Genomic DNA, 144,179 nt, shown 5'->3' with positions numbered 1-144,179 from the left:
TTTATTTTTGATTTTGCTTAGTTTGTTGTGCGAATCACAAGTTATTCTGGCAGCTCTTTGTAGTTAGCTTGAGAAGCAAAAAGGGAGTAATTGTTTTAGCGTAGAGATCATTCATTTTCTAAATTTATTTTCCTTACAGCTTAGTGAATGCAGTGAAGTTTCACTTTGCAAAGAACATCATAATTTTTGCTTGCCCATGGTTGAATGATGGAAGTTAACAGAGCTTCTCCACATTCACTAAGTTCGAGGGAAAATTCCCCTGTAAAGTGTAACTTCCCTTGCAAAGTGAACTGCCTATTTGACTTTAGCTACTTAACCTCATTGGCTCAAGTTATTAAAATGAAAGGGTCAGTGTAACTGCTAGGCAGCGTTTCAGAAGAAGGATTGAACAATGACAGCATCCATGTTTCTCTCATCACAGGTTTCAATTAAACCAATGCACACTCTGTAGACATCTAATAGAATACTCTTCAGCCACAGATTCATCATCCAATGTGTTAAAGTGGAGTTCCAGCCTGGGTGAAAAAAAAAAGTTCAAAGTCAGCAGCTACAAATACTGGAGCTGCGTACTTTTAATATAAGGACACTGGTGCAGGCGCCAGCATCCTTAGGGTCCTTTCACACGGGCTTTCCGCCCGGCGAACTCATTTTTTGTTTAGCAATCCACCGATCTCCGCTGAGCAGGTGGATGACAGCTCCGTCTTTGCTTACTTTGCAGAGACGGAGCTGTCAGATCCCCGCTCTCCTCTATGGGAGATCAGATGAAAATTGACCGCCTGTCTGTTTTCATCCAATCCTATCTGATCCAATTCTCCAGACTTATGGAAAATAGGGTTTCCATCCGTCTGGATTTCACAGACCACATCGGATCGGATAGCAGCGGCCAGCAGGTGTCGCTGGAGCAGTGGCGGCCCGTGCATAGGGGGCACCAGGGCGCCGCCCCCTGCCCCTAAAAAAAAAAGAGAAAAAAAAATTACAAAAAGAACAAATAAAGTTGGGAAAAAAAAATTGGGTTCGCAGGCATATGCGGTGGCACTGTTGGCTATGGGGGGGGGGGTGGGGTTTACGTCCCAGAAGAGGGGCCGATTGGCTGCCTTCTGGGGGCATAACCTGGGCAGGGCCGGTGCAAGGATTTTTGCCGCCCTAGGCAAAATAAAAATTGTTGCCCCCCCATATGCTCGGCCCACGATGTGACATCACAAACCCATATGATCTGCCCATATCATGACATCACATATGTCCCACCCCTTTCTCAACAGCAATTCAGCCTCACCAGTGCCCATCAATGCAGCCTTACCAGTGCCCATCAGCTCAGCCTCATAAGTGTCCATTAGATCAGCCTCACCAGTACCTATCAATGCAGCCTGATGTGAGGGTCAGCTGTGTTATGATCTCTCACCTCAGCGATGGCAGCTCAGCAGGTCCTTGCACAGCCTCCTGGGGGAGTGATGCTCCTGGTCCTGGGGTCAAGTTGCGGCAGCCGGCGTGCAGCCTTAGCCCGCCTGGAGCACCCTGCCTCTGCCTGCCTCCAAAACTCCAGTTGTAGTTTCTTCTGTGCTGCTCTCAGTCCCCCCCCCCCCAGTCTGCCCAATCCCTCCTACCCCCAGTGTGCACAAGCCCCCCTCCCCTTAGTCTCCACAATCCCCCCAAGTCTGCATAATCCCCCCTCCCCTAGTCTGTACATACCACCCCCAGTCTGCACAATTTCTCCTCCCCCTAGTCCCCCTCCCCCAGTCTGCACAATCCACTCTCAGTTTACACAATCCCCCCTCCCCCCAGTTTGCTCAATCCCCCCCCAGGCCGCACAGCCCCCCTCAGTTTACAGAATCCTCCTCCTCCCTAGTCTTCACAATCCCCCCCCAGAATGCACAGCCCCCCTCAGTTTACACAATCCCCCTCCTCCCTAGTCCTCACAATCCCCCCCCAGAATGCACAGCCCCCCTCAGTTTACACAATCCCCCTCCTCTCTAGTCTTCACAACCCCCCCCCAGAATGCACAGCCCCCCTCAGCTTACACAATCCATCTCCTCCCTAGTCTTCACAATCCCCCCCCCCAGAATGCACAGCCCCCCTCAGTTTACATAATCCCCCTCCTCCCTAGTCCTCACAATCCCCCCCCCAGAATGCACAGCCCCCCTCAGTTTACACAACCCCCCACCCCCAGAATGCACAGCCCCCTTCGTTTACAGAATCCCCCTCCTCCCTAGTCTTCACAATTCCGTCCCAGAATGCACAGCCCCCCTCAGTTTACACAACCCCCCACCCCCAGAATGCACAGCCCCCCTCAGTTTACACAACCCCCCACCCCCAGAATGCACAGCCCTCTTAGTTTACAGAATCTCCCTCCTCCCTAGTCTTCACAATTCCGTCCCAGAATGCACAGCCCCCCTCAGTTTACACAATCCCCCTCCTCCCTAGTCCTCACAATCCCCCCAAGAATGCGCAGCCCCCCTCAGTTTACACAACCCCCCCCTCCCAGAATGCACAGCCCCCCTCAGTTTACACAATCCCCCTCCTCCCTAGTCCTCACAATTCCCCCCCCCCCAGAATGCACAGCCCCCCTTAGTTTACACAATCCCCCTCCTCCCTAGTCCTCACAATCCCCCCCCCCAGAATGCACAGCCCCCCTCAGTTTACACAACCCCCCCTCCCAGAATGGACAGCCCCCCTCAGTTTACACAATCCCCCTCCTCCCTAGTCCTCACAATCCCCCCCCCCAGAATGCACAGCCCCCCTCAGTTTACACAATCCCCCTCCTCCCTAGTCCTCACAATCCCCCCCCCAGAATGCACAGCCCCCCTCAGTTTACACAATCCCCCTCCTCCCTAGTCCTCACGATACCCCCCCAGAATGCACAGCCCCCCTCAGTTTACACAATCCCCCTCCTCCCTAGTCTTCACGATTCCCCCCCCCCAGAATGCACAGCCCCCCTCAGTTTACACAATCCCCCAGAATGCACAGCCCCCTCAGTTTACACAATCCCCCTCCTCCCTAGTCCTCACAATCCCCCCCCCAAATGCACAGCCCCCCTCAGTTTACACAACCCCCCCCCTCCCAGAATGCACAGCCCCCCTCAGTTTACACAATCCCCCTCCTTCCTAGTCTTCACTGTAAGAAATGACAAGGGAAAGAAGAGTAGCAGGGGGAGATAGGGGCGGTTGTGCAGGGTGTAGATAGTTCACTCACAAATTAAGTTCCCCCCTCAGGCTGGTCTCCACAGGTAGGCTGAGCACAGACACACAGTGCCTGTAGGGGGCTGGAGTGTAGGCGGGGTTTGGCTAGAAACAAGTGGGAGGAGTGTCAGATTAAACAGGCAGCCGAGTGTGAGGGAGGAGCTAGAAAGACAGTGGGCGGTGATGGGACGGGACGGGCAGCAGATTCCCAGGACAGCTAGCTTTCTCTGCAATATCTAGCTGTGACAGGAAAAGCAGAAGTGATAGCTTCCGCTGTCTGAGGTACGGTTAAGCAGCCTATCTACAGTCCATCAGAGCTGCCTGGGGGCTGGGGGGGAATGCATGCCTGCTCCCTGCTGGGCCAGTCCGCCCTTGACCGCCCGCACCCGCCAGCGGTCATTACTTGATTGATTCCAAGTGCAGCAGCAGGATGCTGGCGCCCCCTGCTGGATTGCGCCCTAGGCGGCTGCCTGGGTCGCCTTACTGGTAGCACCGGCCCTGAACCTGGGCGCAAGTCATTGCGATTGGTCACCCCCACTTTCCTGATATCCTGGCTGTGATTGGTCCAGGCTCCAGCCTGGACCAATCATCATCCAGGACATCCGATTGCGATGCCGCTGACGTCGCAATGGGGGCGGTGCCGGTGCATGCATCAGTCACTCACCGTCACCGCCCGGTCAGCTTCCCGCCGCCGAAGAGGAGTCCAGTCCTGAGAAGAAGCCGGCGCCGGTCACCCGCCGCAGAAGAGGCCGAGAGAGAGAAGAGCCGCTCACCTTCCCACCGCCGAACGAAGAAGAGGAGAGGGAGAAGCCGCCGTGACTCACAGGTAAGTGCACTCTCAGTCGGGCACGCACGCATAGCTCTGCATTGGGGTACATTACTGGTGGTCACTGGAGGCACGCACGCATAGCTCTGCATTGGGGTACATTACTGGTGGTCACTGGAGGCACGCACGCATAGCTCTGCATTGGGGTACATTACTGGTGGTCACTGGAGGCACGCACGCACACATAGCTCTGCATTGGGGTACATTACTGGTGGTCACTGGAGGCACGCACGCATAGCTCTGCATTGGGGTACATGTATACTGGTGGTCACTGGAGGCATGCACGCATAGCTCTGCATTGGGGTACATTACTGGTGGTCACTGGAGGCACGCACGCACGCATAGCTCTGCATTGGGGTACATTACTGATGGTCACTGGAGGCACGCACGCACGCATAGCTCTGCATTGGGGTACATTACTGGTGGTCACTGGAGGCACGCACGCATAGCTCTGCATTGGGGTACATGTATACTGGTGGTCACTGGAGGCACGCACGCATAGCTCTGCATTGGGGTACATTACTGGTGGTCACTGGAGGCACGCACGCATAGCTCTGCATTGGGGTACATTACTGGTGGTCACTGGAGGCACGCACGCACGCATAGCTCTGCATTGGGGTACATTACTGGTGGTCACTGGAGGCACGCACGCATAGCTCTGCATTGGGGTACATGTATACTGGTGGTCACTGAAGGCACGCACGCATAGCTCTGCATTGGGGTACATGTATACTGGCTGCACTGGAGGCACGCACGCATAGCTCTGTATTGGGGTACATGTATACTGGTGGTCACTGGAGGCACGCACGCATAGCTCTGCATTGGGGTACATGTATACTGGTGGTCACTGAAGGCACGCACGCATAGCTCTGCATTGGGGTACATGTATACTGGTGGTCACTGGAGGCACGCACGCATAGCTCTGCATTGGGGGCATGTATACTGGCTGCACTGGAGGCACGCACGCATAGCTCTGCATTGGGGGACATGTATACTGGTGGTCACTGGAGGCACGCACACATAGCGCTGCATTGGGGTACATGTATACTGGTGGTCACTGGAGGCACGCACGCATAGCTCTGCATTGGGGTACATGTATACTGTCTGCACTGGAGGCACGCACGCATAGCTCTGCATTGGGGTACATGTATACTGGTGGTCACTGGAGGCACGCACGCATAGCTCTGCATTGGGGTACATGTATACTGGTGGTCACTGGAGGCACGCACGCATAGCTCTGCATTGGGGTACATGTATACTGGTGGTCACTGGAGGCACGCACGCATAGCTCTGCATTGGGGGCATGTATACTGGCTGCACTGGAGGCACGCACGCATAGCTCTGCATTGGGGTACATGTATACTGGTGGTCACTGGAGGCACGCACGCATAGCTCTGCATTGGGGTACATGTATACTGGTGGTCACTGGAGGCACGCACGCATAGCTCTGCATTGGGGGACATGTATACTGGTGGTCACTGGAGGCACGCACGCATAGCTCTGCATTGGGGTACATGTATACTGGTGGTCACTGGAGGCACGCACGCATAGCTCTGCATTGGGGGACATGTATACTGGTGGTCACTGGAGGCACGCACGCATAGCTCTGCATAGGGGTACATGTATACTGGTGGTCACTGGAGGCACGCACGCATAGCTCTGCATTGGGGTACATGTATACTGGTGGTCACTGGAGGCACGCACGCATAGCTCTGCATTGGGGGACATGTATACTGGCTGCACTGGAGGCACGCACGCATAGCTCTGCATTGGGGTACATGTATACTGGCTGCACTGGAGGCATGCACGCATAGCTCTGCATTGGGGACATGTATACTGGAGGCACGCATGCATAGCTCTGCATTGGGGGCATGTATACTGGCTGCACTGGAGGCACGCACGCATAGCTCTGCATTGGGGGACATGTATACTGGTGGTCACTGGAGGCACGCACGCATAGCTCTGCATTGGGGGACATGTATACTGGCTGCACTGGAGGCACGCAAGCATAGCTCTGCATTGGGGGACATGTATACTGGTGGTCACTGGAGGCACGCACGCATAGCTCTGCATTGGGGGACATGTATACTGGCTGCACTGGAGGCACGCACGCATAGCTCTGCATTGGGGACATGTATACTGGCTGCACTGGAGGCACACACGCATAGCTCTGCATTGGGGGACATGTATACTGGTAGTCACTGGAGGCACGCACACATAGCTCTGCATTGGGGGACATGTATACTGGTGGTCACTGGCTGCACTGGAGGCACGCATGCATAGCTCTGCATTGGGGACATGTACGCTGGTGGTCACTGCATTGAAGGCACGCACGCATAGCTCTGCATTGGGGACATGTACACTGGTGGTCACTGCATTGGAGGCACGCACGCATAGCTCTGCATTGGGGACATGTATACTGGTCACTGCATTGGGGACATGTATGCTGGTCACTACATTGAAAGAGGGCATTTATACTGGTCACTATATTGAAGGTGGCATGTACTGTGGGGTTTGTGCTAGGGGCCTGTACTGTGGGGTTTATGCTAGAGGGCCTGTACTGTGGGGTTTATGCTAGAGGGCCTGTACTGTGGGGTTTGTGCTAGAGGGCCTGTACTGTGGGGTTTGTGCTAGAGGGCCTGTACTGTGGGGTTTGTGCTTGAGTTGTTTGTGCTTGAGGGGTTTGTACTGTGGGGTTTGTGCCACTCTCAGTCCATGTATCCCATAATAGGATGTCTCTCACAGTATATCCCATAATAGGGCCCCTGTTCCCTATTATAGGATATACTAGCACTGATGGACCCCTTAATATGTGATATATTGGGAGAATTGGTTCACGCAAGCAAAGTACAGGGGACAAGATGGGTGGAGTCTATAAGGGGTGGGGCTTCTGAGAAATGGGAGGGGTCAAAATGGAAGGGCGGGGTCTTGCGCCCCCCCCCATCTTAAAACTTCACCAACCGCCACTGCGCTGGAGATGTCACCACTGACATCCGCTGCTCCATAGAGGTGCATGGAGCGTCCGATCAGGTCCTCCTGAAAAACTGACAGGCGGACCGGATCGGAAAGCCTGTGTGAAAGGGGACTAACTAAGGGAAACAGGAAGTGAAGCCTTGCAGCCCCACAGCCTGTTTTCTACTGCGCATGCTCGAGTCGTGCTGCACTTTCTGAATGGTCCTGTCGTCTTCTGGGGGGGACACAGGTCGCAGAAGGCAACAGGGGGGAAGAAGGAGGGCACAATAAAAACGCAGAAGTGACGTAGAGTAGCTCACCGTGGCGACATGGGACAAAAGAAAACATACCAAAAAAAGGTATGAAAAGGTATGTTCTTTTATTTCAAAGTTCAGTTTTTGCCTGGAACTCTGCTTTAAAGTAATAATTCTTTCCAAAACTTTCTAGAACACACAAAACTTTAATTCACATCACTACACCTAATAGACAAACATTGTTATAAAAGGATCAAGCTGACATGACAATAATGCATTTGATATAGGAGCAACATGCTACAATGGTTTTACTATACAAATCATTCAGGGCTGTAATGTTTTGTCAGGATAATGTAAGATGTCAAAGTCACAATAAAGTAATACAACTGCCTAGAGAAATCTATATAATAGTCTTTTGTCTTTTTATGCAAATTGGCAACTCTAAGATGGAAAATGACTTCTAGGATAGTTATGTGTGTTTGGTTTAAAGGAGATGTATGGTCACAGCATACACTTTCATTTTATAACATCTGCACTGTAATACCAATGTAAACAATAGTTATATTTGACAATGCAATATACGTTTACTTGAAAAATCTCCTTTCATGTTGTGAGTTCTGCCTGTCTGCTGGCCAACACTTTACACAACTTTCTGTATTCCCTGCATGCTTTGCAGCCTCTCTTCTACTGTTTACTTTCCATTTCTAAGGACTACATATCCCATGGTACCTTGTTACTTGCAAGCAGTGATTTCTGTACTGACTCCGCCTCCTGAAACTCTTCCTCTCAGCACCTCTGTAGTTTAGAAGGTAGGCCCTGCGAAATGTGTGACACAGCAGTACTTACTCACAGGGCATAGTGATTACATGTCATAGAATTCACGGAAGTAAATGTGTGGGGATCTTCAGAGTAGGTTTACAAATTTCAAAAACATTCAGATTAATACGTAGGAGTTGGCTAGAAATAACTGATATTCAATGTGGAAATTAATATATCATTTTAACTTTTAAAGTTCTCATTGGCTCATAGAAGGTCTTGATTTGACTTTGAAATACAATGCAAAAAGGAATATATACTTTTAAATTTTGACCATAGAGTTTAAGAAGGCTAAAGTGAGTTTAAGTGAGTCAAAAAGAGGGCCAATGCTGGCCAGTAAATTTCAGGGGATCATAACAAATATCATCCATAATAAAAACCGGAGTCCACAAAGGGATCATGAGGAATTACCCCATAAAGTTGGTAACCTGGCATGTCAGGATGCAATTCCAGAAAATAATCCCGAAACGGGGTAACCTCCGTGCAAACCCGATACATAGTAAAAAAATGCCCAATTTCTAATGGCAAGTAGGAAAACAGATGGCAAATTAGTAGAGAGAAGAAAGAAAGAAAACAAGGGGAAGAAAAAAAAAGGGGGGGAAGAGGGAGAGGAAGAAGGGTAGGGGCAGTGGATTGTGAGTTAATCAGTCTGCTACGAAATGTAAGGACACCATCACTCATTAGGATTCACCACATTGAGAGCTTTCCCTTCCTCAGAATAGATGACCATGTTCCATAATGTCCAGGTTTGTGTGTAGTTCTCTCATTTCCACAAGGCGGTCAAAACCAGGTCCTCCGTCCAATTTAACTCCTCCACCTTCCTCAGCCACAGACCAATGGACCGAGGCTACGTCTGCTTCCAAGTGAGGGGAATGCAAGCTTTGGCCGCATTTAGCAAATGGCCAAGAATAGATTTCTTGTATGCTTTGGTGGGGATTGTGAAAGCATTCAACAAAAAGAAAGCCAGATCCTCAGAGAACTTGGTCATTCAATTTTTGGATAATCCTGTGGACCTCTTTCTAGACACCCTCCAACTTAGTGCAAGACTAGAAGTTATGCAGCAACTTTCCACATTCCCCCTAACATTGCCAGCACAGAGCAGAGGTGCCCAGGAAATACCCATGAAGAAAAGATGGGGTGCGGTACCGGCGAGTAAAGATCTTGGAAATGGTTTTGTGCAGATTGAGGATTTCAAGGTGAAACTAGTTATATTGGTTCACTGCGTCTTCGAAAATGTTCTACCCAAGTCTGATTCCCATTTAGCCAAGAGGGCAGTAGGAAGTCCTAAGGTGGTGTGACCAGAAGGGTGTACATCACCGAAAATGTGTGGGAAAGTGGGCCACTTGCCAAAAAGTACTCTTCAAGAGTAGACAGTGTGCAGCAAAAATTACTAGGGGCACGTAGAGACTGTAGAAAATGGCGTATTTACAACGCTCTCCAGAAATTGAGGTAAAAAGGGCCATTTGAGTCTGTCAGAGCCTGTAATGAAGACCAGGCACTCGATGTTGCAAAGTGCAAAGCTTGATAATGCCCTAGCTCCCTTTTAATTTATTTTAACATCATCTGAAAGTGCATTTATTCTTTAAATTTAGTGTGTCCCTTGCTGTGAGCTACTATGTCCAAAATGTAGAGCCTCCACAGGGGGAAACACTATCCAACTCACTCCTAACTGTCTGATAGCAATAGCGCCCAGAGCTCCTTAAGAGAGCTAATATTTAACATACCACTCGCTTAAAAGAGAAGTATTAAAGTTCATTGTGTCTATGGATTTTCAGTGTCAACAGGGCCACTTTAACATATAACTGAAACCTTTTACACTTAGGATCTAGTGGGGAAGGGTTAGACCTACGTACAGGTTTTTTATGCTTTTTATGTTTTTTATGCTCACTGTGTCCCTACTGGGTACGTAAAGAGTTGTTGTCCCAGGCTTAAGCCTGGTACATACTAGGAAAACTATTCCTAACTGAAAAAAAAACTGACAACTCAGGAGGAAGTTAGTACAGCAATCTCTCCTGCTATTCTTTTGTGTTCCAACTGGGAGGGCGTCCCCCCCCCCCCCCCCCCCCCCGCCACCAGAACACTCTGGTCAGCTCGCTCAGCCTTGTTGTCAGAGGTCAGAGGAGAATGGGCAGACTGGTTCCAGTTGATGGAAAGGCAACAGTAACTTAAAAAAAACATTAGTTACAACCAAGGTATGCAGAATACCACCTCCGAACGCACAACACATCGAACCTTGAAGCAGATCGGCTACAACAGCAGAAGACCACACTAAGCGCCACTCCTGTAAGCTAAGGACCATAAACTGAGGCTACAATTCGCACAGACTCACCAAAATTGGACAACAAAAGATTGGAAAAATATTGCCTGGTCTGGTGAGTCTCGATTTCAGCTGGAACATTCAGATGGTAAGGTCAGAATTTGGTGCAAATAACGTAAAAGCATGGATCCATTTTTGTCTTGTATCCACGGTTCAGACTGGTGGTGTAATGGTGTGGGGGATATTTTCTTGGCACACTTTGGGCCCCATAGTACCAATTGAGACTCGCTTAAACGCCACATCCTACCTGAGTATTGTTGCTGACCATGTCTATCCCTTTATGACTACAGTGTACCCCTCTTCTGATGGCTACTTCCAGCAGGATAATGCACCATGTCACAAAGCTTAAATCATCTCAAACTGGTTTCTTGAACATGACAATGAGTTCACTGTACTCCAATGGTCTCCACAGTCACCAGATCTCAATCCAATAGAGCACCTTTGGGATGTGGTGGAATGGGAGATTCGCATAATGGATGTGCAGCCGACAAATCTGCAACAACTGTGTGACGTTATCATGTGAATATGGACCAACATCTCTGAGGAATGTTTCCAATATCTTATTGAATATCTATGCCACGAAGAACTCAGACAGTTCTAAAGGCAAAAGGGGACCAACCCGGTACTAGCAAGGTGTACCTAATAAAGTGGCTGGTGAGTGTATGTGTGTGTCATATATATATGTATATATATATACACATATATATACTATAACTATATATATATATATATATATATATATATATATATATATTTATATATATATATATATATATATATATATATATATATATATATATATATATATATATATACACTGTATATATATATATATATATATATATATATATATATATATATATATATATACTTTTTTTTCTGACAAGTGATTGCAGGACCTCTGTTCCCAGCTGCATACAAAGCTGGAGGAGAAGACTGCAGGGGGTGTGTCAGCAGGAGGCAGAGAAAGAGATGTACACTGATCTTCCCAGTGAATGGCTTTGCAAAGGGGTGTGTCAGCACAAGCCTGGAGGACAGGCAGACTGTGCTCCCAACACAGCCAGAAACTTGACCACACTGGGATGGATGTGCTGTCATGCCTAGAGTGGTCAGTTTGAAATAGGAAATCAGGGGGACTGGCAGGAACACCAGGTATTTCACACAAAGGAAGAAATACAAAGAGAACAGGATACTTTTTAACAAAAAAGTACAACAGACACATATCAGGAATATAAAATGTTGAGGTAACATACACTTCAACATGATATTCTCCAATAATAAATAATACTTGTGCTTCTTCATAATAATGAGAACCTGTAAACGCTTTCTGGAAACTTTCCATGTATACAGTAATCCCCCGCTCCATCGCGGTTCAGTTTTTGCGGTCCCGGTAATTCGCGTTTTTTTTTTGTAATGTTATTTTACTATATAAATCATTAGAAATGAAATATTTTTGTGTTTTCCATAGCTCTTGCTCTGTCTCTTAGTATCTTTTATGTGTTTAAATGAGTTTCTATTGTTTTAAAAGTGTGTTTAACCGCTTGCCGACTGCGCACAGTATATTTACTGCGGCAGTCGGCCCCGGCCAGGCAGAGTGACGTAGGTCTACGTCGCTCGCCTGTCACTCCTTCCAGAGCCAATAGCGGGCGGGCGCGCACCCGCCGAGGCGCGCGCCCGCCTCGGCTCGTTCACGGAGGAGTGCGGGAGTGTGACTGGCGGACCCGATGTCCGCCGGTCACACTACGATCGCCGCTACAGCGGGAGAAAGACAGAGCGGCTTGTGTAAACAAGCCACCTGTCAGTTCTCCCTGTGTAAAAGTGAAGATCAAACAGTTCTACTATGTAGAACTGTTGATCTTTGTTTTTACACTAGTAGACCTGTCCCTACACAGTTAGAATCACGCCCCTAGGACACACTTAACCCCTCCCTGTCCAATACTGTTAACCCCTTCCCTGCCAGTGTCATTTTTGCAGTAACAGTGCATATATATAGCACTGATTACTGCAGTAATGTCACTGGTACCCCCAAAAGTGTCAAAAATTTCAGTCAAGGGTCCGATCTGTCCGCCGCAATGTCGCAGTACCGCAAAAAAAATCGCAGATCGCCGCCATTACTCGTTAAAAAAAAAAACACCAAAAATGACAAAAATCTTTCCCTTTGTTAGTAAACGCGATAACTTTTGCGCAAACCAATCAAAATACGCTTTTTGCGATTTTTTTTACCAAACATAGGTAGCGTAAAACAAATTGGCCGAAAATTTTAAAAAATTTTGATTTTTACATTTTTTTTGGGGGGAATTTCATATAAAAAAAAGTGAAAAATATTGTTGTTTTTGCAAAAATTACGCTCTTTTTTTGTTTATAGCGCGTGATCAAAAAATCGCACAGGTGATCAAATACCACCAAAAGAAAGCTCTGTTTGTGGGAAAAAAAGGACGTGAAATTCGTTTAGGTACAGCGTCGCACGACCGCGCGATTGTCCGTTAAAGTCACGCAGTAAAAAATCGCAAAATAACCCCTGGTCTTTTAGCAGGAAAATCCTCCGGTGGTAAAGTGGTTAAAGACCTTAAAATGCTTCTACACGTACAGTGACAGTAAAATAAACATGCCTACAATGCATTTTAATAGGGTTTTTCTATTTCACGGAATTTCACTTTTCGCAGGTGGGTCCGGAACGTAACCCCCGCAATGGAGGGGGGTTTACTGTAGAGCCCAAAAGTCAGGGAATTTTGTCATTTGCCAAAAGGGTTAATCAGTTTAAAAACCTCTGAACATCTTTTGTTTATTTATCCTGGTTGTGACAACAGCAATGCTCATTGTTGCCGGAAAACGAGCCTACCAATGGACTAGATTCAGCAGGACTATGCAGACACATAACTTTATAGTTATATTAGAGTTATGATCACGTGAACAAATGTATGACAGTTGGCCTTATAAGGCAAGACTACTTTTTCCTCTTTGTTTGGGTGCGGTTAGGTCTGCCGGTGACTCAGTAACTATCCTGCAAGGTGTATGCATTTATTAAACAGAGATTTGGTATTAAGAGCTAGCAGAGAATCCATACGAATAACAACTGCAATTGTACTTTGACATGCCAGTCAGCTTTACCACATACTAACTAAACTGGACTGACCAGATCTCTCTCTACACTACTGACGTCTGTTGCGATTTTCAATAAGCTCATTTAAGGGTCACATGCCAACCTACGCTGCACTTGAGACGAGGGGAAAGGAAAGTGAGTTGATTACGCATGAAAGATAAACCAGGAATCTGTAATATGCACCTGAGGATAAATGCATCTACAAGGAATGCCTTCATTAAAATATCTCTTTGCATCATTTCTTTGGAAGTTTGATTTCCTGTGAAGTAGTCATGCAAGCATAATTATTTTTTTTCATATGCTATTATATAGACTTACTGTTAATATATTATGAATGCACGACACACTGAAATACTTCTTTTACTCTTTGTTTCTCCTTTTACATATATGCCAATTGTGCCTCCTCTCTGTATCTACTGTCTGCACTTTGTTTGCTTTATATTTTCGTTTTGCGTATACTTGCACTGTTGTGAACTTGTTAACCACTTAAGCCCCGAAAGATTTTACCCCCTTCCTGACCAGGGCCTATTTTGTGATTTGGCACTGCGTGACTTTAACGGATAATTGCGCGGTCGTGCGACGCTGTACCCAAATGAAATTGACGTCCTTTTTTTCCCACAAACAAAGCTTTCATTTGGTGGGTTTCTACCTGCGGGCACACATGCCGCAAATACTAGGGGCAATCGATGGCACCCACATAGCCATTAGGCCACCAAGGAGCCACGAAGTGGAGTACCGCAACCGCAAGCAGTACCACTCCCTGAACGTCCAATTAGTTTGTGACGCCAAACAGCGCATCTTCTTTTGGTGGTATTTGATCACCTGTGCGATTTTTTGATCATGCGCTATAAACAAAAAAAGAGCGACAATTTTGCAAAAATAACAATATTTTTCAAATTTTTTTATATGAAATTCCCCCCCCCCCCCAAAAAAAAAAAATTAAAAATCAAATTTTTTTAACATTTTAGGCCAATTTGTTTTCTGCTACATATGTTTGGTAAAAAAAAAAAAAAAAAACGCAAAAAGCGTATTTTGATTGGTTTGGGCAAAAGTTATTGCGTTCACTAACTAAGGGAAAATTTTTTGTCATTTTCATTGTTTTTTTTTTTAACGAGTAATGGCGGCGATCTGCGATTTTTTTTTTTTGCTGGACTGCGACATTGTGACGGACATCGGACCCTTGACTGACCTTTTTGACACTTTTGGGGTTACCAGTGACATTACTACAGTAATCAGTGCTATACATATGCACTGTTACTGTAAAAATGACACTGGCAGTGAAGGGGTTAACTTTATTTGAGAGGGAGGGGTTATGTGTGTCCCTAGGGGCGTGTTTCTTACTGTGATTGGATGTGGCTAGTGGTGTAACAGCACAGATCAACGGTTCTACATAGCAGGACCGTATGATCTGTGCTGTTACACCAGGGAGAATGACAGGCGGCTTTGTTTACATTAGCCGCCTGCCTTTCTCCCTCTATAACCGATGATCGTGAGTGCCCAGCGGACATCGGGTCCGCCGGTCACTCGTGCGGGGGGGGGGGTGGTCCGTGACCGAGCGGGAGCGCGCCTCCGCTCGCTCCCTAGACCCTCACAGGCTAGTGACGTAGACCTACGTCGCTTTGCCTGTGAGGGGCTGACTGCCGACGTAAATCGTCGTTAGGCAGTCGGCAAGTGGTTAAATAAAGATTATTTAAGAAATACTTCTTTTACTCTTTGATCACTACACCTCCACTATCTTTCTGGGAAGATCTACCTTATACTAGTTGCCTCGTCACTGAGTCTGAAAATTTTTCATCAAAAACAGGAAAAAATTGTAACTTTTTAAATGGGGACACTTGTTCCAGTGATTCGTGTCTAAGAAGGAACTTGCCTCACTTTGGAGAAGTTGTTTTTCACTTTCTGTGGTCTTCACAGGACACACAATTAAGGGAAATCTTTTGAATGGGACACAGATGGTAAAAAAAACCTGACAGTTGTTTAAAGTGTATGTTAAACTTTTTATTGTATATACCTTACTGTATGTATCCTGATTGTGTTTTATGTAAGCTAAACATTACCTGCTTCTTTTAGTTTTCCTAAATACCTGGTGACCCTGCCAGTTCCCCTTCTATATTTTTAATTCTGACCATGCCAGGCACAAAAGCAAATCCATGCTGATGTGGTAAGTTCATGGATCCCTGCTTCTTCTTTTGAGATACAGAACACTGTGCCTACCCACAGCATGCTGGTATCTCCTGTGGTCAGATTGGAGGCCATACAACCCAGCCAACCCTGTTTTCTTGATTGACAGCAGCTGCCAGTGTTAAAACATCAGCTGGAATGCAGTGTTAGCCCTATGGAAAATACACAGCGTGTGGGCAGGCGCAGCGTAGTGTGAGTCCAGTTGAAGAAAATTGAATGTATTGAAAATGAAGTTCAGCCATGCACAACAACCCTGGTCGGAAGGCATCCAACAGGGAACACTCACAGGCAGTGACAGAGATGAAAAGTAGCAGAAGGTCTCAGGTGTGCTCACAGCATCTGTCTCGAGGGGCAAACTGTGGTCTAGCTGGTCCGTACATAAGAGAGGATGCTTCTAGGAAGAATGGAGTGTCCCTGCACTTTCCCTACCCATCTGGAACCTCTCCTTGATGCTAAGCACTGTCCTTGAAAGACGGGTGGATCTGTCCCTTCTTTAGGCACACGCAAAACGCACTTCAAACCCAGGAGTCAGGGTATTAAATAGACTCTCCCTGATCAAAGATGGCCACCAAAGTCACATGGGGTGCCAGCATCCAATCGGATGCTGCCTCTCGACTTCCTCTTCCACCTGCATTGCTGCGGACGAGCACCACCTGGAGTGGAGAAAGTAGACTGCACCTGTCTACAAGCAGGGATTGTACTTCCTATCACGTACCTGGTAGCAGAGCCTGATATGATGAGGAAGGCCTCTCTTACACCTCTGACTCGGGGCCCCTGATAGTGTAGACAGGAGGCGCAGGAGTACAGAGTGGCATGAGTGCCTGTAAGTCTTGCTAGAAGCAGGGCAGGTGTCCACGCTGGGCAGGAGAAGTCACCAGATGGCTTCAGCAATCGGGAAAGTAGGCAGACAGCAGGTGCTGGTGACAGCAAGCAGAGTAGCAAAGTCAGACTGGCTGGGTCATACACCGACGGGATGGATCGGGTACAGGGTATGGACAGGAACGTGGTCAGGAGACAGGCCAGATCTGGAACCGATCAGTGGAATAGGAGCCAAAGGAGCAGGCAGAAGCAGAAATCAGGGGTCAAGCCGAGGTGAATGCAGGTGGAGTTCAGAGGAAGGTCAAGACAAACCGGGTCAGCAACTGGAAGCAGGATACAGGTTCACAGGATCACAGATACACAGAAGGCTGAAGACAAACCACCACTGATCTTGAGTACTGGCTGAGTTTAAATAGCCTGTTTGGCAGCAGCATCTCTCACAGGTGTGCACATGCGCATGTTTATTAGAGAGTGGGAGGTAAGCAGGTCTGGACAGAATCACTATGTTATAGTTATCCGCTTGCTTTCATCTAGATTTTTTAACATTGAATATCTTTCAAACAGCTTGAAAGCTAGTATTAAATTATCTGTTTCTTTAGTGGCTCTCATGTATACCCTAACATCCTCATATTTGGACCACTATGTTTTTTCTGTTTGAATGTTGACAATCTGGTTGACTCTTTTGCAAACCGGTTTTCTCCATTAAGGTTCAGCGAACTGATTTGCACCAGTCACAACATGCAGCAAAGTTGACTAGTTCGTGGTGAGTTGATATTCATCAGGAAGCTGCAAATAGCAAGGGAATCACTTAAATAGTAAAATATTCAGGACCACATATTAGTTAAGTCCTGGTGCAATTTTCTGCAGGGTTTACTCCTTTAGGGGGTTTGTCTTTACTACCTGTAATACTCCTTCAGCAGTTTGTCATGGACTGATACATTGTCAGGCCCCTTTCCTTTGACCTACTTGGTCTAGATGGCTCACTTTAAACATAGGATAGTCATACATGTTAAACTGTTTGGATGAAGAGATCTCCTTGTGCTCCCATAGCTGTCTAAATACCTGAACAGTGACTGCATATGATTGGCTGCAGTCACTGTTCAGCCAAACACTTTCCACCCGACTCTTTCGATTTGCAGGACAAAGTTTGCCTAGCCATGTGGTGCTGATAGGGCCATCCACAGCTCATTCAGCAAGTATCAGCTGAAATTAGAGCTGTGTATATCCAGCATTACAGCTATGGTGGGATACACCAGAGCTGGATCATCCACAAGACAACTTAGGCAGGAACTTGAGGCAGCAGTAAACTCCGCTACTTTATTCCTAAATTTTATATAATTCAATTTAATTAGTAATTGTGGGGGGGCGTGGCCGGCATGTGATGTGAGCGGACGTGTCTTGCAGTAGCTCTGCCGGAATCCTGAACAATCTCCTGCATATCTCAGCCATCCTGTGTTCGATCCACCACTAATTGTGAATCGTTGTGCTGCCATGTCAAAGCATGTATATCATTTCTTACTTGAATAAACAATGTTTTTATAAAAGCTTCTTCTCGGTTGCAGCCTCCTCCATACTGAATCCTGTCTTCCACGTCCAATAATATTATAACTTCCGCCCTTACTCCCTCTCGAGGGCCATAATCTCACGTGTGCGCAGTACTTAACCATTTTTGTTGTGGGGCTACCATGACAACTGAATTCTGCCACTCTGAGGGGGTCTGCTGATGTCTCCTGTGTTGCGCTCGCTGCCTTGTCAACCCCTGTGACATAGCGAGTCACATGGGGTTAAAGCTCAACTTGTCAATGGGAATCCAGTCTCATGGGATGTCCGGGCTGACGCCAGGCAAAGGAAATTAAGTAGCCCCAGCATTTCAACACCATTTTTCCGGCATGAAGACTTTGCCAGAAAAATGGGACTAAATGCACATGCACCAATGACATCATCAATCAAACCAGGACTAATTGCACAGAAAGGAAGGAGGTAGGAAGCAATCTACACAGAGCAACTAGTTGACCAGTTTACAATGAATAATTTGGAGGAAACTTTAACAGGATGGGTTCAGTACCGCTTTAAGCTGGCCATATACTAGCATAATTTTGTTTGAAAATTGTCTAATTGAAAAGTTTTCTCAAGTGAACAAATTTGAACAGTGAGTGTGGTTTTCATTCGGGAAAGTATATTCAGTCCAAAATTGAATGTTAAAAGCAAATATTCTTGAAGTACTTTCAAATTACAATCATCGTGTCATCAAATGTACTGGTACAATTTTTTGTTTGAAAATCTGCTAGTGTATAGACAGCTTTAGAGCCTGGTGGATATCCTGGAGAACAGTTACTACCTTCATGCACGTGCAGTAAACCAGTGGGACTGTGCGGTTGATCATAGCTGGGCACTTGACTATTACGTCAAGGGAGGCTCTACTTGTAGACATTTGAGTCTGAAGTGGCTTCTCTGTGCTTATTGCTGTCCTTAACAATGTCAATTAAAGGGAAAAGAGGCCAAAGCTGCTACCCTGCCTAGGGCCCCATTCTGCATTAATATGTATTTGGGATACACAAAGCTCCTAATACGCACAATACAGTTACAACATGGGGCAAGTCTGTAGGATGTTTACATATTAACACTTATGCCTTGCAGCACTGGGGCCTCCTGGTCAAGATGCTGTCTGCATGGAGCTTGCTGTGCTTGTGTGGGTTATATTAAATGCTCCAGGGCTTGAAAGCACTGGGGTGGGTGAACAAATATTTTTTCACATCTTGATGCTGCTGATATATTTCCTGCAGCTTCTTTACAGCCTCTATATGCACTACAGCCATAAGAGGCTGCATGTGTTTTTTTCACAGTGCATATTTCCAATTTATTGCTGTCAGCAATTGATTTTGTTTACAGCCTGTATTTTTCTACATGAACTACAATCATTGCATGTTGCATGTCATTTTTTTTCACAGGGTTAAATTTGTAATTTTTGCTTAGGGAGGGTGATTAAATGGCAGGAGATTGTGGGGGACAGGGGTAGAGCATTACACAAAGTGCCCAAAACAAGGGCCTTTAAATAAGTATAACCAGCTGTTGAAGAGTATATGAGATTTTAGTGGTTGGGTTTACATTTGCTTTAACAAACTATGACTAAGTTCTTTGCATTGCAGTGCTGAGATACATTTTCATATATGATGTGACCTGCTTTTATGCACAGATCTGGGGGCCTTTTCCTTTTTTATTTTTTCTTTGTTTAAAAAAAAAAAAAAGTGCAAGAACAGTGTGCACCTAAACCACCTTACATTACAACACTAACAACCCCCACCACCACCACCACCACTAGAGATAACATCAAATTCAGGGGCATACATTGCATACATTAGGTAGGCAATTTCCCTGATTAAAACTGCCCTGCTGCAGGACAATTTTACACTACTGTGTCATTTGAGGTTTTTATAATTTTTGCTATAAACCCTCTATGTGTGTTTTTTTTTTTTTTCTAGTAAATTGGGGCCAAAAATTGCTTATTCAAAATTGTTTCGCTGCTGGCCAATTTTTCACTCCTGTGTTATCTGCAGTTTCTCAATGTTTGTAGTAAAACACCTACCTGTGCTAATTTTGGGTCTGAATTTGCAATTTCAAGTAGATGTACAGTGGGTACGGAAAGTATTCAGACCCCCTTAAATTTTTCACTCTTTGTTATATTGCAGCCATTTGCTAAAATCATTTAGGTTCATTCTTCTTCCTCATGAATGTACACATAGCACCCCATACTGACAGAAAAACAGAATTGTTGACATTGTTGCAGATTTTTTAAAAAAGAAAAACTGAAATATCACATGGTCCTAAGTATTCAGACCCTTTGCTCAGTATTTAGTAGAAGCCCCGTTTTGATCTAATACAGCCAGGAGTCTTTTTGGGAAAGATGCAACAAGTCTTTCACACCTGGATTTGGGGATCCTCTGCCATTCCTCCTTGCAGATCCTCTCCAGTTCTGTCAGGTTGGATGGTAAACGTTGGTGGACAGCCATTTTTAGGTCTCTCCAGAGATGCTCAATTGGGTTTAAGTCAGGGCTCTGGCTGGGCCATTCAAGAACAGTGACAGAGTTGTTGTGAAGCCACTCCTTCGTTATTTTAGCTGTGTGCTTAGGGTCATTGTCTTGTTGGAAGGTAAACCTTCGGCCCAGTCTGAGGTCCAGAGCACTCTGGAGAAGGTTTTTGTCCAGGATATGCCTGTACTTGGCCGCATTCATCTTTCCCTCAATTGCAACCAGTCATCCTGTCCCTGCAGCTGAAAAACACCCCCACAGCATGATGCTGCCACCACCATGCTTCACTGTTGGGACTGTATTGGACAGGTGATGAGCAGTGCCTGGTTTTCTCCACACATACCGCTTAGAATTAAGGCCAAAAAGTTCTATTTTGGTCTCATCAGACCAGAGAATCTTATTTCTCACCATCTTGGAGTCCTTCAGGTGTTTTTTAGCAAACTCCATGTGGGCTTTCATGTGTCTTACACTGAGGAGAGGCTTCCGTCGGGCCACTCTGCCATAAAGCCCCGACTGGTGGAGGGCTGCAGTGATGGTTGACTTTCTACAACTTTCTCCCATCTCCTGACTGCATCTCTGGAGCTCAGCCACAGTGATCTTTGGGTTCTTCTTTACCTCTCTCACCAAGGCTCTTCTCCCCCGATAGCTCAGTTTGGCCGGACGGCCAGCTCTAGGAAGGGTTCTGGTCTTCCCAAACGTCTTCCATTTGAGGATTATGGAGGCCACTGTGCTCTTAGGAACCTTAAGTGCAGCAGAAATCTTTTTGTAACCTTGGCCAGATCTGTGCCTTGCCAAAATTCTGTCTCTGAGCTCTTCAGGCAGTTCATTTGACCTAATGATTCTCATTTGCTCTGACATGCATTGTGATCTGGAAGGTCTTATATAGACAGGTGTGTGGCTTTCCTAATCAAGTCCAATCAGTATAATCAAACACAGCTGGACTCAAATGAAGGTGTAGAACCATCTCAAGGATGATCAGAAGAAATGGAAAGCACCTGAGTTAAATATATGAGTGTCACAGCAAAGGGTCTGAATACTTAGGACCATGTGATATTTCAGTTTTTCTTTTTTAATAAATCTGCAACAATGTCAACAATTCTGTGTTTTTCTGTCAGTATGGGGTGCTATGTGTACATTCATGAGGAAGAATAATGAACTTAAATGATTTTAGCAAATGGCTGCAATATAACAAAGAGTGAAAAATTTAAGGGGGTCTGAATACTTTCCGTACCCACTGTATATGCAAATATAAGTCTGCTTAAAAATATCCCCCCAGCCCCCTACCTATGCTGCATACCATTTGTAAAAGAGATCATTGCAAATGCCTTTAAATAAGTATGCAGGATGCGACAACCCCACGTGACCTGGCTGTGTAAGAAGATATTTTTACAGAGAGGATAGCAGGAACCTTATGCAGACCACAGACCAACCAATAGTCATATTATAAAGCAAAGGGTGCCTCAACAGCAGCCCCTGAAATTACTAAATGGCCCCACATAATTAGTATATGTAATGCCAGAGAGGACTTGTAGAGACAGCAGACATGCCAGATGATTTGACTACAGAGAATGTAGACATGCTACAGGTGTGGCTAGAGATTGGAGACCTGCTGCAGAATACATCAAAAGGCTGAGGAGTGGCCATGTTACACAAGGCTAGTCGGGATCACTGCTATTACCTCTTTACAATCAAGGCTCCTACTACTTACTTACTGCTTGAGTCTGGTCTTGTACAACAAGTATCAAAGGGCCACATATGGATCTCAGGTCAAAGGTTGGGCAACAGGGGTGTATATCAATTGTTAAGGTAAACTTTGTATTTTTTATCTCATAACAATCCTTTTAAATAAAGTAAACTCGTAGAAAGTAGAAAAAGAGCTTGCTGACAATAATTACATGAAAAAAAAAAAAAAGTTGTGCTCCTATAGTGGTAAGATATATATGGTTCTGAAAGTGTAAAAACAAATCATTTTTGGATTTCTTTTTTTTTTTTTAATTTACCCCCTGAGAGGTTTATAAATATTTGTACACAGCTGATATCTGATGACTTGGAGTACCCACTTAGTAGTCCCATAGCGAAGTTGTCAGTGTACTAGAATGAGTCATCAAAGCAGAATTCATATCATCATCTAATATAGAGCTTTCCCTAGGTGTCTATTTGCAACCTAGAAGCCGTCTTCACTTGATTTTCGAACAGTTGGAATTCCCAGAAACGTATTGATTCATGAATGAGTAATAGCTCATTGATGTGTTTAGAAGACATATGTCTGTGTAGAGAAATCCATAAAATGTGTCTTGCCTGAAACCTGCTGCTGTAACTGTAACCCCAAGAAATACTATATATGTTTGTTATGCATATATCTATGGCTATGTATTAAAGTCCTATAAAAAAAGTGTTTTAGAGCTCACTGGAGACTTTAGAGAATGTTGGCCAAATCTAAACATTTGTGCAGATTAGGAAGCATTCATATGTTTGTAGGCAACTCTGTAATTCTTGGTAGGAATGGTTGAAATGGGGCAAATTTTCATAGTAAATTCTGGTCATTTTAGGTAATAAGGTAAATAGGCAAGACATATAGGCAATATATTGTCAAAATAAATACAGGGAGATGGGCATTACCATGGGGGATTTTGTTTAAAGAAAACATGTTTTAAAAATAAAGTATACCTCAATATTCTGATTAGATCAAAACGTTAGGGTGGCCTAGCAATCCTAGGTTTTAATAAATATTTCCAAACTGTGGTTCTGTCACAGATCTTGGACTAGAAGCATGCTAACCACTGTACACTTTGGGTTTAGTTAGAGTCGAATTTGTGTATGTCCTCTTTTGGTATTGTGCCACGGATTCCCAAAAATGACACACATCTCTTACCTTTAACTTCTCCACTGAATATTTTGACTGGAAGTTTGGGATGCACTAAATACTTACTATGAATGGAATTATAATTCTCTGTTAAAGTCTCTTCTAAACCATCACTACCTTCTTCTGGGACTTATGAATAGAGCCTCCCTGCTCTGGCTGCTTTTTTTTTTCATAGTAACACACTGTTTTATCTTAAACGTGTAATAGAATGTTTGAACAAACTCTTCAAAACCACAACCACACATTTCTGGAAACCCCTCTCATCTCCTTATCCCCAATTATTCATCCAATATTCAAAATATAGACTTCAGGTATGTTTTTGGAAGAAATTGAAAGTATCTAGTGTCAGGACAATACTCAAACTCGTGAAAGGGCAGCAAATAGAAAGTAACAAGGCATGTTTTATCTCGAAATAAAAATTAGAGTGTATTATTTGAACAATAAAAGCAACAAATTATTTTCAGTGGTTGGATGGTATGTAAGCAAGTTAGTTAGGCCTCAATATAAGAGGTAGAGAGGGGGCAGGTTTTACCTTAAATTAAACATTACAGTGCTTTAGTTAAGATACAATAGCAGAAATATTGAACAGTGGATGGCAGTATGTAAGCAGCTTAGTAAGGTTTCAAAGTAAGAGGGAGAGACAAGGCAGATTTTATTTTGAAATAAACATTATTGTATTATCTGTGAGACAATAACCACAAATATAGTTCAGAGGTTGGACAGTATGTAAGCAACTTAGGCCTCAATATAAGAGGTAGAGAGGTAGCAGGTTTTACCTTGAAACATACATTACAGTGTATTATTTGAGAGACAATAGCCAGAAATATTAAAAACCGTGAATGGACAGTATGTAAGTAGCTTGTTAAGGCCACATTGTAAGAGGGAGGTTATATATTGGCAGGGTATATCTTAAAATAAGCATTAAAAAGTATTATTTGAAAAACATTGTTTATTTTTTAATTTTAAGGTATGTGCGTTTTTATTTTCTCTTGACTTTTTTGTGATTAATAAACAAAGTACCCCTTACTTATTTACCTAGGGGTGGGCATATATTCTTCAGAAGGCTTCCAGATTCCAAACCCTGAGCTTCAGCAGTAGGCCCTGTCCTGCATCCCTTCCAGCAAGGATATGTCATAAATGATATGTAGGGTCCTTGCCCATTCTTGCTGAAGAATGTATTCGTAGTCATGTGTACCCTGATGCTGACAGCATGGTCCAGAGACTCAGACACATTACATTCCACATGCTGGTGGAGGGCAGGGATAATATAAGCTGAAATGAGGACCGATTCGGCTGGCCTGCAATGCGTCCATTTTCACCCAGGCCTTCCTACTGGGTCCCGTATCTTCAGCCACTTTATAGGCTAGGCCCTGATGATGCCACTCATGTACATGGGAGTCAAATCACCTCAGCAGGGGGCCATAAATGTTTGCTAAGCTGCACATATTTATGGCTCAGTGAACATGACAGCTGACAGGCATAGGAATGCATTTATGGCAAAAGAGACCAATAGGGTCTCTTCTGTCATAAATACCTTGCCTGTAACCCATTTGAATAAAAAAACAAGTTTACTTCCTCTTTAACCACTTCCCGCAAACAGACATACCTGTTCGTCGGTTTGGGGAAGTGGTTGTACCGGGGTGATGCCTGCAGCTAGAGGGGGGCGTCCCCCCTCCCACCACCTTCCGCCGCTCCGCCCAGGTCTCCTGTCCCACCAGGAGACCCGAGTGACCAGCCGGCATGTCCGCATGCAGATTCGGCTTTGATCAGATCTCCGATGTAGTAACCCCGAATCGACGTCACAACGACTCTTCTGGTTTACTCGGCTGCCAATGGCGCCAATTTGAAAAAAATTATATGATTTAGGTGTTTTGAATACTTTTTTAGTGAAAAGGAGGGATTCCTCCATAAAGAGTACCTGTCACTGCTTATTACTGTCACAAGGGATGTGTACATTCCTTGTGACAGCAATAAAAGTGATCACTTTTTTTTTTTTTTTTTAAAGGGACAGTGAAAAAAATAAAATAAAATAAGTAGGAAAAAAATTTTTAAAGCGCCCCCATCCCAGCATGCTCACACACCAAAGAAAACGCATACTTAAGTAGCGCCCGCAAATGTAAACGGTGTTCAAATCACGCTTGTGAGGTATCGCCACGATCGTCAGAGTGAGGCACAAATTCTAGCAAAAGACTTCCTCTGTAACTCTAAACTGGTAAAAAAAATGTAATTCAGTAAAGTGTATTTTTTCCAAAAGAAATGTGTTTGAAAGACTGCTGCGCAAATACCGTGTGACATAAAATATTGCACGACTGCAATTTTATTCTCCAGAGACTTTGCTAAAAACATATATATGTTTGGGGGTTCTAAGTAATTTTCTTGCAAAAAATACTGATTTTAACTTGTAAGCAACAAGTGTCAGAAATAAGTGTGGTCCTCAAGTGGTTAAGCTGGGCATTGGAGTGATTTGCAGACTTTTTTTTAAATTCCAGCAGCTGTGGATGAGACACCTGCCTGGGAAAGTATGCTGCTTTGTGGAGCAGTCATGTGTCTCCTCATATATGGGGTAATGAAATGGTTGGTACTTTTACCATGACTGGCATACTGCATGCAGGGGCTGCAGAGCACAGTGGTGTATTAGCAGCAGATATAGTAAAAAAAAAAAAGGCCCATAGTGACCTCTCATCCAATCCTTGCAATTCCCCTCCCTCTCTTGGAAAGACTTGATCTATGCAGTCAATCCTGCCCAAAGTACTCTATTTCTTTTGGATCTTGCCTATACATGTCCCCTCCTTCTTTGCACCTCTTTTCCAAAACAAAATCTCTCAGTTTATCTGGGCTCATAAACGCCTCAGAGTCCCTAGATCGATGCTCTAAACCCATAGATCGGCTGATTGACATTATTTCATGCGATGGTCTGTAAAGATGCGTCTCTTTTACATTGCCCTTTAACCACTTAAGCCCCGGAGGATTTGGCTGCTAAAGGACCAGGGTTTTTTTTGCGATTTTTTACTGCGTGACTTTAACGGACAATTGCGCGGTCGTGCGACGCTGTACCTAAACGAATTTGACGTCCTTTTTTTCCCACAAACAGAGCTTTCTTTTGGTGGTATTTGATCACCTGTGCGATTTTTTGATCACGCGCTATAAACAAAAAAAGAGCGTAAATTTTGCAAAAATAACAATATTTTTCACATTTTTTTATATGAAATTCCCCAAAAAAAAAAGTAAAAATCAAAATTTTTTAACATTTTTCGGCCAATTTGTTTTATGCTACCTATGTTTGGTAAAAAAAATCGCAAAAAGCGTATTTTGATTGGTTTGCGCAAAAGTTATCGCGTTTACTAACAAAGGGAAAGATTTTTGTCATTTTTGGTGTTTTGTTTTTTTTAACGCGTAATGGCGGCGATCTGCGATTTTTTTTTCGGTACTGCGACATTGCGGCGGACAGATCGGACCCTTGACTGACATTTTTGACACTTTTGGGGGTACCAGTGACATTACTGCAGTAATCAGTGCTATACATATGCACTGTTACTGCAAAAATGACACTGGCAGGGAAGGGGTTAACTTTATTGGACAGGGAGGGGTTAAGTGTGTCCTAGGGGCGTGATTCTAACTGTGTAGGGACATTCCTATTGGTGTAAAAGCAAAGATCAACCGTTCTACATAGTAGAACGGACAGATCTTCACTTTTACACAGGGAGAACTGACAGGCAGCTTGTTTACACAAGCTGCTCTGTCTTTCTCCCTTCACAGCAGCGATCGTAGTGTGACTGGCGGACATCGAGTCCGCCGGTCACACGCACTGACTTGTCTGTGAACGAGCCGCGGCGCGCGCCCGCGATAGGCTCGCAAGTCAGTGACAGGCGAGTGACGTACCGATACGTCACTCTGCCTGGCCGGGGCTGACCGCCGCAGTATATAGTCGTGCGGCGGTCGGCAACCGGTTAATGGGCCTTTTCACACCCCAGCAGAAAATTGGCCTTCCAAGCGAACCATTGCCCATGCCTGGAAGAACCTGTCTGTTGTTTTCCAGGGGGCGAAAATCAGGATGGCCTCTCTGATGGTTTGTGAGCAGATGTCCAGTATATTGAGAGATTAACATGCAAAATTTTTGAAAGTCTGGGAACCATAGATAAGTTACTCCTTCCCTTTTCTGCCCCCAACAAGCTTGCAGGGAGCTCCAGACCGAGGGTGATTGATGGTTATTTTGTATTTTTTCCATTATCAAACAATTGTTCCAACAGTTGTATCCTTCTCACCAAGCTTCTTGCTCATGGTCTTGTAGCCCATTCCAGCCTTGTGTAGGTCTACAATCTTGTCCCTGACATCCTTTGACAGCTCTTTGGTCTTGCCCATGATGGATAGGTTTGAATGAAAGAAAGAGATTCTGTGGACAGGTGTCTTTTATATACATAACAAGTTGTCGTTAGGAACACCTTAAATTGACAGGACTAATCTGTGTACCACATAAGCACATACTGTAACCAGTCGGTGGCAGCCAAAATTTATTGTTGGTTGGTAGGGGATCAAATACTTATTTTACTCACTGACCTGCAAATCAATTTATAACATTTGTATCATGTGTTTTTTTTTTGGGGGGGGGGGGTGGATTTTTGGTTGATATTCTGTCTCTATCATTTAAAATACACCTATGATAAAAAAACAAAAACAAATTATAGACCCTTCATTTCTTTGTAAGTGGGCAAACTTAAGAAAATCTGCAGGGAATCAAATCATTTTTTACCCACTGTAAGATTTAGTCTGCCACTAACATTAACACAGCAGCCCCCCCTGTAAAAATGTTTACTTGTTGATCCTGCAGCAGAGCAATCCTGTGACCACTGTGTCCGTGGACACAGCTGATCAGTGCTTGGTACCTGGGCCTCTTTGAGCAGGATGGGGGGGGGGGTGTATCATGTGATAACTTTGACCAATCGCATGATATTATGTAAGCAAACTGTCCTGAATAGCTTTCATTCATGAACAGCTTGCTTACTGTTATGATGCTGTGATTGGTCCAGTTAAAATTATTGCTTATAAAACAGTGATGATCACGGTTATACGCAATGACCATGTAAAAAAAATATTCCCTCAGAGCAGTACAGTGTCACAATGATGAAAAAATGTGGTTTGAAAAAAAAAAAAAAAAAACGTTTTTTTATTTAATTACATTTTTCAAAAAAGTGTGCAAAAAATTACAACTTCAGAAAACCATGCCTCTTACTAAATACCTCAGACCGTCCACTTTACAAAAAGGGGTAATTTGAGGTGTATTTGTACTGTCATGGCATTTTACGGGCCCCAAGAAATGAGATAGGCCATGAGGACTGACCAATTTTCAAATATGTACATAATATAATATTCAAATAAAATATAAGTTTGTAGACACTATAACTTTCATTCAGACTAAATAATATACAGTGATCTGAGTTATTTTTTACCAAAGAAATGTAGCAGACTGATTTTGGCCTAAATCTATGAAAGAAGATTATTTGCTTGCAAAATTTTTACAACAGAAACTTGTTTTTTTATTTTCAAAATTGTTAGTATTTTTTCATTTATATAGCAAACGATAAAAAAAACCCAGTGGTGATTAACCCCTTCACACCTAAAACAAATCGAAATACAGAAGCACAATTTTGCAACTTTGAAATATGTTAATAAAACTGTACATATCAGAACTGCTTCAGGTGGATTATACCTTGTTTTTTTCAGGACAAATTGGGCTTTCTTTTGGTGGTAAATTGTTATGGATATCTCCTGTTATTTTTTTATTTTTTATTATCATTGCCGCTGTCCCCGCAATGTTTTGATTTGTTTCAGAACCGATCAGTCATTAGGTCCAAGGCAATGATTTTTGGCCTGGACCTGGTGATCGGTTCTGACCAATTGCAGAACGTCCTGTGCCTGTGTAATGTAAACACAGGCACAGAAAATGATGCAATATTCTCTCCTGGAGCCCTTTTCGGTTCCAGTGTGAGAGAAGAGAACATCTACCGTGAGTACACAAGCACTACACTGACACCAGTACACATAGGCACACATTTAACCCCCTGATGACCCCCCAGTTAACCCTTTCACTCCCTGTCACAGTGTACAGTATATACAGTATACAGATATTTTACTGATCACTGTATTAGTGTCCCTTGTGGCTTCAGTTAGTGCGAGAGACAGTTAGTGGTAGTCCCAGATAGGGGATGTATGACTGATACCCTAAACCTAACAAAGATTTAACCCCTGATCACCCCCAGTTAACCCTTTCACTCCCTGTTACACTGTACACTATATACAGTATACAGATAATTTACTGATCACTGTATTACTTTCACTTTTGACTTCAGTTAGTGTGAGAGACAGTTAGTGGTAGTTAGAGGTAGTCCCAGATAGGTTTAGGGTACCTGCCATATATCCCCTAATAAAGATTTAACCCCCTGATCAGCCCCAGTTAACCCCTTCATTGCCCTGTCACAGTGTCACAGGTGACATCAGTTAGCGTTAACGTTAGTGCCAATACAGGATAGCGCCAGATTGCCATATATTTAGTAATACATTTTAACCCTTTGATTGCCAGTGACACACACACAAACTAAAAACCTCCATTACTAGTATAGTGTCTGAACGGATCGATATCTTTGATCTGATCAGAACTATACTAGTGTTCCCAATAGTTTAGTATAGTGTTCCCGAAACTCAGCGTTAGCAGGATCAGCCCCGACACCTGCCAGCACCTGCGTTTAGCCTTTCCGCCCCCCCCCCTCTAAGAAGTGCAGAATCAGTAGATTAATTTTACTTCCAATACACAGCACAGTAAAACTGCAGTGTTAGCAGAGTCAGGCCTGATCTCTGCTAGCACTAGCATTTAAATTTTTTGGTAGCAGTTCAAACAGTCCTTGTCAACCAGGTGCTTTTTTACCAGTGAGTCAAACTAGGTACCTATAAATTTATTGGCCAAAATTTTCAAACAGAGGTACACACAGAGGGAATAGTGGTCCCTGCTAAGGTCAGGCGTACATGACCCCGTTCTTCTGTTGCCCAGGTGCAACAACCGCAGGGTTCTCGTATGCAGCAGAGTATCGGTACTAGTGCCGCTTAACCTTCTGGTGAACTGGCAAGCATCAGCAGCCTAGTACATCCTGGTCATAGTCAAACCAGCACTGCAGTAACACTTGGTGACTTGGTGAGTACCATAAGTGCAGTTCAAGCTGGGGCGGTGGCTAGCACAAGTATTGTCCCGCAGCCTCCAAGAATTCGAAGACAGGCCCATAGAGCCCATAGTGTCCTTCCTGATGTGCTTGCAAATCCTGATTGGGAGCCAACCACTTCTGCCGTGCCCATACTTCCCCCATTCACTGGCCAACCCAGAATTCAGGAGGAAACAGACGATTTTCCTCCCCAATTTATATGCCGATCAATTCATAGCCACAAATCCAAATTTGACCCTTTGCCAGAGGATTTGCATAAAAATGTATGACTGTTTCCGATTTTAAAACCTTTCTGGCCCTATCCCTCCTCTTCGGCATTACTATAAAGAGTGAGTTGCGGTCATATTGGTCCACTGACCTAGATCATCATATGCCCATGTTCTCTGCTGCCATGGCCAGGACTAGATACAAGCAAATCTTGTGGTTCATGTACTTCTGTGACAATAAACTCTGTGGACCTTGGGGAGACCCTGGATATGACCGGCTCCACAAAATTTGGCCCCTCGTAAATCACTTCAACCAGAAGTTTGCAGCCTTGTATACGCCCTAACAAGCTGTGTTGATGAGTCCCTGATTACATTTTATGCCCGCCTTGCTTTCAAACAGTTTCGCCCCAGCAAGCGTGTCAGATATGGGGGTCAAGATGTATAAGCTCTGTGACAGGGCAACAGGTTATACATGTAGTTTCCGGATTTACGAGGAAAAAGATAGCAATGTGAAGCCCCCCAACTGCCCAGACTATCAACTATCAATTATTACACAAGCGTGCCACTTTTTAGTCACTTTTTTGATTTTGGCATTGGTGCATGTGGCACCATGCGACCTAATCGTCGTGTCTTCCCCAATGGCTTGTAGATTCCCGACTTAGACAAGGGGAAGAAGCCTGCTTGAAGTGTAATAAATTGCTTCCAGTGGAATGGAGAAACACACAATGTTTTCGTTCTGTCCTCCATTCACACAGATACAACAGTCCAAATTGCAACGGCGACTGGTGTTGTTGAGAAGCCCCTCTGTGTCCATGAATACAACCCTAACATGGGAGGGGTGGACTTCAACAACCATATGATGGTGCTGTACTTAATTGCTCATAAGGCCAGACGCTGGTACAAAAAAGTGTCTGTATACTTATTTCAATTGGCTCTGCTGAACACTTATCTGCTACACAAAGCGTCAGGAAGAAGTGGTTCCTTCCTAAAATTCCAGGAAGAGATCATCACAGCCCTTCTGTATCCAGAACGGGCTGTGGTCCAAATTCACAATCTAGACCTAGGCCCAAAGAAGATGTCGTGTCTGTAGAAAACGCGGATATAGGCGTGACATTTGATAATTTTGTCCCTCCTGTCCTGGCCAACCTGGTCTCTGCATCGGGGAAGGGGACTGTTTCCGTCGCTACCACACACTAGTAGAGTATGAGCATAGGATACAGCACAACACAGTCTAGGGCATACTTTCACACAGGGTCTGGAAAGATGTTAGATGTCTTTCGCATTTTGAGAGACTCTAGCCTGGAACAGTTTTTTTACAGTTGCAAAAAGTGTAAAAAAAAAGTTACCAAAAAAATGTAAAAAAATTAAAGAATAAAAAAGCCAATAATAATTGTCGTTTTATTGAGTTCATTTTCTGTTCTTACTCTACTTTTTAACTCTTTCGACTTTTACTGTACTTTACTGTTTAACTGTAATGTTTTATTGTTGCAGTTTTTCATTGTTAACCATAGTTTTTTTTGCAGATACATCCATTCTACTGTATGCTATAATAATGTAATGTTTTATTGTTACTGTGTTTTATTGTTAACCATTGTTTGCTTTACAGGTACGCCCATCGGCTGCAGCACTGATTTGTTTACCCTGACAGCAACAGAGTTTGCTCTCAGCATATACATAAATAAATGATTGCAGCGCTGTAGGAGGTGATTTCACCACCACAGTTAAAAAAAAAAAGAGAGTATATGGCGAAGCATAGGGGATGGGGTGGACACAAAGGGTGGATCTCCCCTATGCTTCGCCATATTTTTTTTAACACTTTTTCTTGGCAGAGATTTCTTCATCCACACCGATCGATGTGAATGAAGGAATCTGCTATGTTCTCTTCTTTTATTCAGCCCAAGGGCTGAACAAAAAAAAGGACATTGCATGTATGCCCATCATTGGAAGTGGGTGGATGCTCGGAGGTCTAATGGTGGGCATGTAATGATATCTTTCACTGGATATATGAAAAGCTGTCGCAAGCAGCCATGTTGTTCAGTCATTACAAGTCAGCCATGACAGGCAGAACAGTTATACACCAGTGATATTCTCCCCCCTCCCCATCCCAGTTAACTCATGGAATGCATATGTTTTACACTTCAAATTAAGAACCATTATCTCAACTCAAAGACATAAAACACAAATTGATGTCTGGCAGGATGTCTGTTTCTTCCAAAACAGGCCTGTCGTAAAACTTTGAACAAATCCATTAAGGATAACCAGCTGTTCATTAAAAACTTAACAAATACACACACGATTCATAAATGCAGACAGGATCATGACACATTAACAATAAGTATATATTTGGATGAAAAATGTCATGCTGATCAAATTAAGACCATGCATGACCACCCTATCACATATAGAATAGAAGATAGCGATCAGATCTTCACTGGGTGACAAGTTTATCTGACATATTTTGTGTTTGGTGTCCCTGGATGCAAAATTACATGCTGAATGATAAACTATCAGTTTAAAGAATGTAACCAATACATATTTTGCGATATGAATAGTGGTACAAAACTGTCCAAAGACGAGGGTCCTAATATTGTCATAACCCCAGGACAGCCCATGGCCAGTCCCTTTTAATTGGTCAGAGGCATCTGTCAACACCCCGTTGATCCCAGGAGACTCCTAACCAGTTATCAGAGCTCTCATGGTAACATCAAGAAGGAACATCTATCAAGTTTGAGAACCGATTACAACTGGCTCATCGATTGAACTCTGATAACACCCAGGACATTGAATGCAAGTATTCTTACTTCTCAATTCTACCTTATTTTTGTGATTGATGAATTATGTCTCTATTTCTTTGAAACACCTTTTTTCTGTAAATATTTTTTTTGCACAAATTTTGACCTTTTTATTAAAACTTTATTTTGAAAATATTAATCTTGTCCCTAAGCTCTTAATACAAGCTAACAAAGAACCTGTCTCTATATAGAATAAATCCTCTGAACATACCTGTCTGTGGTGACGTGTTACAGAAGATTATTCTAAAATCATAATTGGTATTTCAAAAATTAAGCGCTTCCTCCCACTCTGGAAACAATGGAGGTGGTGGCATTGAAAGGGTTATTTGCTTAATTAGCCCGGCGACAATCGCTCCCAGCCTGCTGGTACCTAGATTATGGTCCTGCAAGCTGGAAAATCTTTGTGCAGGGTGCAGCTGAGAGTGGCATTGTTACGTAAGTGACGGCAGGGTGTGAGATTGGTTGGTCCTTTGTCACGAGTTAGTGAGAAGGGCATGGATCTGATACCCACGTCCATCACAGGGCATACCACACTTTCTGGTATAGTTTTTTATAGCCAGCGGTTGGCTTTCATGTAAAAGCAATCCTAGCAGATAATTAGCCACTAAACTGCTTTTACAAGCACTGGGAGGAGACTCCCCCCCTCCTGCCGCCTTCCACAGTTTTCTCTGACTCTCCTGTCCCACCGAGTAACCCGAAACTGCAGCCAGTGGTTCCGTCAGCTGACCATAGAGCATATTGGAGACCAGAATGGCTCCAATCATCTCTATGGCCTAAGATACCGGAAGCTACGAGCATTTCATGACTTCGGTTTCGCCAGATATAAACAGCACCATTGGGAAATTGGGAAAGCATCTTATTACACCAATCTTGGTGTAGTTAGATGCTTTAAGGGCAGAGGCGAAATCTAGAGTCTAATAGACCCCATTTTCTTTTTTAAAAAGAGTACCTGTCACTACTTATTGCTATCATAGGGAATATTTAAATTATGATAATAAAAATGTTTGGTATCTATGTACATGGCATAAGATAATCTTTTATCTTTTACCAAACAATTGGGCAATATATAGTGTATTTATGCAATAAATTAAAAAAAAGTGTTTTTCTTCCCCAAAAAATTGCCTTTGGAAAATCTCTGCGCAAATAACGTGTGACAAAAAAAATTGCAACACCCGCCATTTTGTTCTGTAGGGCCTCTGCTTTAAAAAATATATAATGTTTGGGGGTTCAAAGTAATTTTGGAGTGAAAAAAAACATTTTCATGTAAACAAAAAGTGTCAGAAAAGGCTTGGTCTTCAAGTGGTTAGAGGAGTGGGTGATGTCTAGGATAAGCTTCGTATATTGGGCATTAAGTGCCAGGACAGTTTGAAACCCCCCCCCCCCCAAATGACCCCTTTTTGGAAAGTAGACACCCCAAGCTATTTGCTGAGAGTCATGGTGAGTCAATGTAATATTTTATATTTTGCCACAATTTTCGGGAAAGTTACAATTTTTCTTTTTTTTTTTTTTTTTACACAAAGTTGTCACTAAATAATTATTCACACATGCCATGAGTATGTGTGAAATTACACCCCAAAATACATTCTTCTGCTTATTCTGAGTACAGGGATACCACGTGTGAGACTTTTTGGCAGTCTAGTCGCGTACAGGACCCCGAAAACCAATCACTGCCTTCAGGCTAAGGGCGTAAATTGTTGATTTCATTCCACACCACCTATCACAGTTTCGGAGGCCATGGAATGCCAAGATAGCACAAAACCCCCCAACTGACCCCTTTTCGGAAAGTATGGGAAAAAAGGACATACATTTAGTTTGGGTATAGCATTGCATGATTGCGCAATTACCAGTTAAAAAATGGCCTGGTCATTAAGGGAGTAAAATCCTTTCGGTCTAGAAGTAGTTACGGTTGGATTTGAGCTGGGGGTGGGATTGGGTGGTGGGGGCAAAGATACGTGCGGGGAGGGGAGATTTAAACTGGGAGTTGGTGGAATATGTGCATTATTGTTCGGGGAGAATTTTGGCTTGAAGATGGAATTAGTTTTATTTATGTATAACGGAATGTTTTGTGGCCACTAATAATGATTTTCATGTATTTTTGTGAAAATATAGTTTTGATGTTTTCGCATGGGGGGGGCGTCAGGTAGGCTGTACGGGGCCCCATGATTTCTAAGAGCGACCCTGATAATACTATACACTGACACTCTAATAATGATACTGGCTGGGAAGGAGTTATCAAGGGGTTGACCATGTGCCTAACAATGTGTAATGTGTGCTGCTTTTACTTTACTGTTCACAGTACACAGAGTTCTGTGTTTTAGTAAACAGAACTTTGTGTGTGATTGGCAACAGCCAAGAGACAAGCCTCTTCAGCCAAGAGACATCCAGGGTGCTTTCCCATCACCCGTCACAATGGGAATAGCAGCTGTGTCCGTGCAGCCACTTCATCCCAATAGACAGCAATGAAACTGCCGGCACGGGGATGCATGAAACACATGTGCATTCCCATGCTGGTACACTTGGTCCTGCACCAATTCACAAAAAAATTAATAAACTAGCACCCTACAGTCCGCGCTACACTTAACTTCCATGTGTAGGCGTGCATAGAGGGTGTGCCAGGGCACACCCTAATCACATTGCGCAGTGCCTGAGTTCCCCTACTGCCCAGGTTTCCCCCTGTGTTGCGCCCCCTGCAGGGCTGCTGGCTTCCCTCCTCTCCCCCCAGCTGCTGCGAGGATGTTTCAGGTTGGAGAGCAGTAGAAAGGGCAAGTCAATATGTAATCTCCGGGATCTTCCTTTCATAATGAACATAGTGAACACACTCACTCACTGTGTTCCTTCATAGCTGAAGCATAGTAAAGTGTTTTAATTACTAAGCAAGCGTTTACTATGCTTCAGTTGTAAAATTAACAGGAAGTCGCTCAGCACAGAGCACTTCCCATTCATTCACTGTCCATTGCAGCTGAGGCTGCAGAGAAAGGGATTTGTGTTTGAGCTTTGGGATGCACACCCTAATGCAATAGGCTGCGCGCACCTATGCTTCTATGGGTGATTAGCTCTCAATATCCATGCAGACAGTGCAACTGTCACATATCTGGTTAGTGTGCCTGACATGAAGAGGAAGGTCTCTTGTACAGCTCTGGCTCAGGGGCCACTGGTAGTGAGACAAAAGCCACAAGAGCATTGTGGTGTATGAGTGCCTGTGATCAGTCCAGTAGCAGTAGTCAGCGGGCAGACATGACAGCAGGACAGGCTCGTCTTTCCGAGATGAATGGTCATGTGCCAGTACATGTCCAATCTGAATCGCTTTGATCCATTACTGAAGCTCTAAGAAAAGAAGGGGAAGAAGAGTGGGGCTTTCAACTTCCTGTACTGCTGTACTGGCTGTGTCAGCAGTGAACACTAATCAGTGGAGACATGGCGGCTGGGGGTGTAGAGTGTTAGCTCACCCCTTAATTTTTTGCATGCAGACTGCCCAAGGTAAGAGATAATTGTGATGCTGAGCTGTGGCTATTGAAAGTCTTGAGTAAGAGTGGTAGACTAAAGCCAGTAAGGCTGGGGAAGAAATTGTTAGATAATGCTGGATGTCCATCAGCCAGAAATTGAGGTGGGCTCCACCTGATTTGCTACAGCTTCTAATGTACACTTTGTGAACCCTATAGTGTGCCATAAAACCAGAGTCAGTAATTTCAGTACAGGAGAAGAGTCTGTACAACTGTGCAAGACTGAAGTCATGGCTGGAGATCAGTGTTAACAGTATCTCTAAATTATTTTGTTACCCATACCATTTTTTATTTTAAATGCTAGTTACATGCATGTTCCTGAGAGATCTAAATGACTGCAGTATAATATACACACACACATATATATATATATATATATATATATATATATATATATATATATATATATATATATATATATATATATATATATATATATATAATATGCATTTTAACCCCTTAACACCACCTCCAGGCAACCCTTTATATAGGCCTTAATGCCCTGAAAGCAGTGTGGTTGTGATTGGCTCCCACAGCGGTCAAATGGCTCCTGATCAGAAGCTGTAAGGGCTTGTTTACACTTGCTTCAAAACTTGACTTCGGGCAAGATTTTTAAAGCTCTTTGAATGCCATTCAAAGCACCTGTCATTAAATAACATGGTAAGCTTACAGTCCTGTTTACACCTTGCTTTTGCTTCACTTCAAAAATGATACCCCATGTTGCCTTAGTGGTGCTTCAAAGCCTCTATAGAAGTCTATGACAAGGCTTGCTTGAAGCACCTGCAGCTTTTGAGAGGCTTTAACTCAGCTTTAGCTTCGCTTTGTTATAGAGGTATTGCAGGTATGAGATATTAACACACACACACAGGGCATCTGCTAAGCTTCATTAAAACATTAAAAAGCACCACTGAAGCATCATCGAAGCACCACTGAAGCATTGCAGCAGCAGCTAATTTACACTTGCTGTGACTTAAACCCACATGAAAGCACCTACTACTTCAACATGCTTTTTTGATGTGTTTTTGATACTTCTGCAATACTTTTGTGATGCTTCAGTAGTGCTTTGATGATGCTTCGGCGATGCTTTTTTGAAGCTTTATTGAAGTTCAGCAGATACCCTGTGTGTGTTTATATCTCATACCTGTGTAATAGAATATAATCAGTGCAATCACCACCTCAAATAGTCATGCAAATATCACCTTTGTATCATATGCCTTATAACCAAGGCTGAGACTGCTGCTTTCACTTTATTGTGAAATACAATCAAAAACATATAGTGCAAAGTATAAGTACAGTGCAATCACATAATAAATTATACACTAATTAAAAAAGAAAAAACAAAGTGCACCAACTACAATGGCAAATATAGTAAAAAAAAGTCCCATGCATAAAACTGCACTGCTGTGTACAAATTAAGTGACAGTTCATATACTTCATATAGTTTTTATCCAATGTGTTGAGTGCCCATCACCTCCAAGTAAAGTGCCTGCTAACCTCCAATATCTGACCCCACTACAGAGTCATCATGGCCCTGGTGAACTCCACTTTAGATGGTACTCTAACATTCTTCCTGCTCCCGTCACTGAATAACGCTACTTCACTTCTTTACTTGTCCTCAGTCATCAATGAAACATGTCAAAGAATAAAACGGAAAAACCATTGTGCTCTCTGCTTTCAAATATTTATTAAAACAGAACAAGGGATTATAAAATACTCACAGGGATATATGAAAAACATGCATTCAGTCAGCTCACCACGCTGATACAAATGGCTGATTATGACATCAGGGGCTTCGGCTCCTCCCACCCATACACGTTACGCCCTCCTATTGGGACTTTCACATTGTATTTACTATATTTACCATTGTAGTTGACATCTTATACCTGCAATTTCTCCAAAACAAAGCAAAGCTAAAGCTAAATTAAAGCCCCTCAAAAGCTGCAGGTGCTTCAAGAGAGCTATGTCATAGACTTCTTCGGAGGCTTTAAAGATCCTGAAGCACCACTAAAGTGACATGGGGTATCATTTTTAAAGAAAAGCCGAAACAAAGCAAAAGCAAGGTGTAAACAGGACTATAAGCTAACCATTTTATTTAGTGACAGGTGCTTTCTCTTTCTCAAATGTGAGCCATCGGGGGTGTGTTTAGACCCCCTGATATTTCACCAAAGGCCCCTAACAAAGCTGTTAAAAGAATGTAAAAAAAAAAGAAAAAGCCAGGTAGGCTGTATGGGGACCCATGATTTTTAACAGCAGCCCTGACTGTCTGATGTCAGTTTGGTCATTTCAGGAGTTTGTTTGTAGTACTCACCAAGATAGCACATTTATCAGTGTCAAAACTTTTCAGTCTTTTGTTTCCCTACGTTAGTTTTTTTTTATGTTATACACTTCTAAAGCAATCAAACTAAAAGGATGTGGGTGCTTTTCAAAATGTAAGAATGTAATTTATATATTGTTTTCTTTAATTGCTATAAATGATTATCCTGTCATTTCTTTTGAAGATATATTTATAATCATTCATACGCTACAAAGATCCACATAACATACATCTGAAAGATGTCCTACTAAAACAATTGCATTCGAGAGTACACCGCTGTACACTGCAATGAACAGCTGCTACCTGACTAGACAAAGGCAAAGAAAACAAAGACAACCTGTCTACATGACTTAATTACAACACAAGGTACTTTCCACACCACTGGCAGAATAGCCTTTCCATGACAAAACTGGAAACTAAAGAAAACAACTACAAGTATAGTCACATTTAAGTGGCCTGCTGATCAAAAACCAGTAAGCCTTCAGCTTCATAGGTCAAACTCTAAAGGAAACACTACATTCCTTTTAAACATGCAATAATCAAAATAATGTAATATCCTGTTACAGTATCTCACGAAAGTGAGTACACCCCACACATTTTTGTAAATATTTTATTATATCTTTTCATGTGACAACACTGAAGAAATTACACTTTGCTACAATGTAAAGTAGTGAGTGTACAGCTTGTATAACAGTGTGAATTTGCTGTCCCCTCAAAATAACTCAACACACAGCCATTAATGTCTAAACCGCTGGCAACAAAAGTGAGTACACCCCTAAGTGAAAATTTCCAAATTGGCCCAATTAGCCCTTTTCCTTCCGCAGGGTCATGTGACTTGTTAGTGTTACAAGGTCTCAGGTGTAAAGGGGAACAGGTGTGTTAAATTCGGTGTTATCGCTCTCACTCTCTCTCATACTGGTCACTGGAAGTTCAACATGGCACCTCATGGCAAAGAACTCTGAGGATCTGAAAAAAAAATTGTTGCTCTAAATAAAGATGGCCTAGGCCAGTGATGGTGAACCTTGGCACCCCAGATGTTTTGGAACTACATTTCCCATGATGCTTATGCTTGTATGCAGTGTAGATGAGCATCATGGGAAATGTAGTTCCAAAACATCTGGGGTGCCAAGGTTCGCCACCACTGGACTAGGCTATAAGAAAATTGCCAAGACCCTGAAACTGAGCTGCAGCACGGTGGCCAAGACCATACAGTGATTTAACAGGACAGGTTCCACTCAGAACAGGCCTCAGCATGGTCGACCACAGAAGTTGAGTGCACGTGCTCAGCGTCATATCCAGAGGTTGTCTTTGGGAAATAGACGTATGAGTGCTGCCAGCATTGCTGCAGAGGTTGAAGGGGTGGGGGGTCAGCCTGTCAGTGCTCAGACCATGCGCCGCACACTGCGTCAAATTGGTCTGCATGACTGTCGTCCCAAAAGGAAGCCTCTTCTAATGATGATGCACAAGAAAGTCTTAAAACAGTTGGCTGAAGACCATGTCCTGTGCTCTGATGAGACCAAGATAAACTTCTTTGTTTAGTCAGTGCAAAACTGCTAGAAAAAAACTAGACAATGGATTGGAGTCAGTGCCAGTGGACTACTGCTGCAGTAGAGCGCTACTCACTGCTGCAATAAATTTAAATCACTAGTGCAGTAGTGATTTTAAAGTAAGTAAGCGGTAGTCCACTGACTCCAATCCAATCTACTGTCTAGCTGTTGCCTAGCTTTTTTTCTAGCAGTTTTGCACTGACTGCTGTAGTTGCAGTGAGTGCCATATTGCAGAGGTAGTCCTCCACTGACTCCAGTCCAATCCACTATGATATGTGTAGCTTTTGTTGCCTAGGCTTTTTTTCTAGCAGTTTTGCTCTGACTGCTGTAGTTGCAGTGAGTGAGATCAGTGAGAGCTGATTGGTGGGAAGGGACACACCCCTCCTTCACACAGCTCATAGAAACAGCTGAGGCTGTCAATTACAGGCTGCGTGCTGGAGCTCCCTCATATGTTACCTTTTTTCTCTTGGTGTCAGGAAAACGTATTAAAAGTTACTCATGATAGCAGAGGAAGAAGGCAGCAAAAAAGTGACACTTGGTCCTCTGGATTGAGAAAAGTACACACTACATAGGGATATGCTTTGTTCACATTTAATGCCTGAGGTTTACAACCCCTTTAGATGTGTTTTGTGTGTTTTGGGAATGTTACCTAGTTTTTCTAATAGTTCCCTAATGAGGATATACAGGTAAACTTTTAAAAATCTAGAATTCTGCAGAGAATTTTTTTTTGTGAGTAGGCAGAAATATGAAATATCAAAAGAACACAATACACACAAATGTGCCCTTTTTTACCTTTTAATCCTTTGTGTTGCATCTCAGCGGTTTTATTTCCTGCAGACTCTTTGCAGCCATCTACTGCCTACTTGCACTCCAGCACACATTGGACGCCTCCAGCTGTCATTGTGCGCTGCTGGGCTTCTGGTGTGTCCTTGTGCCTTGATAGGAGGAATGAGCTGCTTCCAGGCATATACTGTATACCTTCCCTTAAAAGTATACCTAAAGGCATTTTTTTTGTTTTCGACAGAGTGCAGAGGGATTAGAACACCTGTCAGTTTTTATTGCGGTCTGTACCCCCATTGGGGGACTTTCATTCTCTATTTGTCCTGTTTACCATTGTCATTGAAAGCGAAAGTAAAGGAAAATCCCAACTTTTAAGTTCTCCTCAGAAAAGTAATAGAGGGGAAATCTTCCAATAGGCACACTAATTCTGCTGACCTGGGGGTCTCTAATGGATACCCTTAATTTGCAGGGATGTTGGCTATGGAACAAGGAGTGAAGAAAATCCCTGCAATGGGACACAGATGGTAAAAAAATAAATAAATCGATCAGGGCTTAGAATTTCCCCTTACTCTATCCAAAATATATATATAAAAAAAAAAAGTTTTGCCCATAGTTCTACTTTAATATGATATTTAAAACTATTCAGAGGGGCCTAGAAGAGGCAGTGGGGCTTCCATGTAGGAGAGACCTGGGGAAGGGATCTGCAGGACAGCCAGACTAAGAAATAGACACCCAGGCTCCTGATAGCATGAATGCGGCGTTCTGTGTGCAACTGTCACTCAGTTCGGGTTTGCTCTAAATGCTAGATATCAATTGGGGCAGTTGCCATTTTTGTTTAGCAACTGAGCCAACTGGGTGGTTTACCTGAAACTGTGAGACAGGGCCTTTAAAATAGACCATGGCACAATCAGCTAATATTATTTTAAGAAGCAGATTTAAAAGACTTAAAATTGCTTTTGATTTTTTATTAAACAAATTGGAAGTTATATGGAAATTTAGTGACAGTTGACTTTTTTTTTATTAGGTTAGCAAAGAGAGGATGAAGAAATATGTGAAAAGGGTAGTAGAAAAGCACAACTAATAGTGATGATGTAAGTGTAGAAGTAATTCCAGTCAGATTATATAACTGATCTATATTTCAACATACTATGGTTTGTTTCTGTAAGATGACTTAAGGGCAATGCAAATAACAGATTTCATAATGAGAAGATGATATTCTTTTTATATGCCAAAAATTGTGACTATAGTAAAAATGTGTTTATAAGAAAACATGCAGTTGTACATATCTACACAAATACTAAAGTAGGTTCACTTCAATAAATTGTGATTCTCATGTTGAATAGAAAAGTATTGTTTTGAAGAGAGTGTGTTTTCTGAGTTGCAGTATCATACGTAACGTACAGTGGGGAAAATAAATATTTGATCCCCTGCAGATTTTGTAAGTTTGCCCACTTACAAAGAAATGAAGGGTCTAATTTTTATCATAGGTGTATTTTAAATGATAGAGACAGAATATCAACTAAAAACCCTGAAAAAAAATGCATAAAAAATGCTGTAAATTAAGTTGCAGTTCAGTGAGTAAAATAAGTGATTGATCCCCAAGCAAAACACCACTTAGTACTTGGAGAACCCCTTGTTGGCAAGCACAGAGGTAAGACATTTCTTGTAGTTGGTTACCAGGTTTGCACACATCACAGGAGGGAGTTTGGTCTACTCTTTTTCACAGATCCTCTCTAAATCCTTAGGGTTTCTTGGCTGTCTCTTAGCAACTCAAAGTTTTAGCTCCCTCCATATATTTTTCTATAGGATTAAGGTCTGGAGACTGACTAGGCCACTCAATGACCTTAATGCCCTGTTCACACCTGAGCATTTTTCAGCTCTTAAGTCTCGAAACGCCCAACAAGCATAATCCCATTCATTTCAATGGCCCCTGTTCACATATGAGCATTTTGTCACCTGAAGCAAAATGCCTGAAGATCAAAAAAGTACATGAGCTTCTTTTTTGGCAGATTACATGCGTTTCTGTTAGATGTCAATGCCTGCCTCCAAACACCTGCAAAAAACGCCAGAAAAAACGCCTGAAAAACGCTCGAAAAAACACTTGAAAACGCCCAAAAAAAACACCTTAAAACGATACCGTCAGGTGTGAGTGGTGCCTTATGTGCTTCTTCTTGAGGTACTCCTTTGTTGCCTTGACGGTATGTTTTGGGTCACTGTCATGCTGGAAGACCCATCCACAACCCATCTTCAGTGTTCTGGCTGAGGGAAGAAGGTTCTCATCCAAGATTTTACAATATATGTCCCCATCCATTGGCCACTCAATACGGCAAAGTCAGCCTGTACCTTTAGCAGAGAAACAGCCCCAAAGCTTCATGTTTCCACCTCTGTGCTTGACTGTAGGGATGGTGTTCTTAAGGTCATAGTCAGCATTTTTCTTCTTAGCCAGACTAAGAAATAGATAGACACCCAAGCTCCTGATAGCATGAATGCAGCGTTCTGTATGTTTGGGTTTGCTCTAAATGCTAGATATCAATGGGGCAGTTTCCATTTTTGTTTAGCAACTGAAGCATCTGGGTGGCTTACCTGAAACTAGGCGACAGGGCCTTTAAAATAGACCATGGCACAAGCAGCTATTATTATTTTAAGCAGCAGATTTAAAAGACTTAAAATTGCTTTTGAATTTCTATTAAGCAAATTGGAAGTTATATGGAAATTTAGTGACAGTTGACTTTTTTTTTATTAGGTTAGCAAAGAGAGGATGAAGAAATATGTGAAAAGGGTAGTAGAAAAGCACAACTAATAGTGATGATGTAAGTGTAGAAGTAATTCCAGTCAGATTATATAACTGATCTATATTTCAACATACTATGGTTTGTTTCTGTAAAATGACTAAAGGGCAATGCAAAAAAATAGATTTCATAATGAGAAGATATTGATATTCTTTTTATATGCCAAAAATTAGGACTATAGTAAAAATGTAGAATCATAAAGGGTAGACCAGCTCATACCAATTGTAACTGATTATAAAAGCACCACGTCCCCATCTGAATGTATAAAGAGGAAGGTATATTTTTGGGCGTATATTGGGACTTTTATATCTAGGGGTGCTTAGTATAGATATAGTATTGGAAACAAAGAAAGTATATAATAAAAATCAAAATTTTATTGTATAGAAGATATAAAATTGTATGCTGATATTTACAGGATACAAGCAACAATATAATACAATATTGGAATTAAAAGCATTTGCAGTAGACAATATTTTTGACAAAAATGACAATTTTCCAGTGTTTTAGCAATTCCTACATAGGGGTGATTATCAAATACCCAAAAACTCATCCAAGAGGGAGGTCTCTATGCAGGATAGCGGTGAAAACCCAGAGTGTCAACCCAACATGTTTCTCGGCCTTAAAGCCGCTTCCTCAGGGGTACTTTCTCTATGGGGTATCACTTGGTGAATATGTCAACACTGAGAGTGAAGAAAAAAACAACAAGCAATGAGTGTATATATAACAATATATCACATAACATATAGCCAATCATATGCAATTTTACACAGATCCATATAAAGCTATGCACTGTATTATATTTCTAGTAACAATAATTGTAAGTATGTTGAAGTATCTATGTTCTCGCACCTGTCTGATAAATCAAAGGGTCAGCAATGGTGGAGGACCTGGACCACAAGGTAAGGGGGACGATTCCCCCGGGGGCAGGCACGGGAGCTCAAACCACTGAACCAAAAATTGCTGCTGCAATAAGCAAGTATCTTTATCTGAAAATTGGAAAAACAGACCACATATAAATATAACTTCAGCTGTCTTGCATGGGATGGTGTATCCACCCACCAGTGGTGGTCCATCCACAAATGCATATAAAAAAAAGGGATAGGCATATATGTATATATATATATATATGAGACAGCTTGACATGATCGGGAGAAAGAACCTCCCAAACATAACAAACAACCTCCAATGTGTAGCAATAATAGAATATGGGGTATATAGATGTATTCTTACCCCATAATTTCCGGATAAAACAAAAGGGCAGGGAACGGGTATATTGGTTGTAGTGAATCTCGGGTAGCAAACAATGTCCACCACAGGATCCTTAGCATACAACCTACAAAGGTGCAAATAACTGGTTAGGAAGGATCGCGGTAAAAAAAAGGGATATTTCCATAGTTCAGATGAAGCAAATAGGAGATATTACCTGCGGTAGTGTGGCTGGTGGCGTGCCGTCCCTGCAAACTGCCTGGGAGGAACGCCAAGAAACTGTTATATAAGGTGGTTCAAGAGCTCCACCCAGGATGACGTAGAGGGAACTGCGTCCCAATCGTACATCCGGGCTGGCGCCGGGAATGCGCGTCGCAAACAGCGCAGGCGCATCCGCCGGACGATCACCCGCCAAAAGGCGGTCGCGTCATCCGTCGCACAAAAGTGACGTCACCAGGCGCGGCCGGAAGTGACGGCGTAAATCCGGCGTGTAGTCTTCCTCCCCTGAAGGGGGTGGAAGACGCACCCAGCGTCACGTGTCCGCCGTAGCTACACCCCCTTAGAAACAAACCCCAACACACTCAATATTATTAACCTCACGGATATCCCCCTCACTTGTGCACAAACCCAAGTGTTACAACTGGGATTGGGTTTTTGTCCAGCACAACAACTAGACGTCTACGACACGATCAAGGACGTCTACTTGTTTGCTCGCAACTTGACATACAAGTTCATTTTTGACCAAAATCGGCAACAGAAAAAATTACAAATTGAACTTACAGAGCGTTTAAAACACTATACAATGGAGGAATCCGAGCGTTAAGGGATCTCATGCTCCTATATGAGGAGGGATCTATGGACCTTTCGGGACCAGATCCTCCTCCTCCTCTGGTTGAACCTGAGACCCATATGAATCCCCCACGCAAAATATTCAAACCGAAATCGCAACGATTTCCAGATCTGACCATCAGCCCACACATATGGGCATTTGTATGTCAAACCATAAGAGATCTAAAGCGCACTCAATGGCAACCAATTGAGAACAATCTGAGTTCCTCCCAAAAGCAAGCATTGAGATCACTCCAAAACAATCCCCACTATGTGATAAAGCCCTCTGACAAAGGGGGCAACATAGTCTTAATGACACATGACCAATACCAAACTATGTGCCTAGAAGTGTTAAATAACCGCCAATGGTATACCCCTATCCATTCAGAGCTCACCACTTATTTTCAGCAAGAGTTAAGAAATTTATGCCTTGAAGCCCTATGGCAGGGCACCATTGACCAAGATATTTATGATTTTATTATGATCAAACATCCTCGTATCCCCACACTGTATACTTTACCTAAAGTCCACAAAAATCGCAATAGACCCCCGGGGAGACCCATTGTCTCGGGTATAGGCTCTATGTCTGAAAATGCTAGTAAATATGTGGATTTCTTTCTGCGTCCCTTTGTCCAGTCCTTGCCCTCGTTCATTCAGGACACCCCTGATCTCTTAAGACACATCGAGGGGATCCAAACACCCCCGGATGCCCTCCTCGTGGCGGTTGACATTGAGGCATTATACTCAAGCATACCACACGAGGAGGGCATCCGGTCGGTTGAATCCTTTTTGCAAGACCCGTGTGAACGCACACGGGCACATAATTCCTTCATTTTGGCTTTGTTGAGGTTTATCCTCACACACAATTTCTTTACATTTATGGATACTACCTATCTTCAGAGGCAGGGAGTCGCCATGGGAACGTGTTGCGCACCTTCCTATGCGAACTTATTCCTGGGGAGGTGGGAGCAATACATTTCCTCTGACGACTCCCTAGCCTCTAAACTCCAACATGTCACACACTGGTTTCGCTATATTGATGATTTATTTCTTATATGGACAGGCTCCAAAGTTGAACTTGAGGAAATGCTATCCTTGTTCAACACCAACCCATTTAATCTTACATTCACCTATAATTTCCACCCGGAACGAATTGTGTTCCTGGATGTGGAGATTAGTAGAGATACCAATGGTTATGTGACCACTTGTTTATACCGGAAACCAACCGCCGGTAACATGTTGTTACATGCATCAAGTGCTCATCCAGCATCCTTAAAAAACAGTATTCCGTATGCGCAATATCTGCGCATACGTAGAAATTGTTCGTTAGACAAAGACTTCTTTCGGGAAGCCAAATTGTTACAAACTCGATTATTGGAACGAGGATACTCTCGGACGATTCTGAGAAAAGCCTTTAATAAGGCCAAGGAACTGGACAGAGAGGACATTTTGCAAAAGAGAAATAAGACCAATGTTAACCAAACTGTAAGATTTATTACCCAATATTCAGACAATCATTTACAATTGAGAGCCCTTATCCAGAGACACTGGCACCTCCTCAGTGAGGAAGCCACACTGTCTAAATATGTGAAAGAATTTCCGGAAGTGGTATTTAAAAGAGCAACCTCGATTCGGGATTTGCTTACTAGAAGCCACTATATCTGCAACCCCCCTGAATCCAAGACGAGGCATGGCACATATCAATGTGGCAACTGTGCACGTTGCCCTTGGATTGAGGAGGGCCCTGTCACACATTTACCAAATGGGAACAACCACAGACTTAGGAACTATGCGGATTGCTCCACATGTGGAGTGATCTACTTAATGCAATGCCAATGTTCAGCGTTTTACGTTGGTAAAACCTTCAGACAGCTCGGACAGAGAATAGGTGAACACATGTATTATTCTGGTGGCGGAAAAATTCTGACACCGGTCACCCGTCATATCGGATTACATCATAGTTTTAACAACGCATGTGTCTCCTTTAGGGTTCTGGAGATTATCCCCCCAGACCCTAGGGGCGGCAATTGGGACCAACGTATCTTACAAAAAGAGGCGTTGTGGATAGAAAGGCTTAACGCCACCACCCCTCCCGGACTAAATGAAGCTCATTCATATAAATCTTTTTTGTGATCTTATAGTGTCAGCTGGATCCTTTTCTTCTTTTTTGTTCTTTGTTTGTTGTCTTTCGTTTTTCCTTTTTTCCCTCATTTTTTTCTCCCATCTATCTTTTCTTGTTTCCTGCCCTTCACCTCAATATCTCTGCCTCCTATTTATTTAGGATAATTTCATATTGTACTACACCCGGATAATTGGATCTCCTGATTATTATTAATTAAGGCTATATCCGGTTCTTCCATGAGAGTATTTCCCATGTTTGATTTATTCATTCATATACCTCTTTGATACATTGATGTAATTGGTTTATATGTCTATATGGAAATAAATATATTTTTCTTCCCCTTTTGGATTTTATAACTAAATGGATTATCTATTTTGAGTATTTGGTATATACTTATGGTTATTTGTTTTTTCTTGCAGATCTATGTCTCGCACCATGCCTTTTGGGAGCCTTTGTATACAGCAATGTACGGACCTTCTCCTGTCTTTTGACGGACTGCTTAGGGTACCTCCCCCACGGCGGACACGTGACGCTGGGTGCGTCTTCCACCCCCTTCAGGGGAGGAAGACTACACGCCGGATTTACGCCGTCACTTCCGGCCGCGCCTGGTGACGTCACTTTTGTGCGACGGATGACGCGACCGCCTTTTGGCGGGTGATCGTCCGGCGGATGCGCCTGCGCTGTTTGCGACGCGCATTCCCGGCGCCAGCCCGGATGTACGATTGGGACGCAGTTCCCTCTACGTCATCCTGGGTGGAGCTCTTGAACCACCTTATATAACAGTTTCTTGGCGTTCCTCCCAGGCAGTTTGCAGGGACGGCACGCCACCAGCCACACTACCGCAGGTAATATCTCCTATTTGCTTCATCTGAACTATGGAAATATCCCTTTTTTTTACCGCGATCCTTCCTAACCAGTTATTTGCACCTTTGTAGGTTGTATGCTAAGGATCCTGTGGTGGACATTGTTTGCTACCCGAGATTCACTACAACCAATATACCCGTTCCCTGCCCTTTTGTTTTATCCGGAAATTATGGGGTAAGAATACATCTATATACCCCATATTCTATTATTGCTACACATTGGAGGTTGTTTGTTATGTTTGGGAGGTTCTTTCTCCCGATCATGTCAAGCTGTCTCATATATATATATATATACATATATGCCTATCCCTTTTTTTTATATGCATTTGTGGATGGACCACCACTGGTGGGTGGATACACCATCCCATGCAAGACAGCTGAAGTTATATTTATATGTGGTCTGTTTTTACAATTTTCAGATAAAGATACTTGCTTATTGCAGCAGCAATTTTTGGTTCAGTGGTTTGAGCTCCCGTGCCCGCCCCCGGGGGAATCGTCCCCCTTACCTTGTGGTCCAGGTCCTCCACCATTGCTGACCCTTTGATTTATCAGACAGGTGCGAGAACATAGATACTTCAACATACTTACAATTATTGTTACTAGAAATATAATACAGTGCATAGCTTTATATGGATCTGTGTAAAATTGCATATGATTGGCTATATGTTATGTGATATATTGTTATATATACACTCATTGCTTGTTGTTTTTTTCTTCACTCTCAGTGTTGACATATTCACCAAGTGATACCCCATAGAGAAAGTACCCCTGAGGAAGCGGCTTTAAGGCCGAGAAACATGTTGGGTTGACACTCTGGGTTTTCACCGCTATCCTGCATAGAGACCTCCCTCTTGGATGAGTTTTTGGGTATTTGATAATCACCCCTATGTAGGAATTGCTAAAACACTGGAAAATTGTCATTTTTGTCAAAAATATTGTCTACTGCAAATGCTTTTAATTCCAATATTGTATTATATTGTTGCTTGTATCCTGTAAATATCAGCATACAATTTTATATCTTCTATACAATAAAATTTTGATTTTTATTATATACTTTCTTTGTTTCCAATACTATATCTATACTAAGCACCCCTATAGTAAAAATGTGTTTATAAGAAAACACGCAGTTGTACATATCTACATGAATACTAAAGTAGGTTCACTACAATAAACTGTGATTCTCATGTTGAATAGAAAAGTATTCTAAAACGTAAACTAGAGAGTGCAAAATCTGGTGCAGCTCCGCATAGAAACCATTCGGCTTCTAGGTTATTTCAAAGCCTAATTGAACAAGCAGAAGTTAGAAGCTGATTGGCTACTATGCACAGCTCCACCATATTTTGCACTCTCCAGTATTAGTAAATCAACCCCACAAATGGCTAATAAACACAAACAATGCCTAAAAAGGACACAATCAAATATTCAAATCAAGGCAAAGGATATAGAAGCTGTAGGTGGTAACAGAGAAAGTAGGATAGGACTGGAAACTAGAAGGTTAGGAGAACATTGCAAGAGAACATAGCAAGGTAACATGCTAAGGGCAGGTTCACATCAAATGCAGTTCAGTATTTTTAGTTGCATCAAAAACACAGGCACAATATTTTCCATGTGTTCCAAAGGCCTTAGTTTACACCAGTGCAGTCAAAAGTAGAATAGGGTGCATTTTTTGTGCATAACCAAAAAAATGGTATATAGGGCGCTCTAGGTAAATTAGCTCTCTGATGAACAATTAAGTCAGAATAAACGTTAGGCACTGATAGGCAAGAGATCAATGGACAGGCAGCATGATATGTACTTCAACAGCACTCCATACAAGTGAAGGAAGCTCTGGTATAAATATAGAAACAGAAATAAGGAGCTTTTAAGTGCAGTAGATTAAGCTCCCCTTGATATCACTTCCGGTAGCGTTTCATGCTGGTTTCTGCAGCACAGTGGCACCTTCCTGCAACTGCGACATTCCACTCCACACCGCTGGCCGGTGGTGGTACACAGGGTCGCGCCAAGACGACCCCCCTGCTGGACGTCTGTTTGGAAACCGATGAGCTTATTTACCAGTTTATTCTTGAGTGTTTTTAAGCCATTTTAATGTATTAAACTCTAATCTACTCCACTTAGGAAGGGAGGGGGGGGGGGGTGGATGCACCATAACGCTACAGAAACGTATCCATAACACATAAATTATTGTGTGAACTGGCCCCCAAAGGTAGGCTTAACCTTGTGGGCATAAAAAATGCATGTAAAAGCATTTTTATGCGTGTTACTTTTTTCAGAAAGCAGTGTATAGGACAAGATTCTGCCAGCTCTCAACTTTTATTTTGTTCTACTTCCTTCTGTGTTTGTTTACTGTGTGTTTTTAAAGGATCAACTGGTTTTATGAGCATAGATTGTAGAAAAATGCAGACATGTTGAAATTTTCTGCACCACTCTGCCTAGGAACTGACAGCTATATTGAAGTGCGAACTAAACATATAGGAAACCATTGGTTTCTGGGTGCCTTTGCAGAGAACGGTTTCTCTTCACTAAAAAAGTGTGAACCTTCCCCTATATCGACTCCAGAACTGCAGGAAGTACTATACAATTTACAGTACAATACTGTAAATTCTCCTGCAACAGGTGCAAGAAAAAAAAAAAAGCTTAAACGGTTATTTAACCTTTTCACAAAACAAATGTGTAGCGCTAATCCCGTGGGAGCTGCCTGAATTAACCACTTTACCACCGGAGGATTTTGCTGTCTTACGTCTGGGCCACTTTTTGCGATTCGGCACTGTGCGACTTTAACTGACAATTGCGCGGTCGTGCGACACCGTACCCAAATGAAATTTACGTCCTTTTTTTCCCACTAGCAGAGCTTTATTTTGGTGGTATTTGATCACCTGTGTGATTTTTACTTTTTGCGCTATAAACAAAAAAAGAGCGTACATTTTGAAAAAAAAACAATATTTTTCACATTTTTTTATATGAAATTCCCCCCCAAAAAATGTAAAAAATCAAAATTTTTTTAAATTTTTGGCCAATTTGTTTTCTGCTACCTATGTTTGGTAAAAAAATCACAATAAGCGTATTTTGATTGGTTTGCGCAAAAGTTATTGCGTTTACTAACTAAGGGAAAGATTTCTGACAGTTTTGGTGTTTTTTTTTTAACGAGTAATGGCGGCGATCTGCGTTTTTTTTTGCGGGACTGCGACATTGCGGCAGACAGATCGGACCCTTGACTGACATTTTTGATACTTTTGGGGGTACCAGTGACATTACTGCAGTAATCAGTGCTATATATATGCACTGTTACTGTAAAAATGACACTGGCAGGGAAGGGGTTAATTTTATTGTAGAGGGAGGGTTAATGTATGCCTGGTGCTTACTAACATGTGTGGGGGGAGGTGACTGAGTGACACAGGGACAGATCGCATGTTCAGCTATGCTGAACCCTGCAATCTGTCACTGCCTGTCACTTAGGAGATCCGCCCGCTCTGTTTACACAAGCGGGCGGATCTCCAGACTCGATTCCCCGACGATCGGGGAATCCCCTGGCCCGACTCCCGCTGTGACTGAATACAGCTGGAGCGAGGCTCCGGCGGCGCGCGTGCGCCGCCCAGAAAGGGGAATGTCTGGCGACGTAGGTCTACGTCACCAGACGTTACCGAGCCGCTTTGCCGCAGTAGAGCTCTAGTGAGCAGACGGCAAGTGGTTAAAGTATAACTAAAAGCATGGATAGAGTGGAGCGGGATTAGAACGCTTGTCAATTTATTTTTTTGTCTGTGCCCCGTTAAGGTGATTCACCCTCTCTATTTGTACTGTTTACCAAAATAAAAATCTTCCAATGGGGACACTAGTTCTGGTGACCTGGGGGTCTCCAAGGAATTCCTTTAATTTGCAGGAATTTCCTTTCATTTCCAGTTTGGCTATGGGACAGGAAGTGAAGGGAAATCTCCGCAATGGGACACAGATGGCAAAAAAAAATCTAGCTGGTGTTATAATGGCTCTATCCAAAATAAAAAAGTTTTGCCTAGAGTTCTACTTTAACCAGTTATTTGCCAACATTAGTGTAGAGGCAGCCAGGCACACAAAGTTGTCTCTCTCTCTCTCCCTCGATTAAAAGTCTCTAGGGGATGTCTTTTATGCTCTTTATTGTTGTAGAAAGAGAACACATCTCTTAAACAGTCTCTGTACAAAAGGACAGGAGAAGTAGTTGAAGTCAAGTTCTCATAAAGGCCACCACTGACTGAGAAATAAAAAAGGGCCTTCTGAAGAGGGAGAAAGTACACACAGTCACCAAGGCTCCGAGTTCAGCTCGTTACTCACAATGCCACAGGATCAGAGGCTGCCTCCTTCCGATATCCACCGGCATGCTCAAATGAGGGAGAAACCAGGCTTACGAAGCCACAGGACAGCTGGACACCACCTTCCAACTTCCACTGGGTAATCTTCAGGGAGCTCTTCAAATAAAGATTTCAGATGAAACCCTTTAACTAGGTCCCCAGCCACGCTATAGCTGGGACCTCATATATACACTATACTATATATATACACATTATATCCTATTATATATATATATATATATATATATATATATATATATATATATATATACACACCACTAACAAGGGGATCAGTTTAGCTGTGCGCTTCCAACCGACACCTTACTACACACCATCCTGTTTCCAGGGAATTAAATACTTGAATCCAACCTGAGCACATTCATCATAGTCTTGGAGTTTCAGGGATGGAGTCTTTCAGGTCTCAGTGACACTTTTTTTTATCACAAAAAATTCTAAAATAACAACTCCCCGCCATTGTTTTCCTATGAACAAGCATCATATAGGGTGTCAATAATTGGGTGGACAAGCAGAAGCTTCAGATTTTGTTTTTAAGAGGATACATGTAATGTCTACGTGCAATGCCATGTGATTGACTTTAAGTGACATCTCCCATACCCCTGATGAAGGAGAGTTTTTGCTCTCTGAAACACGTCGGTTGGAGGAAGTTACAAATTCATTATTGTATCCTTCACAGTTGGTGTATTCCTAGTCCATCGTAATATGTATACATTGTGTCATGAGGACATTGTCATGTATTTTTTTTGTATATGCAATAACCAATTTTTTAACATGTATTAATGAAATATATATTTTTTTTATAAACATTTTTTCATTTATATGATCAAACTTAAAAGTGCCTAAAAAAGTCCAAGCTGGGACCTCATTGAGTATACCGCAGTGTTCCAGCAAACTGCCCTCAGGGAAAGAATCCCACCCCCACTAAGGATGGGAACTCCTCCTGCAGAACTGGATCCAGGATCAACTCATTTCCTGCTCCAGGCCTCAGAATATTTACAGGCTCTCCAGCCACCTACAGGGCACACCTCCCTAGGGATAGGCTGGGTCCCCATACATTTTCAGACTGGCCATCTGCCTTTTCTCTCTCACTGTGATTCCAGAACCCTCTAGAATGCAGGGGAAAATAATCAGACCAGGAGCCTGTGAAACACTGAGCAGGCTAAAGCAGTCAATAACTGCTTCACTGACTGCAGAGGAGCCAAACTAAATTTACCTAGCATCCTATACTCTAACTAGGAAGGTGCTACAAATAAAAAGGTGATTTTACTACACCCTCACCACCCACCCAATGAACTTCTCTCCTTCCTTATCTTCTGCTGCCCACGCAGCCAGTGTAGTACGGGCATCTGAAAAATGCAGTACACAAAGCAGAGGCTGTGTGGCATCATGGCGGTGAGCGCTGACACGTGACCATGCTTAAAGGGTAACTCTACTTTCATTGGGGTGGTAAAAAATTAGCAAATAAAGAAAAAAAAAATATAGCATATACAATTGCAACACAAATCATATTGTAATTGAATGTTATTAAAAATTACCTTTCCTTTTCAATCTGCAGTTGCTGTAATTTTCTGAAAATGCAATGCATTATGGCTACATGGAGGTGTTCTGTACACAGAATGTATACTGACCACACCCCAGAAACATAATTTCCTGCTTGTGTGATTGGCTCACCCATTTTCCCAGAAGTCTGCCTAAGATACAAGTCAGATTCCGGCATCCCCTGAAACAAAAATGTAATTTGTGGTTAGATACTCCCAATAGGAACACGTCTAAAGGGATGCAGGTCCAGAATCTTTCCTCATTAGTGCCCTGCAGCTGCATAGCTCATTGATAATTATGAAACCACTCCCATTAGACCCACTCAGCACAGAGGAACAAACAGTGATTTCTTCAGAATACCAAAAAGGTAGGAATCTGCAACAAAGTTTGTTATAATCCTTGCAATGTACATAGATCACCAAGAGGGAGAGGGTTTTTTTTTCAACAAAAGTGGAGTTACGCTTTAACCATTTAGACTCTCCGAGCTGTCCTGGAGGAAAGGAGGGTGCAGAAGAGCATGGCTTTCAAATGCCTAGACCAGGGGTGGGGAATGTGCGGCCCGCAAAATCATTTGATCCAGGCTGTCAGCTGAGCTGCCTGTCAGAACGAAGCCAATGCTTCCTTTATAGTTCCGGCTCGATCAAGCAGTGACTACAACCCACAGCAGTACCAGCCAGCCATACCCACAGCAGTACCCGTCAGCAGTGGCGGCCGGTTCGTTGGGGGTGTCGGGGCGCCCTGCCCCCCCCCTATCCATGCGTCCGGCCCCCTAATCTACATGCAGGGGCGCCGGACACATGGGGTTCAATGGGGCTTTTATTTTGGCATCACCTGATTAGAGCTAGAGGCTCTAATAGGGCAATGCAAAGAGTGGACCCGGGGGGCAGAGCAGTGTGTCCCGAGCCCACCCATTGTGTGACAATAGCGAATGAAAATTCGCTATTGTCACACGGATCCTCCTCCTGGCCAATCAGGGAGCGCGTCCGATACGCGCTTCCTGATTGGCCGCAAGGCAAACCCCATGCAATTGGCCGAGGAGGAGGCGGGAGCGGGAGGACTCGTGGAGACGCGCCGCCGAGGGACTGAAGAGAAGCCGACACCGGGACTGCTCCAGGTAAGTGCACTGGTCTGGGGGGGGCCTTCATACTGCATTGAAGGGGGCACGCACGCACGCTGGTCTCTGCATTGAAAGGGGCATGTACGCTGGTCGCTACATTGAAGGGGGCATGTACGCTGGTCACTACATTGAAAGGGGCATGTATGCTGGTCACTACATTGAAAGTGGCATGTATGCTGGTCACTACATTGAAAGAGGCATGTATGCTGCTGGTCACTACATTAAAAGGGGCATGTACGCTGGTCACTACATTGAAAGGGGCATGTACGCTGGTCACTACATTGAAAGGGGCATGTACGCTGGTCACTACATTGAAAGGGGCATGTACGCTGGCACTACATTGAAAGGGGCATGCACGCTGGTCACTACATTGAAAGGAGCATGTACGCTGGTCACTACATTGAAAGGGGCATGTACGCTGGTCACTACATTGAAAGGGGGCATGTAGGCTGGTCACTGCATTGAAGGGGGCATGTACGCTAGTCACTACATTGAAGGGGGCATGTACGCTGGTCACTACATTGAAAGGGGGCATGTACGCTGGTCACTGCATTGAAGGGGGCATGTACGCTGGTCACTACATTGAAAGGGGCATGTACGCTGGTCACTACATTGAAAGGGGGCATGTACGCTGGTCACTGCATTGAAGGGGGCATGTACACTGGTCACTACATTGAAAGGGGGCATGTACGCTGGTCACTACATTGAAAGAGGGCATGTACGCTGGTCACTGCATTGAAAGGGGCATGTACGCTGGTCACTGCATTGAAAGGGGGCATGTACGCTGGTCACTGCATTGAAGGGGGCATGTACGCTGGTCACTGCATTGAAAGGGGGCATGTACACTGGTCACTGCATTGAAAGGGGCATGTATGTTGGTCACTGCATTGAAAGGGGGCACGCTGGTCACTGTGCATTGAAAGGGGGCACGCTGGTCTCTCTGCATTGAAAGGGGGCACGATGGTCTCTCTGCATTGAAAGGAGGCACGATTGTCTCTCTGCATTGAAAGGGGGCACACTATACCTTAATTACTGAAGGCCCTTTTCACACTTTTGTACCCTTAAAGTCACGCAATTTTTTTACAGTGTCAGCCAGCAGTAACCACCACCAGCCAACAACTAGTTGCGAGTAGCAACATCATCAATATCAGCTATCATCACACACCTCACCAAAGAGAAGCAGTTCCAGCCATCACATTAGGGGTGAGTTAATTAAATGTTTGACCAAATATAACAGGCTAATTTGTAAGTTGATAATTCTGTACGGCCCCCGAATTATGTTATAAATATCCAAATGGCCCTTGGCAGAAAAAAGTTTCCCCACCCCTGGCCTAGACCATTATATCAGTGAACGTGGGTAGTGAAAGATGATCATCTAAGGAGGTAAGTGCAGTGGGGACGATGTTGAGTTAGTTTACCTTTTTGTGTTTTGTGAAAAGGTGAACTAGCCCTTTAAAACCCAGGTGCTGAGGTTTAGACACCAATGCTGTAAGTAAACTTTATTGTTAACCTGTAGCCAGTTTCCTAGTAGAAGCACTGACCCTATCAAAGTTTTTCTCCCAGCAGTTTAGCTCACCTTGCTTCCTCCTTCCCCAGAACATCAATTTTGTTTTTACATTAGAGAGTAGAGTGGTGCCAAGTTGTAGAGCTCCTATGGCAAAGCACTTCAGTCAATTCCTCCCCTTCTTGGGTGTAGCTGCAGTTTTTTCAACTTACAGGACTGGCTGGGGCTGTCTCTTTTCGCAAAAAGGTGGTGGTAACAACTGTTTAATTGTTAGTAGGCTTAAAATTATTTTTAATGATATGATCATCTTCGTATGATAATCCTGGGGATCCTAAGAACGCCAACCTGAAGTATTTCCCAGAAGGCCTTGAGCGGGTCCGTTGCTGATCTGCCAATTAGCAACCAGGAAGCAGTTCCCGACACACTGGCAGCCCTGCCAATAGCCACAGAGGGTTGCTAGAGACTAAGCTCTTGCAGAAGGCTCAGACAGGTGCATGTCTTCTGATTCTCTCTTAAGGGGGCTGAATAATTTTGCACGCCCAATTTTTCAGTTTTATTTGTTAACAAAGTTTGAAATATCCAATAAATTTTGTTCCACTTCATGATTGTGTCCCACTTGTTGTTGATTCTTCACAAAAAATTACAGTTTTATATCTTTATGTTTGAAGCCTGAAATGGGGCAAAAGGTCACAAAGTTCAAGGGGGCAGAAGACTTTCGCAAGCCACTGTATATGCGCTCGATCTTAGTTTTATATATGGTTTATTATGTTGATGTACAAGATCAGATTGTTACACCCAGTTTTTATTTTATGTATTCATACCTTTCCATAAACCTGTGAAGAGAGAAATAGGGTACCTGCCATCGTTTTTTAAAAAGAAACATAAAAGAGTGATGCCACCCCCCCCCCCCCCCCATTAAATAAAAACAAAAAAAAAACACACACAACAGGGGGTCTATCAAGTCTGACCCTTTTCTTTCTGTTTTTTTTTCTCTTGGTATAGCAAGCAAGCTCACCCTCCATACGCTCTCTCCGGGATCTAAGCTGTGTGCAAGATCAGTGTGCTTCTACACATACACAAAGCAAATTCCTGAAGGAATGATTAGAACATCATAAATAAAAAAAATTCAAGTATTTATTCCATCTTTTAAAAACAAAGCATACCTGGCTTTGAAGACTGCATTCTTATGGAAGAGAATACAGTACCAGAATGCTTTGTTTTTTAAAGATCTAAAAAAATACTTCAATTTTATTAATGATGTGCTGCTCATCCCTGCTTACCATTGCACCCCAATTCCTGAAAATGCTTGCCATTATGATCACCTACTGATTATTTCAGAATCCTCGACCCTGAAAGTATGCAGAAAGGGAAAGTCAGAAATCCTAACCTGCATCCTTTTTTTGGGTTAGTGAATCAATAGGTTTGATTTACTAAAGGAAAATATACTGTGCACTTGCTCAAGAGCTTAGTAAATGAGATCAAGCCTAATTTGGTAAAGAATAATCAATCACATGCAAGGAAAAAAAAACATGATTGGATGATAGAAACCAGCAGAGCTTCCCCCCAGATCTAGAGCAAATCACACTTTATATTTGCCTTTAGTAAAATCAACCTCAGTGTATTCAAGTTAGAGGGTAAGTATGACAGTCAGGCAACTTTTTAGAATATGTCAGCAATTGCAGCTTTCTGTTTTGACAGGCTTACTTTCAAGGTAACAATATATTTATAGTACACTATCCTTCCATTTTATATAATAAAATAGATTTTATCTAAAGAGACAGCTAGTTTATACCAACTTCTGCTTTCAGGCAGTGCTTTAGGAACTCCAGACTGTCACATAATAGACGTATTTTCTCAAGTACAAACCTGAAAAAACAGGAATTAAAACATTAGCTTGCTTTAGTTGAGCGGCCTGCTTTCTGTATGCTGAATGCAATGGTTCTCTTAATGCACAAGCCAATATTAGTTGCCCATGTCAGACAAAGTAACAGGTTAATTTTAGCGAAGAAACTCTTAAGATGATGTACTTCTACTCCGATCTTCTGACAGGGTACCTCAAAGACCTGTGTAAAGGTAGCTATACTTGCAAAGATTTCTCTTGTTTAGTCCACGGGCTGAATTAGAGAAATCAAATACATTTTTCCATTCACAGTAAACAGCATGCTTAACTACTTGCCTTCTGTGCACTTAAACACCCTTCCCATCCAGACCAATTTTTAGCTTTCAGTGCTTGCACGCTTTGAATGACAATTGCGCGGTCATGCTACACTGTACCCATATAAAATTTTTATCATTTTTTTCACACAAATAGAGCTTTCTTTTGGTGGCATTTAATCATCTCTGGGTTTTTTATTTTTTATAAAAAAAAAGAAAAAAGACAGAAAATTTTGAAAAAAAAAAAGTTTTTCTTATTTTTTGCGAGTAAATTTTGAAAATAAATACATTTTTCTCCTTCACTGATGTGCGCTGATGAGGCGGCACTGATGGGCACTGATAGGCTGCACTGATGGGCACTGATGAGGTGGTACTTATGGGCACTGCTGAGGTGGCACTTATGGGCACTGATGAGGAGGTGCTAATATGCCGCACTGATGAGCACTGATAGGCGGCACTGATGAGCACTGATAGGCGGCACTGCTGGGCACTGAGAGGTGGCACTGACGGCCACTGACGGGCAGCACTGATGGGCACTGGCGGGCGGCACTGATGGGCACTGGCGGGCAGCACTGATGAGCACTGGCGGGTGGCACTGATGGGCACTGGCGGGTGGCACTGATGAGCACTGATGGGCGTCACTGATGAGCAGCACCATCAGTGCCCACACTCAGTGCCCATAGTGCTGCCAGTCAGTGCTCATCAGTGCCTAGATGAGCAGGCACTGATGGGCACTGACTGGCAGCACTATGGGCACTGATTGTGTGCACTGATGGGGGGCACTGTGGGCATTGAAGGTGTGTTTGGTGTACCTCTGGTAATCAGGGCACTGGTGATCGGTGCCCTGATTACTTTTTTCTGTGTCCCCGGCACTGGGCAGCTCTCCCTCCTTCCTCACACGCAGGCTCTGTGTGAGGAAGGAGCGCCGGCGATGAGAGATGATCTCATATGTTTACATATGAGATCATCTCTCATTGGACGGCTTGATCACGTGGTGAATGGCCGCTGTGATTGGCCATTCACCACGATCTGTGATCGGCTGTGTCCAAGGGACACGGCCGACACAGATTCCCCCCGATGCGCGCTCGCGGGAGCGCGCGGGGGGCGTGTCACTGGGAGGCCGTTTAAAAACGGCCTCCCGAAAATTCGAGTCCGCGCTGCAGCCGTATATAGGCTGTAGCGCGGACGGCAGGAGGTTAAAAGGAATGGAGGATGACCTAGAGGTTTATTTTTTTGTTCAGTTCACATTTCTTTACTGTGCTCGTTGTACTTTATTGACATATGTACACTACTGTTTTCTTTTCCACTGTTATTCCTTCTAAATAAATTATTTGAAAAAAAAAAAAAAAGGAATAGAGGAATCTCCCGTTATTCCTTCTAAATAAAATATTTGAAAAAAAAAAGGAATAGAGGAATCTCCCGTTATTCCTTCTAAATAAAATATTTGAAAAAAAGAAAAAAGGAATAGAGGAATCTCCCGTTATTCCTTCTAAATAAAATATTTGAAAAAAAAAAAGGAATAGAGGAATCTCCCCTGTAGGCTATCATATTCAGCAGCCCACGAGACCCTGCTCCTTTGACAATTTAATTGAAAATCGGCTTTGTAAAGCTCGGTGGTGCGGACAGGGCCACCAACATCCTGAATTTCATCCGATTCAAGCAAGCAGTGTAAGGCTAGCTTACAGCAGTGTTACAGCAGATAAAAAATCTGCCGGACCTTTAGAGCGCAAGCGTCAGTGACGTCACCAACTGCATCTACTAGGAATATCTCCTGAACACCGCAAGTTTGGGAGGTTTCAATGTAACTACAGGTAAGCCTTCTTATAAAGACTGTAGGCTGTAAAGACTGTAGACTTTGTAGGTACAAGTCCACAAAAAGACGATACTACTACTTTAAACCCCAAAACAAAAAAAAATAAAATATTGCAGCTTACTCCTCCTTAAATGTGGTTGCTGCCTTTCATTTTTCACCTGGTGGCCTGGTCAATAAGTGTTATTTTTTAACTTCCTTTAACAGACCAATCTGTCCAAAGTAGCAGGAGGTTGAGACAAACCATTTACCACTGACAGGGTGATGGTCAGCTTTTATCGCAAAAGGTTAAAAAAAAAAAAAACTGTTGAAACTGCCTAAGGGCTCTTTCACACGGGCGTTCCGTATGTCCGTTTTTCATCCCATCCGTTTGCGGGTGAAAAACGGACATAATGTATCATCCGCTGACATCCGTTTTTCGTCCGTTCAGTTTTTTTGAACGGAAGAGAACCCTATTTTTTCTTCCGTTCAAAAAACGGAACGGACGCAAAAACGGATGTCAGTGGTGTCATCCGCTGACATCCGTATTTACATAGAGATACATTATGTCCGTTTTTCATCCACAAACGGATGGGATGGAAAACGGACATACGGACCGGATGACACAAGTGTCATCTGTGTCCGTTTAAAAAAAAAAAAGGAACTGATCGGGCATAAAAAACTGAACGCCCGTGTGAAAGAGCCTTAAAACGTGTTAGCTGGAGTTTGTCAAGTATTTGCTAGTTCATCTGAATATGCAAGTCTAAGGCAGGCCATAGACGATTCGAATTACGTACGATTTATCGTTCGATAAACGAAAGCGGCACTCGTGTACCATCAATGTGAGCCAAAAATCGTACGACAAAACACTATTTTTTGTGCCTTTTAACCACATCTCCCTACTGTTCTGTGTTTTGTTAGGCGAAATCATACAACTCCCCCACTAATGATACGAAATTCGGCCGATTTTCGCAAAAAAACCCAACATGTTGGATATGTGAATTTTTGCTGTCGTACGAAAATCGAACGTTTTACATACCACACTAACGATACGAAAATCGTTCGATAACACTGCCATTTACGATTTTCGAACGAAATTCGAATCGTCTATGGCCTGCCTTATACTGCCCTCTCCTCAGGTTGCAAAACTGCTGTCTAAATGTGTCTCTTTTGCTCCTCCATCCAGAGTGGAGACACCCTAAGACAGCACCATGTGTCACTGGCAGGACTACCAGGTAAAACAAAAAAAACAACCAAGAACAAAATCGGCCAGCCACCAGTTTTGTTTTTAAATCTGCTAGTAAATCTAACACTCCCCTCCCCTCAGACTGCTGCTGTCCAAAGGTGCCCATGTGCTCATTTATCCAGAGTGGAGGCACTCTAATACAGGAGCGAGAAGGCTAAAGGCCCGTACACACGTACCGATCGTCGGCATACAAACGTCGGCGGACGAAAGATCTGCCGATTGTACGCGTGTTAGTATGGTGCCTCCGACAGATGTCTGCGCACAATCCGCGGACAAAAGTCTTTCTTGCAAACATGAAAATTTTTGTCTGCGGACACCAGAACGGACGATTGTTCGCCTGTCAGTACACAATTCGGCCGACACACAGCTACAAATCCCAACACGCATGATCAAACCAAATGAGTTCCCGGAAGAATTTTCTCTAGTAAACTCAACATTTTATTCAGAAAGAACTTTCGGCTCGCGGAAGTCCAAGAAATAGGTGAAATGCGGAGCACATGCTCATCTTGATAAATGTGAGAAGAAGGAAGATGCTGCTCATAATGCCATACTTTTCTAATAAAAAGGCATGTGTTCTGTTATGATGAAGATAATGTTTGTCTATTCTATCTGTTCTATCAAATTTTATAATTAAATAATTTGAACTCTTCACCATTATTTTTGTATTTTCACACCAAAGATCTAACTATTGATATGACCCTTTATTCTTGTATGAATTAATGTCTAAAACATATTTTTCAGGTTATGCACAATATTAAACATGTTAACAAATTCAGATAGGCCATTTTTTATTTTCATTTTCTTTATTTTTTGTATCTCAGCAAAAAAAAACAAAGAAAACATCAATACTTTCCGTATAACTAAACATAAAAAAGTTCCATTTGGACAAAATTAAACTAGAAACTGGCAAACAGGGGTAAAATAAATAATAGGGGGTTACAAAAATTAAAGTTGCTGGTAACTGAAATCAGGTTGCCATGAGGGCAGGTTTGGATCCTGCTGGCCATATTGCCACTGGCCATGTGGCATTTGGCGAGGTGGTGGGTGTTGTGGAGGTGGAGGTGGAGGGCACGGGTGCTCCTGGCATGCATGGCTGTGCTCATTAAGGATCCCGTTTTCAGCCTTTTGCAGCACATCGAGGATAATTTTTCTGGCATACTGACACTGCCTGAGGTCCACCTTATCCAAAATTTTTGCCGTCATGTTGCCGAAGGACTCATTGGCCTCCAGTTTCCGACGTAGGGCTATGGTGGCCTCCTGGATAAATTCATCGGTTATGTCATCCACGTGCTTCCTCTTTTGCCTCCGTTTGGCAGGAGGAGGTGGTGGTGGAAATAGTTCCACAGGCTCCTCAGGCTCCGCAGGCTCCTCAGGCTCCGCAGGCTCCCCAGGCTCCTGGCTGCAACCTGGCTCCTCCTCAGTGACACTTCCCTGTTGATGAAATGAACAATTGATTAGAATGTTATAGTGTATATAAAAATGCATGTTTGTTATATTATTGTGAACAAATAGCAGACTTTACATACAGTGGCGTATCTAGGGTCTCCAGTGCCCTTGTTGAGGAGCTGTATTTGGCAACAACCCCCCCCCCCCAAGATCAATGTAAAACTGTAACCCACCCCCCAAAAAAAAAATTAAAGGGCATTAAAAGTTTCTAATTTGCCCCTTGTTTGCCCAGTGTAGAGCTCTCTAGTGGGCAATCATTGTCTCAGGTGTGAAAAAGAAAGAGAGGGTTGAGAGCTAGAGAGAGGGAGAGAAAGAGGGGGTGTGAGAGAGAGAGGAGGGGGTTGCAGAGAGAGAGGGGCCTGAACTTGCAGAGGGCTTGATGTAGGGCATTGAGGGTGAAGCAGTGCAGGGAAACAGGAATAAGGAAGCCACCTGCCTTGCTGACCCAGAGTGAGAGACCAGAGACATGGAAGCAAGGATGGATGTATCATTTGCAGGAGCTGTTAGTTTTGTATTAAAAAAGGTTGAGCCAGAGGAATGCTGAGGCTACAGCAGTGTTTGTTAGGACCAGAGGTGTGCTGGGGATGTAGCAGTGTTTGTAAGACCAGAGGTGTGCTGGGGATGCAGCAGTGTTTGTAAGACCAGAGGTGTGCTGGGGATGCAGGGAGAGGCAGTCTCAGTCTCCTGGTCTTTTGGCTCAGCTGCTCTCAATGTTTTACACCTGCATGAAGCAGCTCTCAATGTTTTACACCTGCATGAATCCGCCTGCAAACTGGGGGTTCTGGGGTGTGCAGGCTGAGTGGATTGTTAAAATAAACAATAAAACAATGCCAATGTTTTTGTGACCCACCCCCCTTGGCCTGCACCCCTGGCGGTTGCCTGTCATGCCAACCCCTTGCTATGCCCGTTTACATAAAGGGTCAATTATGGTTTAGCTTATAATTTTGTTACATGATTACATTTTAGCAGACAATATATTGTGAAATGCCATACCTGAGTAAAACTCTCCTCCAGGAAATCCTCATCCTGGCTTGGATCTACAGACACTGAGCCCTCTGCCGAAGTAGAAGGCAGTGTTGAAATTGACGGCCTGGATTCCATGGTGTCTGCCAGGAATCGCATGTTATCACAGTACCACAGCCGTGGTACATATACATTCCGTGCACCTGCTCCAGACTGGGTTGACTCCTCTATTTTTTTTAACTCCCGCCTGTAGGCAGTGCGAATACTGTTTATTTTTTTGCGTATATACTCAAAATTTGCCCCAGGACAGACGGGCTTGTAGAAGGCCACCAAATGTTCCATGGCCTGTTTTTTGAGTTTTTTATTTTTATAATCTGCGGACTTCACTTGCCACAAACACGGCAGTTGCCTGAACTCATCAATAAAACTTATTAGAAAGTTGTGGCTGGTGTAATTGTCCACCATATTGCAGGACAGTATATGCCTGCAAGACACAAAACAACACAAAACATATTAAAATAGCATGTATTTTGGCACATAATAAAGATATTCCTAATAAAAGCTGTATAGGGCCCAAAACACACACTTTCTATTAAAAGAGTCGTACCTTTGTTTGTGGGGAAAAGTCGTGATTCGCCGCTCGATCGTGCTCCAACTCTCGATATGTCCGCTAGCGAATCGTCGGCCGAACGATCTGGCGTCCTTTAAATACAGCGCAGGCGTCAACTCCTCCTCCAGTGGCGGGCTTGTGCAGGGGTGTGTACGTGCCGAAGATCAGGCCTACATGCGACACTCACACCTGAAGCAGTGGAAAAATCTTGTAATCAAGAATAATGTCTCAACAATCTGGGAGCTCAATTAGTGTGGGCCGAAGTGATTGGGCCACCCGAAAATCAAGGGCTACACCCATGTCAAAGCCAGAAATGGTGGAGATGGTCTCCATTTTAGAAAAAATGGACTATGATGGCAAGTTGGCAAATTACGATCGGCCCAATGCCAGGAAAGATGGCATCATGGATAAGGTGGTGGCCTGTTTGGTAAAAAAATTCGGTGTGGAGCGATCGAAAGATCAGATTCGTAAACGGTGGTCTGACCTGAAACACCGTGAGCAGGATCAGCTTTCCCAAATCCATCGGATTTTGAAAAAAAGTAAGTTTTTTTTTTTTTTTAATCATGCAATATGTTTTTTATAATTTTGTGTATGTTGTATTAACATGTCTAGATTATAATGTCTATGTAAAAAGTTAGATTACTCATTTTAGTTGTCATGTCGTGATTTGATCGATCTATTGTTGATGTTTTAGTATATGACATTAAAAGTCAGGAAGCCATAGTTAAAAATATATGTATTGTGTTGCAACGAACGTTCTTTCCTGCACGAATCTTCTCAGCAAACATTCCTATTAATCACAGATTATTATTCAAACCTTTAAATAGGAGAAAAACGTAAACTCCGTGCCAAACAATGGGAAAGGAGGAGGAGAGGTTTGGCAGCTCCATCGGCAGTTGTGGAAGAAGAGGAGGACATGGGCCCAGATGGTGGCACAGATTCGACTAAAGGTAATTGGTTCCTATGCACTGTCAAACATTAATGTACCATATTTTTCGTAGATAACCATGTACATGTCTTCATATTTGTTACTAAAAGAGCTATCAAGCAGGGCACCATGTCCTAACAAATGTACCTCTTGTGACTTTTATGATATGGCCAATGTTTTGTATTATGTAGATGAAGACATTATGCCTGAGGTGATTCTGGTGGAGCCAACAAGTGACCAGACACCAGAGCAACAAGAAGGTTGGTAGTCACAGATTTTTGTGTAGTGGGATCATAGAAATATGTGTATTTGCAATGATTGTTTAACCTTATATTCTTGTATTCCCTTACAAATTTACATTGCAGATGTTGCATCATGCCAGGATGTGGCATCCCCAGCCATGTCAGAACCCCGATCTCCTGGCAACTTGGCAAGCAGCGTGGAAGCCACTTCCGAAACTGTGGAGGAACCAGGACCAAGTGTCCAAGAGCCAATTGTGTGCCCACGTAGGTTTTTTCAGAATGATTTTTATCAGTGTTATTTTTAGCCTCCAATTTACAACACTAGTTCCCTATGGGAGCCTCTTTATTTGAATGGAAGTCGCACCGTAAGTCGGATCAGGATGCTCTGACTTGCGGGGCCACTTGCGTTGTGAAGATTTTTGAGGGGGAACTACACCAAAAAAATTGAAGAACCCACCGTGGGTGTCCCCCCAAGTTCACAACCAGGCCTTTTGTGTGTGGTATTGAGTTTGAGGGTATGCCCACAACAAAAAGACAGCGTGGGTTACCCCCAAAACCCCTACCAGACCCTTATACAAGCATGCAGCTTGTCAGGCCAGGAAAGAGAACGAGCAAGCGGAACAAACACCCCCTGGACCACAGCAGGACACATGCCCTCAACATGGGGGGGTTTTGTTGCTTTGGGCCAGGGGGCCTCTGCACCGCACACCCAAAAGCACCTTACTCCCATGTAGAGGAGGACAAGAGCCTCATCCCCACAACCCTGTCTGGTGGTTTTGGGGGGTCATGCGGCCAGGGGGTTCCTAGGACTTTGGAAGCAACCTTCAACAAAGGGTGGCCCCCAGATCCCGGACACCAATCACTGTGTGAATGGGTATGGGGTACATAGTACCCCTACACATTAACCACATAAATGGAAGTGTATGTGAATAACGACAGGAGACGTTTATGAAATGTTCTTAAATATCTTCATCCGGTCTTCTCCACTCTGCTCTTTGGATCTTCTCCTCTCCACTCTTCTGCTGTGCAATCTTCTGCTCTTATGTTGTCTGCTCTTTTGCCTTAGGTTCTGCTTCTTCCTCCTGTCCTCATCTGATGCTGTTGCCGTGCATTCTGCCCGTCTCTGGTCTCTGCAGCTTAATATATATACATTACGACCATGCCCTCACAATGACGTCATCATGCGTTCACACCCCTAATGAATATATAGTAAGCTCAGGAGACCGGCAGAATCATCAGCAACAGGATCAGAGGAGGACAGGAGGAAGAAGAAGAGCCTAGGGCAAAAGAGCATAAGAACAGGGTAGGTATTAACTCGAGAGTAATTAAAAATAACCTGGACACCAAATGTTTCTCTATTATGACCTCATGTAGGTGATTCACATTGACTCAGTTGTATATTTTTTTACAGATCATGATTTACCTACTTGCACTTTAGCAAAACTAACCCGTGAGGCACTCCAATGTTGCTCAGACCTCGAGCAAATCAAGGAAACAGCAACGGCATTGCAATCAAAAATGCGAGATTTTGTCGACATGATTGCCAAATTTTAAAAAGTTTTAAAGACATTTTTTATGTTTTTATTGGTTCCTTTTCTTACAAAAGTTTTGTAATATTTTATGATATTTTGATGGCACTCAGTTGTTAAGAGTGTACCCACGTTTGGGAAAAAAAATTGAAAACACACTAACCCTAACCCTAACCCTGTGAATGTTTTAAAAAAAAAATTTTGTACATTCAACAATGTGTTCCATTCTTTATTTGACTTTCCTTGGGGGGTCGAGATCTAAAGCTGTGTAAAGAAGCATTACATGTATGATGGCTGTCCTATTCCCATATTTACATGTTAATGACAGCATTTTGGACACTGCCATATGCGAGTTGCTGGAGGTGGCAATGAAATGTTAAAGATCCCAACCGTTTATACGCATATCACAGTGCGATCTGACATTTCATACAGGATTGGATCATACAAGTGTGAACGACTGTGCAATCCTATCCTGATGCAGCTGAATAAATGCATCATGTGCGACTTTTGTGCGAGTGTTGTGCGAATTGAGACATACACTTTGTATGGCTACATTCACACTGAACACGCACACAAGTCGCACATGACCCTTTATTTCTGATGTATCAGGATTGGATGGCACAGTTCTTCAGACTTGTGTAATACAATCCTGTGGAAAAAGTAAGTGTCGGGTCACCCTTATGCGATGCAGGAAGGATGCAAAGTCGCAGACTTCCCGCATTGCATAAGTTTGACTCAACACTCAAGGTACTAGCAGTCCTAGTATTCAATATGGCATTGATATTGGCAGTAGAAATCAGTGTAGGGAGATCAGTGTAATCTATAGTGTATTGCTTTTTCGTTGCTCTAGTTCACTTTCCATTACTTATATATATATAACACTTTGAGATGAACAATGATCAAGTTTCACATAACACTGACATATCCTAACATTGGTGGGCAGTGAGAAGGATGTAATAAATGAACACAACATAACAGGTGTAGGTACGTTGTTAATACCCTAATGTATTATATTAAATATATAGTATGGGCAACTTCTGGACAAGAACCACCAATGTAAGGTGACATTAGATGAACCTTGGGTGTGACCTAGTTCTCAATGTGACAGGGTTTGTGTACATTTTTTGGGGTGCAGAAGGCCCTTGTATTTACACCACTGGCTCAAAAATAACACATGGCCATCATCACTTTGGATCAGCTGGTGAGAGACTACAGTCAAGAAACACACTGATGAATGTATTAACCCTTCCAAAGTCACACATATATAACACATGATTAACCCTAATAATTGTGTTTGGCATATGTGCCCAAATGATTAGAATCCACAATACAGAATCATTGCAATTTTTTTTTAATGTGTGGAAAAATAAGATATCTCTGACATTTATCTTGTGTGTCCAATCTTTAACAAGATTAATGGGTGTGTGACAGTGATTGCTGCCAGGACACAGCTCCTCTCCCCACGAAATAGTCCAGATATTCCTGGCGGATCTGACGGGCCCTGTGTGATGCCAATGCTGACCGTCCAACTTCCATTGACGTCATGGACTCCACTTGGTTAGAAGGTTGGGCCTCTCCACTTGTACCTGGCATAGCAGGGTCAGTATCCAGTTGCTGCAATACATAATTTTGTGCATTCCTGCGTAGGAAGTTGTGCAAAATGCAGCAACACAAGACCACATTATCCACTTTGTACAGTGCCAGGTTTATGGACGTCAGGAATATCCGGAACAGGTTGGCCATTATCCCGAAGGCATTCTCCACAACTCTGCGAGCTCTGGACAACCGGTAGTTGTAAATCCTTTGGTCGGGGGTGAGGTTCCTCTGAGGGTAGGGCTTCATGAGATGCTCCCCAAGCGCAAAAGCCTCATCTGCGATAAACACAAAGCTCATACCCTCAACAGTTTGCTCCCTGGATGGCAGGTTCAGAGTGCCGTTCTTTAGACGACGAGCGAACTCCGTCTGATCAATAACTCCCCCATCCGAATTGCGGCCATTTTTGCCAATATCCAAATAAATAAACTCATAGTTTGCATTAACTATGGCTAGCATGACTATACTAAAAAAACCTTTATAATTATAATAAAATGTGCCGGAATTCGGAGGGGGGACAATGCGGACGTGCTTCCCATCAATAGCACCCCCACAATTGGGAAAATTCCACTTCTCCAGAAATTGATCAGAAATCTCCAGCCATTGCTCTGCGTTTGAAGGAAACTGTGGGGAAAAAAAAAAAACAAAAATTAGTGCTTGAGCACATCACATTATTAATTACACACACAGTTGTCTGTTAAATGCTTATGCAACTTGCTAAAAAAATAAACAACAGGAAGGCAAAGGTTTGGATATGGGGATGTAATATCTACATACATTTATTTTCAACCTCCTATTGTTCTTATATTGTAAAGGGCCATACACACTAGAAGATTCTCTGAAGACTTTTTCGTGCAGATTTACCTTTTCTATGTAGTGCAAGGGCCTACCAGATTGCATAGGATTTGAAAGTGTTTGTTGGACCTCATATTATTTGGTTTTGGTAAATCGGAAGGATAAATTGTTCTGACAATCTTCTAGTGTGTATGGCCCATTATACTCACCAGCTAGAGCTGAGATTTACAAACTACGGCCATCCAGCTGTTGCAGAACTACACATCCCATGAGGCCTTGTAATTCTCTGACATTCACAGACATGACTAGGCATGATGGAAATTGAAGTTCGTGAACAACTGGTGGGCCATAGTTTGAAGACCTCTGAACTTGAGCTTTGGTATATGCTGACTTTGAGATTTAGCATGTGGGTGGGGGATGGGTAAGTAAAACTGGGCATTTATACATCAATAAGGGCTTGTGGTCAGTGAAGGTTTTAACATCATTACATAAACATACAGAATCATAGGTGGGAATGGATGGACTGATGTATTTTAGATAAATCATTAACTAGGTACTAAAACATTGGCCAAGGAATAATTGTTTGAGGGAAAGCAATAAAATTAGATAAATTCGACATACTGTTAACAGGCAATGCGTTTAGGGACACATAGGAGAGAATGGTGGGGTGGTTAGTGGGTAATTTTGCAAATGGTTAAAGATAATCTACATCTTTACTACTATGTGCATGCGGACAGAGGGTAGTTTACAAATAATGGCCTGTGTCAATTGCTGTACATCCAAAAACATCATAATTCGGGTGAAACTAGTAATACATGTAATGTAATGTAAAAAATCAAACATACCTTGATATAGTCCTTCTGCAAGACCTTGATGATGGCAGAGCAGGTCTCAGGGATGATGATACCAAGAGCTTGGGGGGAGATGCCTGTGGTGAACTTCAGATCCTGCAGGCTTCTCCCTGTTGCAAGATACCTCAACGTCGCAATTAACCTTTGCTCAGGAGTAATTGCAAGCCGCATACAAGTATCCTGCTTCAGAATATAGGGGGACACCAGGGCAAGAAGACGGTAAAAGATGGGATCCGTCATCCTCAAATAATTCCTGAAGTCATCAGGATTATTTTCCTGGAGCTCCCTCAGCAAGGACATATGAGAAAATTGATCACGGTTAAGCAACCAATTTTTCGTCCAGGAGGTCCGCTTCTTCTTCCTATTGCTCGTACGTCGTCTCAGAGCCAAAACTCCAACACTAACGACAGCAACGGACGAATTCACGGTCGCCATAATAAATTCTCGAACGATGTCTCGGAAAATAGCGAAATGTCGTCAACCAAACAAATGCTACCGAAATCAGCGCGAGATGCCCAGAAGGGTCACGGCCAAACACTCACTTCCTCTTTTGTAGCGGCGAACGTGCGTGGAACGTAGTGACGTCATTTTCTGTCGGCAGACAAATGTCCTGGGCAAGTTTTGAGCACTTTTCAACAGACAAACAACAAACACACCAGCCGCGAACATTTGTAGGACGTTCTGTCGGCCGACGATCGGTACGTGTGTACGGGGCTTAAATAAAAACAATGTATTCACCACATCTATGGATTTGTAAGCTGCATTATTCAGGTGCATCTCAAAACATTAAAATATCATCAAAATGTTAATTTTATTTCAATAATTCAATTCAAAAAGTAAAACTCATAGATTCATTACACACAGAGTGATATATTTCAGACATTTCTTTCTATTGATTTTGATGATTATGGCTTACAACTAGTGAAAACACAAAATTCAGTATCTCAGAAAGCTAGAATAGATAAAACCAATAAAAGGATTTTTAATACAAAAATGTTGGCTTACTGAAAAGTATGTCCATGTACAGTATAGTATGCACTTAATACTTGGTCGGGGGTCATTTTGCATGCATTACTGCAGCAATGTGGCGTGGCGTGGCGTGGCATGGAGGCAATCAGCCTGTGGCACTGCTGAGGTGTCATGGAAGCCCAGGTTTCTTTGATAGCGGCCTTCAGCTTGTCTGCATTGTTGGTTCTGGTTTATCTCACCATCTTCTTCACAATACCCCACAGATTCTCTATGGGGTTTAGGTCAGACGAATTTGCTGGCCAATCAAGCACAGTGATATCATGATCATTAAACCAGATATTGGTACTTTTAGCAGTGTGGGCAGGTGCCAAGTCCCGTTGTAAAATGAAATCAGCATTTCCATAAAGCTAGTCAGCAGAGGGAAGCATGAAGTGCTCTAGAATTTCCTGGTAGAGAGCTGTGCTGACTTTGAACTTGATAAAACACAGTGGACCAACACAAGCAGATGACACGGCTCCCCAAATCATCACTTACTGTGGAAACTTCACCCTGGACCTCAAGCAACTTGGATTCTGTGCCTCTCCACTCTTCCTCCAGACACTGGGACCTGGATTTCCAAATTAAATGCAAACTTCATCCAAAAAGAAGGCTTTGGGCTACTGAGCAACAGTCCAGTCCTTTTTTTCCCTCAGCCCAGGTAAGTGGCTTCTGAAGTGGTCTCTGGTGCATAAGTGGCTTTACACAAGGAGTGCGAAAGTTGTAGCCCATGTCCTGGAAATGTCCGTGAGGTGGAAGAAATGACACCAGTTGTAGTCCACGACTCAAATTCTTGGATGGCCTTTGTTTCACAATCCTCTCAAAGCTGTGATTATTCCTGTTGCTTGTGCACCTTTTTCTACCACACTTTTTCCTTCCACTCAGCTCTCCATTAATATACTTGGCTACAGCACTCCAGGAACATCCAGCTTCTTTAGCAATGACATTTTGTGACTTACCCTCCTTGTGGAGTGTGTCAATGACTGTTTTCTGAACAACTGTCAAGTCAACAGTCTTCCTCATGATTGTGTAACCTACTAAACCAGACAGAGACCATTTAAAGGCTCAGGAAACCTTTATAGGTGTTTTGAATTACTTAGCTGATTAGAGTGTGACACCATGAGTCTAAAATATTGAACTTTTTCCCAATATTCTAATTTTCTGAGATACTGAATTTTGGGTGTTCACTAGCTGTAAGCCATAATCCTCAAAATGAAAAGAAAGAAATGCTTGAAATATATCACTATGTGTGTATCACATGTGTAATGAATCTATATAGGAGTTTCACTTTTTGAACTGAATATCCAAATTTTTTTGAGATGTGCCTATATTTCATTCTTGGTTTTGCGTTTAATACCAATTTAAGCCCAGGTTCACCCTGGGGCCATTTTTTAAATCGTGAGTTCAGCTGAACTCGCACGAAATCAAGCTGGCATTTTAATCCGACTTCGGAGGTTCCTGCACAGATATCTATGGAAATCACCCCCCCCCCCCCCCCAAATCGCCAAAAGTTGTACAGAAACTACTTTGAATCGGTGCAGCGCCACAAAGTTGGCATCGCACCAATTCGGACAGTGCCATTGCCAGCAATTGCCTCCAATTTGACATGTCAAATCAGATCAATGTTAACGTGGGATAAGTAATAAAGTGAAGATTTGCAATCTTATTGGGAACATTAAGAAATATTGCATCTAAAGGCTCATGCACAAGGGAGGTAATGGTATGATATCAATAGGATCTTTTTCATGCACTGTATACATGTAACATTTCTGCTACGGTTACATGTTTCTAGTGCTAGAACACTGGGTTGCTAAGATGCAAGCTGCTCCTATTTACATGTTAGGCCAGTAAAGCAGAGGCTGCCAACAGAGTACATCTGAGATGCATGCATGTAGACATTAGTACAAATGTGTACATGCATACAGTTTAAAAATACACAGTCTGGGTTAGACCTTGGCTGCAGATTTTTCTCCACCATGGGCAGAAGGAAAGAAAATTGCTTGATTCCCCCATCAACACCGATTGTGTTACATCGTTCTATCAGTAAGGAAGGCATGGATCCTGTGTTCCTGCAAAACAGGGACATGGATCTAAGCCTTCCTTTAGTTAAAGCAACTCCCACACTACAGCCAGCTAGGCACACATTTAACTTTTTGATTGCCCCAGATGTTATCCCCTTCACAGCCAGTGTCGTTAGTACATATTTTTAGTTCTGGACACTGTAATAATGTCACTGGTCCGCCACCCCCAAAATAAAAAAAAGTGTGTCAAAAGTTTCAGGGTCTAATTGTCTTCCACAACATTGCAATCCCGCTACAAGCCACTAATCGCCTCCATTACTATAAATAAATATAAATTCTATAAATATATCCCATAGATTGTAGATGCTATAACTTTTGCGTAAAGCAATCAATATACTCTTTGGGATTTTTTTCACCATAAACATGTAGCAGAATACGTATTGGCCTAAATTGATGAAGAAATTAGTTTTACTTTTATTGGATAGGTTTTAAAGCAGAAAGAAAAATTATATATATATATATATATATATATATATATATATATATATATATCACAAAAAAAAAAATGGGATTTTTTACTTACCGTAAAATCCATTTATCTGAGTCGACGGACGTAGCTGCTGCTTTAAATCATAGACGGATGGGTAATAAGCCCCTCGCACTAGGAGTGACCAGGTAGAGACAAAGGCTTTGACATTCCCAGGGGGGTGGGGTCCCAGGGTTATTACCCCTGGCCTCACCGTTGCATCTTCAGTTTAGCTGCAAGCACTGAATAATAACCAAAACCCAACTCTTCAGAGAAAAGAGGGGTGGGAGCTACATCCGCCCGTGGACTCAGGAAAAAAGGATTTTACGGTAAGTAAAAAATCCCATTTTCTCTTTCGTCCACTGACGGACGTAGCTGCCCCTTCAAATCAGACGGATGGGACGTCCAAAAGCAGTAACCAATAAGGGGTGGGGAAAGGACAAACTTAAAATAATGCAATTCCCACGGCTAACATAGCCAGCTATATAACATGGAGCCCAACAAGCAACAACTGGGGTTCAATTGTAGCAAAACCATAAAGGAGAAGGAAAAGTAGACTGCTCCTTAAATGGCGGCCTGCAAAACCTTGCTACCAAATGACGCATCCGAAGATGCTAACACATCCACTCTGTAAAACATGGTGAACGTATGTACAGATGACCAAGTGGCCGCCTTGCAAACCTGCATCACTGATGCCTGATGGCGGAAAGCCCAAGAGGCACTCAGCGCCCGTGTAGAGTGAGCCGTGACAGGGAAAGGAGGAACCTTGCCCTTAAGAGAATACGCCTTCACCACCGTCTGTCTGATTCACAAACAAGAGTCCAACTTACAAAAAGACTCAGTCTCCAGATCCAAGCAATGCAAGGCAATTTCCTTTGGATGTGAAGGTTTCGGACAAAGTGACGGTAGCACTATGTCTGTTTATATGGAAGTCTGAAACCACCTTAGGAACAAATGACGGATTAGGCCATAACACTACCTTATCCCTGTGTATTACCAGATAAGGAGCGCGGCAAGATAACGCTGCTAGTTCAGAAACCCTGAGCGCAGAGATGATAGCCACCAAAAAGGCAACTTTCTGCGACAAGGCGAGCAAGGAAATGTGTCTTATGGTCTCGAAGGGAGATTTCTGAAGAACCGATAAAACCAAATTAAGGTCCCAAGGAGGTAACAGAGACCTCCTGGGGGGCCCAAATGGCGAACCCCCTGAAAAAACATACGAATCAAAGAGTGCGTAGCCAAAGGGCGTTGGAAGTACACAGCCAAGGCTGAGATGTGACACTTAAGAGTGCCCAACGCCAAACGTTGGTCAACCCCTTTCTGTGGAAAAGTCAGGATCCTGCTGATAGCAAAGGAACTAGGATGCAGCATTACTGATTTGCACCAAGCAATGTACGCTTTCTACATACGATGATAAAGCTTCCGAGAAGTGGACTTCGTAGTCTTGAGTAAGGTAGGGATCACAGAATCGGACAGACCCCTGTCCTTTAACACCTTGCTCTCAACAGCCAAGCTGTTAAAGCCAGCGACTGTAGAACAGGATGGAAGATCGGACATTGAGATAGAAGATCTTCCCACAGAGGAAGTGTCCATGGACCTGCGACCTTCAGCCGAATCACGTTGGCGTACCAGGATCTCCGGGGCCAATCGGGAGCCACCAGAATTACCTGAATCCCCTCCAACTTGACCCTGCGTAGCAGACAGGATAAAAATTTCAGCAGAGGAAATGCATAAATTAGCCCGTACTGGCTCCTGGGAGCCACCAGGGCGTCTACTGCGTCGGCCAGAGTATCTCTGGACTGAGTCACAAACTTTGAAACTTTCCTGTTTTGTCTGGAGGCGAACAGGTCCACATCCGGGGTCCCCCACCGGAGACACAGCTGGTGGAACACCTGTGGATGCAGGGACCACTCTCCCTAAAACCCGGGTTTGACGACTCAGGAAGTCCGCCTGCCAATTGTCTATGCCGGGAATGTACACGGCGGATAGGGCTGGGACATAGTCCTCTACCCAGCGCAGGATCTCAGCTACCTCCAGAGCCACTAGGGCACACCTGGTGACCCCTTGATGATTGACACATGCCACGGCCGTGACATTGTCGGTCCGGACTAGGACAGACCACCCCTTGAGATTGTCCGTCCAGTGGAACAGGCTCAACTTGATTGCTCTCAGTTCCAGAACGTTGATCGGGAGCTTGGACTCTTCCAACATCCAGGTCCCTTGAACATTCAGGGTGCCCAGCGCTCCCCACCCCAACCGGTCAGACAGACATCCATCGTCACCACCGTCCAGAATACTGGAAGGAAGGAATTCCCCTGGAGAAGATTCGGAGAGCTGAGCCACCAATTGAGGAGTTGAGAGTCCTTGGATCTCTGACTCAAACAAATCCGACTGTCCAGGGATAGAGGATCCTTGTCCCATTTGACAAAGATCTCCTGTTGCAAAAGTCTTGAGTGGGCCTGAGCATATGATACGGCCTTGAAGGAGGACACCATCAGGCCCAGCACCTGCATAGATGACCTGAGAGATAGAAGGTCGCAAGCCAGCAGCGACAGAATCGCTTCCCTTAACTTCACAAGAGGTAGAAATCCCTAGATACTCCAGTCTGGTTGTTGGAACCAGAGTGTGAATGGTCACCTCCAAATCCTGTTCCAATGTCACAGAAGAGTCCGCTCTGAGAAGATTGTCCAGGTACCCCAGAATCGCTATTCCTCTGTCGTAGCAGAGCCAGGATAGGGGCTAACACCTTGGTGAAGACCCTGGGAGCAGAGGCGAGACCGAACGGTAACGCCATAAATTGAAAATGGTCCTTGCCCACCGCGAAGCGGAGGAACCGTTGATGACCCTGGCAAATAAGGACATGAAGTTAGACATCCTTGATATCGATCAAGGCCAGCAGGTCCCCTTGATCCAAGAACGCCACCACTGACCACAGGGACATGCGCAAAGCGGTTCAGAGTTTTGAGGTCCAAGATCGAACGCAATTTGCCCCCCTTCCGTGGAACAGTAAACAGGTTTGAATAGAACCCTCAAAAGCTTTCCTGATGAGGAACTGGTACAATCAAGTTAGACATCCTTGATATTGATCAAGGCCAGCAGGTCCCCTTGATCCAAGAACGCCACCACTGACCACAGGGACATGCGCAAAGCGGTTCAGAGTTTTGAGGTCCAAGATCGAACGCAATTTGCCCCCCTTCCGTGGAACAGTAAACAGGTTTGAATAGAACCCTCAAAAGCTTTCCTGATGAGGAACTGGTACAATCACGCCTTGTGACAGCATATCCCGAATCGCTTCCTGCAGCCCTGCAAGGCGGTCTGGGGACAGTTGAAGATTGGAGGGAAAAAAATCTGTCTGGCGGACGGGAAAAAAAACTATCTTGTACCCGGACGGAATTACCTCGTGGACCCACCTGTCGTGCAACAGTGAGGTCCAAGGATCCGGGAAGAAACGGAGATGTCCCCCCCACCCCTGAAGTGGGTGGGGGCGCCCCTTCAGACAGAAGGGGTCTGCTTAGAGGTGCTGGGGGCAGAGGATTTCAGCTTACCAGCCCACCGTTTCCCAGATCCTTTTCCGCCCAAAGTCGGTTTGTTTTTCTGCAACACGGTCACATGAAAAAGACGCTTTTGGGCTGTAAAGGAAGGACCTCGCTTGCCCGAGGGAGACTTACCCTTAGTTGAGTGAGGAAGGAGTGTGCTCTTTCCCCCAGTGACCGTCTTGATCAAGTCATCCAAGGAGGAACCAAAAAGGCGATCACCCTGAAAGGGAAGATCCGCCAAAAGCTTCTTAGAAGCCTGGTTGGCCGACCAGGACTTTAGCCAGATCGCATGTCTGATGAGCACACTTACCACTGACGCTCTGGCCGCGAGCGGAAGAACGTCCAGCTTAGCATTGCAAATTGCAGAGTCTGCGATAATTGGTCAGTGAGTTCCAGGGCAGATGAGGGTAAAGGGGTTACCATCAGTGCCTCTCTGAGCCTTTACCCATTCAAACATAGTCTGAGAGACTAGAATGGTAGCCAGGGCAGGCCTGAGAATAGATCCCACTACCGTATACAGGTGTCAGGATAAGACCTCCATATGTCTGCCAACCGGATCAGGGAGAGAGAAGGATTCCGCCACCGGTAAAACCGTGGCCTTGTGAATACCGCTTTTCTGGGGGTGCACCTGATGGGTAAAATCTCTTCGCCAATCGGGTAGCGTCTAGCCAAACGTTTAGGGATTGCAAGCGTGCGATTAGGTCGCCGCCATTGTTCCTCCATCAAGGCGGACAAGACTTTGGGACAAAGGGAAAACCTTGGCTGATTTCTTTACCCTGAGGGATCCAAAGGATACCAAGGCTCCTTGCAATTTAGAAATCACATCCGTGATTTTTAGGGTGTCCCTCACTGAGGATATCAAAGCATCTACCAGCGCCTTTTCCTGTGCCAAGGCGGGTGTGGAAACATCCTCTTCCATGTCAGAAAGTCTGAATGCGGGGACGCATCCTCTAAAAGGGGGTCTGTGTCGCCGGCGACCATATCGGCCTCGGAATCTGAGGTCTGAGATGGGACAGGCGAGGGCCGAGGGCGTTTCTTAGTAAATGCTGCCGCAATAACTTTGTCCATTTTTCTGGACATTTCTTGCATCACAGAAAATAAAGTCACATCATGAGCATCAGAAGAGGGCCCCAACGATACATCGGGGGTCGCAGACAAACTTGGGGAATCCATGTAAGACCAAACAGTAGGATTGCACAGTAAGAATGTAAAGAGCAGGCAGGGAAAGGGGGAAACACCTGGAACCTGCACTGCAAGGGGATAAACAGAAGCTTCTCCTGAAAACAGGAGCAATGTCCTAAGAGGGAGCAATCTGTGCCCAATCGCTAAATATTAACGCCCCTGAGGCTAAGTGAGGTTACAAAGGCACCACAGGTCCTAGCAACTCCGCCGCTACCGGCGTGCACTGCACCTTTAAGAGGCAATTGAGATGCACCCAACGCTACTCCGGGGGATAATCCTAAGCCCCCTAAAGGCCCGAAACCCCTCTGAAGATGAAAAGGTGAAGGCCACGGTAATTAAACTCCTCTAGAGTAGTTACCACATGAAGAACACAGCAAGGTCCATCAGCAGCATGGAGAAGAGAAGGTAGAAGAAAAGGCCCCCACCCACAAGAGCAAGAAGCTCCTGTGTTTTGTCTCCAGCTCCAGTAAAATGGCCACCGGCATTACAGTGATAGGGAAACCCAGGCAGGCTGCTGAGGCCTGTTAAGGCTGCAGACCACAGCAAAATGGCGGCTTTGCGTCGATGAGCATGTGACCTCGGGCCTAGTCAGGCCTGGGGGCCCTGGCAGGGGTTATCCCGGCGGATGAAACCCCCCCCCCCCCAAAATGGTATGAGGTACAACCATGTACCCCCCGCCGAGGCCTCCCCTTCACCGTCCACTACCGGTATAGCACCTGAGGCAACTTGCATAGAGGACCCCCCACTAAAATTGTCCCAGGGGTCTGGAGCCCAGGGTAGGGAGAGGTCAGGGTAGGAGGGGGAAGGTCCCAGATGACCCCTCATAGTGGAGGAGGGTGGTAGGAGGTATGGGTACCCGAGGGTCCTACTCACCTATGGAGGAGCCCACGTCCGCACCAGGCCCGCTAACCAGACGGGGGGACTGTACTTACCGGACCACGCTGCCGAGAGTGGGCATCCATCCTGACAGACAGCCTCTGCACCGCAGTGAGTTTGCTGTCGGCCAAGGGGCCCGCTGCGATGCTGGCATGCCAGGTAAGTGCGTCCCGGCGGGGTGTTTCACCCGCAGGCCAGTCTCCGTTCGTGGGACTATAGTCGCTATGGAGACTCAGCGCGGAGCTACGGTCTGCAAGCGCTCGCTTGCACAAAATGGGAGACCGTAAGGTTCTCATATAGCCAGTCCAAAACCCAGCCGGCATTCCACAGGAACTGGAGTCAGCAGCAACAAGAAAAAATAAAAAAAGGTTCCCTATAAGACATTTTAAACAGAGCTAGGACCCAGCAGGGAGCTGTTTGGCCACTCGTAAGACCAGGCAGCTAAAACTGAAGATGCAACGGTGAGGCCAGGGGTAATAACCCAGGGATCCCGCCCCCCTGAGCGTGTCAAAGCCTTTGGCTCTACCTGGTCACTCCTACTGGGAGGGGCTTATTACCAACTCGTCTGTTTTAAAGCAGCAGCTACATCCGTTGGTGAACGAAAGAGAAATGGGAATTTTGACTTACCGTAAAATATATTTCTCTGATGTTTATTGACTGACACAGCTCCTGATCTTCTTAACCATTGGGTTATACTGCCCCCTACAGGAGTAGGACACCAGGCAGAAAAAAAGTTTGGCTAAACAGCAGCCTGCAAAACTATTTGGCCAAAAGAAGCACCCGCAGATGCTAACACATTCACTTTATAGAACTTTGTGAAAGAGTGCACCGACGACGAGGTGGCCGCCTTGCAAACCTGAGTCACTGACTCCTGACGAAGGCCCGGGAGGCACTGAGCGCCCGAGTAGAATGCACCTTCATAGGGAAAGAAGGAACCTGACCAGAACCACAGTCTGTCTGATCATCTGGAAATGGTTGCAAAGGAAGCGGACAACCCTTTCCGAGGCCCATCCGTGAGCACAAATAGTGAGTCTGACTTCCTAAAAGACTTCGTAGCTGCTAGGTTCACCCTAATTGCCCGGACCACATTCAAGGCATGCAAAGAAATTTCCTTCGGATGTGTTGGCCTGGGACACAGGGAAGGCAACACAATGTCTTCATTCAAATGAGAATCAGAGACAACCTGAGGAAGGAACGACGGACAGAGGCGAAGAACCACCTTATCTCTGTGAACCACCAAGTAAGGTTAACGACAGGATGGCACTGCCAATTTCCGACACCCTGTGCACAGAGGTGATAGCCACCAAAAAGGCCACCTTCTGGGACAGCATATGCAGGGTAATCTCCCAAAGATTCTTAAAAAGAAGGCTTCTGGAAGACAGAGCACCAAATTGAGGTCCCAAGGCGGCAACAGAGACCGCACTGGAGGGGTCAAGTGCCTAATTCCCTGAAGTAAAGTATGTACCAGGGAGTATGTGACCAAGGGTCGTTGAAAGAAGACCGCTAAGGCCGACACCTGACCCTTGATAGAGGCCAGTTTCTGCTCAACCCCCTGTTGAAGGAAGGTCAAGATAAGAACCACCGAAAAAGACAGCGGATGAACCACAAGAGACCGACTACACAATGTACTTCTTTCACGTACGATGGTAGATCTTCCTAGCAGTAGATATCCTAGCTTTTAACAGCGTTGGAATCACTGACTCAGACAAACCTCTATCCATCAGCACCTGGCGTTCAACAGCCAAGCCGTCAAAGCCAGCGACTGGAGAGGATGGAAGATTGGTCCTTGGGACAGCAGATCCTCCCTGAGAGGAAGCTTCTAAGAAACGTCGGTGACCAGCTGCACCAGATCGGTGTACCAAGCCTGGCAAGGCCAGTCCCCGGGGCCGCTAAGATGACCAGAATCCCCTCTGCCTCAATCCTGCGTAGAAGTCTTGGCAGAAGCTTGAGAGGAGGGAAGGCGTAAAATCAGAGGATACTGACGCCACAGGGCCACCAGCGCATCTGTGGCGTCTGCCAGAGGATCCCAGGACTGAGCCAAAAACCTCTGCACCTTTCTATTGAGCCGAGATGCCAACAGATCCACCTCAGAAATGCCCCACCAGAAACACAACTGATGAAACACCTCTGGATGAAGGGACCACTCCCCTTGGTCCAACGCCTGCCAACTGAGGTAACCTGCCTGCCAGTTTTCCACCCTGGGAAGGTGTACAGCGGAGAGGACTGGAACGAAACATTTTGACAACCTTACAATGCAGCTACCTCTATAGCCGCAAGGGACACTTCTCGTGTCCCCCTGGTGATTGACATAAGCCACAGCCGTGGCATTGTCCGATTGAATGTGCACTGGACATCCCTGAAGACGATCCGTTCAATGTTCCAGGCACAGTCTGATCACTCAGAGTTTCAGGAAATTGATCGGTAGTCTGGACTCTTCCAATGTCCAGACCCCCCTGAGCAGAATATTTGCCGAGGATACCTCAAGGGGAGGAAGGATTTGCCAAGCCGAAGCGCCTGAGAACAAAGCCACCATATCAGGGACTCTTTCGTTCCCCGGGATGGGATATAGCGGCCATCTAGTTGGCTTAAAATGCCAAATTGATATAGTCAGAAATGCTGAAATTTTACAACTATTATGTGAGTGGATATTTTTTGCTATACCGGGTAGGGTTTTATTTATCTCCACATGAGATGTTATGTTCACGGGGAGGATCGCTAGAGGATTATTGGAGGATTCACCTTTGCCCATTGTATAGAACACCGCTTACAGTACATACAGTGCCTTAAAAAGTAATCACCCCCCATGACTTTTTACTTTTTTTGTTACATTACAGCCTTAAGTTCAGTGTTTTGTTAATCTGAATTTTATGTGATGGATTAAAAACACAATAGTCTAAGTTGGTGAAGTGAAATGAGAAAAATATATACATAAAACTATTTTTTAGAAATAAAAAAAAAAAAGGCATGTGCGTATGTATTCACCTCCTTTGTTATGAAGCCCATAAAAAGTTCAGGCGCAACCAATTACCTTCAGAAGTCACATAATTAGTGAAATGATGTCCACCTGTGTGCAATCTAAGTGTCACATGATCTGTCATTACATATACACACACCTTTTTTCAAAAGGCCCCAGAGGCTGCAACACCCAAGCAAGAGGCACCACAAATTAAACACTGCCATGAAGACCAGGAAACTCTCCAAACAAGTAAGGGACAATGTTGATGTGAAGAACACTTCAGGGTTAGGTTATAAAAAAAAAAAAGAATGTACAAATTTTTGATGATCCGCAGGAGCATCATCAAATCTATTGTAACCAAATGGAAAGAACATGGCACAACAGCAAACCTGCCAAGAGACGGCCCCCCACCAAAACTCACAGACCGGGCAAGGAGGGCATTAATCAGAGGCAGCACAGAGACCTAAGGTAACCCTGGAGGAGCTGCAGAGTTCCACAGCAGAGACTGGAGTATCTGTACATAGGACAATAAGCCGTACGCTCCATAGAATTGGGCTTTATGGCAGAGTGGCCAGAAGAAAGCAATTACTTTCAGCAAAAAAACAAAATGGCACGGTTTGAGTTTGTGAAAAGGCATGTGGGAGACTCCCAAAATGTATGGAGGAAGGTGCTCTGGTCTGATGAGACTAAAATTTTACTTTTTGGCCATCAAAGAAAACTTTGTCGCAAACCCAACACATCACCCAAAGCACACCATCCCCACAGTGAAACAGGGTGGTGGCAGCAGCATGTTGTGGGGATGTTTTTCAGCAGCCAGGACTGGGAAACTGGTCAGAGTTGAGGGAAAGATGGATGGTGCTAAATACAGAGATATTCTTGAGTAGAAACTGTAGCTCTGTCTGTGATTTGAGGCTAGGACAGAGGTTCACCTTCCAGCAGTACAATGACCCCAAACACACTGCTAAAGCAACACTTGAGTGGTTTAAGGGGAAACATGTAAATGTGTTGGAATGGCCTAGTCAAAGCCCAGACCTCAATTCAATAGAAAATATGTGGTCAGACTTAAAGATTGCTGTACACAAGCGCAAACCCATCCAACTTAAAAGAGCTGGAGCAGTTTTGCAAGGAGGAATGGGCAAAAATACCAGTGGCAAGCTCATAGAGACTCATCCAAAGTGACTTGGAGCTGTGATTGCAGCAAAAGGTGGCTCTACAAAGTATTGAATTTAGGGGGGGGTGAATAGTTATGCATGTTGACTTTTGTTATTTTGTCCCATTTGTTTTTTTTTTTTATTGGGAAGCAAACAAACATCTTCAAAGTTGTGGGCATGTTCTGTAAATTAAATGATGCAAATCCTGAAACAATCCATGTTAGTTCCAGGTTGGGAGGCAACAAAACACAAAAAAAAATGCCAAGGGGAGTGAATACTTTTGCAAGGCACTGTAGACTTTTGAAGTGAGGTTCTGTGATATATGATAAGAGGCTGTGTGACTGCGTGTCAGTGGTGGTCTGCACATATGGATTGGAGATATGCTCTATGTTTTCCACTGGGGCACTCTCTCTGGATGTGGACTTTGTTATTTGATCAGCGCTGCACTTATTATTTACCCGCACAATTTTCTTAGGGCCCCCAAGGGGACTCTTTAGTCATCCCCACTCTTTAGTGACAAGTCTGTCAAAATAGGTGGGGAAAGGGAACACCTTTGCCACTCTGGATGGCTTGTGATTGCCAAAGGGAACCTGCACCTCCGTCGCAGCTGCTTCGTCCATCTTTAGGTCTCATGCACAGATACAATCAGTGTGCCCACCAGCCCCTTTTTGTGCGTGGTTGCAGAAGGAATCCCCCTCACTATCTGAGGATTCAGGGCGCGTGGTCGCAGACCCATTAGGGTGACCCACGTCTACGGCAGCCAAATTATATTCAGGATCCGATGAGACAGATAAGGCAGGAGAAGGAGGGGGCGCATTTTGCCAGCCTGTCGCCCAAAAACCACCTCCACCTGGGACATAAAGGACTTCAGGACCGCTGTCAGTGCATTAATGGATGGATGGGACCCGAAGGGCCCTGCAGCCTCAGAGAGGGGATCAGGTGGGGAGATGTACTCCAAAGACTTCATGAGTCACCAGGGGGACCCCACAAAAAGTGTAAAACACTGCTAAGGCACAACCTCTACTGCTCTGGCAGCACCACGCGGTTGCCAGTCACAGAGTACCAATCGATCCTCAGCAGAGAGGGCAAGGACCCCATCAGACTCACCACCCGCAGAAAACAGGCATCGCAGCCACCAGGAGAATCTGCACTGCAGGAGTGGTGACAAGGAAATGAAAGGACCCAGGAGTCAGCAACAGGGGATGAGGAGGGGCTCGCGAGGCGTTTAACTCGAAGGCCAGCCCCCGTCCGGGTTGAGCTATGTCGTGACCGATCTCGGGCAGAGCTGAGGTCTGCGCACGCTCGCTGGCCAGACTGGGGTGACCACTGTATTTAGATTATCCAGCCCGTTGCCCAGTCAGGCAGTTAATTGTAGACCTCACAAGTAAAAAAAAAAAAACAAAATAAAAAAAAAAAAAATTGCCAGGACCAAAGATCCCAGCAAGGAACTAGGTCCTTACTCCTGACTAGGCAGAAAAAAAAACTGAGTACCTATAGCAGAGAGGGACTATACCCCCTGGGACTGCACATAGGCATAGCCAGACCTTTCTTCTGCCTAGTGTCCTACTCCTGTAGGGGGCAGTATAGCCCAATGGTTAAAATCAGGAGCTGTTTCAGTCAATGAACGAAAGAGAAAAAAAAAAAAAAAAAAAAAAAACGGCAGAGGTGATTAAAAACCACCAAAAGAAAGCCATTTGTAGAAAAAAAGGACATCAATTTTATTTGGGTACATCGTCGCACAGCCACGCAATTGTCAGTTAAAGTAACACAGTGCCGTATCAAAAAAAAATGGCCTAGTGTGAAGGGGGGGGGGGGGGTTTGAGGGAAATCTTTTGGCGCTGAAGTGTTTGGGAATACATACTTAAATAGATTTTTATTTTTTTTTAGCCAGAGTTCAGTGTCACTTTAAAGTTAAACTTTTCCTGCTGGCCATACGCATATAAGCAGCCTCTCGGCGGGTAGTCTTTAATGCCCAGAGGTCTCATACATGCGACCTGATGTAAACCTTTCTGTGCTGGGAGCACACAGGGCGGGAACTGGAAAATTGATGCATACTTGTGGTCAGGAGCTTTCTGATCATCTGACCACTGACAGCAGTCATGTGATCAAAATGCCTACCTCCCGGCATTTAAAACCTCTTAAAGGGTTGGGAGGCAGTGACGGGAAGGGGGTTAATTATACAGTTCTGCACTGCTGTTGTATATTGTAACATGTCCGGAATTTATTATTGAAGAACTCTAAAGTTACTGATATTACCTGCACTACTAATGACCTACATTGAGTTTGGCAAGTAGTGCTGCACCAGAAAAAAAATAAAAAAAATGTATATATTATTTTGATCTAAATAAAACTTCTTAATGAGTAACAATGCTTTTTGTAGTCAGGATACATCTGCTCCTTATTTAAGTATGAAACTAAAACGTGTTTGCATATAAAAATGAAGGCACTCAAAAGTACAGGCAATACCTACATTAGCATTTAAGTTATACCTTTCATATGACAAAACCGAAGCATTCTGAAGAAAATTATAATAAATTAATGTTAATTTTGTTTTGTTTACAGAAATGCTGCTGTATTCACATCTGTGAAGACTGGAAACTTTCTGTGACGCACACAAGAGTCAGACATTCTTTAGATTCGAGAATGGTGTGAGTCAGTGACGTATCCAGACAGACTATCCCTCCTCAGTTTGGTAGATCAGTGGAACAGTGTTAGAGAAGTGTAAAAATCCCATTGTGTATAATTTATATAGCATAAAACAGATTTGCATTAAAAAGTCCTTACAAAAGATATACCTTTCAAAGAATGAAAGCACTACCAACAAAAAACAAAAAATAAACACAAGTACACCAAGAAGTAGTTATAGATTTTTACTGGGTCACATCTAAATCAATGCAAGTCTTTATAATACATGATTAAACTTTATACAATCCCAGACAGCCACGACAATTATGACACTAAATAAGGCCTTTATATGTATCCACAGTGTTATCCATTCACAATTTGTACTACATATCAAACTGCAGTTGCATTCATTATTGAAAACTTGAAGCCAACCTAAACTGAAAGACAGGCAACTTAAAGAAAAAAAAAATGCATATATAAAAAACAATGTTAAAAAAAAATGCTTTTGTAAACTAATTGAAAAAATATTTCCAAAAATTTGCAGAATCATACAGCTCGTCTGCAAACGATAAAAAAAAAAAAAAAAAGTTACAAAGTTCTGTTAGGCTGAACATAATGTTTATAAGAGTCAGTGAGGTCTACAGAACTGTGCCTTGTACTGGAACAAGGTTTAAAATGAACATCTGAAATGCTCTGTACCAGTAACTGAGCTAACTTGCCAGTTAGTGGTATTATAGTGGTACTATACCTTGAAGAGAATTACCCAAACCAACACATTTTAGCAATGGCCTACTGTTACATTGATATCCGGTGATCAAACTAAATTGGTAAAAAAAAAAAAAAAAAAAAAAAAAACTTGGCAAGTTATACAATCTAGTCTAGGAAGAAAACTAAAAAACAAAACAAAGGGCCCACTTTGGAATATGTGGAATCCAGCCCAGTGTGTCCAAAGGGGCTGCGTGAAAACCCCCCACTGACTTGAATGAAAGATTTTGGCTAAGGAAGCGTGTTCTGTCAGTTTAGAGTCCAGCATGCTGTTGCTCAGCAACAGAAAACAAAGATTTTATATTCCCTTTTTAGCACATGTAGAAAGAAGTAAAGAACAGCAGCAGCTACAGACATGGTGGAGTTTGGCTGCACCTTTTTGCAAAACTGTCAATTACTTTTTAAGAAAATATTGTTTGGATGACATTGCAAATATGTACACCAGTAAAAAGTGCAATCATACTACTGTACATGGAAACTCCCCATTAAAACAATCTGGTTGTGTATAGGTGTACATAGTGGTTGATGGTTCAGTGTATGAAATCACAGCATCTACTTCAGAATCTTAAACATTTCAGTGCTTTGTGAAGCTGCAGTTCTGCAGTGCTTTTTATGTTGCAATGATCCCAGAGAAGCTAAAAAGGAAATCGTTAAAGGTGTTTGGCAACAATACTCTGCTCACGTGATATGCTTTGTAGTCCATAAGATAGGAACTGAATGATCACAGAAAGTGATCAGATTTTGTAAAAAGCCTATATGGATCAGAAATCGATAAACGAGTGTCTCTGGGCACCTGGGAAACAAGAACTATCCTTATGAATAATAGAGGGACTTTCACAATCAGTTTGTTGCCATTTAATCACACTGCTCATCTTAGATACAGTACTTATGGATGCGCCATGCTGATATGATGAGCTGCTTCTTTCAAGAGCTCTTGTAACAAAAGAAACACAAAAAAATAAAGAAAAATGACACAGATGTAGGTAAAGGACAAAAGCCTGAGGGCTGATTCATTTCCACATTTTAATACTGGTATAAAAACCTTCATTACCGATGTTAAAGGGACAGTACATCTAATGACATTTTCCTGGTATGCTGTGCTCCTTTATGACTGCCACTACAGGTATGTTTGTTTTACGCTTGGACTGTCCGTAAAATTATCTGGGTGTATGCCACATGCAAGTTTTGTATACAGAGCTTTCTTGATACCATGCAATAGTATTAAGACTTATAATGATCGCATTGTACTCCTGACTGAATGGTGCTAAAGGTAAATCCACTATGTGATCGCTGAAGATGTGTAAACAAAAAAAAAAAAAAAAAAAAAGACATTTGCCACTGCAAACCCATTTTGCTGGCTAAAGTACCATTTTGAGCAATTTGATGTAATTTGAACCTACTCTTAATTCCATCATCCAACAGAGAAGAGAACCTGAGGTATCTGCTGGTTTGTATATAGTGGAATAGCAGAGCTTCCCTTTAAACAGCCTTCCATCAGTACCAATGTCATTTTGGATTCTACGACACATGTTTAATAATCTCTAAATACCAGCATACACCTTAGCTTGATAATTGACAGCACAGAAGATATCTCAACTGTAATACTGTACAGAAGACTGAAAATAAATGTAGGAAAATGTTTTAGACATGCTATCCCCTTAAACAAATCATTACCTGTACATCTGTTAAGGCGACAAACATAATTTGCAAAACAGACCATCAGGTTTGTATAGGACCTTTGTATGGCTCACAGTCCAGCAAATGAAAAGAGAAACATGATTGGTTAAACTCTCTGGTGGGTGGCCAGCGAGAGCCGCTATGCACTGCTGTGAAAGTCGGCGCAAACCTTCCGTGCCGCAGGGAGAGATCGTTTTGACCAAGTAGTACTTTACAAATTTACAAGCTCTTGTGTGACAAACTGTTTTAACCGTTCAAGGTATTGTCCATACAGTTCCACATCATTGTGCCCAGCTCCTTCCACCCACAGGGGTTCCACCGGCCTTTGACAACGCTCGAACAATGCCAGTCCATGGGAAAAGTCAATAACTTCATCTTCTGTGCCATGGATGATCAGCACAGGAGAGGTGATCTTTGAGATTTTATCAATGCTGTAAGGAAATAAAAGTGCATTACTCTAACAGGTATGACACATCTTAATACTGTACATTACTTTGTTGAAAAATTACAAAACTAAAGTGGATGCTGTAGCCTCTTGCAATGAAATAGACCAGATTATTTTGTTTCCTCCCCCACTGTACACTCCATTCTAAGATGGTGTGTACAGGCTGCCAACATGCAAGCTGAGTTCCAAGACAAATAAATGCTGAGCATACCATTAGTCCCAAAAGGGAAGTATGAGGTCACACATGCAGAAACAACTGCTGCACCTTGCCGCATATACATGTACTCGTGGCAAATTTGCAATGCAAAACTATAGAAACCAAGCAGAAATTGGTAATTTTTGACTTACCGTAAAATCCATTTCTCTGATGCTCACAGGACACCGCTTCTGGTATTCTTAACCATTGGGTTATACTACCCCCTACACGAGTAAAACACTAGAAAGAAAAAAAATTCTGGCTACACCCATGGGCAGTCCCTGGGGTATACTCCCTCACCTTGCTATAGCCACTCAGTTTTGTTACAAGCAGTGTCAGGAGAATTCTAATTCCACAGTCGGATGCTGTGTCTGCCAATGAACATCAGAGAAATGGATTTCAAGGCAAGTCAAAAATCCCATTTTCTCTTTCGTTCATTGACACAGCTTCTGGTATTCTTAACCATTGAGGCATCTCAAAGCAGTGTTAAACATGAGGGGTGGGAAAAAAGCAAAAAACTCCCAAGGCTAAACAGTAGAAAACAGGAGCTCAACCAAAAACAACTAGAGTCCACCTAAAAAAAACAAAACAAATACACCCTCAAAGAGGATCAGGTATTCTTAATAGCAACCTGCAAAACCTAGGCCAAGGGAAGCATCAGCAGATACCAACACATCCACTTTATAAAACTTTCTAAAAATGTGCACCGGCGACCAGGTGGCCGCCTCGCAAACCTGCGTCACTGAACCCTGATGATGGAAGGCCCAGGAGGCACTAAGCACCCTAATAGAGTGCGCCTGGACAAGGAACGGAGGAACCTGACCACTGATAGAATAGGTCTGAACCGTCGCCACTCTGAGCCATCTAAAAATGGTCGCAGAGGAAGCAGACAACCCTTTACAAGGCCATCTGTGAGCACTAATAGAGAATCTGACTTTCTGAAAGACTTTGTAGCTGCTTGGTACACCCTAATTGCCTGGACCACATCCAAGGCAATTTCCTTCGGATGTTTAGGACGTAGTGAAGGCAACACAATGTCTATTGAAAAGCAGAGACCACCTTATGAAGGAATGATGGACAGGAGCGAAGCCTCACCTTATCCCTGTGAATCACCAGGAAAGGTGACTGACAGGATAACGCCGCCAGGTCCAAAAACCTGTGCGCAGAGGTGATAGACACCAAAAAGGCCATCGTCTAGGACAGTGTAAGTAGCAGAAACTCTGGAGAACCGAAAGTACCAAATTGAGGTCCCAAGGTGACCGGATCCCCTTCTACCGAGTCACAGAAGACTCGGCAGAAGTTTTAGCAGGGGGAAAGGCGTATATTAGATGATACTGGCCCCAAGGAGCCACCAGTGCGTCTGTTGCATCGGCCAGAGGATCCAGAGATCTTGCCTCTAATCTATGCATCTTCCTGCTTAGACAAGAGGCCAACAGGTCCACCTTGGAAGTTCCCCACCGGAGACACATCTAAACCTTAGAATGACGGCTACCTCCCGAGCCGCCAGGACACTTCTTGTGCCCCCTTGGAGATTGACATATGCCACGGCCATGGCATTGTCGCATTGAATCCTAACCGGGCACCCCTAAAGGCAATTTGTCCAATGAGCCAGACAAATCCTATCGCCCGAAGTTCCAGTATATTGATCAGTAGTCTTGACACCTCCAGAGTTCAGACCCCTTGAGCACATCCATGCCCAAAACACCTCCCACCCAGACAGACTGGCAACCATGGAGACCACCGTCCAGTACAGAGGAAGGAAGGATTTGCCCTGTCGAAGCACTGTAGAGCGAAGTTACCATATCAGGGACCATCTCGTATCCTGACTCAACAGGATCAAAATGTCTAGAGACTATGGATTCTTGTCCCACTTGGCAAGAATCTCTCTTGCAGAGGTCTCGAGTGGAACTGTGCAAATGGAACTGCCTCGAAGGTAGACACCGTCAGGCACAGCACCCGCATTCAAGTCCTAAAGAATGACCGAATGCTGGACAACAGGAGCCAAATCGCATCCTGCAACTTTTTGAGTTTTTTCCCCTGGAAGAAACAGCCTGGCTGAAGCCGAGTCCAGAGTCAGACCCAGATAGTCCAACTTGGTGAATAGAACCAGAGCATATTTTTGGAAGTTCAATTTCCAACCGAGCTCCTGCAGAGTGCATACAGTAAAAAATGGATTTTTGTAAAATCTTACCGTAAAATCCTTTTCTCTTAGCTCATCGACAGACGTAGTCCTCGGTGATACACCACCTTCGGGTTATGTTACCTCCGCAGGAGCAGGACTAGACAGGAAATTAAAAAGCTCTGGCCACACCCTAGGGGCAGTCCCAGAGGGTATATCCTCTCTCTCTCTGCCTCAGCAAATCAGTTATGTGAAAAAGCAGTGCTTAGAGAATTTAACCCAACCCAACTCCAAAACAGAGGGGCGGGGACTACGTCTGTCGATGAGCTAAGAGAAAAGGATTTTACGGTAAGATTTTACAAAAATCCATTTTTCTCTAGCGCTCATCGACAGACGTAGTCCTCGGTGATACACCACCTTCGGGACGTCCCAGAGCAGTATCACAACTGAGGGGTGGGAAAATGGAAATCAAATCCCAATCTAGAAGGCCCAACCGGTGCCAACTAGAAGTTTACAATGCTCATCCTTAATGATGAGACTCAACAAAAAAATTTTTCAAACAGAAAAAAACCCTCGAGGTAGACCACCGGTCTCCTCAAATTGCGGCCTGCAAAACCTTGCGGCCAAATGAGGCATCCGCCGATGCCGTCACATCAATTTTATAGAATTTAGTAAAGGTATGTACCGACGACCAAGTGGCCGCCTTACATACCTGGACCACTGACGCCTGATGGCGAAAGGCCCAGGAAGTACTGAGCGCTCGAGTGGAGTGCGCCCTAACAGGGAACGGAGGACTCTGACCCTTAATAGAATAAGCCTGTACCACCGTTTGTCTAATCCATTTGGCAATGGTCGCGGCAGATGCAGGCAAACCCTTTCTGGGGCCATCCGTGATCACAAAAAGTGAATCCGTCTTACGGAATGATTCCGTAGCTTTCAGGTATACCCTGATTGCCCGAACCACATCCAAGGAATGCAACGCATGTTCCCGATGATGCTTGGGCTGAGGACACAAGGAAGGTAGTACAATATCTTCATTCAGATGAAAATCTGAAACCACCTTAGGAAGAAAAGATGGCTTAGGATGAAGTACTACCTTATCCCTATGAATCACTAGGTATGGGGACTGGCATGATAATGCAGCCAGTTCTGACACCCTGCGAGCAGAAGTAATAGCCACCGAGAAGACCACCTTCTGGGATAAAGTAAGCAAGGGAATCTCCCTGATGTTTTCAAAGGGAGGTTTCTGTAGAACCGACAAAACCAAATTAAGATCCCAGGGCGGTAAGGGCGCGCGGACTGGAGGAGCCAGGTGCCGCACCCCCTGGATGAAATTCCGCACCAAGGATTTGGTAGCTAAAGGTTTCTGAAAGAAGATTGCTAATGCTGAAACTTGACCCTTGATGGTGCTCAAGGCTAGCTTCTGCTCAACCCCTTGTTGCAAAAAGGCCAATATTCGAGACACCGAATAGGTACGTGGAGGAAATCCTAAAGATTCGCACCACGCAATATAAGTCTTCCATGTGTGATAATAGACTTTGCTGGAAGTCGCTTTCCTTGCTTTAATAAGGGTAGGAATGACTGAAGTAGACAAACCTCTGTCCTTCAGTACTTGGGTCTCAATGGCCAGGCCATTAAAACCAGCGACTGTAAAGCACGAAGGTAAATAGGTCCTTGAGACTACAGACACTCCCTGAGACGAAGTTCCCACGGAACGTCTGCGACTAACATGTCCAAGTCGGCCAGGCCGGCTTGAAGAGGCCAGCCTAGAATTTCTAGGACCACTGGCGCTGATTGGATCTGAACCAGGCGTCCCTAGAGCTATCTGGCCCCGACCATCCGAGAAAGTCTGGTCGTTTTCTGTTCCCACACATTTATCAGATACCTGATAGTTATCAGGCAAGGTGATCTTTTCTGGTTGAACCTCAGGGACCGAAGTCACCCGACTAGAGGCTACTTGGCCTATCTGGTCAATCAGATCCGATTCCTGTGAGGTATCGGGACTAATCTTAGGAAAAGGTAAAGGAAAAGATCTATACAGGGAACGGTAACTACCGCTTCCTGTACTTAAATGTTGGAAGGGAAGAATCGCACCGGTAGTAGTGGTTGATGCTCGATCTAATGTCCTGAATACCGGTGAAAACGTCCCCCCCACCCTGAAATCGGGTGGGGGCGCACCTTCAGGCTGTGTACTCCTTTACTTCGGGTTTGGCTGGGTTGGTCCTCTGCTTGTCCGACCAGCCCTTCTTGAACCCTCCTGGAGGAGTCTTGCCTTTCCCGGGAGTACCAGCCGGGCGCCCTTTATGGGCGGTAAAGAAAGGTCCTCGCTTGTTGCGAGGTCCCTTAGCTTTAGCAGCCTGTGGCAAAAAAGTACTCTTGCCCCCGGTGGCATCCTTAATGATTTCATCTAGGTTGGCTCCAAATAGACGATTCCCCTGGAAAGGGAGATTGGTCAAAGTCTTTTTGGAACCTAGGTCAGCTGACCAGCATTTTAACCACAGCACACGTCTGAGGATCACTGCTAACTTAGATGCATGCCCTAACAAGGGAGTAGTGTCCAAGGCTGCGTCACAGATAAACCGTAGCCCTTGTATGATCTGTTCTATCAAATCAGATGTCTCCTGGGGAATATCTTTTCCCCTAAGATCTTGGCGTACCATTTTCGCCCATTCTGTAAGTGTCTGGGAAACTAGACCAATAACAATTACTGGTCTAAATGCTGACCCTATCAGAGAAAAGATAGTGCGGGACTCCGCTTCTATCTTTCGATCCACCGGATCCTTAAAGGACGAAGTGTCCTCCACTGGAATAACCGTGGCTTTATTCAGCCTGGAAATAGGCGGATCCACGACTGGTGGTACCGTCCATTTCTTAATGATGGATTCCTCAAACAGATAGCGTCTAGCAATACGCTTGGAAATAGTAAAGGTACGTTTAGAATGCTCCCATTCTCCTTTAATCTGATTACCAAAACATTTAGGTACAGGAAAAGCCTTCGCCGTCTTGATGGGCTTATTAGTCCCAAAAGGCCTTTCTGTTTCAGTTGCCTCTGCCGGTAAAGCCTCAAGTTTTAAGGTTTCTTGCACTGCCACAACTAGTGCGTCCACCAATGCTTCTTCCTGAATTATAGCAGGAGAAGAAGCGTCCTCCTCACTGTCTGAGGGGGCTTTACCTGGGATAACAGCCCTTGCAGAGGAACCTGCAACTGCAGTGACCATCTCTGAATCAGAGTCAGAGGTGTCAGATAGTATAGGGGTAGGCGGGGGTCGCTTCCTTGACCCCCGTCCCTGACAGGCCGCCTCCACCCGAGCCACCATAGACTCCATAATAGCTGTAAATGACTCTATACTCTGTGCACCGGCGGGTCCCGAGGCCCCCTCGAGGGAAACAGGTGGGGGAATATGTGTGGCAGGGTCCATAATAACTCCAGTTACTTCCTGGATGATATAATTCAAAGTAAAGAAAAAACTTTTTTTTTTTTTTTTTTTTTGACCCTCAGCGCCACAAAAAAACCCCTTAGTGTTACCTGCTAGGGATCCCTATCGATCGAGAGAGAGAGAGATAGACCCCCAGGCTCACCACTTGATGTTCAGAGTTGAACTGCAACAGCTTACAGCGCTGTCTTAGACAAACAGGAAGTCTTTTGGCTGGCTGCCCAGGAAGAAAGGAGGCGGCTCCGCCCCTCTGCACGCCTTCCGGCGCCTCCCCCAAGCTCCACGAGGTGTAGAATCACCTCAAACATGGCCGCCCCCATGCTGGAGACACGAGGCTACGCCAAAATGGCGGCTCGTGCAATCCAGCAAAAAAAATGGCGGCGGCCTGTGCTGACTAGCGGTGTGCTGCAGGCACACAACACTCTCTCTGCATGGGGATATGGCGTGGTTGGCGGTACTGGCCCTGGCGGACCGCATGGCCGTTCGGGAGGCCTGCTATTAGCTGGAGATCTGACTTGGAAGGCAGTCTACATGTCCATGGCTTCTGACTGGTAGGTAGCTTATACTTAACCCATAAGATTCCCAGAATGCCACAGATTACATCTTTAAAACATGTATACAATAGATTGTTAGCTCCCAAACCAAGCCTCCTGGCTTTTTGCACACATAAAATCACACTCAAAGTAGGAGGATTTGTGACATGTTATAGGATAGAAAGAAACTCTTTCTTACCATACAGAGAGGGGCCCGCGTTCACCACAAAACCCGTCAGGGAAAAAAGGGGGAACATACTACTCACCATACCGGAACCAGGCGGGCACCAACTCCTGACAGTACCCCTCTCCACCGGGGCGGGAGGGCTGTCGACCGATACGGACGCCGTGACTCATGGTCTTTGGCGTTTCAGCGAGACGTTTAACTCGCGGGTTCAGTCCTTTAATGGGACTTTGTCGCGGCCGACCCAGCGCGGAGCTATGGCCTGCACACGCTCGTAGGCTGAACTGGGGTGACCACCGGATCTCAACATCCAGCCCGTCGCCCAGTTCAGCTTTCTTGCTTGAAGATCTCACAGGAACACTGGAGAAAAAAAGCTGTCCAAAAATCCTTTTAGAAAAAAATTTCTTGCCAGGACCTAAGATCCCAGCAAGGTATCTAGGTCCTTACTCCTAACTAGACAGAAAATAACTGATTTGCTGAGGCAGAGAGAGAGAGGATATACCCTCTGGGACTGCCCCTAGGGTGTGGCCAGAGCTTTTTAATTTCCTGTCTAGTCCTGCTCCTGCGGAGGTAACATAACCCGAAGGTGGTGTATCACCGAGGACTACGTCTGTCGATGAGCGCTAGAGAAATCCAGGTTGTCCTTTAGAGCAGTCGGAGACTGCCCGCAGAAGAAGGATGTCCAGGTACCCAGTACCACAATCTCCCGCTGCCGCTACAATGCCAACACTTTTGTGAATACCCGAGGAGCTGAGGCAAGACCAATGGGTAATGCCATGAATTGATAATGCTCCTCATCCACTGTAAAGCGGAGGAAACGCTGATGACCGACATATTGGAATATATGAAGGTAAGCATCCTTTGATGTGGGGATGCAACTACTAGGGCTGAACGATATTCGATGTAACATCGAATATCGTGCTGCGGGCGATGTTCACATCGCCGGATCAGCCGATATTGGGGACTCACAGTGAAGGAAGGTAGAAGAATACAGCCCGACCGTCCCGCATGTTCTGTCCGTCCTGCAGCTCTCCTGACTGAGCGGTGAGCAGCGCGCCGTGAGCAGTGGCACAGGGAACCAATCACGCGTGCCTGCACACCTGATTGGTTCGCTGTGCCGCTACTCATGACATGATTGGTTCGCTGTGCTATGGGGCGGAGATGTATCGTGGGGACTGGGAGTGTGCTTCCGGTGTGAAGGAGCTGCCTGGTGGAGAGGACTACAACTCCCAGCGTTACCCCCACTTCCTGCGTTTCCGTCTGCCCACAGCCAGAGAGATTCCCCCTTCCTCCGGGAGAACAGACTTCACAGCCTGATCATGAGGGACAAACAGAAGAGGCGGAGGGAGCGCACGTGGGCCGAGGCTGCCAAGAAGGTACCAAATACGGAGGGGGAGGCGACTGTACCATGTACACCCGGAAGAGATGGGTAATATCGCAATATATAACGTTGGGGAAAAAATATCGCAATGTGATTTTTTTCCCCAATATCGTGCAGCCCTAGCAACTACTACACGAATGGACTCCATCTGCAACTTCTGTACCTGCACAAAGTGGTTCAAAGCCCTGAGGTCCAGGATTGGACATACCATGCCTTCCTTCCTGCGAACTGTAAACCGGTTTGACTACAAACCTTAAAAAAGTTCAGATTTTGGAACAATCACCCCTTGTTGTAGAAAGTCTTGCACCGCCCTGAAGAGAAAGGTTGGAAGGAAAGAAAAATCAGAGGATAAGACCGAAACTCGATCTTGTAGCCGGACCGAATCAGCTTGTGGACCCCCCCTTGTCTTAAATCAGGGAGGTCCATGGGTCCGGAAAGAAGCAAAGACGTCCCCCACCACCTCAGACCTGGGTGAGGGCGCCCCTTTAGGCAGAAGAGGGCTAGTCTGCAGCTCTGGAAGATCCCACTCTCGGCTTACCAGACCAGGTCCTCTTGGAACCCCTGGAGGAGGTCCTGACAGACTTAGATCCTTTGTCTTGAGATCCTGAGAGACGAAAAGGCTGCATATGAGCTAAGAAAAAAAAAAAAAAGGGCCCACCACTGCGACGAGACTCCTTGTCCCTAGCAGCCTGTGGATGAAGAGTACTCTTGCCCCCTTGTAAGACCCTTAATGATATCATCCATTCATATCATGCACCGAAGGACCACTGCTGTCATGGACAGCCTAGAACCTAAGGGAGCTGCATCCAGAGAGGCATCACAAACTGCAGCCCCTGAGCCAACTGGTCCGCCAGCTCCGCAAGGGCAGGGGGAAGCTGTTCCCTCCAGATCCTGGTGCAAAAGCTTTGCCCACTTCGTTAAAGTCTGGGACACCAATGCTATGGTGAACACTGGCCTAAGGACTGAACCGGCCACAGTAAACATGTGGCAGACCACCTATGAGACCCCGCAAAAGAAAAGGTGGGGGGTGGGGGTTGCCTTAAAAACCCACCATAGAGGACATAAAACATAGCCCCCCTTAAAGGTGGGCCGCCCGCCTTGACACGGATGCGCAGGCCGAGTACCCTCGTTCACACAATAATGGCGACAAGACTGTCACTAAAAATTAAGAGCCACAAGGTTCAAGGGAGGTGTCAAGCTGACCGTATGGCTCAGCGGGCCGCAAACCGGCCTAAATTCTTGTGGGGGCGCAGCCGTGAATAGCATGGATCCTCAGTTCAGCAGATTTCCAAGGGGAGAGTTGGGGGGCTTCGTATAGACCCAACTGAGGCTGCTCCCAAACGGTGGCACCCAACTCAGCCGCGGCCTTAGTTTTGAGGGCGCCCCGCCTCCAGGACGTGAGCCTTAGCAGATCCGACCATCCAGGGCAGCGGAGGGGGAAGGCAGATGTCCACACGGGAGGCAGTTGCTTCAGCCATCACATGGGGTCGCCTCACATAGGTTTCGACGAGTAGGCCGCAAAGAGGCGGCCTAAATTTTATGGCCGGATCTGGCAGCGTGAGGCACGTACCCGCGAATGGTAAGCCAACCCCCAGGATGGCAGGGAACCCTGATCAACCCCCCCGTTGCGCCCCAGGAAAAACCCAGTCAGCATTAGCAGCTCGGCCAGCAGCAACTAAAGCCAACCTCTAAAGGAGCATGTGGCAAAGCCAGCTCACAACCGCACTAAGGGAGGGGGGCCGAAAAACCCAGAGACTGTTGAGGGGGGCAAGGGAGGGAAACCCAGGGGGTCCGTCCGACCGTCCCAGAGAGGGGCACATGTCCTACCCAAAAGACCACCAGGGGAGAGGGGGGGGGACACTACTTCCTACACTATGGAACCGGGTGGGCATCGCTCCGGGCAGACCACCGCACCATCGGAATGGGGGTGCAGTGTGCCTAGAGGCAAAGCTGCGACTCCAATACCAGGTCATCCTGCTTATGTTTATTTCTCTGTAGACAGGCTGGAAAAGATTTGGGTAATGTGACAGCTGTATATCAATTTCGGAAAAAGGTATTTCAATGTATTTTTTTTTTTAAATTACAGTGCCATCATCCACATACAGAAATAGAAGGGCCAATGTAACTAACAGTGTGTGCTTAGTACCACCCAGGAATGTTATTTTTACCTATAGGTAGGCTTATAATAAAGCTTACCTGTAGGTAAAATGAATAACTCCTAAGCGTGAACAGTTTGGGAGATATCCTTGCAAGCAGCAGCTGGTGACATCATCAGTGTATGGGCTCTGAAGGAACGGCATTCCTGTTTCGTTCCTTCAGAGCTGTGTGCCGTGGGAGGGATGTCATCGCGGCTTGGCCAGATGCTCCGAGACTCCAAATCCGGAAGAAAGACTGGGTGAAATTGGAAGCATCTGCAGCAGCGACAGCACGCCCCTGGAGGGTTTTGTTTTATGGTAAGTCTTTCTATGCAGTGCATACTAGCACATTAGTATATAGCCTTACGAATGGAAACTTTTTGGAAATTAGCAAAAAGAGTGTGGTCTTGGCTATGGTGCCCATGCACAAATAAAAAAAAAAAAAAATTATTCACAGGTAACAATGCATATGTAAAGTAAAAGACTGAAGTCCAGGATATCAAAGGCTTTTACCTTATGAAAACATGGGGTGTTTTAACTATTTGGAGTGCACCTTGATGTAACTACTTCATTATAAGTGACCCTGCTGATTTAATAAAATTGTAAGGATCATTGATGAATGTTGCAAAGTTTTATTATTATGTCCCAAATACTCTGCAAACTCCCACCAAGAAAAGCACAGTCTTCACTGAATGAAAGAAAGAGTAAAATGACGTTAGGTTAACAGAGATAGGCAGAAATAGTAAATGTACTCTATAAAATAAGACTGGAGGTCACATTTGCCCTGGCAGAACGTCCATCAGGAGGAAGGTTAAAATGGATCACAAACAAATTACTCACTTAGGGAATGCATCAAAACAGTAGGTTTTCTTGGTATCAGGAAAAGCAACCCTCATCCCAGAGGTAAGGGGAGAATGAAGAATCACAGCAGCACTTTCATATCGAGCAGCCAGATCCACAGACGGGACAGTTCCTATACTCTGGCCGTAGATGATCACATGCTCTGGGCGTATACCATACCTAAAAAGAACAGATTAAAAGTTGTATTTCATTCTGCTAGAAGCTTTGAAATAATGCTGTAAAGAGCACTATAAATAAAATCACAAATTATTAGGAAACATTTCAGTCGAAATTGCAAATAAAGCAATGAAGTGCATACAAGCAGCCTGGCCTCCCTGCTCAGATCTTCAGAATTTAAAATACTGAAGCTGGTGGAGCATTAGAAGTTTCCTGTCTCCTTACCACCTGTTATAAGCATGGGAATTGCACAGCTCAGGATGCAAACTATACACACGCATGAAAAGACAGTGAGCCACCCTTTTAAAATGTATGTATCCAAAAAAAGCCAGCACCATGGTAGAATCTTCCAACTTCAAGAATACTGTATTAAGACATCAGGTTAAAACCACTATAAACATCTAACGTGTTTTAGCCCTATTGGCCTTAGTCACCACTATAACGAAGCTTGGTCGGGATGTGGTGGATTTGGTTTGCCTGAAAACCATTGGCTAGGTACACATTTAACAACTTCCTAGCCAGTGTCATTAGTACAGCAATAGTGCATAGGTTCAGCACTAATCACTGTATTAGTGTCACTGGTTCCCACAGATTGTCAGACTGTTTGCCACAATCTCGCAGTCCCGCTATAAGTCCCTAGTGCACCTGTTGCACACACACGCTTGTAGACGATATAACTTTTGCAATTATTGGTTTGTTGCTTTTTTACCAAAAATATGCAGAATACATATTGGCCTAAATCAATAAAGAAACTTGACTTAATTAATTTATTTATTTTTTAATATGTTTTATAACAAAGTAAAGAATATAGTTTATACCACCAAAAGGAAGCTCTATTTGTGTGTGTGTACATTTCATTTATGTACAGCGTTGCATGACTGTGCAATTGTCAGTTAAAGTGATTGTAAAGTTATGTTTTTTCTCCTATAAAAAATAACAAACATGTTACACTTATCTGCTCTGTTGCCGTGGATTTGCATAGAGCAGCCCAGATCCTCCACTTCTCGGGTCAATCTTCTGTGATCCTGGCCCCTCCCACCTGTTGAGTGCCCCAACAGCAAGCAGCTTGCTATGGGGCACCCAAGCTGAGTCACAGCTCACTGTGTCCATTCAGACACAGAGCCCGACATGGCCCCCTTTATCCCCAGATTAGCTAGCTGACTTTGATTGACAGCAGCGGGAGCCAAAGGCCCCACTGCTGTGTCTCAGCCACCTAGGAAGGAGAATCTTGGTGGTCTGAGATACTCGTGGACATCACTTGACAGAGGGAGACCAAAGGTAAGTGTTATGGGGACTGAGCTGCTACACACATAAAGCTTATCTTAATGCATAGAACGCATTAAGATTAAAAAAAAAAACCTTCTGCCTTTACAATACAATTATAGTGCATTTTCCGGAGGTCAACTGGTTAAGCTTCAGTATACTGTTGGTTTACAACATCAAGGATATGCAAACTGTGGCCCTCCAGATGTTGTAGAACTACAAGTGCCATGAGCAGGGGGGGGGGTGGGCCCCCAAAAAGCTGCGGATCTCTGAATGCTTATTTAAAATCATTAGCTGTGAATCCCAAGGCCTGGGGCTGGCTGGGAACTCAGGGCTAAATACCTCAGCAATATAACATTTATCCTGCATCCAGTGATTGGTGGGCAAGTCAGCAGTGGCCGCAATGAGAGTGAGTGGAGCTGTCAAAAAGGAAGCATTGATGTTGGGATGGGCAGGGCCGATGTGGGTCTCAGCCCCTTTGTCCCATTCATAGACAAACAGCCACTGGCTGGGGAGGAAGGTGGCAGGGGGCGGGACCAGCTGTAACTACTGTATGTGCATCCACAGCGGTGTATAATACACCTGAATTATACAGCGCTGTTGGTACACATACAGTAGTTACATTTGGTCCCGCCCCCTGCACCTTCCTCCCTGACCAGCAACGTATACACACTGCTGATGCCGGCTGTTTGTCTATGCATGGAACAAATGGGCGGAGCCAAGAATATCGTCACCGCCCATCCCCGATATCAGTGCTTCGATTTGACAGCTCCACTCACTCTTATTTCGGCTGCCCTCAGCTTGCTCACCAATCCCTGGCTGTGTTGGATAAAATGTTACAATGCTGCATGTTCTGCTCGGCTGCACTCATTTATGTTGCATCTGATGTCGCCATTCTTCCCTCTGCTTCTGTATGCGGCTAATAAAGATTTTAAGCCAAGTGTGCTAAATTTAACTAATTCCTGAACCCTGCACCCCGTGCAACGCACTCCTGAACCTTGCACACTCTGCAATGCACTGTGTAATGTAAAAGGGTCCAGAGGTGTCGCCCCATCAAAATGCTCTAATTGGCGTTACGCTTACCTTTAACCCAGTGCAAGGCAAAGCCCCCTGGCATTGATCTTCACGCCCCCTTCTGATGTCGGAACATTGTGGGATCAAATTTATTCACATATGAGCGTTTCATCGCCTGAAGCTCACAAAAGTACATGAGCTTCTTTTTTGGCAGATTACAGGCTTTGTTAGAGGTTAGAGAATTACAGATTGTGTTAGAGGTCAATGCCTGCCTCCAAACACCTGCAAAGAAAACTAGAAAAAAACGCCCAGGTGTGAATGGAGCCTCACTGTCCAATCACAGGCCGAGGACAGAGGTGACTGAGCTGTATATCTTTAAGCTTGGCACAATGCAAGCAAATGCATGTCTCATACCTGATGAACAGGTGGGGAAGCTGGAAATCACCTCGGTAGTCGCCGTTACTAGGCATTCTCCGAATAGACGAGGCGGAGAAAAAGGGCAGTGAAATCATTATTATACAGGATTTATATAGCGCCAACAGTTTATGCAGAGCTTTACATTAAAAGAGGGTGACAGTACAGTTCTTTTACAATTCAATACAGGAGAGTTAGGAGGGCCCTGCTCCTGAGAGCCTACAATCTAGTAGTGACATCATGAACTCCACCCTGTATTAAAAAGGCAAGGAGTTCTGTGAATGGTGACAAGCAAGCACCTATGGTTATTGTGTAGAAATAAATTTGCTTGGCACATGACTCGGATGATTTGGCTCTCTCTAGAATAGCTACAAAACTACAATGATATACAATGCATGGTGATGCTCTGTAACATGTGCATCAAGGCTGCACTGCCATTCTAAAGGAATGGTATCACAACATGCTTATCAAGCACCTAATCCACGTTACTGCAACACATACTATTGGAAAGGTGCGTTTCAGTTCCTGCAGTTGCAGGCAGCCCGTTGTTGCCCACCTGCACCGCCTCCCAGTCTGTCCATCCCAGGTGCTCCTTTGTGACATGACCTACAAAATAGGGGGGGGGGGTCAGGGAACAGCACACTAACATAACAGGCAACTTCCTGGAGCAGCTCTGCATGAGAACAAAACCATTGCTACTGTACAGTATAATGCTGCCTCTCCTTACTGTGCTTGGCTGCTTCTCCCTCCCATGTAAGGTGCCCTGCTGCCTCCCTTTACTTTGCCCTGCCACCAACCTCATGTAATGTATTCTGCCCTCCTGTACATTGCTTATCCTAAAGCATCTGAAAAAAAAAAAAGCACAAGCTTCACATAAATAAGCAAGTTTTAATAATTATTTAATGCCATTTCCAAAAAAGAATTGCTGTTATTTCAATGGCTTGCTGATCTTAATAATTCTGTGAGCTGTGAATGGCCATTATTTCAGGGGTTCCCCTAGATCTCAAACTTTTTGCTACAGGTTTCTCCAAAGTAAAAGGGCTGAGAGACCCTTCTCTATAGGCTACATAGAAAATAGTTTTTGCAAGAATATATTGCCAAAGGCCTAGTTTGTACTAGTCTGGATTTGTTATCTTAACCACTTGCCGTCCAAGCTTATCCTGGCACTTTTTGTTTACAAGTTTAAATCAGTATTTTTTGCTAAAAAAAATTACTTATAACTAGGGATCGACCAATTATCGGTGGGGCCGATATTCACTTTTTTTTTTTAAAGTATCAGCCACAAACTTGACGATATTTATTCAAGTGGTTGTACCGGAGTGATGCCTGCAGCTAGGAGGCATCACTCCGGTACCGTTGAGTAGAGCCAACGGTCGGATTTATTGTAATGACAACTGATGCGGCTGAGCAGCCACTCCATTACAAGAATTTGTACGGGATAGGCCCCCCCCCCCACCAGCTGCCTTCCGTGGCTTGCCTGGGTCTGCCTGCTGGCCAAAGACCCGAACAAAGCCATATTCGGCTGTGACCAGCTCTTCAATGTAAACACCCGGAAACAATGCCATGACGTCACTTGTAGGTACTGGAGCCAGATTTAAAAAAAAAAAAAACTGCATTCAAGAAAGCCAAACTTGGCGTTTTGAATGCTTTTAAGTGCAGAGGAAGGTTTGGGGTCGAAAGAAAAAGAAAAAAAAAACAAACTTTAAATGTGCAGAATATCATCGGCATCTAATATTGGCTATGGGTCTGAAGGGTGGCCGGACAAAACGGTATCGGCCCTGAAAAAAATAAATAAATCAGTCAATGTCTACTTATAACCCCCAAACATTATACATTTTTATATAGCAGAGACAGGATGGAATAAATGGCATTCGTTACAACTTTGTCACACGGTATTCCCACAGCGGTTTTACAAATGCTATTTTTTGGAATAGATATTTTTTTTTATTTTTATTTTTTTTTATTAATTAAAAGAAAAATCTGATTTTTGACTAACCCCTAAAATTCATTTCTCGGTGTTCATTGAGGGACACCGCTCCTCAGGATTCTTAACCATTGGGTTATACTGCCCCCTACAGTAGTAGGACACCAGGCAGAAAAACGTCTGGCTACGCCTATGGGCAGTCCCAGGGTGTACACTCCCTCTCTCTGCTATAGGTACACTGTTTTGTTATATAGAGTGTCAGAGAACTACAACTCCACACAGTGGGGTGGGTGCTGTGTCCGTCAATGAACATCAGAGAAATGGATTTTATGGTAAGTCAAAAATTCAATTTTTCCTCTTTGTACATTGATGGACACAGCTCCCGATCTAAACCATTGGGACGTCCCAAAGCAGTGTTGAACATGAAGGGTGGCAACAGCGAAAAAGAAACTCCCAAGGCTAACTATAGCCAACCAGGTAAACAGGAGCTCAACCAAAACAACCAGAGCTCGCCTGAAAGAAACAAAAAACAAAAAACACACACACACACACACATTCACACACACACACACAAAGACCAGGTGCTCTCAAAACAGGGGCCTGCAAAACCATGCGGCCAAAGAAAGCATCCACAGATGCCAACACATCCACTTGATAGAACTTTGTGAAAGTGTGCACCGACGACCAGGTGGCCGCCTTGCAAACCTGTGTCACTGATGCCTGATGACGGAAGGCCCAGGAGGCACTGAGTGCCCAAGTAGAGTGCACCTTGACAGTGAGAGGAACCTGACCCTTGATGGAATAGGCCGGAATCAGTCTGTCTGATCCATCTGGAAATGGTCGCTGATGAAGCAGACAACCATTTCCGAGGTCCATCCGTAAGCACAAATAGTGAGTCTGACTTCCTAAAAGACTCTGTAGCTGCCAGGTACACCCTTATTGCCCGGACCGCATGCAAAGCAATTACCTTTGGAAGTGTTGGCCTGGGGCACAGGGAAGGCAACACAATGTCTTCATTCAAATGAAAATCAGAGACAATCTGAGGAAGGAACACCAGACAGAGGCAAAGAACCACCTTATCTCTGAACCACCAAGTAAGGTGAACGACAGAATGCCACCAATTCCGACACCCTGTGTGCAGAGGTGATAGCCACCAAGAAGGCCAGCTTCTGGGACAGTAAGCAGGAGGAATCTCCTGAAGGTTCTCAAAAGGAGGCTTCTAAAAAGGACAGAGCACCAAATTGAGGTCCCAAGGTGGCAACGGAGATCGCATTGGAAGGGAAAAGTGCCTAACTCCCTGATGAAAAAGTACGCACCAGGGAGTATGTGGCCAAGGGCCGTTGAAAGAAAACCGCTAAGGCTGACACCTGACCCTTGATGGTACTCAAAAGCAAGTTTCTGCTCAACCCCCCGTTGAAGGAAGGTTAAGATCTGAGCCACTGAGATAGAGCAAGGAGGAACTCCAAGAGACTCACACCACCCAATGTACGACTTCCACGTACGATGGTAGATCTTCCTAGAAGTAGATTTGCTAGCTTTTTTTTTTTTTGAGTTTATTGAAAAAAAAAAAACTGGAGCATTACAACAACAATTTCAAGGACTGTGCATACACAAAAATTGTTGCAAGAAGCAATGTGTACAATCAATACTATCGACAATATAGTACATGTGGGCATCACAAATAGTGCAAAGGGGCAGCCATGGAAGTCCAAAGAGAATCATGACAGATATTAACTGCAAGTGTCAGATCTCTGCAACCAGCGATCCCAGATTTTATGGAATTTCCCCTGTGCTTATACATAAACCTGTGGTATGGTAAGATGCAATTAACCTCTGCCAACCACTTAGCTCAGGCGAGCGCTCCGGCATCCATCTCCTGGCAATCATTTTTCTAGCTAGGAACAGTGTGGTTTGCAAAAAGGTGGTAAGGGATTTGTCCATGTCTCCATCCGGGTAAACCCCCAGGAGACACTGTTTAGGGTCAAGCTGCACGGGGGATCCCATCTTGTCATGCAGAAAGGCAACCACTTGTTTCCAGTAACCCTGGACAATGGGGCAGCTCCAGAGCAGGTGAAAAAAGTGCCTACAGTCATGTGGCACATAGGGCAGTCTGGGGAGACCTCTGGTCTGTATCTCTACAAGCCCAGGGGAGTTAGGCATGTCCTGTGTAGTATGAATAACTGTGTAAGATGGTCAGAGAGCTTGGGGGACACCCTTCTTCACGCTTCAAGAGCGTCATCCCAGTCTTCGTCGTCCATGTCCCCCACATCATTCACCCAGGTGGTTTTAACGGCGTAAGCAAGAACAGTAGAGGAGGGCGTATGCAATTCAGCGTAAAGAATAGAGATAAGGTGTTGTGGGTCCGTGCACTTGATAACCTCAAGGATAGAGAGAGTCTCCATGGGAGAAAGTTCGGGCTGAAACTGAGTTCGGAAAGCATGCCTGACCTGATGATATCAAAGCAGCATGTGGGGCGGTAGGGAGTGGGTTGAACTCAGGTCCGCAAATGTGCCCAGGGCTGTCCCCTGTATGATATTGCGAGAGGTAAAATATTCCCCTTCCACTCCACTGTCCAGAGTCCGTCAGAGAGCGAAACTCGGCCAAAGCCACGTTATGCCACAGGGGGGTAAGGGCATGCAAGACCAGGTATTTCAGTCTATCCATGACCACCTCCCACACCCTGCTATACTGGTAAAGCAGAGAGTCGGGGCTACCCGTATCTTCGTTGCCTCTCACTCCCCTGAGGATAACCGTCAGTGGGTCACCGGAAGGGTGGGACCACCCAGGGGCACAGTAGCAGAAGAAAGCGCAACCTGTCGGTTTTATCCAGATGGAATAATTGCAACAACTGGGCGGCTAGATAATAAAGGTTGAAGTCTGGTAATGCCACCCCCCCTAGATTAGAATGACTTTTGAGTTTACGCCAGGAGAGTTTGTGCCGGCTCTGTCCGCAGACAAACGCCTTGAGCAAGGATTACATCGGTTTAAAGATCCGCGAGGGAAGGTAAATCGGGGAATGCCAAAGGATGTACAATATTTTGGGGAGGAGGACCATTTTAATAAGGTTGACCCTGCCCATGACACCCAATGGCAACCTAGCCCAAATCGGAGTTTTAGATTTAATTAAAGCGTATAGGGGTTGGATATTGTCCGAAATATACTCACAGGGGTTGGAGGTAGCTAAGACTCCCAGATATTTAATCCGAGGTACCCGCTGCAGAGTTGAAACGGACAGGGGGTGAGAGGGGAGGGAGTGATCTATGGGAAGAATCTGGGATTTATCCCAGTTAATTTGAAGACCCGAAAACATGCCAAACTGTTTTATAAGGGATAAGGCCGTGGACAACAAGCCGTCAGGGTCTGCAAGATACAGTAGGGTATCATCCACATACATGCTCATTTTTTTCAGTAAAGGGGCCCAGACAATCCATGAATATCAGAATTACTCTGGATGGCTATCGCCAGAGGTTCAGCCACCAGAGCATAGCGCAAGGGGGAGAGAGGGCAACCCTGTCTCGTCCCCCTGGTAAGGGGGGAACTCCGCAGAGGTCCTGCCATTGGCCAGAACCCTGGCCACCGGAGCACTGTACAACAATTTGACCCATTTTATAAAGCTGGGGCCCAAACCCAAATCGACCCAGGCACTCCCAGAGGAAAGGCCACTCAACGGAGTCAAATGCCTTGGCCGTGTCCAGCATCACCACCACTCTGTTACCAGGGTTCGCATGCCGAGCCTGAAGATTCATAAATAACCTGCGGAGGGTGAACGAGGTATTTTTCCCCGGCATGAAGCCTGACTGGTCCTCATGTATTAGGGAGAGTATTACTTGGTTAAGGCGGATAGAGAGGACTTTGGCTAAGATTGACGTCTACTTGCAAAAGGGAAATAAGACGATAGGATTCCGGGAGGTGGGGGGTCTTTACCCGGTTTAGGGATCAGCACAATCAAAGCCTCTCGCATTGAAGCAGGCAACATGGATTCCTCAAAAATGGAGTTAAATAGTGTCAGCAGGCTGGGCATGAGAGTCTCCGAGTGGTGGGCATAGAATTCAATTGGGAGTCCATCGGTACCCGGGGAATTGGACCTAGGCAACCTTGACATTGCCTCTGCAATCTCTTCCTCCGTGAGCGGCGCCTCCAAGAGTGCCATCTGTTTCTCCGTAAGTCTGGGGAACTGCACCCGGTCCAACAGCGTGTGCATGTCAGTAAGGTCTGTGGGCGCCTGGGACGTATAGAGGTTACTAAAGAATGTGCGGAACCGCTCCGTCACTACCTGAAGGTCAGTCACAGTGTCTCCAGTCTCAGTCTGAAGGGTAATGACAACTGGGGGTCTATCCTCGCAGTAGACCAAGTATGCCAACAATTTCCCAGCCCGCTCTCCCAATTCATATACCTTCTGCTTTTGAAGCCGGGATTTGGCCTGTTCATGCTCAATCTGAGCGACCCCCCTCGTCAACATCTGGAAACGTGAGGCATTAAAAGGGGAGGGGTCACCCAGAAATTCCGTCTCGGCCGACTGAAGTTCAGCCACTGCCCGATGGTATGCCTCCGCCGAGCTCGCTTTATACCGCTTGATTTGGGATTGCAGGTGGGATCGAACATGGAGTTTGTAAGCCTCCCAGACTGCCAGGGGGGATGCGGTGCCCTCATTGTCCTGAAAGAACTGTCCCCAGTGTACATCCAGGGACAAGTCCGCAGGCAACAGAGACAACCAAATTGGATGGAGGCGCCACGCCAGGGGCGGTCTATCATATTCAACACCAATCGTCACCCAGTAGGGGCTGTGGTCCGATAAGGATCTAGGGGAGAAGCCTGTGGCCTTCAATCTAGGGAGCAGAGTCCCAGATAATCTATTCGGGACATGGAGTGCTATGTAGATGAAAAGCAGGAATAAACCTGCTGGTGCGGGTAAAGGGTACGCCACGAATCCACCAGGCCTACGCTGTCCAGCAGGCGGGCAAACCTGGTGGAAGAGGGCGGTTCTGACACCCGAGGACCAGTCTAATCTATCCAAACTAGGATTCAATACATTATTGAAGTCTCCCAACCAGATGGCCGGAACCGCCGGATTGTGAGACATGTAGGATAATCCCTCAGTGACCAAAGACATAGAGAAAGGGGGGGGGGGGGGGACATAGAAAGCCAGTATCAACCAGGGCAATACATGTAGGAATATAAACCGACCCGAGAGTCCGAGAGTCCAGGAGGCGAAAGTGAACAGACTTAGCCACCAATATCGCTACTCCCCTGGAATGGGAGGTATACGCTGAATGATACACCCAGCCAATCTAGGGGCGCTTGAGCGCAAGGTGTAAGCGGCCATCAAGGTGGGTTTCAACCAGAACAAGTACATCCGCTTGTTTTTTAAGGTTGGCAAAGGCTGCAGAGCATTTAACCCGCTCCCGGAGGCCACGGGCATTCCAAATCAAACTTTAAAGCCGCCATTGAGAATGGGGAGTCAAATAAAACACGGATAACATTGGACTCTCGGGTCGCAGCCCAACACATGTTAGATCACAAACACAGGAGCAGAGGGGCCGAAAACTCAACATAGTACCATGACCCATAAAAACAAAACATAGCAGCAGTACCAAATATATCATTTGCATTAAAAAAAATAAAAAAGATGATGCACAGTTCCAAAAACAACATCCCCCCACCCCCGCCCTGCACCAACCCCAACTTGTGCGGGCATAGGTTCCCCAAAAACCCTGAAAAACAGTCCCTGTGGTCCAAAACTGAAAGGGAGGGAGAAAGGGCCACAGTATAAATGTATACAGTAGCCCTATTGGGCTTAAAAAAAAAAAAAAAAAAAAAAATAGGGGGGGGTCAGCACGGCAGGCCCTAAGCAAAAAACAGGTGGAAAAAAATCCAGGATTGAAGAAAAAGAAAAAAGGGGGAACAAAAACAGCACAGGGACCATACACCTGACCCAAGCAGGTGTCGGGGGCGATAAATCGCTGGGCGACATGTCATGTGCGAAACACATCGCTGGCCTCAGTCGGGTCCAGTTTAGGTGTGTCCCCACAGCAGGCCAGGGGTATGCGGAATGGAAAGAAAAAAAAAAAATGGGAAAAAAAAAGGGAGGGGCCGTAGTATGAAGTAAAAAAGGTCCGTGGTCCAACAGCGTACAGTTCCATCAACATGTCAGCAGGATAATGGTGGACTAGGGAAAGGGAAGAGCAGTGCAGTGCGGAGAGGGCAGCAGGAGAGGGGAAAGGCACTGACAAGAGGGAGAAACAGCAAGGTCGTCAGGACACAGTACTCATCTGGAATGGCAACCGCAGATGCAACAGCAACGAAGGTCACCAAAGGCAGGTCCATTCACGGGCCTCAAGATGCTCCAACCAGGCAATCAGCGCTCCAGGATCATCAAAGAAATGTACACGGTCCTCTCCTACGCGCAGTCTGGGGGGGTACATCATAGCATATTTAAGGTGATTGATCCAGAGCCTACGTTTGGCCTCAGTAAAGCCCTTGCGCCTCTGCTGGACCTCAGCCGAAAAATCCGGAAAAATGGCCACTCTACTGTTGCCCATGGGGATATTTCCCTTCTCCCTCGCCAACCGTAAGATGGCATCTCGGTCACGGAAATTCAGGAATTTTGCGATAAATGTTCTTGGAAGCGCCCCGACAACCTATGGGCACGCTCCACCACAAGCGTGGGAGAGAAGGACTCCCTACCGTAGGTGCGGATCAGGAGCTGTTCAAGGTAGGTGGTGGGATCTGTGCCTTCAGAGAGACCAATAAAGGGCAGGTTGCAGCGTCGAATGCGATTCTTCATGTCGTCCTGTTTCTGCATATTAAGTGCAACCTGCTGCTGCAGCCTGTCCATGGAGTGTTGTAAGGGAGGCAGGGAGTCTTCCATATCACTTATTCTGCGCTCTGTCTCCATGACCCTCTTCATATCTTGATGGATGAGTGATATGTCCACCTTCGCTTCGTCAATTTTGGAGGTTAGGGTGGCTTGGCATGCGGAGATGGCATCAAGCACTGCCGTCATGTCTCCTCCCACTGCAGCCCCTGATTCTGCGCTCGGATCGGTGCCATCTTGGATAGAGGCCTCGCCGGTTTGGCGGCGGAATTTTTCAAGTTTTGCGGCCGCATCCAAGAGTTTTTTCGGCGGAGACATGTCCTGCAGGTGCCCGCAGTTTCCCGATGCAAGACAGGGTGTCGTTTGCTGCTGTGGGGGTTCAGGATATGATGCGGAGGATATTCAGCCGACGGAGCTCCCGCTACTCACTGCCTACAGCATGTCGCGCCAGGCCACGCCCCCAGATTTGCTAGCTTTTAACAGTGTTGGAATCACCGACGCAGACAAACATATATCAGCACCTGGCGATCGGCCAAGTCGCCAAAGCCAGCGACTGTAAAGCAGTATGGAAGATCGGTCTGTTGTACAGCTGATCCTCCCTGAAAGGAAGCTTCCAAGGAACCTTCGACAACCAGCCACACCAGATCGGCGTACCAAGCCCGGCTAGGCAAGTCCAGAGCCACCAAGATAACTGGAATCCCTTCTGCCTTGATCCTGCGTAGAAATCTTGGCAGAAGCTTGATACCCGATCACCAGGCACAAAGCACCAAGAGATCCTCAGCAGAGAGGGAGGGGACCCCACCAGACTCACCTCCCAGCAGAAACCGGCACCTGCAGCCACCAGGATAATCTGCAATCCACGTGGGGCGATCAGGAAGTGAAAAGATCCAGGAGTAGGCACCAGGGGATGAGGAGGGGCTCCCACTGCCAAAATCGCCGCCACAGGGCTCAACAGTCATGGCCGCCGCTATTTTTAATAGCAAACCGCAAAATGGCCGCCGGACTACACAAACCTAGCCCCTGTGCATTGAGCACAATGGCTACAGCAAAATGGCGGCACCACAAGGCTCCCAGGAGGGAACCCTAGGCCTCAAGGACAGGCCAAGGCAAGACTGGGGGCCCTGGCAGGAGCCCCCAGTAGGTACAACCCCCCCACCAGCATAGCGTCCTGCCTCCACCCCAGGAGGTGGACCAGAACACGCACACAGCTCCAGCATAAGTAGAGGGGGGTAGAATAGGAGGGACACCTAACTGGAAGATGGGGAACCCAAGGGTCCGACCCTCCCATGGAGAGGCCCATTCCACCCCAAAACCTTCCAGGGGGAGGGGGGGGGGGACACAGCTACTCACCATACCAGGAACCAGATGGGCACCGTTCCAGGCAGAACCCCTCGCCATCCAAATAGGGGGCTGTCAGCCAGGAGGAACACTGACTCGGGCCGAGACCCAGTTGTATGCAACCTCGCGAGGCGTTTAACTTACAGGCTAGCCCCTGTCCGGTGGGGCTATGTCGCGGCTGATCTAGTCCGGAGCTGAGGTCTGCACGCGCTCGCTGCCAGACTGGGGCTACCACTGGATCTAGATTATCCAGCCCATCGCCTAGTCTGCCAGTTGATTGTAGATCTCACAGGGAAGAAAGAAAAAAAAAAAAAAAAAAACCCACAGAAAAATTGCTATCTACAATAAAAAAAAAAAAAAAAAAAAAATTGCCAGGACCAGAGATCCCAGCAAGGAACTAGGTCCTTACTCCTGACTAGGCAGTGTCCTACTCCTGTAAGGGGCAGTATAACCCAGCGGTTAAGATCAGGAGCTGTGTCAGTCAATGAACGAAAGAGAAAAAAGGTATTTAAAAAGATAAAAATTTGCCAGGACCAAGGATCCCAGCAAGGTACTAGGTCCTTACTCCGGACTAGGTAAAAAAAGTACCTATAGCAGAGAGGGGTAGTATACCCCCTGGGACTGCCCATAGGCGTAGTTGAGTGCTTTTTCTGCCTCGTCCTTCTCCTGTAGGGGGCAGTATAATCCAATGGTCAAGAATCCTAAGGAGCTGTGTGCCAATTAACGAAAGAGAAAAAAAAAAAAATACATATTTTTTTCATTCTAGCCTGAACAGGAAGGGATGTCGCTCTGGTCCTCCAAGGCCATAGAGTCCATCAAAGAATGTTAGCAGGAGGAAACCAGCCCAGACCGGATTCATCAAAAAGCCGACCATCTGCTGGAAAAAAAAAAAAAAAACGGTACTGGGGTTATGACTGATATCTTCAGGTCATAAACCAAGGAAATCACTTGCAAGGCGCAAAGTATATATAAACTTATTGCAGTCGCCAAGTGGTAAAATAATGACAAATGTTGAAATAACAGGTCAATAGTGGAAACGCACACAAAAAAAAAATGCTCTGGTCTATAAAGGATATAAAAAGGTATGAGAGCTGAAATGCTTAATCTAACAGGCAAAATATACTGTTTGATCGTTTCACAAGTACTTGAAGTTACATAAATTGCTGGTGGAGAAATAATCTGCGAAATAATCAGAAATAATCATCTCGAATCTATGCATCATGGCAGCGCTATTATGTACACCACAATGAATATAAATACTGAGTCAGCACTTAATACTTCCCTATACACTGAGTCACTTCCGTGAAAGCGTACATGTGCACACAAACAGGAGGAACAATATGATTACACTCTAGAGAGGACACCTGGTATTCATAGGCTTCCTGCCCTACAAGGCATTTATACATGCGATTACAATGACTTGTGACCCAGATTTCTCTTTTACACAGCATTTGCCATTTTAAGCATTTTGTGAACCGGTGCAGTACAGTGAAACTACCTTTAGGGCTCACTTACACCATAACACATGCACAAGTTTCTGTTCGTTGTGTCAAGGCAACCTGCTTATTTTAAAATCGGAACGCACCATGCCCTAAAGCACAGAAAGTCAAACCCGAACTATTTTTGTTAAACACAGTACACCACACAATGCAAACAGAAGTCACAGCAGCGTTTAGGATCACTATAGCATACAGTGTCTTGTATTCATACCTCGACATTTTCCACATTTTGTCATGTTACAACCAAAAACGTAAACCTATTTTATTGGGATTTTATGTGATAGACCAACAGAAAGTGGCACATAATTGTCAAGTGGAAGGAATATCAAATGGTTTTCCAAATACATTTCCAGAAAAGTGTGGTGTGCATTTGTATTCAGCCCCCTTTACTCTGATACCCCTATCTAAAATCTAGTGGAACCAATTGCCTTCAGAAGTCACCTAATTAGCAGAGTCCACCTGTGTAATTTAATCTCAGTATAAATACAGCTGTTCTGTGAAGCCCTCAGAGGTTTGTTAGAGAAAGTTAGTGAACAAACGGCATCATAGCATCATGAAGGCCAAGGAACACAACAGACAGGTCAGCGATAAAGTTGTGGAGAAGTTTCAAAGCAGGGTTAGGTGATTTAAAAATATTCCAAGCCTTGAACATCTCACGGAGCACTGTTCAATCCATCTGAAAATGGAAGTGTATGGCACAGCCGCAAACCTACCAAGACATGGCCATCCACCTAAAAACGGACAGGACGGGCAATAAGAGCATTTACCAGAGAAGCAGCCAAGAGGCCCTTGGTAACTCTGAAGGAGCTGCAGAGATCCACAGCTCAGGTGGGAGAATCTGTCCACAGGACAACTATTAGTCGTGCACTCCAGAAATTCGGCCTTTATGGAAGCGTGGCAAGAAGAAAACCATTGTTGAACGACAGTCATAAAATGTCCCGTTTGCAAGAAACCATGTGGTGGCCGGAAAACTAAACACTGCACATCACCTTGAACACACCATCTCCACCGTGAAACATGGTGGTGGCAGCATTATGTGGTGGGGATGCTTTTCTTTAGCAGGGACAGGGAAGCTGTTCAGAGTTGATGGGAAGAAGGATGGAGCCAAATACAGGGCAATCTTAGAAGAAAACCTGTTAGGGCTCTTTCACACAGGTGGACCGTTCAGATCCGCCTGTCCATTTTTTTGGCGGATCTGAACGGTACCCCCATGCATCCCTATGGGGCACTGGATGTCAACGGAGACATGTCGACTGACATCCGATCCGTCAAATCTGGAAGGATGGAAACCCTATTTTCCATCCGTCCAACGGATCGGATCAGATGAGAACGGACCTACGGTCCGTTCCCATCCGATTCCCCCATAGAGATGTATGGGGAACTGACAGCTGTGTCTCCGCACACAGTGCGGAGAACAGCTGTCATCCTGTTCAGCGGGGGGATCGGCGGATCGATCCCCTGCTGAGATAAACTGAGTCCGTCCGACGGACGGGCTGTGTGAAAGAGCCCTTAGAGTTTGCAAAAGACTTGAGACTGAGGCAGAGGTTCACCTTTCAGCAGGATAGCAACCCCAAAAATACAGCCAGAGCTACAATGGAATGGATTAGATAAAAGCTTATTCATGTGTTAGAATGGCCAAATCCAAAATCCAATTGAGAATATGTGGCTAGACTTGAAAATTGCTGTTCAGACGCTTTCCATCCAATCTGACAAAGCTTGAGCTACTTTGCAAAAATGAATGGGCAAAAATGTCCTTCTCTAGAAGTGCAAAGCTGGTAGAGACATACCCAAAAAGACTTGCAGCTGTAATTGAAGTGAAAGGTGCTTCTATAAAAAAAAGGTACCCAGTACCACAATCCCCCACTGCCGTTACAATGCCAACACTTGTGAATACACGAGGAGCTGAGGCGAGACCAAAGGGTAATGCCATGAATTGATAATGCACCAGGGGAATGCGGAGGAAACGCTGATGACCGACACATTGGAATACGAAGGTAAGCATCTGGTGGACACAGTGGGTGACAGATCGTTCCTGGAGTGTGGCCTGTTCTCACAAGGACATCATATGATGTCCTCCCAGAACAATAGGTTTTTCCACCTGGCCATCATGTTACAATGACGCGGGCAGGACGCAGTTAAAACATTTCTTAAATTGGATCTTCACTGCATCGGAGCACCACAAACCAAAAACACCATTTCATTCATTTTTAAAAATATTCAAAGTAAATTGACCCATCCATCCATGTCTCCATGCTTTATTCTGTCGAAAAATCATTTTGAAAACACCCCCCTAACATTTCTGGCCGCAGCCATCTTGAGTAAGTGCAAATGATTTATGTAGCATTTTCCTCCTGGAATCAGTCTGTCCTAAGCTCAAGAATGCAAGCAAAATGGTGTGCTTAGCTGAGAAAAACGTCTCCCCTGCTGACTACTCCTGGGATGTAACTGACATATTTTGCTTGGGCATGGAAATTGAAGTAATGTAATATAAAAAAAAAAAAAGTTTAAAAAACAAGTAAAATTAAATATTTTCTATTTACGAAGGCTAGCAGCATTAGGATTAAAAATAGTCAATGTTGATTAGGAGAGTGAAAGTTGCACTTTAACCGGTTGCCGACCGCCGCACGACTATATACTGCGGCGGTCAGCCCCGGCCAGGCAGAGTGACGTATCGGTACGTCCCTCGCCTGTCACTGACTTGCGAGCCTATCGCGGGCGGGCGCGCGCCCGCCGAGGCGCGCGCCTGCCGCGGCTCGTTCACAGACAAGTCAGTGCGTGTGACCGGCGGACTCGATGTCCGCCAGTCACACTGCGATCGCTCCTGTGAAGGGAGAAAGGCGGAGCGGCTTGTGTAAACAAGCTGCCTGTCAGTTCTCCCTGTGTAAAAGTGAAGATCTGACCGTTCTACTATGTAGAACGGTTGATCTTTGCTTTTAAACCAATAGGAATGTCCCTGCACAGTTAGAATCACGCCCCTAGGACACACTTAACCCCTCCCTGTCCAATAAAGTTAACCCCTTCCCTGCCAGTGTCATTTTTGCAGTAACAGTGCATATGTATAGCACTGATTACTGCAGTAATGTCACTGGTACCCCCAAAAGTGTCAAAAATGTCAGTCAAGGGTCCGATCTGTCCGCCGCAATGTCGCAGTACCGAAAAAAAAAAAAAAAAAAAAAAAAAAAAAAAAAAAAAAAATCGCACAGGTGATCAAATACCACCAAAAGAAAGCTCTGTTTGTGGGAAAAAAAGGACGTCAAATTCGTTTAGGTACAGCGTCGCACGACCGCGCAATTGTCCGTTAAAGTCACGCAGTAAAAAAATCGCAAAAAAAACCCTGGTCCTTTAGCAGCCAAATCCTCCGGGGCTTAAGTGGTTAAGGAGTGCCCAAGATGTCACACATCCCATAAGTTAGAAAATCCACAATGATGAATACTTTTAGATTGAAGATACCAGGCCTACCCAACATTATGTAAATCTGAACCTGTCATGCAAGGACATGCACTACCTGACCCATTTAGCATTCCCAGGAAGTGGAAAACGTCTTGACTAATGCAGGAAATAAACTAGACTATGACTACCTCTCAGAATACCTTAGCTATGGATGAACACTTTAAAGGACAACTGTAGCTTCAGCCCTGCATGAACATTTTTATTCAGTCTGCCTCATGGAAGCTTTGAAAGCAATAGTCACATGACCTTGGACGATTTGGTATGACGGAAGGTGAAGGTCATTCTGCACAAGCACTAGTGTACCAATGACTCATTCAGAGTGAGACGTAGAACATTAATATGTAATCAGTGTCAGCGGTACTGCTGGCTACACGTCGTTGATACTTACATACCCGTCCTCAGCAGCAACGGCAGCCCATAGTGCTCATGGTCACGTGTAAATGTTAGCAAAAACATTTAAATGTTGCATAAAATATGGCTCATATGCAGGACAGTGCACACAGTTTTTTCCAGTTTTGGTTTACACAGCTAGACACTGGATCTAGTTAGGATCTAGGTTTCGGAAAATGTTGAATGCTACACAGAGCCCTCCTGAAAAGCCAATGCCGACTTTGCCTCCTTACTGAAATACATATGTAGGATCAGTTTGCACAATGAAACTGCAAGATGACCAACGAACTGCTATAGAGTGGGAAAAACCTGGAGCAGTACACCATTTCCTCCTTGCATGATTATTTTTTTATTTTTACATTTTGGCTGAAGGATAGATTTTAAAGGGTCCGTCCACTAAAACACACATCCCTTTCAGTAAGATGCTGTAGCGTTAAACCTCATAATTCAACTTCTTTTGATGTTTAGTGCTGGAATAATCAACAGTACTTACATGATAAAAGAAGAACAAGATAAGGGCCTGCGTTGGTGGGCTTTTCTTTGTATCAAACAGGTTTTGCATCCCCATAAAAATCTACAGATCTAAAAATTACTTTAAGTAGGTCAAATGCAGAACTTAAAAAAAAGGTCAACTGCACCCGTCGATGAAATCTGAATGACCTCAGAGTTTAAATTGATGCAGGTGACACAGGCCTCAAGCCCTGGTTCACACTGATGCAGTGCAAATTTAAAGCGGTATATTTTGCGAATTCGCATGAATTCTGCTTAGCACATGCGGTTTCAATGCAAATTTAGTGTGAATTTGTGAGGGGATTGGTCACATCTGCAAATTTTATTTTCGATAAAATATAGGGAAAAAAAAACAAATATATACGATGTGAAAACTGGACTGCGATTTCAACCCAGTCCCACAGAAGTCCAAGGAGCTAAAATTTGCACAGGACCCTTTTTTTAACTGGACCAAATTCGCACCGCATATATCTGAACAGCCTTCACTTGAAATAATGCTTTTTTTTTTTCACATAATATGCGAACCTATGCTTTTCAGATCGCAACTGATCCGCATAAGTGTGAACCAGGGCTAAAGCTTTTAAATTATGTGAAGTAGTTAGAGAAGAAGTTATCCGTGCGCGTTTTAGTTTTGGATTCAGTATGGGAGAGTATGTGAGAGGAATCTCCCCACAATAAGTCTCCTTTGAGAGATTTCTACTTCCCATCATGGTATCCAATAGGGTCCTTTCACACGGCCGCTCCGTGTGTCCGCAAATCATCCCATCCGTTTGCGGATGATTTGCGGACATAATGTAAGTGAATGGCACTGCGGGTGTCAGCGGAATACCATCCGCTGACATCCGATTTTCCTCCTTTCAGTTCTGTTCCGTTTTTACGAATGGAACAGAACCCCATTTTTCCTTCCGTGTAAAAAACGGAAAGGAAGGAAAATCGGATGTCAGCGGTGTCATCCGCAGTGCCATATACTTACATTATGTCCGCATATCATCCGCAAACGGATGGGATGATATGCGGGCACACGGAGCGGATGACAGAAATGTCATCCGCTCCGTGGAAAAAAAAAAAAAGTCCCGCAGCGGACCTTTCACACGGAGCAGCCGTGTGAAAGGACCCTTAGTGCAACTGAAAGGGAGTGGAAAAAAAAAAATAAAATAACGCAAGGAAAAAAAAAAACAAACAAAAAAAAAATCCCCAAAAACTTTAAAAAGGAGGTTCATTGGAAAAAAAAAAAAAAAAAAAAAAAAAAAAAAAAAAAAAAAAAAAGTTAAATCCTGTAGCTGCTGACTTTTAATAAAAGGGCACTTACCTGTCCAGGGATCCAGCGCCATTCTAACCCAGGCTAGTTCTTTACTAGGCTTCGGGTTCACAGTGCCAGGTATCCTAACTAGACAGCCAGCTATGTGGCTTCACAGTAAGCTGCCCCCTGCACATGCAGGAGCCACTTTGTGCTTAGTGAATGGTCTCTCAGCCTTTTGGGACTTGGGATGAATCACAGAAGACCGTGGGGAGGGAGTGGGAGAGGAGAACTTGCCTAGGTGATCCAAGCGGGACCCTGTCAAAAAACTAAGAACCTGCCCCCACCCACCCAAAAAAATAAAAAATGACATGCCAAAATGTGGCAGAAGTGGAGGGGAGAAGGACTTGCCAATTTTGGGGTGGGGAGTTCTGCTTTATGTTTTGTCTGTAATTAAACAACATTTTTGTATCCCCAAAGTAAGGAAGAGTTAAAAGCTCAGTCATGTCATTTCTTTTTGGGGCATGTGCAACTTGGGACGAGACGCAACAAGAAGTTAGAGGAAATCCCCCAAAGTGAGGGACAGCTGTCCCCATTGAAAGATTTTCTCTTACCTCTGGTTGAGGACAACTCTAAAAGATTGAATTTCTACAACTTTTTCCTGTGGTCACCAGTACAAATGGAAAAGCAAATCTACACAAAGGGGGCATAGACAGAAATAAAAACTTGTTTTATTATTTTTTGATTGGTTAATCTAATCCATCAAAAAAAAAAAAAATGATAAAGAAAAAAAATTGCCTTTAAAACAACTTCCTCTACAGCCAAAAAACTGTATATTCATAACAGAATCACTGACCTTGTTCTTAGAGCAATCCAAGCAGCATCAATATCAGCATATAAATTCTTCTCCGAAGGTTTCCCAGAGCTGGACCCATATCCAGAATAATCGTAGGAGAATATGTTACAATTAATACGAGAGCCAAGTCCTATATAAAAGCTGCTCATCTGACCCAAATCTACAGCATTTCCATGAGAAAACAGAAGTGTGTACTTAGCATTGGGAGAGCAGCGTACAAACATGCAGGCAATGCGGTTTCCACGGCTGGTTCTAGTCATGAAACACTCTATAGCGTCTTTTTCCCGGGCAGAATATTGCCAGTCCGCTCGTTCCGTCAAATGAAGAGTCCAGCGGCTTCCACTCTCATCACATATAAGAGTGTAAGTTGGATCAGGAGGTAAGAAGGCAAGTTTGGAGGCGATTTTCCCTGGACATGGTGGGCAGCAAAAGAGGCAGCACAGCTCGCTGAATGAAAGATTATTCATGGTGGTTTCTGGGAATAGAAAACACAATAAATTAGTGCTTTGATAAAATCCATGAATATTGGCTTTATTTCATTCACAATTCTTACAGGAAAGGTGCTTATCAAATTACTATTCTACATTTATCAAGAAAAATTTGCTGCACAAACAAGCAGATGGTTTATTTTGAGAGGAATTTACTAGTCCCCAGTGGCCAGGAAAAACTCTGACCTTCCTTGCACTGGTGGCAGGGAATGGAACCATGTAATGGAAAAATAACTATTCCAGCACAGCAGAAATTCACAGCTCTCTTCAGACTTGTGTTCTTTATTAAACTCCATAACCATTTTATATCTACTGCACGGTGCGATTCAGTTCACGGAGATATAAAATTGTGGAAAATGCTGAAATGCTGGCTAATGCGTGAGAGCAGAGGACTTCACACACACAATATATCAATATATATATATATATATATATATATATATATATATATATATATATATATATATATATCTCTATACACACACACACACACACACACACACATACATACTCACATACATATATATGTATGTGTATATATCTATATATATATATATATATATCTATCTATATATATATCTATATATATCTATCTATATATATATCTATATATATCTATATATATATCTATATATATCTATATATATCTATATATATATCTATATATATCTATATATATATATCTATATATATCTATATATTTATATATATATTATATATATATATATATATATATATATATATATATATATATATATATATATATATATATATATATATATATATATATATATATATATATATATATATATATATATATATATATATCTGTCTATATATATATATATCTGTCTATATATATATATATCTCTGTCTATATATATATATATATATATATATATATATATATATATATATATATATGCCCATTTGGTCCCCATGAACTCAGCACACACTTGGTTTTCCTTAGTGTGCTCACTCAATCCAAAGAAAGAAAACTATTCGATTGACTAGATTACAATACTTTTATTTTGCACCATCTTACTTTTTTTATGGCCTGCTCATCCCTTCTATTGTTTTAATAAATCTTGTTGAGAAGTAGCAAATGGGAAATGTGGCAAAAGAGTTTAAAGTGATTCTAAACACACACTGTTTAATTTACATTGCCCCTTCGCTTTCTGTATATGGATGATGGCACAGTAATTACCTTTTTTTTTTTTTTTTAATTCTCATCTAAGTACCTTTTTTCAAATTGATATACTACTGTTAAGATGACCCAGATCTTTCCCAGCATGTCTGCAGGGAAACCGGCAGGAGGAACTTCTAGTCCTCTGCTGCTGATAACGTGCCAAAAAAATAAATAAATTAAAAGCCTTTGGAATACAGAGTATAAATAAATTATATAAAAAAAAAAGTGTTTTAAATTGTTATACAAATTTGTATTTGAAATAAAATCTATTATTTTGTGGAAATAACACGGTGTAGGTGGATTTCTGACAATCACAGATGTCTCAGCCTAGGCTTTAGAACAAGGAGGGAGGTGAAGCCTCCATCAATCTTCATGTAATATCCTACCCCCATTGTGTTTAGCTGGTTAGTGGGCATGGAAGAGAAGGAAGGCTGTCATTTACCACTGTGTATACACCCACGTGTCTCTCTTTAGTCACATGGGCTGCTCAGATGTGATAGGGAAGAAATGCTCAGCATAGAAAAATCACTGAAAACTGAGCATGTGCAGAGCTGCCAACACTGCTCTGCAAAAAACCAGAGTTGGGGGAACATGAACTTCTTGAACGTGGAGATGGAGAGAAGCAGGATCAACCAGGTTTTTGTTTTTGCAGAATACAGAATATAAAACTCACATAGTAAGTATAACACAGAGCCCAAGCAGTGGTCATAGTGGGAGGACAGACTAAATTCTTCCAGCAAGTCATTAATGCCATGAATGCAATCAAGGATTTTCAAATTTTGCAAAGCTTTTATTAGTGTACACTGTACAGAAAGTTTAGCATATTTTCCAATTACAACCATTTTAAAGCTGAAGTTTAGCAATTTGTTTCTTAAAATCAGCACCAGGGACAGTACTTAGGTGAACGAGTGTCCCTTGTGATGGTGGCTACACTTTTTCCTTCAAATCTTCCATTCTTTGCCACCCTGACTACCTCACAGCTATGATCTCTCAGGTAATACAAGAGGCTGCACCTGTCACAAGCACTTGTCAAAAGTGGCGAATATGTCCACCCTTAATGCCCCTTCCACTTTATTTAAAACTGAACTATTCCTGCTATGAAAAGCATTCCATGAATGGCGGACAGGCGGATGAACGAAAAGTCTACCTCCTCCATTCATAGAGCACTTTTCATTGAAGGAAGCTATAGTACAGCTTTTTTTTTTTTAATAGATTGGGAGGGCATAGTTTACACTTTTGTGTTAACACCTGCAACACCGGAATATTACAGCTACAAGGCGTATAGGAGGGGGCTGGGGATGAAGGATAACAAGGGACACAGCAGCTACCAGCACTTAATGTATAAAAAAAAAAATACATAAAAAAATGAATAATAAATTACTTAATTGCAGCTTTAAATTCTAGGTTGCAACACCTCAAAGCGTGGAAAAGTCCAAGCAAACTGGATACCAAGATATAAGCATGTGATCAGTGTCTTTACAGCGAGGAGAATGACAGGTGGCTTGTTTACACAAGCTGCCTGACATTCTCCCTCTCCCCCGCCGATCGCCGAGTGACTGGCGGACATCGGGTCCGCTGGTCACACGCGCGGGGGGGGGGGGGTCCGTGACCACGCGGGAGCGGGCCTCCGGCGGCGCGCGCTCGCTCCCTAGACCCTCACAAGCAAGCAACGTAGCCCTACGTTAGTTTGCCTGTGAGGGGCTGACCGCCGACGTAGATAGTCGTGCGGCGGTCGGCAAGTGGTTAATTTACAGAAAATCTGGTTACTTTGCTTTGGGACTCTCCCTCTAGTATTAAGCACAACTTAAATAAGATTCCGAACAGGAACAATTTTGTTGTTATTCACGAGTGTAGAAATTATACATCATACAGCAGGATAGTGGTCCCATAGGTAAGGATTTCGTTGGAAGGGAGGATTATTGCTACATATCCAACATTACGGCTTCAATATTTAAAAAAAAAAAATCTGGAAGTCAAGAAAAGAAAAATGAAATGTCAACTTTAATAGGTAGAAATCTGAGGCCCTGAACAATGTAATGGTACAACCTGGCGGGGGGGGGGGGGGGGGGGGAGAACACACACACCATGATTCAGACACCTTTCCAACCTAAATCAAGACATGGATTTAACAAACTGTCTGTAAACTGCTGCAATGTGCTGCAGTTGAGAATTTCACAAGGTGCAGATCTATGAAGACTGCTTTGTTCTGAGCCCTAGTTAATGTGTGGGGTTGGCTTGGCTCAGCAGAGGCCTGGTTACCATGGCCACTGAGGATTCTGCCTTTATTTGTATTTTAAACATTGTGCAGACCAAACTCCTCAGATTATGGAAATAAAAATAGAATATCAAACACTTCACTGTCGTTTGTACTAAGGTAGCCTGGTTGCATAATAAACAGGTCTTAAATGCCAAAATTCTTCAGCGCACACTAGGGAAACCTTGGTAAAAAAATGGGGAATTTTGGAAAAACTAAGTAAGTCCACAGCACCACATTTAAGTGAAGAGTACATCTCAGATAGTGTGAACATATGCAGCATCAATGCTGGGCAGCTATTCTGTACCACACAACATACAAGTAGATATTGCTGGTTGCAGGTTTATTTTCTACTTTTCTTCCCAAGGGAGGCATAATTTAAATGTATTAGAAAAAGTCTACCGTATTCAGGGGAGCAGCCTATCCATGGCGCTCGAGTGAGCTCACACTAGGAGCCCATCCCGCTATGAAGCCAAGGGCGAGCAGAGAGGACGCAGGAGAGCTGGAGGTGAGACTGGTCCCAAGACTAGACAGTTGTACTGGGAAGAGCTGAGTCTGGAGAAAGTGATGGGGGAGCATCAGCATTCCCAAACCTCCTGGAACCAACTAACCCCTCCATAGGAACTTGAATGTCCCCCCTAGACACGCAATAATTCTACCTCCCTAGATCCCACTAACAAAGTGGTGAGTCCTCACATCTTACTTCCATGTTACGCTGCAGACTTTTGCTGTATGGACTGTTGACTTTGAACAGCCAGACCGGGGAGATAGGAACACCATAGGGGTTCAAGGGGGCTCAAGGGGGTTGGATGGCACACATAAACGCATGAGAGGTAAAACAGGGAGAGGCGGAGCACCAACAAAGTTACCCAGAGTAACCTCAAGCCCTGGAACAATCAAAAAATACATGATGCAAGAAGAAGGCTCAGACAAAAACAGACCTTAGAGAAACAAATGACCCAGTAAAAGAAAAAAAGCTGTCATTGATGTGAAAGGGAGCAATACACTGTATTAAGAACTGGGGGGTGTGTAAACTTTTGATCAGGGTCATTTGGGTAGTTTCTGTTGTCATTATGATTTAAAAAGAGTAAACAGTTGATTGATAATAAATGGCTTCAGCCAAACACTAACCATGAGTGAAAGAAAAGTTTGTGTTATCATTCATATTCTTGGAAAAATTGCCAAGAAATCTAATTCTGCCAGGGTATGTAAACTTATGAGCAAAACTGTATATTTACCCAGTTATGACCCTTTTTCAACAGATAGATTGGAGGGAAAAAGTTAAAATAAAAAAACAAAGTAATGTGCTGAGAGTGGTGGAAATAGCTACAGAAGACAACAATATATATTGCATGAGGCCTTGTAAAGTATACTACCCATTAATGGTGTTCCTGGCCAGGTTTCTTGCCAAGGGTTGGATCAAAGAATGTAATCTGCAGCTCAGAGGAACCTGCAAAGGAATGCTGCTTTACAGAGGTCTCAGTTACAACTCTAAACTGCAGGCAAACAACTGGATTTTCTGCAGATTGCAGATTTTGTACCTATAATTGGAGCATGATTTCATTGCTTGGGTGGAAATAAATACGTTTCAAGGCATTCCAGAGACACATGTAACAATGTTGTATATAAAATGATCACACACACTACAACTTTAGGCTTCTTTCACACTGCTCTGTAGCAAAATTGTGGTAAAAACACATAGGAGTTTTGCTGTGTTTTCAGGGCATTTTATGGTTGCCTGCACAGGTGAAAAATGGACATGTGACTAACACAAAAAAAAACACGCAAACGCATTGCGTTTGATGCATTTTTGACACCTTTCCTATTCAACTCAATGGGGAGCTACATTTTTGTTTCTGAAAACAGTACCAAAAAGATGCAGCATGCAGGAGTTTTCAGCTCAGCGGTGTGGGGAGTAGCAAGGTAAAAATGCGGGGGGGAAAAAATGCATCAGTGTGAAAAGGCTTCTAGGGGGCTACTCATACTATCAGCAGTGACCTCAGCACTGGTTAAGTGCAGGCCATCACTCGGGAACATAGAAAACAACTGTTTTCTGTGTCCCATCCACACCGCTGGTGTGATGTGCAATGAGTTGCGTTAAAATGCAGCACATCTGCATTGTTGTGCAGCACACTTTATAGCATTGTGCTGCTGTGAAGTGACACTTCAAATATAGTTAGAGGGGGGGGGGGGGGGGGGACTGAATTTTTGTGAAATCTTACCTGTAAAATTCCTTTCTCCGAGTCCTCCGACAGTCGCCGCCTCCTCTAAGTCATCACTGTTGGGTAATTAACTTCCGCTCCGTAGGAGTAGCTAGGCATATAGACTTAGTTCAAAGACAAAAGGCATTAGCATATACACACCCATGGGGGCTGTCCCATCTGGTCAATACCCCCTGCATGACCACTCCCAACTCAGTTTGGTAGCATAGCAGTAGGTATTAAGAACCCCAAAAGAGGGGCGGGGGCGGCGACTGTCAGAGGACTCAGAGAAAGGAATTTTACAGGTAAGATTTTACAAAAATTCAGTTTTCTCTTACGTCCTCCGACAGTCGCCGCCTCCTCTAAGTCATCACTGTTGGATGTCCCAAAGCAGTATAGACATGAGGGGTGGGAGATGCAACCGTAGAAAAGGCAACGCAGTACCCACATCAGAGAAAGGAATCTTACATGCACCATAAGAGAACCAACTGGGCAACAGAAAAAACAATGCTCAACAGGAGCAACAGCCCAGGAAAGCAAATGCCAACAGCCAGGGACCCAGAAAAAAAACACAAGGGTCCATCATGGCACTGCCGCACTGAGAACCTTGCGGCCAAAGGAGGCATCAGCTGATGCCAGAACGTCTACTTTGTAGAATTTGGAAAAAGTGTGCACCGATGACCAAGTCGCAGCCTTGCACACCTGGGCCACCGAGGCCCTATGCCAACAGGCCCAGGACGTACTCACAGATCTGGTAGAGTGCGCCTTAACAGAGAAGGGTGGAACCCGTTCCTTCAAAGCGTAAGCCTGTTCAATGGTCTGTCTGATCCATTTGGCGATAGTCGCTGAACATGCAGCCATGCCCTTCCGAGGTCCCTCAGGAAGGACAAAGAGGGAATCCGTTTTACGAAAAGATTCTGTGGACGACAGGTAAACCCTGATCGCCCTGACCACATCCAAGGAGTGCAGAGCAACCTCCTTAGGATGCTTAGGCTTTGTACAAAGCGAAGGCAGAACAATATCCTCATTAATGTGGAACTCAGAGAGCACCTTAGGAAGAAAGGAGGGCTGCGGATGCAAAACCACCTTATCCCGGTGAATCACCAAGTATGGAGAACGGCAAGATAACACTGCCAGTTCCGAAAGGCATACATCAGACGATACTGATGCCAAGGGGCCACCAACGCATCCGAGGCGACTGCCAGAGGATCGCGTGTTCTTGCCACGAACCTTTCCACCTTTTGGTTTAGTCGAGATGTGAACAGATCCACGTCCGGGGCCGCACGAGCACTCCTGGTGCCCCCTTGGTGGTTGATGTAAGCCACCGCGGTAGCATTGTCCGTCTGTACTTGGACAGGAAGGCCCTGAAGACGGTCCGACCACTGGAAGAGACAGTTTTATCGCCCGCAATTCCAGCACATTTATCGGGAGGGAGGACTCCTCCTCCGACCAAGTGCCCTGGGCAGACAGGTTGCCCAGGACTCCACCCCAGCCCGACAGGCTGGCATCCGTGGTAATCACCGTCCACACCAACGGACGGAAGGACTTGCCCTCCGCCACCGACGGGGACTGGAGCCACCACAGAAAAGCCAATCTGGTCTGACGACTCAAGGAGACATTTAGATCCAGGGACTGAGGCAGTCTGTCCCACCTGGCTAGGATCTCCGTCTGGAGAGCCCGCGTGTGAAACTGAGCAAATGGTATCGCCTCGAAGGCGGACACCATCAACCCCAGAGACCTCATACAGGTTCTGAGTGACGAGGACGGGTTGTCCCTGAGGGACCTGATCTCGTCCTGCAAGGTCCGGAGCTTGTCCTCCGGCAAGAACACCCTTGCCTGAGCAGAGTCCAGAATCATTCCCAGATAGGGAAGACGAACCAATGGAGACAACTTGGCGATTTTTGAACGTTGATGGTCCATCCGAACTCCTGGAGCGTCTGTACCGTGGTGGACAGATCGCGCACTAGGTCCTGGCTGGCACAAGCCCTCAGAAGGAGATCGTCCAGGTTCCCCAAGACCGCAATGCCCTGTGCCCTCAGTAGGCCCAGAACCGGCGCCAGCACCTTGGTAAAAACCCTGGGTGCCGAAGCGAGACCGAAAGGTAACGCCACAAACTGGTAGTGGTCCTCTGCGATCGCAAACCGAAGGTACCGCTGATGACCTTCGAAAATGGGGATGTGCAGATACGCATCCTTCAGATCTATCAAGGCCAGGAATTCCCCTGGACTCAGGGAGGCCACCACCGAACAGAGAGACTCCATACGGAACTTCCGAACACGCACGAAGTGGTTCAGAGCTTTTAGGTCCAGAATAGGACGCACTTTGTCCTCCTTTCTAGGCACAGTGAACAGATTTGAATAAAACCCCCGAAACCTGTCCCGATGAGGCACCGGGACAATCCCCCCTGAGACAGAAGGTCCTGTACCGCTTGGTGCAGGTCCTGCAGACGCCCCAGAGACAAGTGAAGATTTGAGGGAAAAAAAAAAAATCTGTCCGCCGGCCTGGAAAGGAAGTCGATCTTGTACCCCGATCGAATGATTTCCTGAACCCACTCGTCCGATATCCAGAGCAGCCAAGGTTGGAGGAAACCGCGCAAACGCCCCCCCCACCCCTGAAATGGGTGAGGGCGCCCCTTCAGGCAGAGGCGGACTGACCCGCCGAGCCGGCATTGCCGGACTTCTGCTTACCCGCCCTGGGACTTGAAGGGCTTGCCCTTGGATTGGTTCCAAAAGGCACTAAAAGGACCCCTGATTGGATCTAGGCACAGAACCCCGCTTGCCTCGAAAGGACTTGTTCTTCGGGTTCTGGGGCAGCATAGTGCTCTTGCCCCCCGTGACGCCTTTCACCAGGGTATCCAACGCCTCGCCAAAAAGGCGAGAGCCAGCATAGGGAAAATCAGTAACAGTTTTCCGTGAGGACTGGTCGGCCGACCAGCTCTTCAGCCATATCAGTCGCCGGTTAAGCACCGCGACACTAGAGAGGCGTGCCACTAAAGGGGCCTCATTCAAGGCCGCATCACACAAACCCATGACTCCTTGGTGGGTCTGATCCACCATTTCCAGCCAGGCAGGCGGAACACCATCAGACACGAGATTGCTCCTAAGCATCTTAGTCCAATCAGCCACCGCCTGAGCCACCAAAACGGACGCGAAAACGGGCTTGAGCAACGAACCCGCCACCGTATAGGAATGGCGGGCTAGAGACTCCAACCGCCGGTCCGTGGGGTCCCAGAACACCGAACTATCCTCGGAAGGAACCAAGGTAGCCTTGTTTAACACGGCCACAGTGTGATCCACCTGTGGAGGCACACACCATCGTGATTCCGTAGCCGGCGCAAAAGGATAAAGCAACTTAAACCGACTAGGCACCAGGAATGGACGTTTTAACGTGCGCCACATTTCATTAACAGTGTAATGAAACTCAGCGGGACAGGGAAAAACCTGCGCCGACTTGTGGGTCCTGTGCGTCCCAAATGAGGACACAACGCCCAGAGGACTGGGCTCATCCTCCAAATGTAAAGTTTCCTTAACAGAAACAATTAGCTCATCCATGGTCGCCCCTTCTTCAGGCGACCCCGGGGAGGAGGTATCAACCCCCTCCACCTCAGACCCTCAGGGGGTGCAAGGATGAGCGGGACCCTGAAAAGGGCATGCTCGCAGCAGCAGCCATATCACCATCTGAATCAGAGGAGATAGATAATCTAGCCCTCTTTTTTGCAGCACGTTCAGCCATCAGCATTTCCATATTGGACACCAAAGTCGCCACTACAGCGGCCAAATCGGGTCTCAGCGGGGCCACAGGAGAACTGGGAGCCCCCACCAGAGCTGGGGGGAATTTGCTATCCTGAGAATCCATTGCCCAAAGTTCACAGAAAAACACAGTGCAATAAAATGTGTACTGCCCCTTTAAGATCGCTGCGGAATGCGCAGCCCACCGCTACAGTGACAAAGACCCCCAAAAGGAGAAGAGAAAACTGAGCCAGAAGCGATAATACAGAGGAATATTGAGAGCGATAACCTGCAGAGCCCGCAGAATGTTGCCACCGATGTCCTGCTGCAGAGGGAAAGGAAGTGCTGCTGAAGTAGGCTGAACTTAAAGACTTTCAGAAATGGCTGCCCCATAGGATTGCATTGGAGGCTTCACGAAAATGGCCGCCGAACATGCGGTCGGACTGATCGTTCTACACCCACAAAAATGGCGGCCGATGGCGCCAAAAACAGCATCGCCCACAGAGAAGCTTACCATGGCTGCCCAAATCAAAGATGGCGGACCGCGCAAATTCACTCCGCTGCGGTTGCCACACGTCTGCACCCCCAACAATGCACCGAAGTGACACAGGGAAAGGGACCCCCACACATACAGAATCTGCACAAGCGATCCCCGCAGGGGCTGCATCAGGGAGTCACACAGGCACAGACATGGGGGACACACAGCAACACAGACTGCCACCCCAGACAGAGGCCCCACACAGAAGTACTTACCTGTACCAGATGGCGTGGGGTGCCTCTATAAACGGAAAACCGCTGTCCTCATCTGACAGGGAGTGCCGTGAGCCAGGGACATGACACTGCAGCATCGCAGATGTGTCCTGTGAGGTAGCCACCTCACGGCTGCATCCCTGCTGCGAGCAGGGATGGGTTGTTCATAATGCCAGGGCGAACCATAGCTGAACGCTCGATGGCGGGCTGGGGGTCCATCTGACCCTTCTGCCCTGGAGAACCAGGGCGATCAGTCCGAATCCCAGCACCGCATGATCCATCTTCATCCGAAGAAACGACTAACAACTAAAAGCTGACAAAATAAACAGCTAGTAAAGTAAGAAAAAACTTGACATTTTCAAAGAAAATCAAATAAAAGGATTAGGAAGGCTGAGACTGAAGCCTCAGCACAGGGAAGCCTGACTACTCCTGACGCTAGGCAGATTAAAACTGAGTTGGGAGTGGTCATGCAGGGGGGTATTGACCAGATGGGACAGCCCCCATGGGTGTGTATATGCTAATGCCTTTTGTCTTTGGACTAAGTCTATATGCCTAGCTACTCTTACGGAGCGGAAGTCAATACCCAACAGTGATGACTTTGAGGAGGCGGCGACTGTTGGAGGACGTAAGAGAAAAAGAAAAGTAAGCAGTGCAATGTGCCACTAGCCCTCATTGTAAACTCTGCTTGTATTACATCTGCATATGGACATATATGCCTTTCGTCCCACAAGTCCTGGTTCACACATATGTGATGCGGGAACCCTGCAAATCCACTGAGGGTTCCAGCATCGCATTCAACTCGCAGAGTGTTCACACTGCCATATGCAAATTGCTGGGGGTGTCAATACAAAGCAAACGACACCCCTAGATCAGTTTGCATATCGCAGTGTGAACTGTCAGTTCAGACATGAATCGGATCACATAGGTGTGAACAGCTATGGGATCGGATTCTGGTGCAGACCCCAAAAAAAAGGTGCGAGTTGTGTCCAAATGTGATGCAAATTCAGCCATACAATCTGTATGGCTGAATTTGCATCGCACAGACAGTGCACGTGATTTGCAGAGCAGTGTGCTCCGAATTACATGCGATGTCTGACATCTCATATGTGAACCGGCACTTACCGGCTGCTTTACACCACATGCAGTCCTGTGCATTTAATTTTCTGCATAAGAAACGCATGGATAGTAGATTATAAAAAAAATGCACTGGAAAGTATAAAAAAAAAAAAAACATCAAAAAACACAAATTCAGAAATGCATCCGGACTTGCGTTTCTATGGTGTGAACTGGCCCTCATAGGTGTTCTCTGATGTAAAAGTACAGCACACTATAATATTAAATATTGTCTTCCTGTTTTGCACTACAATGTATGTGCACAGACACACACAATGTAAAAGCCACACAGCTCCTCTTCCACAGCGGTGATTGACTGCCCTCGAGTCCCTCTCGCACTGCCTGTATGTGTAGTGTTCGGAACATTGCAAAAAAAAAAAAATGGAAGGGGCTGCTGTACCCGAGCAAAGGCAGTCGCCAGAAACCACAGATGTAGACCAAGCCGTGTGTGTGTGAGAGAGTGAGTGAGTTGATATTAAAACCAAAAGCAAACATATTGCATCTTACCAAAGTGATGACAGTTTTTTTTTTACTTTTCATGCTTTTTTCTTACCTGGTGATCCAGCCAGTAAATCTATTGTTTTTCAACTTAACAAGCTGTCCTGCAGATGTAGCAGTTAAAAAAAATGAGATAACCGCTTACAGGGGTGCTTACAATGGTCAGCCTAAAATGTGTTCGCTGGGTTTCTCCCACAGCTCTGCTCTCTGATCAGACTATGTACAGCACAGTGATGATGTCACCGCTACTTTTACAAGCTAAACTCAAAACCACAAACGTAGTAGATTGCAACTTGCCAATCATTAGATGTGGTGGCTGCATTTGTTTTCTTTGGCATTTTTCCTTCTGGTGATCTGGCCAGCAACACACCTCCTTTATTAGTGAGACAACTCTGAAGGAATGAGCATAGGAGGCACAGCAGACAGCAGCATTGCCAGTCTGGAGGAGAGGGTAGTGTTACATGCATTAGTAGATTTAGATACACTAGCAAAATGAAGCCAAACTTCAGATTACACTTTACAAGCAGTTTTTCCCCTTTTCCCTTTGGGATAACGATTTTGCATGAAGAAAATAAAAGTGGATCATTTTAAATCACCCTGCCAGTGTTAAGTGGTTTGTCTCATCTATGTGAAGTGATAAATGCTGCTGGAGAGCCTGTCCTTAGACAAAAAAAAAAAAAACACACACACACACACAAACAGACTTGCTGGCTGGATCACCAGATGAAAAGAGAAGAGAAGAAGCCAAAAAATGAAAACTAGTGCAGCCATCAAACCTAACAATTGCTAATCTGCAATATAATAAATGTTTGTGTCCAAATATGGCTATTAAAGCAGTATTAAACCCAAAAGCAAAGTAAATGCATATCTTTTGTTTCTATGAAAGACTTTATGAAAATTTCTGTGACCGGAGTTCAGGTTTAAGCTGACCGTAAGGAGTATAAAAAAACCCCACACAAACCACTGATCAAATTACATTTCCGCTGTGCTCCGGGACACTCCACAAGGTGATTATCCAAACTGTAAATTAATCCTTGCATAGAACATAAGCTTTAAGATCTCAGGGTCAAGGGTTTAATCACTGGTCAAGTTCTTAACTAAAAGTGTCTGGATTTACACTGCAGCAACACGTTTCTACAGAAGTACTAAAAAATTATAGGGAGTAAGAAAAATAAAAATGTACAACAACCAAACTATTTATTCATTTGACCTTGCAGGGGTAACTTGACAAAATGGCAAAAAAAGAATTTACTTATGGCAAATAAAAAGAATGTCATTACTCTAACAGACACTAACCATCTGTAATTGGCCTTTATTCTTCTGCATTGCTAGTCCATACTTTTGTTAGGGTTTCCATGTTCTAAAACCCCATTCACACCTAAGGCCTCTTTCACGCGGGCCTATTTTGCGATTCGGCACTGCATTACTTTTAACGGACAATTGCAGGTCGTGCGACTCTGTACCCATACAAAAATTACGTCCTTTTTTTCCCCCACAAATAGAGCTTTCTTTTGGTGGTATTTGATCACCTGTGCGATTATTTTTTGCACTATAAACAAAAAAAGAGCGTCAACTTTGGGGGAAAAAAAAAAAAAAAAAAAATCGCAATAAGCGTATTTTGATTGGTTTGCACAAAAGTCTACTAACTACGGGAAAGATCGATGTCATTTTTATTTTTTTACTAGTAATGGCGGTGATCTGCGTTTTCTTGCGGGACTGTGACATTGCGTTGCGGACAGATCGGACGCCTAATTGACATTTTTGACACTTTTGGAGGTACCAGTGACATTACTACAGTAATCAGTGCTAAAAATATGCACTGTTACTGTAATAATGCCATTGGCAGGGAAGGGGTTAAGCCGGTTGGTGATCAATGGGTTAACTGTGACTCTAGGGGAGGCGTTCTAACTGTGGGGGGCGTGGCTTGTGAGATGATCACAGAGACATGCGATCCTATACAGCAGGATCATATAGTCTCTGATCATTGCAGGGAGAAGGACGGATGGCTGTGTTTACATCAGCCGACCGTCCTTTTCTGTCAGCGGGGAGAGATTGAGGGTGTCAGGCGGCAATCAGAACCGCCTGACACACGCACCAGCTTCCCCTCTGACGAGCAGGGGAGGGAGCGCCCCCTAGCTGTAAAATCTGTAAATCTGCAGCGGGTGGTAGTAAAGTGGTTAAGAGTGATGCACACCGGCTGAAAATCAGCTGGTTCAGCAGGACGCGACGTCAGTGTGTACTGCTGTCTGATAGAAGGTGGTCTAATGAAAGGCTTTTGTCGATAGAACATGCTGGAAACGATTGGCATTTACAGCCAACTGTGAGCGCTGATCAGTGTGTTCGGGGGGGGGGGGGGGGGGGATGTTAGAAAACAGATCAGAATACATTAGGTTTGTGTATTTTATCGTGTGACAACCATAGCAAAATCGCTCCGCAACTGGGGTGTTGAGAATTAATGGCATCACAAACACGCCGTGCATTTTGCTGTGATTCTGGAATTGCAGGCAGAATCGCCAGACTCGATTCTAGAATGCCCAGGCGTAAATACCTTGTTTTGGTGCATTTATAAAACATTAAAGCTGAAGTTAATTTTTAATCTGCCTGTATTAAATCCTGCAGCACCAGATTTCAGGTGCAGTGGTATAAGGTGAGCAAAAGGATCAAAAGATTTCAAAAGGAAAGCGCAGCTACCAGCAAACATGACCCTCATTGGTGTAAGTACCCCAGCCCTGGGGGCAAGAAAAGGGGAAAAAAAAAACACCAAAATTTTAGCTTAAAAAATAATTGAATCATTTTATTGACATCCAACAGATCTTACTAGTCAATATGACTACACTTTTTCCTTTAAATAGGTGAATTTGCATGGCTGCATTCTGCCCTTACTGATCTGGTGTACAAAGATCACACGGGAAAATGTATAAAGCTGCAAGTAAAAGATTGTGATAAGGCAAGCTTAGTACAGAGCCACTGCTGCCATAAAGTTAGTGTTTAAACTAATGAATACCTATACCTACCCTGACATCAGACAAGGAACTAGTCACCCATTCAGATAGATATACATTATATTTATAGTGCTGGGGAGTAAAGGTTGGAAGGTCCAATTTACTATACTATCCGGGATGGTTGTCTTTTCGCAGGATGCTGTATGAACATACAGGAAAGGACTATCTATTCTACCCTCTCACATCAAAAATATTAAATATAGAAGCTATTAACCTAAGTAAACCAGAACAACTACCATATACAAGTATGGAATTCTATTTCACTTTTTAAAGCCGAATCCCTGCCAAAAACAATTTATGGCCATCTGCACTGTAAAAATAAATGAACACTGATGAATTGTGTGCAATATGCAGCTACTGCATTATGCGATTCTCTTACTTTCATCTCCCCTGAACAGCACAGTTGGCACCAATCATCCAGCTCTGAAACGTACAATTCCAGCTGGAGTACACATAACCCCTAAGAGTAAATGTTTTTCAGGACAGACACCTCAGAATAAGCTAGTACTTCCCCCTAGGGTGGGACCACCGCTTGAAGGACTTTGCGCCCAAAAGCATGATCTTTAGCAGACTATTCGGTCCAGCCTGTAGTAATTGGTGAAGGTCAAAAAACTGGACCAGGTTGCTGCCCAACAGATCTTCTCTGGGGTAGCACCAGTTCTCCCCACCTTGGAAGTAGCCACAGCCTTAGTGGAATGTGCCCTGATACCCTCCTTCCCGCTTGAAGCATAGGCCTGGCTAACAGCTAACCCAATTTATCTGGCTAAAGAATGCTTTGAGGCTTTAGAACCCTTACTAGAACCAGAAAATAGAACAAAGAAGGAATCAGACTTCCTAAATTCCTTTGCATGATCCATGTACTGAAGGATACACCTTCTAACATCTAACTTAAGATAGTTACTTTCCTGTTCACCCACAAGATTCGAACAGAAAGCTGGTAAAATGATTTCTTGGTCTCTCTGAAACTTCGAGGCCACTTTTGGTAAAAAAAACAGCAGATCTGTCTTAAACAATGCTATCTGGAAAAACTGTAGAAAAGCAGCACTAACAGAAAGAGCTTCCAGGTTCACTAATCCTTCTGGCGGTAGTGATAGCAAAAAAAAAAAAAAAAAAAAGAAAAAACCTGTCTTGAGAGTTAAAAACTTCACCGCACAAGACTTAACAAGGTTCAAACGGCTCTCATAAGAGCCTGTAGAACCATGGATAGATCCCACATAGGAAAAAGGGGGATTGCTTACTGGTCTGTCTGTTTAAGGCCCTAAAGAATCAAATCATCCAAGGGTTTTCGGCTAAGGATACTTTATTGCCGAGACTTGACTCTTTAGGGTGCTGACGGCTGCCCCACTTTTCAGAAATTCCAGCACTGCCACTGGGCTGCCTACATTCAAGGAGCTCTTTGCGCACCAGCTGTTAAAATGCTTCCAGGTCAAAGTAAATGGCCCGCATTTCCTTTTTCCTGCTACTAGCAGAGTCGCCACTAAGTGATCTGAAAACCCCTTGCTTTTCAGCAACTCTTCCTCAGAAGCCAGGCTGCAAGATTGGAAAGCTCCACCTGGAAAATTGGACCCGGAAAAAGAAGGTCCTCCTAAACTGGTAGAATCCAGGGGGGGGGGGGGGGGGGTTGGGGGTTCAACGGCATGACCCTTCATGCCTGAAAACCACGGTCTCCTGGGCCAATGGGGCGCAATGAGGATCAGCGTAGCATTTTCCTTCTGAAGCTTCCTCAGGACCGCTGGTATTAGTACAGGCAAGGGGGGGGGAGGGGCGTAGCATCTGGAGAAATGCCAGCTTTGAGCGAGCGCATCCACTCCAAGCGCCCTGTCCCACGTTTCCATATTCTGCCGAAATATTCTGGCAAACAGATCCACACATTGCACCCCATCTCTGAGTGATCAACCGGAGGACGCCCTGATGGTCCAGTTGCCTTCCTTTAAAGGTTTTTCTGCTCAGGAAGTCGGCCAATTGCTTCAATTCTCCCTTTAGGTGGACCGCCAACAGGGCTTTGGCCCACTGAAGAATTCCTTCTGCCAGAGACCACAGAGGCTTGCTCCTTGTCCCCCCCCTTGTTGGTTGACATATGCAACTGCCGTGAAATTGTCCGAGCGGACCTGCACCTTGTGTCCCTGTAGTTCTGTTTAGAAGTCTCTGAGAGCCAGCTCAATTGCTCTCAGTTCTCTCCAGTTTGAAGATCGCCTTGAATCTTTGCTGTTCCAGGACCCTTGTACCAGTCCGGAGTCCAAGTGTGCTCCCCAACCTGTGCCACCTGCGTCCGTATTGATGACTCTGGACACTGACGGACCCATAGGAGACCATGAGACCTTCACCACCAGAGGGATCTTTTTATCCATACAGGTATGTGCACCACAGAATACAGAAAGCACTGAGTGCAGTACCACACCCCTAAGATGAACAGTTGTAGAGAAAGGAAGTGAAGTCCCGCCCACTGTACCGCCAGAATTGCGGCTGTTAGCAACCCCAGTGCAGACATGGCCTGTCTTACTGATATAGGTGGACTGCTCTGTAATAGGCTCATAATATAGCTCGGTCTATCTTCTGACTCTTTTCTAAAGGAAGATGGACCTTCTGACATGTGGAATCTAACTCGTAGCTCAGAAAGGTGACCTTTTGTGCGGGCACTAGACTAGACTTCCGGAGCCACCCCAGGCTCTCCAAGAATCATATTGACGCAAGTATTTCCCTGGATAGCTGTTCCTGAGAAGGGGCAAAAAGGAGCAGATCATCCAGGTAGGCAATACCTGAAACGCCCCTGAGCCGCAAGTAAGCCAAGGCCTCTGCCTTTTAAATTGTTCATTGAGTCCACACTTGACAGGAAAGAACTTTTTCCTGTCCACAATCCGATCCAAGACAGTTTCCAAGCCTGGCCCCAACAGGTGGTCCCCTGTAAGAGGAATCCAGCAAAAATTAACCTTGGACCCGCTATCACACTGCCAAGTCTTAAGCCAAAAGAGCCCTCCTTGGCGAATTGGTCAGGGCTGGAGATCTAACGTACATGCGTACAGATTCATTTGACGCATCCACAGTATAAGCCACGCCCCATAGAAGCGTTGTAAAGGAAGAAAGAATTGTCTCCTTTGGAGGTGTCAGCTGCAATGTTTACCCTAATCTGGGTTAGCCAGTACTCCAGATTACGGGCAAACACAGTCATAGCCATGGCAGATTTAGGATTCCCCAACAAGGAATCCCAGGTCTTTTTAAAGGAGAGAATCCATCCTTTTATCTATGGGATCAGAAAGAGCCCATATCCTCGAAGGCTAGGTCTGTCTGCCTCGAGAACAGAGAAGGCCTTGTCCAATTTCTGTGACTTGTTCCACACTGATGGGTCTTCCTCAGAAAATTGAAATCTCAGTTTCAGGGCCCTAGAAAAGAAAAGCTTTCTCCTGGGATCCTGCCATTCCTTTTTGACTGCTTCCACCAGGACTTCATGTACCGGAAAGACCCTTCTTTTTTGTTCGCCTAGGCCCTAATACATCTGGTCATGAAGAGATCAAGTCCTCTTATCCTCCTGGATTCCCACGAGCGACAAAGAGCAGACCCCAGCAGCCTCCGACCCCCCCGAGAAGCTGGGGTGACGCCAGACAGCTCAATAGGTAACCCAGGCTCCCTACCCAGACGCTTAGCTGCGCATTGGAGACTTTAGCCTTTCCCAGACAAGAAACCCAGCCTCAGCCTCCCCTGGCTGTTTCAGCCCTGGCTCCTGGCGATGTCTCTCCCCCCCCCCCCCCCCGGAGGAAACACCAGAACTGAAGGGCAGCGCCTAACAGGGGGTTTAATTTACATGGTTGAGGCTGTGTTTCCTGAGAAGGGAGGAGCCAAGGGCTCTCAGAAACACAAGGGGGGGGGGGAAGTTTAATTGGATTGTGTCCTCAACCAAACTGCTAAAAATATGCACTGTTACTGTACCAATGACACTGGCAGGGAAGGGGTTAACGCCAGGGGCGATCAAAGGGTGAAATGTGTGCCTAGGGGATGCTTTCTAGCTGTGTTAGGGATAAACAAACAAATAGGTGGAACACAGAATCCCTGTGTTCATCACTGACAGAAAAGCGGTCTGCCGGGTTTACATCAGCAGACCGCTGTTCTTTATCCATGAGGATCGATCGCGGGTGCCCGGTGGACATCACGGGCCGCCAGACCCGCTGATTGGCTCCCCTTCTAGCCAATCCGCGCATGTGAGCGCGCACTAACTGCTACATGAAGTTACGTACGTGTATTTAATTTCATGTAACCAAGCCGACCTGCCACACTATAAATACAGCGGCTGGTCGGCAAGTGGTTAAATATCTGTACACAAATATTTGCATTGAATTTCTATTTTTAACTGAATGGGTTGTTTTACAAGGTGATTTTTTACAAATCACTTTTATTTTCTGACTTAAGTTCCACTTAGTACTACATAAAGCATCTGCAGCCAAACCATGCATACACTGTTAGTGTTTTTTAACTGTATAAATGGGCATAAATTGTTTTGCCCAGAGTTCAGCTTTAAACAAAAGATTGTTTATAGGAACAGTGTGCTCTAAAAACTTTAACTGCTACTACTTTCGCTCAAACGCGCATAGAGGGGGAAAAAAAAAAAAAAAAAAAAAAACACACCCTTCAAGTGAAACTCACTCTCTCATAGTGCCTGTAAAACTTAAAACTACAAAATAAAAAAGGTAATGCACTTAACATAGAATGTTTGTTTAGTCACACTACTTTACCCCGTTCTGCAAGTTTGTATGACTAGTGCTCGACTAGGAAACGCTGTCTGGAATACTTGCTAAAAAGCTGCACCTGTTATCCTGAGGGAAGATAGACAATTGAAAGAGGAAACTATAGTATTGGGGAGGGTGGACTGCTATAGAACAAGTTCCCCTTGTTACCCTATATCATACAATAGTACTAAAGTCACAGCTCAGATCCACAAATCTGCAAACACTTACAGGTAATGACAGTTCCCTAATGATTTCACTATATGTAACCAAAAATGTTATATTTTATTAGAAAACAAGGTTTGTGTGCATGCCCAGCTTAGACTTATGAGGATTTCTTAGCACCTTTGTATGAATGACTTGTAGTACAGGAGCAGAATCACATGTTTTGTGCCCAATAGAATTTCTAATACAAGTTCCAGTAATTTTAAGTTAAGCTTCACATAACACAACACTGACTGATCAGGCCACTGAAACAATGGCATTCTTCATATTCAGGGTTGTTATGCTCTGGGAACCTTGAGACAAAGCCCTCAGGTGTGAATGGGGGTATAACCACCCCGGTTGCAAGTGACTAATAGCAGAACCTATTTACACTAAACATGTAGGATTAAAATATTTCGTTCTTATTTTTTTTTTGTCTTTTTTTTCCTCTCCATTACACGAATATCATAAATGGTTGTCTGATGGTCTACAAATACTAGTTTGCATTTCTGGAAATCACTTTCATTTTTATTTATTTTTTTACTACCCTGGGCTTTACTTTGAGAAAACTGAGAAAGTAGCATTTTTTAAAAAAATAGTCACCGGATTGGTAGGCTAGTAGGGAAAAGGGACAGACAGGCAGTTGTTATACAAGATTCTTCCTCTATGAGCTGTCAATAAGTTTAGAATTCTAGAGCCACTACAGTTAACAGCTTCTGCAAAAATCTGTCCGTTAATTTAGAAAGGCACTTCCCCATTCCTTTAGTTTGCATCTAAGAAAAGGGTCACAAAAACTGGCTAAGAATAAACTTGCACAATTGAGTAAAATAAAGAAATAAAATAAGTACAGTGGCTTGTGTTAGTGCCGCTTAGACAGTTTAATATATTGATTTGAAAAATGAAGTGTGTGCCAACAAGGTATATGAAAGTAAACCTTCCATGAAAAGGGGATACAATTGCTAGAATGAAAAATGCTTGTTGCATGGATAATATGCCAACACACTACCTACAATTTTTTTTAAAGCGTATCTAAATCAAAATGACTAAAATCTCAGAAGCTCACCATACACATACAATCTTTGCGATTAAGGTACAGTGGATATAAAAAGTCTAAACATGTTAAAATGTCAGGTTTCAGTTATATAAAAAAACGAGACCAAGCTAAATTATTTCAGAAATGTTTCCACCTTAACCACTTAAGCCCCGGAAGATTTTACCCCCTTCCTGACCAGGGGGTATTTTGCGATTCAGCACTGTGCGACGCTGTACCTAAACAAATTTTACGTCCTTTTTTTCCCCACAAACAGAGCTTTCTTTTGGTGGTATTTGATCACCTGTGTGATTTTTTTGATCATGCGCTATAATCAAAAAAAAAAAAAAAAAAAAAAAAAAAAAAGCGACAATTTTGCAAAAATAACTATTTTTCACATTTTTTTTTATATGAAATTC

At 44.5% G+C, this 144,179-nt stretch overlaps 1 protein-coding gene across 1 annotated transcript; it reads right to left on the bottom strand.

Annotated features, from left to right (window-relative positions):
* Nucleotides 1–90,177: 90,177 nt before the first annotated feature.
* On the bottom strand, nucleotides 90,178–123,058 carry ABHD17B (abhydrolase domain containing 17B, depalmitoylase; the record flags this gene model as incomplete). The annotated part of the gene is made up of 3 exons (XM_082270494.1): nucleotides 90,178–90,869; nucleotides 101,706–101,885; nucleotides 122,592–123,058. The coding sequence occupies 3 exons, from the start codon at nucleotides 123,056–123,058 to the stop codon at nucleotides 90,650–90,652; spliced, it is 867 nt and encodes a 288-aa protein (XP_082126620.1). The 3' UTR covers nucleotides 90,178–90,649.
* Between the last annotated feature and the right edge of the window lie 21,121 nt (nucleotides 123,059–144,179).

This window comes from Pelophylax lessonae (genome assembly GCF_965119305.1).
Source record: "Pelophylax lessonae genome assembly, chromosome: 1".
Classification (NCBI taxonomy): domain Eukaryota; kingdom Metazoa; phylum Chordata; class Amphibia; order Anura; family Ranidae; genus Pelophylax; species Pelophylax lessonae.
The sequence above is the reverse complement of the archived record's forward strand: the minus strand, read 5'-3'. Positions and strand labels throughout refer to the sequence as shown.